We start from the raw sequence: 144,179 nt of genomic DNA, 5'->3' as shown, positions 1-144,179 counted from the left end.
CGGTGTTAAATGTATGTTTTTAGTGTTCTTTAGCTTGTTTTACGTGGGGTGGGGAGGGGGGGGGGGGGGGTTGGGGGAAACTATTTCTAATATCTTACCTCGATGGAGATGCGATTTGTTTCTGTATCGTATCTCAACCTAACATCCAGGATGCGGCCTAACATCCAGGAGTTGGCGGCCTTTGGTGGAGACCGTCTTTTGTCAGTTCTACTGTGGGTGCTTGTGGACTTAACATCACGGAGCTCACGATCCCTTTGCCAGGAATCGACCTCGAGATCCAACCGTTGGTGCTTGCGGACTTAACATCACGGAGCTCGCAGTCTCTGGTCAGAGACCGACCTCGGGAGCTCCAAGCCGCAGGTGCTTCGACCACCCCGACATAGGTGCTTCAACTGCCCGCTGCGCGAGCTTCGATCACCCCGACGATGGTTCGACTGCCCCGACCACGGGAGAATAAAATGAAAGAAGATTGGACTTTTTTGCCTTCCATCACAGTGAGGAATGTGGGAATCTGCTGTGGTGGATGTTTATGTTACCTTTTATGTCATTGTGTGACGGAAAGCGGGTAGACGCCCACATAATTGTCAATAAAAACTTGTTGCCCACCTTTGTCCGAGGTAGAGGACCCACACAATCAACTAGAATCCGCTCAAACAGCTCACCGACCACAGGGATTGGATATAAAGGCGCAGGAACAATCGATTGGTTCGGCTTTCCTGCCACCTGGCAAATGTGACAACACCTGCACTGCTGTTTCACGTCCTTTTTCAACCCTGGCCAAAATAAATTCCGTAAGATACGGTCATACGTCTTATTGACCCCCAAATGTCCACCCAGAGGACCATCATGAGCCAAACAGAGTATCTCGTCCCTATACCGACGAGGTATCACAATCTGATCAACCACGCTCCTATCATCATGCCCAGATATATCCAAGGGAGACCACTTTCGCATCAGTAAGCCCTGCCTTAGAATATACCCCTTTGCTGTGGAATCCATATCCCCCTCAGGCACCGCGCAGGCGAACAGATCAGATAAACCTGGATCACTCTTTTGCTCCTCAACCAGCCGGTCACGTGACAGCAACACCGGCACATTTCCAGACACTACCCCATCTTGAGATGTAGAAGCACCCTTCACAACACAGGATCTATCATCCTGATCCCCAAAAATGCTCTCACTCAGGTCCACCACATCCTCAAAATTCGCCTGGCTCTTAGCCATAGCCCTCGTGACAGCACAAGCTGCGAAGACCCTCGGATGCTGCATAGCCAATCTATCAGGACTCTGCACCATCGGAACAGCCGTCACCTCAGGAGTAACTAAAACTCTACCTCCTGCCAAGTCATTCCCCAAAATCACAGAAACTCCCCCAATGGGAAAACACGGCCGTAACCCAACAGTCACCCGGCCTGAAACCAACTCGGACTCGAGACTCACGGTATGCAAAGGCACTACCATGTCATCCATCCCGAATCCTACCACTGGGACACTTGACCCAACCGATGATTCCCCAGAAAACGGCAGTACACCATCCAATATAAAGGACTGAGTAGCACCAGTATCACGCAAGATGGAAACTGTAACTCTATCACCCCCATCCTCTAGAGAAACAAAACCATTCATGATGAACGCAGAATAATTCCTACACTCATCAGACTCAGGCACCTCAGGAACCACAGGTGTCTTCTGTGTACCCACCAAAGCCACAGGCTTTGCATCCTTCTTTTTCAGCACAGGACATGACTTTAACATGTGCCCTTTCCCTCTACAATAGTAGCACACAGGACCTTCCATAGTCCTCAAATTTCCGTCAACCTTATCAGCTTGGACCTCCCCCTGTATCAACGTGCTGCCACTTGCAGGCACAGAAACAGCTTTGACACTGCCACCGGCGACACCACCACGATCAACCGGCCGTGCACCAAAACTATAGGATCGCCCAACAAAATCAGATTTATGAGTCAATACATACTCATCTGCCAACACCGCGGCTTAGACACCTCATTCACCTTCTGCTCATTAAGGTAAATAGCAACGCTCTCAGGGAGACAGTTCTTAAAGTCTTCCATAATCATCAAGGCCTGCAGTAGCTCAAAATCCTTCACTCCTTGAGAAGCGCACCACCTGTCAAAAAGTGCCTCCTTCTCCCTAGCAAACTCCACATAAGTCTGACTATCAAACTTCCTAAAGCGCCGGAACTTCTGCCGGTACGCCTCTGGAACTAATTCATAAGCCCTTAATACTGTAGACTTCACACACTCATAGTCCAGACTGCTTTCAACAGATAAAGACGAGTACACCTCCCGTGCTTTACCCACAAGGACACACTGCAATAGCAAGGTCCACATGTCCCTAGGCCACTTCAAGGACAAAGCCACCCGTTCAAACACTGTGAAATACTTGTCCACATCCTTCTCCCTAAACGGGAGAACCAGGCGGATGTTCTTGCTCATATCAAACTCCCGTTCCCTAGAAGAAACCCGGGAATTATCTATTTCTTTTTCCCACAGCTGAAATTCAGCCTTTTTGGTTTCCGCCTCAAGCTTCATTTCAAGAACATGCATGAGCTCATCCTTTTTCAAGGCTATTTTCTGTGCCTCAAGCTCCATCTCCTTCAACCTAATGACTGCCTCCATGTCCTGACCAGGCTGTATAGAAGATGGAGGACTGACTGTACAACCAGGCAATACCTCACTTTTCACCAAAGCAGACCATAACACCGTCTTTATAGACTGTTTCTTCGAATGCTTATCAATAGACACGCCATAGTTATCCACGAGCAAAATCAAACTCTCCTTAGTACATCTATCAAACAACTCCTGACAAGGAGCCTCAACAAAGTCTTGCACCTTAAATTCCATATCAAATGTAGCACCAAACCACCAGCTAAACCCTGGGCACCAATGCTACCACAAACAGGGAAGAAAAAAATCCCTCACAACACAGGCTGCCTCAAAGCAGGGAAGAAAAAATCCCCTCACACACACAGACTTCCTCAGTCACCAGAAGCCTACAAAAAAAAACCCAAAAATGTCTAGGGTCCTCAAAACTTAGGACGAGCCCCCATTTTGTTACGACTCCCGAATGCAGGTTCTTCAGAGCCGCGTAACATAAGTCAAAAACCAGGTTCAAGTTCAAAAATAGTTTAAATTATTCAATGGAACACAAAACCCAAACCTGATTCAAACACCCAGTCAGGGATAGGGATGGACTAACAAACAATTAAACAGTGCTCCAGCCAGCCGCGTAATGGGCTGTCGAATCAGAGACTCTAAAACCTGCCTAAAGAGATATAACCCTGAAACAAAATACACGAAAACACTAAGGTCAGCCCTTATCCGTCCCAATTCAATATTTGTTAACAAGTAATGGTGAAAGTACACAAAGATCTATGCCATGTGGCCAGGCCTTCCTCAGCTCACACCAGCAGACTGCTCACAAGTCAGGGTCGACGAAAAAGAGAGAGAATCCTGGGAAACTCTGGTATTTAAGCTTCAGATGAGTCACCCGTCACCTGACGCAGCTTGGCCAATTGGGTACAGGAGCCTTTAACCCCTTGATTCCAGACTCACAGCCACGAGGCCTGTACTCGGGAGAGAAACAGAGAAAGGTAAGTACATAGCATTCACCGGGGGGGGAGCGCCTAACAGCATAGTTGTAGGGCTACTGCTTTACAGCGCCGGAGACCTGGGTACAATCCTGATCACAGGTGCTTTTCTATATGGAGTTTGCACGTTCTCCCCGTGACCTGCGTAGGTTTTCTCCAAGATCTTCGGTTTCCTCCCACTCTCCAATGACGTACAGGTTTGTATGTTGGTATAAAAGGTAAATTACCCCTAGTGTGTGTAGAGTATTGTTAATATGCGGGGATCACTGGTCGATGCAGACACGGTGGGCTGTAGGGTTTCCTCGCTGTATCTCTAAACTAAACTAAACAATGACAACATCTGTCACCCAATCACACACTGCACAATTTATAGCATTCAATTAACCAACCAACTCTCATGTCTTTGGGACATAGGAGGAAACCGGAGCATTTGGTGGAGCTCCACATGTCATAGGGAGAACATGAAAATGATACACCCTGTACCCGAGATCAGGATTGAATACAAGTTGCTGGAGCAGAGGAGCAGCAATTCTGCAGCTGCCTCAATGTACGGCCTTTTTTAAAAGAAAATTGAAAGTAAAGCTGTGTCTGCATTGTCCAAGCACACATTCTAAGGGCAGAATTAGTTTAGTTTAGCGATACAGCGAGGAAACAGGCCTTTCGGCCTACCAAGTTTGCGAAGACCAATGATCCCTTTACATTGGTACTATCCTACACACACTAGGGACAATTTACAATTTATAAGCCAATTAACCTACAAACCTGTACGTCTTTGGAGTGTGGGAAGAAACTGGAGCACCCGGAAAAAAACAATGCATTCACCCAACATACAAACTCAGTACAGACTGCACCCATGTCAGGGTCGAACCCGGGTGTCTGGTGCTGTAAGGCAGCAACTCCACTGCTGCGCCACTCTGCCACCCCTAAGTATAGATATAGGGAAAGATACAGCAGCCTGAAAACAGTGACAGCCGGATTCAAGAACAGGCTCTTCTCAGCAATCATCAGGCTCTTCAACACCACACAAAACTTACTTCAGCATCTATGATCATCTATGGACAGTCTTTGAATGTACTATGAATTTTATGTTTTGCTCTATTATGATAGTCCAGTTATTAATGTATTGTTTTATTGGTTGTTTTATATTATCTCTGTGTTATTGCAGTTACATGCAGGTGAAGCTGCAGCAAGTAAGAATGTTGTTGTTCCATTGTTGATACATATGACAATTAAACCAATCTTACCTCACATTTGATTTTGGATAAAGCACACTCCATATTACCCCACCATACACTCAGGAAAAGTACAAAGAACAAGTACATGCTTAAGAAAGAACTGCAGATGCTGCAAAAATCGAAGGTAGACAAAAATGCTGCAGAAACTATGTGGGTGAGGCAGCATTTATGAAGCAAAGGAATAGGTGACGTTTTGGGTCGAGACCCTTCTTCAGACTGATGTGGGGGTGGGGGGCGGGAAGAAGGAAGGACGAGGTGGAGACAGTGGGCTGTGGGAGAGCTGGGAAGGGGAGGGGAAGGAGGGAGAAAGCAAGGACCAAAGCTCCCATAGATGGACCACTCCTGTTAAGTGCTGACGTGTAGTACGCAACGGAACGGAATGTGGGTGGACCTTTTTTCATCCATTTCTGGAACCGGACTCAACCCGACCCGACCCGACTTGCAGTGTAATCAACGTTGCGGGGGAACAGTTTGTGTTAATAAATTAAAATTCTGAAAATGAGGAGAAGAATTTTACCAAATAACTTTTATTTTTACAAGGATGTTTCCGTAACCGGCTTCCGTCTCCACACTATTTGGTGCAGTGACGGGAGCCGGTTACGGAAATGGGGCCTTAAATTACCCATGAATCTGCCCATGACCCTACTACGTCTTTTTCGTCGAGTGGACTATCTTGCTCGCTATAGGATCTTTGGCAAGGACTACCTGAAAATGGAGAAGTCAATGTTCATACCGCTGGGGTGTAAACTACCCAAGCGAAAAATGATATGCTGCTCCTCCAATTTGCAGAGGGACTCACTCTGGCCATGGAGGAGACCCAGGACAGAAAGGTCGGATTCGGAATGGGAGGGTGAGTTGAAGTGCTGAGCCACCGGGAGATCAGGTTGGTTAAAGCGGACTGAGCGGAGGTGTTGGGTGAAGCGATCGCCAAACCTGCGCCTGGTCTCACTGATTTAGAGCAGTTGACATCTAGGGACTTCCGGTGGCGCTATGGAGGCTTGAGTCCAGCGCCAACTAGCTCCGTGCCGGAGAAATTTAAAACGGGAGAAAATCGGGTCTTACCTGCAGCGATCGCGATCTGAACGGCTGCCTGCGTGACGTCATCAGGCGCGCGACTTTAAGATATGTCGTCGGTACAACATACCCCCCCCCGTGGGACACAAAAAAAAGTCGGTAAAGGGAGACAGCAGAAGGAAGAGGAAGGCCCCACAGAGGCCTCGACCTCAGTTACAACGACGGCCCAGGAAGACCCTTCGAAGAAAACGAAACCGAAAAAGTCTGAAATGGAGGATCTTAAAATTTTTCTCTCTGCCGAAATGGAAACCTTTGGAGAGAAGTTTGGAGAGAAGTTTAAAGTGGAACTTGACTCTTTTAAGGTAGATTTTAAAGCAGAAATGCTTTCTACCGTTCAACAAATGCTGGAAATCTGGAAGAAGACGAGGGAGGAAGAGATCAAGGATCAGATGGAAGTGCTGGAAACCAGGCTTGTTTCGGTGGAAACGAAGGTTAAAACGGAGGTGGTCCCCATTTATCACATACTTGATCAGCATAGAACAGCGATAACCGAACTTGAGAATTCGGTGACGACAAGTGCGGAAACTGTAAGTCGACTCCTTATTGAAAACCAACGCCTCTCCGATATGGTGATCAAATTAAATGATAAGTGTATTGATTTGGAGGGGCGTCAAAGACGTAAGAATCTAAGAATTGTAGGGGTGAAAGAAGGAAGTGAGAAGGAAAAGGGCACTCGGGATTTTGTGGCAGACCTATTACAAAAAGCCTTAAAATTGGATCACAAACCTTCACTCGGTCGAGCTCATAGAGCGCAGGGACGTCGTATACAAGATGATGCCCGTCCAAGACAAATTATCGTAAAGGTACAATTGGATCATGAATTTGATGATATAATGAAGAAAATTGTTCGAGGCGGACAGCTCCTTTTTGAAGGTGCGAGATTCAGTATTTACCGAGATTATCCGGCAGAAGTCTTCAAGAAAAGAGCGCTGTTCATTGAGACAAAGAGAATACTGAAGGATGTACCTGATCTGAAATACAGCTTGTTTTACCCCGCAAGACTAAGAGTCCTCTACAAGTCCAAGGAGCACTTTTTTACAGACCATGAAAAAGCACTGGAATATGCCAAAGAAGTCAGTAACATGACCACAGACGGAAGAATTTACATTACTCCTTAGGAGTCAAGCCAGATCTAAAAGGACCTTTAAAGTTCTTTTAAGAGCTTTAAGGACATTCGGAAACCGAAATGGACGGAGGACATTGGATAAAACCGTGATCTTTGTATTTTTGTTTATTAATCAATATTATTATCTGTATATTCATGCCTAACTATATATGTAACAACTAATACTTATTAAATATCTATATTACCACTAAAATTATTAACATTAACATTTCTCATAAAAATTTAATACTGCATATGATTGATAACAATGATTAATAATAAATAGTCTTCGATTAACGTAGAAATGAATTACATACTTATATTATATAGGAAGATATGCAAGAGGTAAATTAGATTACGTCATTAAAAAAGTTTAACGGTTTTTCTCTTTATTTTTCGATTTAAAATTAAATTTATAGATTTAGCGAAAAAATTAATATGATATGTGAGAATAATAACGTTGGGAATTTTTGCTGTTTTTGAACTTTTCTTCAGGGTTACGTGTTTATGTATGTATGCATATGGGTATATATGGATATATATGTATATATATATATGTGTGTATATTGTGTGTGTGTATGTATGGATATGTAAATAAGTTTGTTACTCCCAAAGAAGTTATTTGAATGTTAGAAATAATCTTTTTTTTTTCTTCGGGCACGGAGCTGGAAATTTTTTTTTTTACAAAGGCTACGGAAGTCTTTAGAATTCTAGCCACGTTAATTGTAGATGTAGTTCTTTTTCTTTCACCCTATACTAACCAACTCTATCACTTTTTTCACTTTAAATATTTTTATAATTTAATGTTTGAATGGAAAAATAAGATTAATACAAGGAGATGTGTTCGGAAGAGCGATGTATATGATTTTAAATTCATCTATTTGAGGTTCGGGAGCAGGGTCAGGTTCTATGTGTTGTACCTTCTGCTCGGTTATAGACCACCTTAGAAACAATATGCAAGATGTTAATATGATAAGAGGGGGTCAGGGAATAACATTTTGTAGTTGGAATGTCAAGGGAATTAATGAACCAATTAAGAGAGGTAAAGTTTTGGCACATCTAAATTTAATCAAAACAGATATAATATTTCTACAAGAAACACACCTTAAAAAGGAATCTCAACATAGACTTAAAGCTAAGTGGATCGCTGAATCATATCATTCCTCCTTTTCCCATAAGTCCAGAGGAGTTGCAATACTAATTCGTAACGGAATACCTTTTAAGAACTCTTCAACAATAGTGGATATTGATGGTAGATATATTATATTAGTTGGAGAGTTAAATGGAGAAAAAGTGATTCTTCTTAATGTTTATGGGCCTAATTTTGATAACCCCAAGTTTTTTAATAAAACATTTAATAAAATTCCTGAATTTACACAATATAAATTAATAATTGGAGGAGACTTCAATTGTACATTAGATCCATACTTAGACAGATCATCAAGGCAAAAAAAAGTAAAATCTCAATCAAGTGTATTTCTAAATTCATTTATTAATACCACTAATATTAAGGATGTCTGGAGAATAGAAAACCCAACGGGGCGGGAATATTCATTTTATTCACCAGTACACAAAACATACTCAAGAATAGATTATTTTTTAGTTGACTCTACGTTTATCCCATTTATTTATAATTCAAAATACCATAACATTATAATCTCAGATCACGCACCTGTAACATTCATGATTAAATTAAATGGAATGTCCGAGAAACAAGCATATTGGAGATTTAACCCACAAATTTTGAACGAAAGATCATGCCAGGAATATATTATTAAACAGATTCAAATATTTTTTGAGGTAAATGACAACCCTGACACACCTACTTCTCTTATGTGGGAAACGTTTAAAGCGTATGTTCGAGGTACATTAATTTCTGCTCAAGCATTTTATAATAAAGAGAATAGGATTAAGCAACAAACATTGGAAATTGAAATCAAGCAACTAGATATAGAAAATGCGAGAATGCCATCTACTTTAAAACATAATAAAATTGCGGTATTGAAATATAAATGAAATAAAATGTATTCAGAACAAGTAATAAAACTTTATCAAAAAACCAAACAACTACATTTTGAATTTGGAGACAAACCACAAAAATTATTAGCACGTCAATTACGAAAAATGGAAGGGGAAAAAACAATTCATAAAATTAGAACAGAGACAGGAGAATTATTAAAAATGCCCAAGGATATAAATGATAGATTTCTCCAATACTATCATAACCTTTATTCAACTAAAACCGTAGCACAATCAGAAGGAATAGCAGATTTTTTAATAAAATGTAATTTAAAAGGTTTAGATTCAAACGATAGAGAATTATTAGAAAGGGAGATTACGATAAAGGATATTGAGGAGTCTATTGGCTCTTTAAAAAATGGTAAAGCAGTAGGACCAGATGGTTTAGGTTCCGGATTTTATAAAAAAATTTATGATTTGCTTAGCCCACGTTTACAAAGACTGTATGAGTATATATATACTCAACAGAAACTTCCAGACACTTTAAATGAATCAATAATAACACTTATTCCTAAAGCTGATAAAGATCTGGAAGACCCGGGATCATACAGAGCAATTGCACTTTTAAATACAGATCAGAAAATTTTAACTAAAATACTAGCGCATAGATTAAGTACAGTGATGAATAAATTAATACACCCTGACCAAACAGGCTTTATTCAGAAACGGTACTCATATTATAATCTAAGAAGATTATTTAATATTATATATTCTAAGAGAATTAATAATGAAGATCTAGCAATAATTTCACTTGACGCTGAAAAAGCATTTGATCAGGTCGAATGGCCTTATTTATTTTCGGTGATGGAAAATATGCAGCTAGGGGAGAAATTCTGTACATGGATAAAACTGTTATATACAAATCCCACGGCTAGAATATTTACAAACCAAAGGTTGTCACCTAAATTTAGCCTATCTAGAGGTTGTAGACAAGGATGCCCATTATCTCCATTATTATTTGCGCTTGCTATTGAGCCACTGGCAGAAAGAGTTAGGGGGCATCCGGAAATACATGGGTATAACACAAAGGACACAGTGAATAAAATTTCTCTATACGCAGATGATGTATTAATTTACATTACAAAACCAGAAATTAGTATTCCAAACTTATTAAAGCTAATAACCCAATTTGGTTCACTTTCAGGATACAGAATAAATTGGAATAAAAGTGAAATTATGCCAATAAGGGAACATAACAAACAGACAATACAACAATTTCCATTTAAAATAGTAAATGAAAAATTTAAATATCTAGGTATTTATGTAACTAAGATATACACATCATTATTTAAAGCAAATTTCCCCCCATTACTGAACAAACTACATAAGAATATTCAATACTGGAAAACACTTCCTATCTCAATGGTAGGCAAAATCAATGCCATAAAAATGATTTTTTTTACCGCAAATATTATATCTTTTTCAGACAATTCCGATATATCTGGCAAAAAACTTTTTAAAAAAATTGGACTCTATTGTTAATGATTTTATCTGGGATTATAAGAATCATAGGATAAACAAAAGACACTTGTGTAAATCAAAAAAAAATGGAGGCTTGGTTTTACCCAATTTTTTGTTTTATTTCTGGGCAGTTAACATTAAAAATATGAATTTCTGGTTGGAAGAAATAGATCATCAACCAGACTGGTTAAAAATGGAAAAGGAAGATTGTTTACCTTTTGATATCGGTTCAATATTATTTGCTACGTCTAAATTAAACAAAAAAATTTATAGGGAAAACCCTATAATATTTAGTGCTATACGAATCTGGAACAATTAAAAAAGACATTAAAATTAGATAATTTATCACTTTTTCTTCCAATTGTGAATAATCCTTTGTTTAAGCCTTCATGGTTGGACGGGGGTTTTACACAATGGAAGAATTATGGAATTAAAAATATGGGACAACTTTACAAAGAAGGCACTTTTCTGACATTTCAGGAATTGCAACAGACTTATGGACTCCGAGGAAATGATTATTTCAGATATCTTCAACTTAGAGATTATGTAAAATCGAACTCCCAAAATTTTCGAATTAGAAATTCAGAAATTCTTGATGAATGTTGGAACAAACATCCTAATACAGAAAAATTAATATCTTATATATACAATATCTTATTAGACAGTGACATTCCCTCGACGGACTTACACAGACAAACATGGGAAAAAGAATTAAATCAAGTAATAACGAAAGATACTTGGGAAGAAAGTTTGCAACACATACATCAGTGTTCACTAAACGCCAGACATTCTCTAATACAATTTAAAGTAATACATAGGTTACATTATTCAAAAACAAAACTACATAAAATTTTTCAACATATCTCACCTACATGTGATAAATGTCAACATTTAGAAGCTACATTATCTCATATGTTTGCAAACTGTATAAAAATTAAAAAATTCTGGGTAAATATTTTTAGTATAATATCTAAAGTAACCAGCACACAATTGGACCCAGATCCAAAATTAATAATACTCGGAATATTAGAATTAAATCAAACACTTAGAACAACACAAAGAAACTTTATTGATTATAGTTTAATAACAGGAAAAAAATTAATTCTAAAATTTTGGAAAGGCCCTACAATCAAAATGTGGATTATAGAAATGACGGAGACCTTAAACGTGGAAAGAATCAGATTTTCCCTGTTGGACAAACAGGAATTATTCGTTGGAACATGGTCTCCTTTTATTGATTACTTAAAGGGTCAGAATGGTTCAGCACAGGAACCTGACTAGCACGCGGGCTAAAGAATGGATGAAATACTATACTCTGAAATGTACGAATATATCTCGAATGAAGTCCTTTTTATTTTAATAAATTTTTCCATTCTTCTTTAACTACCTTTTTTCCTTTTTTTTTTTTTTTTTTTTTTTTTTTTTTACTTCTCTTTCTTTTCTTTCTTTACTTCATCTATCTCTTTAGTTCTATCTAGTTTAAAAAAAAAAAAGGCAAAAAGTATTGGAGACAATGTAATAATAATTGACAATATTATCAATTTAAAAATGTAAGACTGTAATGATGTAATTTGGTTATGTACCTATCTCCAATAAAAAAATATTATCAAAAAAAAAAAAAAGAATAATTCCTACACTCATCAGACTCAGGCACCTCAGGAACCACAGGTGTCTTCTGTGTACCCACCAAAGCCACAGGCTTTGCATCCTTCTTTTTCAGCACAGGACACGACTTTAACATGTGCCCTTTCCCTCTACAATAGTAGCACACAGGACCTTCCATAGTCCTCAAATTTCCGTCAACCTTATCAGCTTGGACCTCCCCCTGTATCAACGTGCTGCCACTTGCAGGCACAGAAACAGCTTTGACACTGCCACCGGCGACACCACCACGATCAACCGGCCGTGCACCAAAACTATAGGATCGCCCAACAAAATCAGATTTATGAGTCAATACATACTCATCTGCCAACACCGCGGCTTAGACACCTCATTCACCTTCTGCTCATTAAGGTAAATAGCAACGCTCTCAGGGAGACAGTTCTTAAAGTCTTCCATAATCATCAAGGCCTGCAGTAGCTCAAAATCCTTCACTCCTTGAGAAGCGCACCACCTGTCAAAAAGTGCCTCCTTCTCCCTAGCAAACTCCACATAAGTGACTATCAAACTTCCTAAAGCGCCGGAACTTCTGCCGGTACGCCTCTGGAACTAATTCATAAGCCCTTAATACTGTAGACTTCACACACTCATAGTCCAGACTGCTTTCAACAGATAAAGACGAGTACACCTCCCGTGCTTTACCCACAAGGACACACTGCAATAGCAAGGTCCACATGTCCCTAGGCCACTTCAAGGACAAAGCCACCCGTTCAAACACTGTGAAATACTTGTCCACATCCTTCTCCCTAAACGGGAGAACCAGGCGGATGTTCTTGCTCATATCAAACTCCCGTTCCCTAGAAGAAACCCGGGAATTATCTATTTCTTTTTCCCACAGCTGAAATTCAGCCTTTTTGGTTTCCGCCTCAAGCTTCATTTCAAGAACATGCATGAGCTCATCCTTTTTCAAGGCTATTTTCTGTGCCTCAAGCTCCATCTCCTTCAACCTAATGACTGCCTCCATGTCCTGACCAGGCTGTATAGAAGATGGAGGACTGACTGTACAACCAGGCAATACCTCACTTTTCACCAAAGCAGACCATAACACCGTCTTTATAGACTGTTTCTTCGAATGCTTATCAATAGACACGCCATAGTTATCCACGAGCAAAATCAAACTCTCCTTAGTACATCTATCAAACAACTCCTGACAAGGAGCCTCAACAAAGTCTTGCACCTTAAATTCCATATCAAATGTAGCACCAAACCACCAGCTAAACCCTGGGCACCAATGCTACCACAAACAGGGAAGAAAAAAATCCCTCACAACACAGGCTGCCTCAAAGCAGGGAAGAAAAAATCCCCTCACACACACAGACTTCCTCAGTCACCAGAAGCCTACAAAAAAAACCCCAAAAATGTCTAGGGTCCTCAAAACTTAGGACGAGCCCCCATTTTGTTACGACTCCCGAATGCAGGTACTTCAGAGCCGCGTAACATAAGTCAAAAACCAGGTTCAAGTTCAAAAATAGTTTAAATTATTCAATGGAACACAAAACCCAAACCTGATTCAAACACCCGGTCAGGGATAGGGATGGACTAACAAACAATTAAACAGTGCTCCAGCCAGCCGCGTAATGGGCTGTCGAATCAGAGACTCTAAAACCTGCCTAAAGAGATATAACCCTGAAACAAAATACACGAAAACACTAAGGTCAGCCCTTATCCGTCCCAATTCAATATTTGTTAACAAGTAATGGTGAAAGTACACAAAGATCTATGCCATGTGGCCAGGCCTTCCTCAGCTCACACCAGCAGACTGCTCACAAGTCAGGGTCGACGAAAAAGAGAGAGAATCCTGGGAAACTCTGGTATTTAAGCTTCAGATGAGTCACCCGTCACCTGACGCAGCTTGGCCAATCGGGTACAGGAGCCTTTAACCCCTTGATTCCAGACTCACAGCCACGAGGCCTGTACTCGGGAGAGAAACAGAGAAAGGTAAGTACATAGCATTCACCGGGGGGGGAGCGCCTAACAGCATAGTTGTAGGGCTACTGCTTTACAGCGCCGGAGACCTGGGTACAATCCTGATCACAGGTGCTTTTCTATATGGAGTTTGCACGTTCTCCCCGTGACCTGCGTAGGTTTTCTCCAAGATCTTCGGTTTCCTCCCACTCTCCAATGACGTACAGGTTTGTATGTTGGTATAAAAGGTAAATTACCCCTAGTGTGTGTAGAGTATTGTTAATATGCGGGGATCACTGGTCGATGCAGACACGGTGGGCTGTAGGGTTTCCTCGCTGTATCTCTAAACTAAACTAAACAATGACAACATCTGTCACCCAATCACACACTGCACAATTTATAGCATTCAATTAACCAACCAACTCTCATGTCTTTGGGACATAGGAGGAAACCGGAGCATTTGGTGGAGCTCCACATGTCATAGGGAGAACATGAAAATGATACACCCTGTACCCGAGATCAGGATTGAATACAAGTTGCTGGAGCAGAGGAGCAGCAATTCTGCAGCTGCCTCAATGTACGGCCTTTTTTAAAAGAAAATTGAAAGTAAAGCTGTGTCTGCATTGTCCAAGCACACATTCTAAGGGCAGAATTAGTTTAGTTTAGCGATACAGCGAGGAAACAGGCCTTTCGGCCTACCAAGTTTGCGAAGACCAATGATCCCTTTACATTGGTACTATCCTACACACACTAGGGACAATTTACAATTTATAAGCCAATTAACCTACAAACCTGTACGTCTTTGGAGTGTGGGAAGAAACTGGAGCACCCGGAAAAAAACAATGCATTCACCCAACATACAAACTCAGTACAGACTGCACCCATGTCAGGGTCAAACCCGGGTGTCTGGTGCTGTAAGGCAGCAACTCCACTGCTGCGCCACTCTGCCACCCCTAAGTATAGATATAGGGAAAGATACAGCAGCCTGAAAACAGTGACAGCCGGATTCAAGAACAGGCTCTTCTCAGCAATCATCAGGCTCTTCAACACCACACAAAACTACTTCAGCATCTATGATCATCTATGGACAGTCTTTGAATGTACTATGAATTTTATGTTTTGCTCTATTATGATAGTCCAGTTATTAATGTATTGTTTTATTGGTTGTTTTATATTATCTCTGTGTTATTGCAGTTACATGCAGGTGAAGCTGCAGCAAGTAAGAATGTTGTTGTTCCATTGTTGATACATATGACAATTAAACCAATCTTACCTCACATTTGATTTTGGATAAAGCACACTCCATATTACCCCACCATACACTCAGGAAAAGTACAAAGAACAAGTACATGCTTAAGAAAGAACTGCAGATGCTGCAAAAATCGAAGGTAGACAAAAATGCTGCAGAAACTATGTGAGTGAGGCAGCATTTATGAAGCAAAGGAATAGGTGACGTTTTGGGTCGAGACCCTTCTTCAGACTGATGTGGGGGTGGGGGGCGGGAAGAAGGAAGGACGAGGTGGAGACAGTGGGCTGTGGGAGAGCTGGGAAGGGGAGGGGAAGGAGGGAGAAAGCAAGGACCAAAGCTCCCATAGATGGACCACTCCTGTTAAGTGCTGACGTGTAGTACGCAACGGAACGGAATGTGGGTGGACCTTTTTTCATCCATTTCTGGAACCGGACTCAACCCGACCCGACCCGACTTGCAGTGTAATCAACGTTGCGGGGGAACAGTTTGTGTTAATAAATTAAAATTCTGAAAATGAGGAGAAGAATTTTACCAAATAACTTTTATTTTTACAAGGATGTTTCCGTAACCGGCTTCCGTCTCCGCACTATTTGGTGCAGTGACGGGAGCCGGTTACGGAAATGGGGCCTTAAATTACCCATGAATCTGCCCATGACCCTACTACGTCTTTTTCGTCGAGTGGACTATCTTGCTCGCTATAGGATCTTTGGCAAGGACTACCTGAAAATGGAGAAGTCAATGTTCATACCGCTGGGGTGTAAACTACCCAAGCGAAAAATGATATGCTGCTCCTCCAATTTGCAGAGGGACTCACTCTGGCCATGGAGGAGACCCAGGACAGAAAGGTCGGATTCGGAATGGGAGGGTGAGTTGAAGTGCTGAGCCACCGGGAGATCAGGTTGGTTAAAGCGGACTGAGCGGAGGTGTTGGGTGAAGCGATCGCCAAACCTGCGCCTGGTCTCACTGATTTAGAGCAGTTGACATCTAGGGCAGAGGATGCAATAGATGAGGTTCGATGAGGGGCAGGTGAACTTCCGCCTCACTTGGAAAGACTGCTTAGGTCTTTGGATGTAGTCAAGGGGGGAGGTAAAGCGACAAGTGTAGCATTTGCTGCGGTTGCATGGGAAAGTGCCAGGGGAGGGGAAGGTTAGGGAACGGGGCTTCCCCTCTTTGACTATAGTTGAGGCTCTCACCAGGGTCTCTTCTATATCCCGTTGCTCCGCTCTCACTCCCCATCCCCCCACTCGTGACAAGTCCCCCTTGTCCTCACCTTCCACTCTACCAGCCGTCACATACAACAAATAATCCTCCGACATTTTCGCCACCTCCAACGGGATCCCATCACTGGCCACATCTTCCCATCTCCACCGTTTTCGGCTTTCTGCAGAGACCGCTCCCGCCGTAACTCCCTGGTCAACTCGTCCCTTCCCACCCAAACCACCCCCTGGTACTCTCCCTTGCAACCGCAGAAAATGGTACACTTGTCGCTTTACCTCCCCCCTTGACTCCATCCAAGGACCTAAGCATGCCATGCTATGCAAACAGATTAGATATACCAGACACAGATATAATCAATTCAAAGGGGAAGAATATCATGCAGAATGTCGATCTCAGCATTGTAGCGCATCAGTTCCAGAGAGAAAGACCAATGATCTCGGTGGATAGAGGTAAATCAGACCTTACCATAACCTACTGAAAAACTGTTCAGAAGCCAGATAACAGAGGGGAAGAAGCTGTCGCTGAGGCTGGTGGTACGTGCCTTCAATCTTCTGCACCTTCTGCCAGACGGGAGCCAAACCTATCCATGTCTTTCATAATTTTACATATTTCTATCAGGGCTCCCCTCAACTAATTGGAGCAGGGAACCAATGTAAGGACTCAGTTTTGGCAATGATACAAAAATAGATGAAATGGCACGGTTTAATGAGGAAAGTATGATTCTACAACAGGATATAGATAGCTTGAGTGATTAGTCAAAACCTGGCTAATGTGGGAAACTGTGAGATCATGCTGTAGATAGATACAAAATGCTGGAGTAACTCAGGGGGCCAGGCAGCATCTCTAGATAGAAGGAATGGGTGATGTTTCAGGTCGAGACCCATTTTTGGACTGCAGAACTCTCGTTGGAGAGAGGAGGAGAACTTCTTCAAAGTAGGCATACCTTGAGGAGATTTCTCAGTGGTGCAGCCAAATTGTGTAGGAAGGAACTGCAGATGCTGCTTCACACTGAAGATAGACACAAAATGCTGGAGTAACGTAGGTAGCAGGACAAACTGCATCTCTAGGTAGCAGGAATGGGTGATGTTTTGAGTCATGCTCTTTGGCATGTGAAATCAAGTCAGCATGTCCGAATCAGTATCAATGGTGCCAAAGTAGAAGTGGTTGAGAGCTTCAAATTCTATGGTTTAAATATTACCAACAAACCTTGATGGACCAACCACATTGAAGTGACAGACAAGAAGGCACACCAATGCCTCAACTTCCACAGAGGACTGAGGAAATTTGGTACGTGTCCAATAACTCTTACCAACTTCCACAGATGCACCATAGTAGGCATCCTATCAGGTTACGTTACAGCTTGTTTTCAGAATAGCTCTGCCCAAGATCACAAGAAATTGCAGCGAGATGTGGAAGTAGCACAGTCTATCACACAGACCAGACTGCCCATCATTGTCTCCATTTACACTTCCTGCTGCTTCAGCAAGGCAGCTGACATAATCAAAAACATTACTCACACTAGTGATTCATTTTGTCTCTACTCCCATCAGGCAGAAGATGCAGAGCTTAAAGGTGTAGAGCATCAGACACAGGAACTGCTTCTTCTCCTCTGTTATCAAGCTTTCGAATGGTCATACCATATGTTAGGACCCAGTCCCAATTCTCCTTTTAAGAATACGACCATTGGATTTTGCCTCTGGAACTGTTGTACAATAATGTTGAGAACTATTTTCTTCACTCTGTACCTTATCCTTCAGTCTGCATATTGTACTTGCGTTTGGCTTGGTTGTATTTATGTATACAGCAGTGCTTTTCACCGTACCTTGGTACACATCATAATAACAAACCTCAAGCTAAACCTTAAATGGTGGATTATTGTCTAAATGGAGTGAGACTGTAAATGAGTGGTTCTGATGGGATCTTGGTATTCAAGTGCATGCATCAAAATAAGTTAGCAGCAGGCCCAATAACCAATGGAATAAATGCAGTCTTTATTGCAAAGGGGGTGGAATTTAAGAATAGGGAGGTTATATTGGAATTATGCAGGATGATAGTGAGTCAATAACTGGAATACCCCACACAGTTTTAACATTAAAAGGGTATAGGAGCATTGGATGCAGACCAGATGAAATTCACCAAACTAAGTCAAGAGATGGAAAGGTTGTCCCATCAAGACAGGTTAACACTTTAGGTCTGCATTCCTTGGAGTGTAGAAAGTGATGAGTGACCGTATTCACACATGCAATATCTTAAGGGGCTTTTCATGATAGAAGTTGAGATGTTTCACTGGTGGGAATGTCTAAAGTCAATGGGAAACAACTACAGAATAAGGGACCAGCTGTTTAAAACTGAGGTACATAAAAATTACTTCTTTCAGGAGGGAATGAATCGCTGGAATTCTGTGCCCAGAGGTTGTGGTGACCAAGGCATTAAATATGTTTAAGAACAGATAGAGAAATCTTTGAAAGATTCAAGCAATTGAGAGTTAAGGGGCAATGTAACTACTTCTTAGTCTACTCCTGTTATTTTTTCTCGTGTTCTTGACGATTAACCTCATGAATAAAGTTAGAACTTGCAACCAACATTTTAAACAGAAGGGCCTCACGGTGGCACAGCAGTAGAGTTACTTCCTTGCAGTACCTGTGACAGGTTTGATCCTGACTAAGGGTGCTGTCTGTACCAACTTTGTATGTTCTATCTGTGACCACATTGGTTTTTCCCTGGTGCTTTGGTTTCCTCCCAGTTACAAAGGCCTGCAGGTTTGTAGGTTAATTGGCATCTGTAAATTGTCCCATGTGTATAGGATAGAACTGTGTAGGTGGCACGGAGGTGCAGCAGTAGAGTTACTACAGTGCCAGAGACCAGGTTTGATCCTGACCACGGGGGCTGTATGTATGGAGTTTATATGTTCTCCCCTTGACCTGCGTGGGTTATCTCTGGGGGCTCCAGCTTCCTCCTACACACCAGAGACGTACAGGTTTGCAGGTTAATTAGCCCCAAGTGTATGTAGGGCAGTGTTAGTTTGTGGGGATCACTGGCCAGGAAAGGCCTAAGGGCCTGTTTCCATGCTGTACCTCTAAATCTAACTAAACTAAGGAGCTGAGGCCAACTGATTAATGATCATTTTATTGAATGGTGGGACAAGTTTGGTGACTATCTATGGGGCTGATAGCCTACCACTCTTCCATTTCCTCCTGTTCTTGACAGTCCCCCTCATGGAGGAAACTTGACCTTGGAGGCCAAGGTTTCAAACTGAGGAGAAAATTGTTTTATTTTCTCCCAGATGATAACGAATCGTGGGAATCTTCAACTGCAGAGTGCAGATTCATTATGTTACTGAGAAGGATGGATTTGTTTCTTTGGGAAGTTGTGGGTTATTGGTTACAGACTCTTCTGGTCAGGAGTAGATCAGTCATGACCCAATTGAGCTGCAGAACAGACTTTTCTCATGGCCAACAAATACATAATTGTTCTTGTGATCTCTACAATGACCCACTGCAATCATTGCACTCTTACTTGTCTATCATTGCACTCATGTATGGTGTATTATGACTGGATGGCATGCAAAACATAGTATTTCACCGTATTTGTGTACACATTACAATAATAAACTAAACTAAACTTTATGGAGAAGGGAGCAGAATAATGTGGCCTCAATCAGTGGATGAGTAATATGGACTAAAACATTGGTTTGGACTAGGTCCGCCAGTGACTTGTGGGCCTATTCCTGCTTCTCGTTTCTGGTGTTCATTTATTTGATGTCTCTTGCTTACTCTGGTCACTGCTGTGAGTTGCAATTTCTGTTAAAAAAGTGAATTAGTTCAGCACTATCTGAGCAAAAGTAAAAACCTTTTTAAAAGTGCAGACTTAAATCTGGTGTCGTGAGGGAGAAACACAGTCATGTTTGGGTTGATTGAAATGATTTTAGTTAAGAGATGAAAATTAAAATTAATAGAAATTAACATTTTGACTTTAGACTTCAGAGGTGCAGCACGGAAGCAGGGCCTCCGGCCCACTGAGTCCTCGCTGACTCCCCGTACACTAGTACTATACCACGACAAGTGAAAATTTACAATTTTACCAAAGTGAATTAACCTAAAAACCTGTACTTCTTTGAGATGTGGGAGGAAACTGGAGCACCCAGAGAAAAACAACACACACAGGGAGAACGTACAAACACCATACAGACAGCACCATTAGTCGGAATGGACCTGAGTCTCTGCTGCTATAGGCAGCAACTCTACCATTGCGACACTGAGAATATCTTGAATTACCAAAGCAATCTTTTGGGCTCATCACCAAACATACAAGCACCTGCATTCTTTATATGGTACATTAATATGGAGTTTATTGCATTGAAACAGGCCCACAAGCCTGCGCTGTCGTTCAATACAATCCCTCAGTCATTCCTGATCTGATTTGATTAGGACGCAAACAAAAGCTTTTCACTATATCTCAATAAAAGTGACAATTATAAACAAATACCAATGCTGTTGTGTAAGTTCTCCCCATATCTGATAGATAGGACCTTGATAAACTCGTAGACACCATTGCCGTCTATATTCACCACCATGCGCTGCACAGTTTCAATGTCTAACCTAGCTTCCAATATAACTTCTTTACATTATTCCATTTTGAGTTGAAAGATACAACATGGACACAGGCCCTTCAGCCCATCATGCTGACCATCAGTCACCCCTTCACACTAGTTCAATGTTGTCCAATCCCCACACACGCTAGGGAAAATTTACAGAGGTCAATTAACTGACAAACCCACACATCTGAGGAATGTGGGAGAAAACCAGAGCACCCGGGATGAACACAGTGGTCACAGAAAGAACAAAGAAGACCCTTCTTGGAGGGTCCCGACCCGAAACTTCGCCTATTCCTTCACTCCATAAATGCTGCCTCACCAACTGAGTTTCTCCAGCATTTTTGTCTACCTTCGATTTTTCCAGCATCTGCAGTTCTTTCTTAAAGAAAACCTACAGATAATACCAGAGGTGATGATCTAACGCTGGTCGCTGGTACTGTGAGGCAGCAGCTCTACCAGCTGTGGACAGTGTTTGGTTTCCTCCTTTTGTTCTGTATTGTAATGATTCAAGTCAGGATAGGCGATTGGATTTATGGGTCTCCTGAATCATAAAAGAACATTAGGAGCAGTTAGCAGCACAAGAATGGGGCGTTATCTGAAACATAATTACATTTCCAGGCAACTACGCCCTAGACCATTCCATTTGCTATAGAGTGCGAAAAAACAAAGTGCTGTAGTAACTCAGCAGGTCGGGCAACATCTCTGGAAGACATTGACAGGCGCTATTTCAGATTGGGACCCTACTTCAGATTGACAATAGTCACCTATCCTTTTTCTCCAAAGATGCTGCTCGACCCGTTGAGTTATTCCAGCGCTTTGTGTCTATCGTCACCATCTATGCTCTCCGGACTTACGACCTGAACTGCTGAGTTACACCTCAGCACCTCCTCGTGTCTCCGTTGCAGTCAATGGCAAAGATCTTAGAGCAGAGATCCGCTATAAGATGTTCAAAAAGGAACTGCAGATGCTGGAATATCGAAGGTACACAAAATTGCTGGGGAAACTCAACGGGTGCAGCAGCATCTATGGAGCGAAGGAAATAGGCGACGTTTCGGGCCGAAACCCTTCTTCAGACTGATGGGGGGTGGGGGGGGGAGAAGGAAGGAAAAGGGGAGGAGGAGGAGGAGCCCGAGGGCGGGCGGATGGGAGGGTGGGAGGAGACAGCTAGAGGGTTAAGGAAGGGGAGGAGACAGCAAGGGCTAGCAAAATTGGGAGAATTCAATGTTAATGCCATCCGGACGCAAGGTCCCCAGACGGAATATGAGGTGCTGTTCCTCCAATTTCCACTGTTGCTCACTCTGGCAATGCAGGAGACCCAGGGCAGAGAGGTCGGATTGGGAATGGGAGGGGGAGTTGAAGTGCTGAGCCACCGGGAGTTCAGGTAGGTTATTGCGGACTGAGCGGAGGTGTTCGGCGAAACGATCGCCCAACCTACGCTTAGTCTCCCCGATGTAAATCAGCTGACATCTAGAGCAGCGGATGCAGTAGATGAGGTTGGAGGAGATACAGGTGAACCTTTGTCGCACCTGGAACGACTGCTTGGGTCCTTGAATGGAGTCGAGGGGGGAGGTGAAGGGACAGGTGTTGCATTTCTTGCGGTTGCAACGGAAAGTGCCCGGGGAGGGGGTGGTGTGGGAGGGAAGGGAAGAATTGACGAGGGAGTTGTGGAGGGAGCGGTCTTTGCGGAAGGCAGACATGGGGGGAGATAGGAAGATGTGGCGAGTGGTGGGGTCACGTTGGAGGTGGCGGAAATGGCGGAGGATTATGTGTTGTATTTTCCGGCTGGTGGGGTGAAAGGTGAGGACCAGAGGGACTCTGCCCTTGTTGCGAGTGCGGGGATAGGGAGAGAGAGCAGTGTTACGGGGTATGGATGAGACCCTGGTGTGAGCCTCACCTATGGTGGCGGAGGGGAATCCCCGTTCCCTGAAGAACGAGGACATTTCCGATGCCCTGGTATGGAATGTCTCATCCTCGGAACAGATGCGGCGTAGGCGGAGGAATTGGGAGTAGGGGATGGAGTCTTTACAGGGGGCAGGGTGGGAAGACGTGTAGTCCAGATAGCCATGTGAGTCAGTGGCTTTGTAATGTATGTCGGTCAGGAGTCTGTCCCCTGCGATGGAGATGGTGAGGTCAAGGAATGGTAAGGAAGTGTCGGAAATCGTCCAGGTGTATTGGAGTGCCGGATGGAAGTTGGTGGTGAAGTGGATGAAGTCAGTCAGTTGTGTGTAGGTGCAGGAGGTGGCCCCAAAGCAGTCGTCAATGTAACGGAGGTAGAGGTCGGGGATGGGGCCCTGGTACGTCTCGAACAAGGATTGTTCAACGTACCCGACAAAGAGGCAGGCGTAGCTGGGGCCCATGCGTGTGCCCATAGCTACTCCTTGAGTTTGGAGGAAATGGGAGGAGTCAAATGTAAAGTTGTTGAGGGTGAGGACCAACTCCGCTAAGCGGAGGAGAGTGTCAGTGGCTGGGTATAGGTTGCTCCTCTGGTCGAGGAAGAACCGGAGGGCTCCGAGGCCATCCTGGTGGGGGATGGAGGTGTAGAGTGACCGGACATCCATGGTGAAGATGAGGGGGTGAGGGCCCAGAGAGTGGAATGCGTGGAGGCGGCGGAGAGTGTCTGAGGTGTCTAGAACATAGGTGGGGAGGGATTTGACCAAGGGGGATAGTATGGAGTCAAGGTATGTGGAGATGAGTTCGGTGGGGCACGAACACGCAGAGACAATGGGTCTGCCGGGAGAGCCGGGTTTGTGGATTTTGGGGAGAAGGTAAAAACGGGCCGTGCGGGGCTGGGGAACGATGAGGTTGGAAGCTTGGTCGGGCAGGGCGTGGGAATTGATGAAGTCGGTGATGGTGCTAGAAATGGTGGCCTGGTGCTCGTCAGTGGGGTCATGGTCCAAGGGTAAGTAGGAGGAGGTGTCCGAGAGTTGGCGCGTGGCCTCAGCTTTGGCCCCCTCCCATTCCCAATCCGACCTCTCTGTCCTGGGTCTCCTCCATTGCCAGAGTGAGCAACAGCGGAAATTGGAGGAACAGCACCTCATATTCCGTCTGGGGACCTTGCGTCCGGATGGCATTAACATTGAATTCTCCCAATTTTGCTAGCCCTTGCTGTCTCCTCCCCTTCCTTAACCCTCTAGCTGTCTCCTCCCCCCCCCCCCCCCCCCCCCCCCCGGGCTCCCCCCCCCCCCCCCCCTTTCCCCCCGTCACCCCCCCCCCCCCCCCCCCCCTCCCATCAGTCTGAAGAAGGGTTTCGGCCCGAAACGTCGCCTATTTCCTTCGCTCCATAGATGCTGCTGCACCCGCTGAGTTTCCCCAGCAATTTTGTGTACCTCCGCTATAGGATCTTTGGTTAATGGTTTCTTGCTGGTCCAATGACACCGCTCGACAACTGGTGACGACCCGTGGTATTTTTATTCTGATTGTATGATGAGATTATCCTGCTTTGGTGTTGGTGAAGTTTGGCTCAGTTGCTGCTGGTGATGCGAGAGGCTGTGCGCGAAATGATTCTGTTCATCTTGCTGAGTTTCTTCCACGTACAAGGGGCTCTTGCAGGTAAGTTAATGATTCTCATTTTATTCGTTACTGGCTAAAAGCGTCTTGGCTTTATCTCTATCTCTACCGGGGGCGATTGAGTTTAAAAAAGCGCGCAATACACATTCAGTCTGAGGTTCATGTGGACGTTAAAACGGTTCAATCTCCCCTGTTTCGGTACAATACAGATTGGAATTTCTGCTTTGATTTACACCATGCCCCGTTTCCTTTGTGAGAGAAGGAACTGCAGATATTGGTTTAAAGTGAATTTTAACTCATGTAAAACAAACAGGAGCGACGCGGTTTGAAACAAAAACATCTTTGATTTCAAGTTCTTATTGTAAGAATGTATTGTAAGACTACTATGTGGGAGAGGCGTGAAAGGGCTGTGCTTGCCTCTTTGAAGGGAACGTCGAGCAGTCACTGTTCCAGGCGTACACTGGCCCGATCCCTGAACTCTACCTCCGCTACATTGACGACTGCATTGGTGCTACTTCCTGCACCCATGCAGAACTCACTGACTTCATCAACCTCACCACCAATTTCCACCCTGCGCTCCAATTCACTTGGACCATCTCCGACATCGCTCCACCTTTTCTAGATCTCACCGTCTCCATCACAAGAAACAGACTATTGGCCGACATCTACTACAAACCTACTACAAACTACTACAAGACCGCTGAGTTTCTCCAGCATTTTTGTGTAAACTGCTAAGTTTCTCCAGCATTTTTGTGTAAACCGCTGAGTTTATACAGAATTTTTGTGTAAAGCTCCATAGGTGCTGCTGCACCCGCTGAGTTTCTCCAGCATTTTTTTGCAAAGCTCCATAGATGCTGCTGCACCTGCTGAGTTTCTCCAGCATTTTTGTGTAAAGCTCCATAGATGCTGCTGCACCCTCTGAGTTTCTCCAGCATTTTTGTGTACCTTCTACTACAAACCTACTGACTCCCATAGCTATCTGGACTACACTTCCTCCCACCCTGCTTCCTGTAAAGACTCTATCCCGACTACCACTTCCTCCGTCTACGCAGCATCTGCAATCAGGATGACATTTTCTTTTCCAGGGCATCGGACGTCCTCATTCTTTAGGAAACTGGGGTTCCCCTTTTCCATTATAGATGAGGCACTCACTAGATTCTCCTTGATGCTCCGCTCTTGGCCAAATGTGGGAAGAGAGCGAGCCACAAGTACAAGGCAAAATCAGTACAAGATTAGCACACACTGTGGATTTTGTTATTGACTGAGTGCCAACTCTTAGCTCCAAACGTGCGGTCTTCACGTTTACGTGGTTTATTAATGATTTGGATAAGGGGATTGAATGTTTTGTGGCCAAGTTTGCAGATGATGCTAAAATAGGTGGAGGGGCAGGCAGTCTAGAGGAAGCAAGGACTTTGCAGAAGGACTTGTACAGGTTAGGAGAGTGGGCAGAGATGTGGCAGATGAAATTCAGTGTGGCAAAGTTTTGAGTCATGCATTTTGGTAATAAGAATAAAGGCGTAGATTATGTTACAAATGGAGGGAGATTCCAGAAATCGGAGGCGCACAGTGACATGGCAGTGTTGGTGCAGGACTCCCAAAAAGTTAATTTGCAAATTGAATCTGTAGTCAGGAAGGTGATTTATATCAAGAGAACTGGAATACAAAAACAGAAATGTAATTCTGAGGCTTCAAAAGCACTGGTCAGGCCACATTTGGAGTACAGTGTGCAAATTTGGGCCCCCTATCTGAGGAAGGATGCGTTGGCTCTGGTTCAGAGGAGGTTTACAAGAATGATTCCATGAATGAGTGGGTTAGCATATGATGAGCGTTTGACAGCACTGGGCCTCTACTCGCTGGAGTTGAGAAGGTTGAGGGGGGGAACCTCATTGAAACTTACAGAATAATGAAAGGCAAAGATAGAGTGGTTGTGGAAAGGATGTTTCCACTGGTGGGTGAGTGTAGGACCAGAGGTCATAGCCTCCGAATTAAAGGGTGCTCTTTTATAAAGGAGGTGAGGAGGAATTTCTTTAGTCAGAGGGCAGTTAATCTGTGGAACTCATTGCCACAGAGGGCTGTGGAGGCCAAGTTGGTGGATATTTTTAAGGCAGAGATCGACAATTTTTTGATTAGAACGGGTTATCACGGGGAGAAGGCAGGAAAATGGGATTAGGAGGCACAGATCAGCCATGATCGAAGGATGGAGAACTTGATGGGGTGAATGGCCTAATTCTACTCCTGTAACGTGAACGTGTACATGTTAGGAGAGTGGGCGGAGAGGTGGCAGATGAAATCCAGTATAGCAAAGTGCGGAGACATGCATTGTGGAGAAACCTCCACCATGCCGCCCAATTTGTAAGAGTGTCAAAGGTCACAGGGAGATGACAGGAGAATGGCGTTGAGAGGGAACGATAGGTCAGCCATGATTAAATTGTGGAGTAAACTCGATGGGCTGAACAAACAAATTCTGCACCTTTGGCTTATGAAGTGAGTCAAAGGTCATGAGGGATGATCTTTTTATTTCTCCCCAGACTGGTGTGTCTGGAACCAAAATTCACAGTTTAAAAATAAGGGTTCAGACATTCTTATGGCACCAAAACATGGTGACACTTGTGTATTGCCGCGGTTAGGTCTGCTATATGATTTTACCGAGTTGTGTGCGAAACAGAGCATTTCACTGTTATATGGTTATTGTAGGTGCATGTGACAATAAAATATCATTGAATCATTGAATTCAGTGCAGTAAAGAGATGAAACCTTTTCACCCAGAGGGTAATTAGTCTTTCAAATTCTCTGTCCAAGAAGGTGATGAAGCTGAATTTTAGTTAAAATATAAGAAGATATTAAATTGGCTTCTGGGCTAGCTTGCAGCTTATATTTAGTCTCAAATTAGGCTTGCCTCAGGTTGCTGTGTGTGAGATAATAAATCCTATAACATTGTCTCCCAAGTGACAAGCAGAGAGGAGAAGCTAGAGAGATCTCTTTGAAGTAAGATGCCATAAACCAAATGGCCAATGTTATGGGGGAGGAGGCGAGAAAGGAAGAGAGAAACAGCTAGTCATATCTGTGAAGTAAGATGCCATAAACCAAATGGCCTATGTTTATGAAGGACCAAATGACAGAGCTAGGGTGATCTCTGTGAAGATAAAATGGCCTTATCCAAATAGCCAATGTTTATGAAGGACGAGAGAGGAACAGGGAAGTGGAAAGATAAAATGTTGTAAACCAAATGGCCAATGTTATCTTGTACTATGTAAACAAAAGACCTTTGATGTGATGCATTCTGTGGAAACCCTTTCCTGTACCTCTGACCATGACTAATGTCTGAAATGTGCTAAGGGGACAAAAAAACCCTATTTAAGGCAATGTAATTCTGTTGTTCAGAGAAGGTGAACGGAGGACGGTCAAGTGTCTGTAATGGTCACTTGACTGGAGTCCTCCCTCCTTCCATCGGCCGATGTTAAGTAAAGTTTTGATCTGGTCTACCAAACAGTTTGTGTGGTGTCTGTTTATTAAGAAGCGAACCTGGTTTAGTAGTTATAAAAGTAGCTTTTTCAAAGGCTGCGGGCATTCAGTCAATCAGATGCTTGAGGCACGGATAGGAAGATGCTTGGATACAAAAGGAATTGTGGGATAGTTTGGAAAAATGGTGGTCTGCTAGAGGATCTTATAGAATATCAGAGATTGGGGACAAAGGATGAATGGCACCATTTTGCTTATGTTAGGTTTGTTCCCACTCCACAAGAGAGTCCAGAAGAGTATAGAATGTTCAATAGTCATATGTGCTGACGACCAAATAATGACATTCTTGCAGCAGCTTAGCAGACCTGTAAGACAATACAAATAGATAACATTCAGTAAATTGATAATCCCAATATTTGTGCAAAAACACCTCGAATGCTTAGTTTAACTAAAGACAGTCCATCGGTCTACAGGGTCCGATTCAACACATTACCTATCCATTCTCACCAGCGACGCTGCTTGATCTGCTGAGTTACTCCAACACTTTGTATTTATTTTGTTCATTATTCATAGTTGAGTGTAGTGTAGTTCAGGGTTCAATATACAGGAAGCTTTTAATGATCACATTCCAGCACACATCACCAGAGCCAAACAAATCAATGACATTCTCGTTTGATGGTAATAATCTAATTTGGTGAAAGGGGAAACAGGCATAGATATAAAGAATAACATATTTAAAGCAGTTTCAATGTAGGAAAATGCTTCAATGAGATTCGTAAGAATATTATTCTGTAACATTTTACTTCGAGCAGTATAATGGCATTACATGACAATTAGCAAAATGAACAGTTAAGGTGCATCTTAAAGGAAGAATAAGAGGAAGGGATATTTAGAGAGCAATTCTACAACTTAGGCCTGCTCTTCAGATGAAGTACTTAGATTTGTGAATAATCAGGATGTTATACTGCCCGGTTCATCATGGGTACTGACCTCACCACCATCGAAGGGATCCACACGACACGCTGCCTCAAAAAGGTAGCCAACATCATCCCCCTGGACACACTTTTAATACCTCCCACCATGGGGAAGAAAGTGTAGGTGCTTGAAAACCATGACCTCCAGGTTTCATAGCATTTCATAGCTTTCATAGCAAAAGGATTTGAGTACAGGAGCAGGGAGGTTCTACTGCAGTTGTACAGGGTCTTGGTGAGACCACACCTGGAGTATTGCGTACAGTTTTGGTCTCCAAATCTGAGGAAGGACATTATTGCCATAGAGGGAGTGCAGAGAAGGTTCACCAGACTGATTCCTGGGATGTCAGGACTGTCTTATGAAGAAAGACTGGATAGACTTGGTTTATACTCTCTAGAATTTAGGAGATTGAGAGGGGATCTTATAGAAACTTACAAAATTCTTAAGTGGTTGGACAGGCTAGATGCAGGAAGATTGCTCCCGATGTTGGGGAAGTCCAGGACAAGGGGTCACAGCTTAAGGATAAGGGGGAAATCCTTTAAAACTGAGATGAGAAGAACTTTTTTCACACAGAGGGTGGTGAATCTCTGGAACTCCCTTCCACAGAGGGTAGTCGAGGCCAGTTCATTGGCTATATTAAAGAGGGAGTTAGATGTGGCCCTTGTGGCTAAGGGGATCAGAGGGTATGGAGAGAAGGCAGGTACGGGATACTGAGTTGGATGATCAGCCATGATCATATTGAATGGCGGTGCAGGCTCGAAGGGCCAAATGGCCTACTCCTGCACCTAATTTCTATGTTTCTATGTTCAAGAATAGGTTCTTCCCAACAACTGCAGATGCTGGTTTAAACCAAAGATAGACACAAAAAGTTTGAGTAATTCAGCGGGTCAGACAGCGACTCTGGAGAAAAGGAATAGGTGGCATTTCAGCTCGAGACCTTCTCTCCAGAGATGCTGCCTGTCCCACTGAGTTACTCCAGCATTTTGTGTCCAACTCTAAGTGCTGGAGTAACTCAGCTGGTCAGGCAGCATCTCCGGAGAACATGGAGAGATGACATTTAGGGTCAACACCCTTCCACAGAGTGAAGAAGGGGTCTTGACCCAAAACATCTATCCATCGACACATATCCGTTCTCCAGGGATGCTGCCTGACCCACTAAGGTGCTCCAGAACTTTGCGTCTATTTCTTTGTGAACCAACATTTGTAGTTTCTTGTTTCTACCGTGTAAGTTGACTGTCATTTGTAGGTAAGTGATAGAATCTGGGGAGAGATGATGGGAATTTACGGAGAATAAGAATGGGTTGGTCAAGAGCAAGAGTTTAATTGTCATCTATACTGGCAATGGAACAATGAAATTCTTATACACATATTAAATATAAAACAATCAATTACACAATAAATTAATATTAGATTTACTAGAATGTTGCCTTGTTTTCAGCACCTAAGTTACAGAGAAAGGTTGAACAAGTTAGGTCTTTATTTTTTGGAGCGCAGAAGGTTAAGGGGGGACTTGATAGAGGTCTTTATAATGATGAGAGGGATAGACAGAGTTGATGTGGATTAGCTTTTTCCATTGAGAGTAGGGAAGATTCAAACAAGAGGACATGATTTGAGAATTAAGGGACAGAAGTTTAGGGGTAACATGAGGGGGAACTTCTTTACTCAGAGAGTGGTAGCTGTGTGGAATGAGCTCCCAGTGGAAGTGGTGGAGGCAGGTTCGATTTTATTATATAAAAATAAATTGGATAGGTATATGGACGGGAAAGGAATGGAGGGTTATAGTCTGAGTGCAGGTAGATGGGACTAGGGGAGAATAAGTGGTCGGCACGGACTAGAAGGGTTGAGATGGCCTGTTTCCATGCTGTAATTGTTATATGGTTATATGGTTATATACTAGGTAACCAGACCATAACAGTGGAAATACAAAACTGCAACCAAAATAAAGTCCATCATAGATCAGAGTTGTTGAGGTAAGGTTGTGATTAGTGTTGTGCAGTGTTTGAAAGCCTGCTGCCCGTGAGAAAAAAGCTGCTCTTAAACCTGGAGCTAACAGTTCTCAGGCTTTCTAACCTCAAAGGTAGTTCATTGTTTTAATGGTATTTTATTTGTGGCATGTACTGAGGTACAGTGAAATTCATTTTTGTATACAGTTTAGTAAAGGTATCACTGTATATAAGCCCTTAGATACGTCTTAGATAAGCATCTCGGATACAGTACAAGTGTATAGCAGTAGTACGCTGAGACAGTATATAGTGTCGCCAGTTTTTGGTGCCATTTTCACGGCCCTCAAGTTGTAAGTAAGGGTTCTAGGCCTGACCATGAGGCCCATTGTCCTGGCATTTTTGCAGGTTTGGACTGGCCATGTGAAACTGTGGTGTCCTCTACTGCTGCAGGGCACAACTGGAGCGGCGCCTGGAACAGCCAAGCCCCCGCCTGCTGCTGGGCCTCCAGCTCCCACTCCACCGTTGAGGCAATGCATTCCCTCCCGCAGCCAGACTGCCAATAAGCCATCCATCTGACTCCTTCAACTCTGGCCGGGCGAGCTGAGCCTTCCAGGTGGTCCTCCATCCTCGGTCCACAGTGAGCAAGAACTCCATCCATGATGGATGGGCCAGAACTTCCGGGTGAATTCCCGGTCCAGGGTGTGGCCAGGGTGGTGTGGGTCACTGATGATATTAGCTGTCTTTCTGAGGCAGCACCTCCTGTAGATCCATTCAATGGTGGGAAGTTATGGTATGGAATTAGTACTTCGTGGTCAGAATGGACTCTGTCGGCTGAAGGTTCTGTTTGTGTGTCTCTGTGACTATATATGTACACATATCATTGTGAAGGGGGCCCTCAAAGTATTGATCTTTAAAATGCTAAATCCTTCTATCCAGGGATGCTGCCTGTTCCACTGCGTTACTCCAGCATTTTGTCTCTATCTTTGGTTTAAACCAGCATCTAACCATATAACCATATAACAATTACAGCACGGAAACAGGCCATCTCGGCCCTACAAGTCCGTGCCGAACAACTTTTTTCCCTTAGTCCCACCTGCCTGCACTCATACCATAACCCTCCATTCCCTTCTCATCCATATGCCTATCCAATTTATTTTTAAATGATACCAACGAACCTGCCGCCACCACTTCCACTGGAAGCTCATTCCACACCGCTACCACTCTCTGAGTAAAGAAGTTCCCCCTCATGTTACCCCTAAACTTCTGTTCCTTAAATCTGAAGTCATGTCCTCTTGTTTGAATCTTCCCTATTCTCAAAGGGAAAAGCTTGATCACCTCAACTCTGTCTATCCCTCTCATCATTTTAAAGACCTCTATCAAGTCCCCCCTTAACCTTCTGCGCTCCAGAGAATAAAGACCTAACTTATTCAACCTATCTCTGTAACTTAGTTGTTGAAACCCAGGCAACATTCTAGTAAATCTCCTCTGTACTCTCTCTATTTTGTTGACATCCTTCCTATAATTGGGCGACCAAAATTGTACACCATACTCCAGATTTGGTCTCATCCAATGCCTTGTACAATTTTAACATTACATCCCAGCTTCTATACTCAATGCTCTGATTTATAAAGGCTAGCATACCAAAAGCTTTCTTTACCACCCTATCTATATGAGATTCCACCTTCAAGGAACTATGCACGGTTATTCCCAGATCCCTCTGTTCAACTGTATTCTTCAATTCCCTACCATTTATCATGTACGTCCTATTTTGATTTGTCCTGCCAAGGTGTAACACCTCACATTTATCAGCATTAAACTCCATCTGCCATCTTTCAGCCCATTTTTCCAAATGGCCTAAATCACTCTGTAGACTTTGGAAATCCTCTTCATTATCCACAACACCCCCTATCTTGGAATCATCTGCATACTTACTAATCCAATTTACCACCCCTTCATCCAGATCATTGATGTACATGACAAACAACATAGGACCCAACACAGATCCCTGAGGCACCCCACTAGTCACCTGCCTCCAACCTGACAAACAGCCATCCACCATTACATCAGTCTGAAGAAGGGTTTCGGCCCGAAACGTCGCCTATTTCCTTCGCTCCATAGATGCTGCTGCACCTGCTGAGTTCCTCCAGCAATTTTGTGTACCCTCCACCATTACCCTCTGGCTTCTCCCATTCAGCCACTGCTGAATCCATCTTGCTATTCCTGCATTTATACCCAACAGTTTAACCTTCTTAACCAACCTTCCATGAGGAACCTTGTCAAAGGCCTTACTAAAGTCCAGATAGACAACATCCACTGCTTTACCCTCGTCAATATCCCTAGTAACCTCTCCAAAAAATTCAAGAAGATTAGTCAAACATGACCTTCCAGGCACAAATCCATGTTGACTGTTCCTAATCAGACCCTGTTATCCAGATGCTTATATATATTATCTCTAAGTAACTTTTCCATTAATTTGCCCACCACTGAAGTCAAACTAACAGGTCTATAATTGCTAGGTTTACTCTTAGAACCCTTTTTAAACAATGGAGCAACATGCGCAGTACGCCAATCCTCGGGGACTATTCCCGTTTCTAATGACATTTGAAATATTCCTGTCATAGCCCCGGCTATTTCTACACTAACTTCCCTCAATGTCCTGGGGAATATCCTGTCAGGACCTGGAGACTTATCCACTTTTATATTTTTCAAAAGTGTCAGTACTTCTTTTACTTTGAAACTCATAGTATCCATAACTACTCTACTCGTTTCCCTTACCTCACATAATTCAATATCCTTCTCCTTGGTGAATACCGAAGAAAATAAATTGTTCAATATCTCCCCCATCTCTTTTGGCTCTGCAGATAGCTGCCCACTCTGTTTCTCCAATGGACCAATTTTATCCCTCGTTATCCTTTTGCTATTAATATAGCTGTAGAAACCCTTTGGATTTACTTTCACCTTACTTGCCAAAGCAACCTCATATCTTCTTTTAGCTTTTCTAATTTCTTTCTTAAGATTCTTTTTACATTCCATATACTCCACAAGCACCTCATTTACTTCATGCTGCCTATAATTATTATAGATCTCCCTCTTTTTACGAACAAGATGTCCAATTTCCCTTGAAAACCAGGGCTCTTTCCAATTTTTACTGTTTCCTTTCAACCGAACAGGAACATAAAGATTCTGTACTCTTAAAATTTCCCCTTTAAATGTCCACCATTTCTCTTCTACATCTTTCCCATAAAACAAAATGTCCCAGTCCACTCCTTTTAAATCATCTCGCATCTTATCAAAGTTAGCCTTTCTCCAATCAAAAATCTCAACCCTAGGTCCAGTTCTGACCTTCTCCATAATTATATTGAAACTAATGGTATTGTGATCACTGGACCCGAAGTGCTCCCCAACGCATACCTCCGCCACCTGTCCTGTCTCATTTCCTAACAGGAGGTCCAGCACTGCCCCTCCTCTAGTAGGTACCTCTATGTATTGCTGCAAAAAACTATCCTGCACACATTTTACAAACTCCAAACCATCCAGCCCATTTACAGAATGTGTTTCCCAGTCTATGTGTGGAAAGTTGAAATCTCCCACAATCACTACCTTGTGCTTACTACTAATATCTGCTATCTCCTTACATATTTGCTCTTCCAATTCTCGTTCCCCATTTGGCGGTCTATAATACACCCCTATAAGTGTTGCTACACCTTTCCCACTTCTCAGTTCCACCCAAATAGCCTCCCTAGATGAGCCCTCCAATCTATCCTGCCAAAGCACTGCTGTAATATCTTCCCTGATTAGCAATGCAACACCTCCACCTCTTGCCCCTCCAATTCTATCACACCTGAAGCAACGAAATCCTGGAATATTTAGTGTCCAATCACAGCCCTCCTGCAACCATGTTTCACTGATCGCCACAACATCATACTTCCAGGTGTCTATCCAGACTCTAAGCTCATCCACCTTTCTTACAATGCTCCTAGCATTAAAATATGCACATTTAAGAAACCCCCGGTCTCTTCTTCTCTGTTTATTTCCTTTTTTTTCTTTCTCCTCTTGTGTCCGAGTGCTTCCCTTTTCTGCTTCCTGTCTCCCATTCTGTCTACTAGCTTTCTCTATTTGAATCCCTCGCCCCAACCATTCTAGTTTAAAGTCTCCCCAGTGACCTTTGCAAATTTCCCCGCCAGGAAACCTGCAGTTCCTTCCTACACAGATACAGGGAGGATCCAAACAATGGGTTCATTTTGTATGGAGTTTATACGATCTTCCTGTGACCGCTCGGGTTTCCTCTGGATGTTCCGGTTTCCTCCCACATTCCAAAGATGTGTGGGTTTGTAGGTTTATTGGCCTCTGTAAATTGTCCTGAGTGTGTAGGATGTGAAACAGGGAAACCATAGAACTAGTGTATGGGTGATTGATGGTGAGCGCAGACTCAGTGGGCAGAAAGGCCTGTTTCCATGCTGCATCTGTTAAATAAGATTGGTGAGCATGATACCCGAATTCAAACGTCACGGAAAAACCAACACATTTTAGTTTGTACAGACAAGAACACTCAATAAAGTTTTATTCAAAGAGAACAACAAGTAATAAAGGTTTGCAGGTACAAAGTCCAACAGTGAGCATTGCTTAATCTAATTAACTTAGAACATTGTAGACGTAGAGCATTCAGCACAGGGAGGCTGTCCCATTGCGGGGGGGGGGACGAGAACAAACTGGTATAGTACTGGTATAGTACGTCACGTCTATTATTCATAAACCATTTGCTGGAGTGTAGTAATATTTTCAAAACAATATTGTTTAAATCTTTTTATTTGAATTTTGAATTTAACAGCAATTTGCATACATACAATGATAACAGACAGTGAAAATCAGGACATAATTGTACAACAGTATGTAAACGACCCTCAAAACCCTTACCCTTACCCTTACCCACCCTCGCCACCCGGGAACAAACAACACTCACATACGTACACATCCACACAAATACGATAAAATAAATAAATAAATAAATAAATAAAATAAAAAAGAGAGGAAAAAATAAATAAATAAATAAATAAATAAATTGTGGGGAGGGAGGGGGGGGGGGGGGGGGGGGGGGGGGGGGGGTGGAGGGGTTGAGGGGATAAGAGAGTTAACAAGTTCCAGGAAAGGGTTCCATGTATCTAGGAATGTCTTGGTAGAGCCTTTGAGAGAGAACCTAAGTTTTTCAAGCTTTAAGTTGTAGAGCACCTCCTTGATCCAGCGGGCGTGTGTCGGGGGACAGGTAAGTCTCCAGTTAAGCAAAATCAGTCTCCGGGCTAACAGGGTTGTAAAAGCCAGGACCCGCTTCAACGCAACAGAGAGGTTGGTGTTGGGGGGAATACCAAAAATAGCTGACAGTGGGTTTGGAGGAATAGTCTGGCCATAGGCTCTGCTTAGCACGTCGAAAGCACTCCTCCAAAAGGTTGCTAGCTTAGGGCAAGACCAAAACATATGACTATGGTTGGCAGGGGATTGATTGCATCTGTTGCAGGTGTCTTTAACAGCGGGGTATATTCTAGATAATCTTGCGTTTGTGTAGTGGACTTTGTGAAGGACTTTGCATTGGATTAGGCCATGACGGGCACATATGGAGGAAGAATGGATCAAATCCAAGGCAGAGTCCCATTGCTGGTCTGTTAGTTTCATATTCAGCTCGCCCTCCCACGCAGCTTTTAATGAGGTATGAGGTTTCAATATAACCGACCCTAACAAGTTGTACAAAAAAGAGATGCATTTCTTCCGGTTGGGATCTAGAGCTAGGATGGAATCGGTCAGGGTTTCAGGGGGACGATTTGGGAAATGGGGGAATATCTTCTTCACAAAATTCCTAATCTGGAAAAAACGAAAAAGGCGGGAGTTTGGGAGGCTATAGTTGTACGAAAGCTCTGCAAAAGACGAAAAAATACCATCCTTGTATAGGTTTTTGATACTACTGATGCCATTACTATGCCAGGTTTTGAATGCGGAGTCTGTACTTGAAGGTTTAAAGATGTGATTTTTAAGCAGTGGGGTCAAGATGGAAGGGCCTTGTAAACCAAAGTTTTTCCTAAATTGACTCCATATCTTGAGCGAGAGGGACGCAATTGGGCCTGCACCCGCAGATGTTATAGAAAGGGGGAGTTGAGAGCATAGGACAGACCGCAACGGGAGATGTGAACTCGCATTCAGCACAGGGAGGCTGTCCCATTGGGGGGGGGGACGAGAACAAAGGGGGAACTGTGGGGGTGGGGTCTGCTGCCATGTGCGGCAACAGGCAATGGAAAGGACTGCTTGGTACTTTTGTAACTTTTGTAGCTTTGTCTGCGCCAACACATGGCAACACTTTTGTACTACCTAGGTTCAGTTTAGTTTATTGTCACGTGTAGCGAGGTACAGTGAAAAGCTTTTTGTCGCTTGCTAACCAGTCAGTAGAAAGACAATACATGGTTAAATTCAATGCATTTACAGTGTAGAGATACATGATAAGGGAATAATGTTTAGGGCGAGGTGAAGCCAGCAAAGTCCAGTCAAGGATAGACTGAGGTTGTATGGAAAACAAAGCATTTCACTAAGCCCAGGTACCCTAGGTACATAATAATAATAATAAATTTTATTTAATGGGCGCCTTTCAAACATCTCAAGGACACCTTACATAGTATATCGGAATAACATATAATCGGAATATAACAATAAAGACATCACAGAGACACAATTTAAAAACAGGATTCAATCCAAAAACAGAAAATCAAAAACACAGTGTGAAGAGGGAGCAGCGGAGCCAAAGCGCGCCAGCGTCCACTCTCTCTTCACGGCAGCCATCTTGGACACAGACCTACAAGACTACAAATAGACAAAAAAATCATCCCCCCACAGTGGATAGCACTGTGGGGGAAGGCACAATGTCCAGTCCCCACCCCATGTTCACCCCCAAAGTCAGGCCTATTGAGGCCACCGCAATTGCCTCTACGGAGGCCCGATGTCCCTGGCCGTTCTCACCGGGTGGTCTTGCCCCGGCGTCGGGAGAGTCCTTTCGGCGGCTGGGCCACCTGGAACGGCCGCTTCTTGGTTGGAGCCCGCGGCTGCCGAAGCCGAAAAGGCCGCGCCGGTTTGGAGCTCCCAGGCTCCAGATGACAAAGTCGGCGCCGCCTCTCCGCTCCGCAGACCCGCAGCCCGGAGTTGTTGCTCTCGGCGGTCCAGCTCGCCAGAGCTCCAGCGCGTTGCTCCAGCGCGGCGACCCAGGCAAGGCATCGCCCGCTCCGCTCCGCGATAGCGCTCCAATGCTGTGCCGCCGCCGAGGCCGAGGTGCTGGGCGGTTCCCGCCAGGAAACGGCGCTCCAAGCCCGCAGGTAGGCCACGAGGACGGATCGACGGGCAGCCCGGAGAAGAAGCTGCCTCACCGACCAGGTAGGGACCTAGAAATTAAGTTTACACCTACCCCCCACATTAAAAGACCATATCCCCTACAAACAAAAAACAGGACTCACTAAAAACTATTAAAAAAATGGATTTAAAACGGACGGCTGCTGGCTAGCAGCCATTCACCAAGATGGCTCCTCCTCCTCGTGTGACAATACATGTGACATTACAGTATTCAATTCAGTGACAATTCATTCTTTCCTTCATTCATTAGTTCTGTCCCTCCCAACTTTATTTTCCATAGAACACAGTCACCCATGGCCGCCAATGCCATTAACCTGTGTTGAGCTGGTTAATGGATTTTGTGAAATACAGCACAGTGGTGCAATGGTAGAGAGCTGCTGCCTCATAGTGCCAGAGACCCAGGTTCAATCCTGACCTCGGGTCTGTCTATGCGGAGTTTGCACGTTTTCGCTGTGACCACGTGGGCTTCCTCCAGGTGCTCCGGTTTCATCCCACACCCCAAAGGCATGCAGGTTTGTGAGTTAATTTGCCGATGTAAATTGCCCCGAGTGTGAGGACGAGAAAGTGGAATAACTAGAGTGAATGGGAGATCAATGGTCAGCATGGACTCAGTGGACCAAAGGGCCTATTTCCATGCTGTAACTCTAAACTAACCTAAAGACCAATAAAATTACTGATGTATTGCAAGTGGCTGGATTCAAACTATTTAAACTACTGAAGACAGGTTCTGACTGAAAATGTTACCTGTCCTATCCATCCACAGATGCTGCCTGACTCACTGAGTTCCTCCAGTGTTTCATTGCTCAAGATTCCAACATGTCTGTATATAATCTACTTGTTTGAATAACACTGTTGTTTGGTATTTTATGTGATATTTTTGCATTAGAATTGCATGCTGAAATGTTCGTACCTTGAACAAAGGGCAGTCACAAAGGTGGTGCAGCATGAGACAATGAGTGCAGTGCCAGAGACCCGGGTTCGATCCTGATGTCTGTACGGAGTTCGTATATTCTCCCTGTGACCTGCGTGGATTTTCTCCGAAATCTTCGGTTTCCTCCCACATTCTAAAGACGTGTAGGTTTAGAGGTTAATTGGCTTGGTAAATGTAAAAATCGTCCCTAGTGGATGTTAATGTGCGGGGATCACTGGTCGGCACGGACCCGGTGGGCCAAAGGGCCTGTTTCCATGCTGTATCTCTAAACTTAGCTATGTTGAACATTGTTGAAAAGGATAGTAGTTCAATAATGCATGCAGGAATAGTAATGTTAAAATTGACATTAGTAAAATACAGAAAACACTGGCAATATGCAGTGGGTCATATGTGGGAAGGAAAGCAGAGCTAATGCTTCAGGCCAGTGACCCTTCAGGACCAGGAAGGAGGAGAAAGAAGAAACGAGGGACTGAAGAAGCTGGTTAACAAAAAAAACCACAGTGTTGGAATAACTCAGTGGGACGGGCAGCATTACTGGAGAACGTGGGATGGTGATGATTCGGGCTGGGACCATTCTTCAGACTGATTGTGAGGGCAAATAGAGCTAGAACCGAGGGGGGAGGGGGCAGGACAAAGTATGGCAGATGATAGATGATAGATACCACCTTTACCGCCTCCTCACCTCTGTTCACCTATTACCTGCCCCTCCTCTCATCCAGTTTCCTTTAGCTCCCCCTCCCCCTCTACAATGGCCATACCACCCCTCCCCCCACCCCCACTTCCCACAATTAGTCTGAAGAAGGATCCTATTCCACAACAACACAATGTTCTCCAGTGATACTGCTTGACTCGTCGAGTTGTCCCAGCACTTTGTGCCTTTTTCTAGGAGAAAAAAACAAGCATGTTAAGCTGCAGGAAGTGTGGGAGAGGGAGAATGTCTTTCAAAGATAGACACAAAAAGCTGGAGTAACTCAGTGAGACAAGCAGCATCTATGGAGAGAAGGAATGCGTGCCGTTCGGGTCGAGACTCTTTTCCAGACTTTCAAAGCTTATCCGGTAGAATTTAATGAGGTAGACATCTGTTTGTGGTCAAATGCGTTATCTGAAAGTTGAATGTAAATCGCACTGTTAAGGCTTTACAATACGTCATTAGTAAAAATGTGCATGGATTGAGCATATGGGCTTAATTGTCCTTGTGCTTTGAAGGAAAGCTCACAGCATGTCTCAATTGCATGTCAGCTAGTATCATAAAAACAACTGCTGCAGGAACTCAGGAGGGAGAGGAACATCTTTGTAAGTAGGAACTGCACATGCTGGTTTACACCGAAGATAGACACAAAATGCTGGAGAAACTTAGTGGGTCATGCAGCATTTCTGACAAAAAGAAATAGGCGACGTTACAGGTTGAGACCCTTCCTCACATCTTCAAGAGTCAAGAGCGTTTTATTGTCATATGTCCCAGATAACACAATGAGGGGTTTCGGCCTGAAACATTGCCTATTTCCTTCGCTCCATAGATGCTGCTGCACCCACTGAGTTTCTCCAGCATTTTTGTGTACCTGAGATTCTTACATGCTGCACAACAGAAGGGAATGAAATTTGGAGGGAATTAAAATTTTCACAACTGGTATTTTTAACTGGTATAGTACGTCACGTCTATTATTCATAAACCATTTGCTGGAGTGTAGTAATATTTTCAAAACAATATTTGAAATGTAATAAGACCAAGACTACATGAGAAGTCATCTTGTGATACCATATAACCATATAACAATTACAGCACGGAAACAGGCCATCTCGGCCCTACAAGTCCGTGCCGAACAATTATTTTCCTTTAGTCCCACCTGCCTGCACTCATACCATAACCCTCCATTCCCTTCTCATCCATATGCCTATCCAATTTATTTTTAAATGATACCAACGAACCTGCCACCACCACTTCCACTGGAAGCTCATTCCACACAGCTACCACTCTCTGAGTAAAGAAGTTCCCCCTCATGTTACCCCTAAACTTCTGTCCCTTAATTCTGAAGTCATGTCCTCTTGTATGAATCTTCCCTATTCTCAAAGGGAAAAGCTTGTCCACATCAACTCTGTCTATCCCTCTCATCATTTTAAAGACGTCTATCAAGTCCCCCCTTAACCTTCTGCGCTCCAGAGAATAAAGACCTAACTTATTCAACCTTTCTCTGTAACTTAGTTGTTGAAACCCAGGCAACATTCTAGTAAATCTCCTCTGTACTCTCTCTATTTTGTTGACATCCTTCCTACAATTGGGCGACCAAAATTGTACACCATACTCCAGATTTGGTCTCACCAATGCCTTGTACAATTTTAACATTACATCCCAGCTTCTATAGTCAATGCTCTGATTTATAATGGCTAGCATACCAAAAGCTTTCTTTACCACCCTATCTATATGAGATTCCACCTTCAAGGAACTATGCACGGTTATTCCCAGATCCCTCTGTTCAACTGCATTCTTCAATTCCCTACCATTTACCATGTACGTCCTATTTTGATTTGTCCTGCCAAGGTGTAGCACCTCACATTTATCAGCATTAAACTCCATCTGCCATCTTTCAGCCCATTCTTCCAAATGGCCTAAATCACTCTGTAGACTTTGGAAATCCTCTTCATTATCCACAACACCCCCTATCTTGGTATCATCTGTATACTTACTAATCCAATTTACCACAACTTCATCCAGATCATTGATGTACATGACAAACAACAAAGGACCCAACACAGATCCCTGAGGCACCCCACTAGTCACCTGCCTCCAACCCGACAAACAGCCATCCGCCATTACCCTCTGGCGTCTCCCATTCAGCCACTGTTGAATCCATCTTGCTACTCCAGCATTTATATCCAACAGTTGAACCTTCTTAACCAACCTTCCATGAGGAACCTTGTCAAAGGCCTTACTAAAGTCCATTTAGACAACATCCACTGCTTTACCCTCGTCAATTTCCCTAGTAACCTCTTCAAAAAATTCAAGAAGATTAGTCAAACATGACCTTGCAGGCACAAATCCATGTTGACTGTTCCTAATCAGACCCTGTTTATCCAGATGCTTATATATATTATCTCTAAGTATCTTTTCCATTAATTTGCCCACCACTGAAGTCAAACTAACAGGTCTATAATTGCTGGGTTTACTCTTAGAACCCTTTTTAAACAATGGAACAACATGCGCAGTACGCCAATCCTCGGGGACTATTCCCATTTCTAATGACATTTGAAATATTTCTGTCATAGCCCCTGCTATTTCTACACTAACTTCCCTCAATGTCCTATGGAATATCCTGTCAGGACCTGGAGACTTATCCACTTTTATATTTTTCAAAAGTGTCAGTACTTCTTTTACTTTGTAATCATATACAATTACTCTGTAGGGGGCGCTGCTCTGGCAGCAGCCATGTCATGCAGCTAGTCAGTTTTTCAACCTTTTTTTATTTTTTTAGTATGTTTTAAAGTCTGTATTTAATGTTTCTTTGTGTGTTTTATGTGGGGGGTGGCATGGGGGGGTGAGGGGGAAACCGCTTCGGTCGCCTCCTCCATGGAGAGGCGAGTTTTTCCAGGTCGCCTCCCCCGTGGCCTAACATCAAGGATCGACGCGGCCTTTCCCGGAGACGCGCCCGGGGTTTCAGCGGCGGGCGCAGCATGGACTCTCGGCGTGGAGCGGGCGACCCTCGCTGGAGGGGAGCGCTCCGATTCGCTGGCCCGAGGCAGCTGGCAGCCTGAAGTCGCAGCCTGAAGTCGCAGTCTGCAGAGCTCCAGCTGGTGCGGCGTCTACAGTCCGGGATCCCTCGTGGGGGACCCGGGGGAAGAAGAAGCCATCACTGCCGGCCCGCGGCCGACTTGTACCGCGGGTCCGGCATGGACTTACCATCACCCCTGGAGGGGAGCTTCGACCGCCGGCCCTGCGGTCTACGGTGCTTCTGGCTGTGGCGGGGACTTTAAATCTTGACCGCCGGCCTGCGGCCTACAACAACTTAAAGCCGCGGTCTCCGGTGAGGAAGAGCCGATCCTGGACTGACTCTGGACTTTGGTCCTGACCACGGGGGGGAAATGGAGGAGGACTGGCCAAATTTTGTGCCTTCCACCACAGTGATGAATGCTGTGGTGGATGTTTGTGTTACAGTTTTATTGTGGTTGTGTGTTCTTTATTATTGTATCGCTGCAGACAACCCAAATTTCCACCAGCCTGGCTGTGTGGCAATAAATTATATCTAATCTAATCTAATAGTATCCATAGCTACTCTACTAGTTTCCCTTACCTCACATAATTCAATATCCTTCTCCTTGGTGAATACCGAAGAAAAGACATTGTTCAATATCTCCCCCATCTCATTTGGCGCTGCAGATAGCTGTCCACTCTGTCTCTCCAATGGACCAATTTTATCCCTCGTTATCCTTTTGCTATTAATATAGCTGTAGAAAGCCTTTGGATTTACTTTCACCTTACTTGCCAAAGCAACCTCATATCTTCTTTTAGCTTTTCTAATTTCTTTCTTAAGATTCTTTTTACATTCCTTATACTCCTCAAGCACCTCATTTACTTCATGCTGCCTATAATTATTGTAGATCTCCCTCTTTTTCCGAACAAGATGTCCAATTTCCCTTGAAAACCAGGGCTCTTTCCAATTTTTACTGTTTCCTTTCAACCGAACAGGAACATAAAGATTCTGTACTCTTAAAATTTCCCCTTTAAACGTCCTCCATTTCTCTTCTACATCCTTCCCATAAAACAAAATGTCCCAGTTCACTCCTTTTAAATCATTTCGCATCTCATCAAAGTTAGCCTTTCTCCAATCAAAAATCACAAACCTAGGTCCAGTTCTGACCCTCTCCATAATTATATTGAAACTAATGGTATTGTGATCACTGGACCTGAAGTGCTCCCCAACGCATACCTCCGCCACCTGTCCCGTCTCATTTCCTAACAGGAGGTCCAGCACTGCCCCTCCTCTAGTAGGTACCTCTATGTATTGCTGCAAAAAACTATCCTGCACACATTTTAGAAACTCCAAAACATCCAGCCCATTTACAGAATGTGTTTCCTAGTCTATGTGTGGAAAGTTGAAATCTCCCACAATCACTACCTTGTGCTTACTACTGCTATCTCCTTACATATTTGCTCTTCCAATTCTCGATCCCCATTTGGCGGTCTATAATACACCTTACAGTTTAGGATTTGGCAGGAAATGCTAACAATATGGTTGGCACTGTGGTGCAGTGGTAGAGTTGCTGCCTTACAGCGCAAGGGGCTCGGGTTCAATCCTGACTACGGTTTCTGTCTGTATGGAGTTTGTATGTACTTCCCATCCCATGACAGGTGCAGGTTTCCTCCAGGTACTCCGGTTTCCTCCCACATGCCTATGACATACCAATTGCGTTAGTAAAATTCTAAATTGTCTCAAGTGTGTGCATAGAAAAGTGATAGTGTGCGGGGATCGCTGGTCGGCAAGGAAATGGCGGGCTGTTTCTGCACTGTATCTCTAAATCAAACTAAATATCCAGAAAGCATGGAAAATGTTAAGATTAAGGAGGAAATCTGAATTCACATTCTGGACCTTCATCATTTAATTTGGAATCTAAAATGTCGCAACTCTATTTACCTCCACAGACGCTGTTGGATCATTTCCAACATGTCATATTTCCAACAACATTATTTTATCCTATTTTCTACTGAAAACGGAAAGGTTATTTGGTAGTTTTTGTAATGTAATCATACCCTAGAACATGGGTCTTTTGCTGATTAATATTGAGAGTCGACTCCAGCAATACATTCCTCACGGCTCGAGCAATTGTGCTCTTCACCTGCTGTGCATGTATCAGAGAGAAGAGTGTGTAAAAGTGTAGTTATGCCGGCTGAAGTATGTACAGTACATCAGATCTTTATTGTCATTGTGCAGAGTACAGTACATTTATGAGAAGGGAGGGAACATGGGAGATATAGATTAATCACCAGTTCAGAAAACATTTAACAAGGTTACACTTAAAGCGTTTATAAACATTTGTGAGGTAGGATCAGGTTATTTGACTGGAAGGTAATCTTCCCTGAGTGAATGTGGGTGGTGGGAAAATTGAGAAGGGAGGGAAGTTAATGGGAATGTGAGATTTACATAGAAACAAAGAAACAATGAAAATACTTTAGGTGCAGGAAGAGACCATTCGGCCCTTCGAATCATATTATGCAATATGATCATGGCTGATCATCCAAAATCATTACCACGTTCCTGCTTTCCCCCCCATATCATTTGATTCCAATAGCCCTAAGAGCTAAATCTAACTGTCTTGAAAACATCCAGTGAATTGGTCTCCACTGCCTTCTGTGGCAGAGAATACATGTACCACAGATTCACAACTATCTGGTTGAAAAAGCTCTTCCTCATCTCAGTTCTAAATAGCCCACCCCTTAGTTTTAAACTGACCCCTGGTTCTGGACTCCTGCAACATTTGGAACAGTTTAGTGTGGGATTAATGCTTGACCGCTCGCACAGACACAAGTTTCTGTGTTCGATGACTTTATTTTCCTCAGTGTTTTGATACAGACGTTAATAGTTTAGTTCAGAGATACAGAGCAGAAACAGTCCCTTCGGCCCACCGAGTCCGCACCGGCCAGCGATTACTGCACTATCGCTACCACACACACGCACGCACGCGCGCACGCACACACACGACACACAATCTAATATTTACACAAAGCCCATTAACCTACAAACCTGTACGTCTTTGGAGTGTGGGAGGAAATCGAAGGTCTTGGAGAAAACCCATGCACGTCACGGGGAGAACGTACAAACTCCGTACAGACAGCACCTGTAGTCAGGATCGAACCCGGGCCGCTGGCACTGTAAGGCAGTAGCTCTACCTCTACTGCACCATGACCCCCATAATAGTGCTGTCCAAAAGAACAGTTTTCTTGTTTTTCATTCATAAATATTCTCACTAGAATGGGCCATAAAAAAGTACTTCCTGTGGAAAACGTTCAGTAACTTGACAATGTCAAAAGAAAACAAATGTAATCTATGAACTAGTTGATAGCTGCCTTGCCTCAGCCACCATCCACTGAATGCTGCCACTGAGTGGTATATTTGTGGGGTACTTTGTAGGATGACATGGAATAAAAATATACATCACTCATAATTGGTTTAAATGGCACACTGGATGGCAGGTTTTATTTACACTCTATGTGTAAACACAGAACAATGCTGCACAGGCAGGATGTACAGGAAGGAACTGCTGAAGCTGGTTAAAACAGTAGATAGACACAAAAAGCTGGAGTAACTCAGTGGGACAGGCAGCTTCTCTGGAGGGAAGGAATGGGTGATGTTTCTGGTCGAGACCCTTTTTCGGACAGTATTTTCCGCCCATGAGATCTAGGCCGACCGTGATGCCTATTTAAATTAATTCCACGTCACCATGTGGTCTATAGCCCTCTATTTCCTGCCTGTTCATGTGTGTGTCTGCATATCCACATATATTGTGCTGTAGTATCTGCATCCACCTCTCCTGAGAGTGTGTTCCAAGCACCTACCACTTTCTGTGTCCCAAAGTAGCCTCTTTTGCATCGGCATAGACTGGACCACCATTTTAAAAAGCACTTGCATTCTGTCTGTCAACACCTGCTGGATCTCCCAGCTCCAACCCTTTTTACCCTCCTTCCCAGTACCAGACCGACCTTTCTGTCTTTAGCTTCTTCCATTGCCAGAGTGAGGACACATGCAATCTGGAGGTACAGCACTCCATGTTCTACTTGGATAGCTTACAGTCCAATGTTATGGACATTGAATTGTTCAATTTGAGGCAATACCCTCCCCTTCCTCCCCGACCCCCCCAACACCCATTCTTTCCTGTCCACCCTGATGTGCGCCTATTTCTCCCACCAACACCCACCCTCCCAATCACTCAGTTCCTTTCCCCTTTGTTTATGCATCTACCTTCCTCAATTCTCTCATTGCACATTTATCCCCAATCTTTCTCCTCCCCCCTGTCTCGTTCCACCTATGGCCCTTCATCTGGCTTTAGATTTCACTCCTCTTATCTCCTTACCTGACGCCATTTGTCTCTTGTGTAAGGAGGAACTGCAGATGTGGTTTAAACCAAAGATAGGCACAAAAAGCTGGAGTAACTCAGCGGGACAGGCAGTATCTCTGGATAGAAGGAATGGGACGTTTCTGGTCGAGACCGTTTCTTCAGACCCTAAGTCACCTTTTCACCTCTAGCCGTTGCCACTTACTCCATCCATCTACTTATCAAAATCTGTTCTCAAGTCGGACCAGCTTCTCGTTTTCACCCAACAAAGAGCTAACAATGGTACACAAAATTGCTGGAGAAACTCAGCGGGTGCAGCAGCATCTATGGAGCGAAGGAAATAGGCGACGTTTCGGCCCGAAACGTCACCTATTTCCTTCGCTCCATAGATGCTGCTGCACCCGCTAAGTTTCTCCAGCAATTTTGTGTACCTTCGATCTTCCAGCATCTGCAGTTCCTTCTTGAACAAATAGCTTACAATGACCTGTTTCTCTTATCATCATTACATTTTTGCATATCTTTCATTCATACTTCTTTATCTCTCAACATCATTGTCTATACCTCTTGTTTCCCTTATCCTCAAGTAGTCTGAAGAAGAATCTCGACCTGAAAAGGCACCCATTCCTTCTCTCCAGAGATGCTGCCTGACCCACTGAGTTACTCCAGCATTTAATGGTCTTATCACCTGTATCACTTGCCAGGTTTTGTCCCAGCCCCACCTCTCTTTTTCAGCTTTCTATTACAGTGGAGACTAGAACTGGAGGTTTAAGGTGATGGGAGAGAAATGTCAAGGGGATGTGAGCAGACGTTTCTCACCACAGTAGTTATCTGGAATGAGCTGCAGGAGAGATGATAGAGGCAGAGATAATCACAATGTGTATAAAGCATTTGGACTTTTGGTAGGAAAGTCAGGGAGGGATAAGGGCATAATTCATGTAATTGTAGATAAACATCTCGGTCAGCATAAACAAGATTGGGCAAATGGGCCTGTTCATACGCTGCTTGATTCCGTTTATTTTAAGATTATTTCTGTGGTTTTCATGTTGCTATCTCTATTCACCAGAATAAGCACTGAAAATTACTATCAGGCAGTCTACACCAGAGAGAACACTGCCTGAACCAAAGGAAGTGAGATGTAAAATAGGTTCTTTCATTTTTTTTAGTTTAGCTATACAGCACGGAAACAGGCCCTTCGGCCCACCGAGTCTGCACTGACCAGCGACTAACCCACACACCAACACTGTCCTATGCACATGAGGGGCAATTTTACACATGCATCAAGTGAATTAACCTACATTCCTGCACGTCTTTGGAGTGTGGGAGTAAATTGAAGAACTTCGGCGAAAATCCACGCAGGTCACGGGGAGAACGTACTAACTCTGTACAAAGAGCACCCATAGTAAGGATTGAAACTGGGTCTCTGGCACTGCAAACACTGGGAGGCAGCAACTCTACCGCTGTGCACCATGCCTCCCTTATTGGTAACTTTGTGTGATCTTATTTTGTTAGGGTGCAAATTCTATGGGAACGCTTTCTCAAAGAGATAGATAATGATGTAGAAACAACAAACTGCAGAGGCTGCTAGTACCAAAGAGAGTCACAAAATGCTGGAGTAACTCAACGGGTCAAACAGCATCTCTGTAGAAAAAGGATAGGTGATGCTGGGTGAAGCTTCAGGTTGGGAACCTTCTTCAGACTGATGTGTCAGGTTGGGACCCTTCTTCAGACTAACCCCGCTTGAGACTGAAGTAGGGTCCTGACCCGAAGTGTCATTCAGCCTTTTTTTCCAGAGATGCTGCCGGTCTCGCTGAGTTACTTTTGCACTTTGTGTCTAAGGTTGATAATGAGCTGTTCAATCCTGATTGTTTGTGGTTAATTTCTGCATGTTCACAGAGCAGGTTGTGGGAGTAAACAGTTGAATAACTAGTCTAGCAGGAAATCTGTGGTATTTGAGGAAGTATGAATGTGGGGCCTCTCCAGTGAGATGATAGGGGAACAAAGGGGGATGTGGTGAACTATCAGAAAGTCACCAGGAGGTCATATCAGAACAGAAGTTAAATGTTACATTGATATTTTTAGAGTCTGCTCTTGATGTACTGCCATGGTGCAAGCCGATTTCGACAGTCAACTGTATATTGCAGCTCAAGATGACATAGAGATATAGCATGGGAACAGGCTCTTCAACCCACCACGCTGAACAGCGATACCCGTACAGTAGCAATATCCTATAGACCAGCAACAATTTACAATCTTTACCAACGCCTATTAAACTACAAACTCGTCTTTGGAGTGTGGGAGGAAACTGGAGCACCCAGGGAAAACCCACAGGTAGAATGTAAAAACTGCATGCAGACAGCACCCATGGTCAGGATTGAACCTGGCTGTCTTTTGAACTCTAGGCAGTAACTCTACCTCTGTTCCACTGTCACCCTTGTTTAGAAACATAGAAACATAGAAAATAGGTTCAGGAGTAGGCCATTCGGCCCTTCGAGCCTGCACCGTCATTCAATATGATCATGGCTGATCATCCAACTCAACATCCTGTACCTGCCTTCTCTCCATACCCCCTGATCCCTTTAGCCACAAGGGCCACATCTAACTCCCTCTTAAATATAGCCAATGAACTGGCCTCAACTACCTTCTGTGGCAGAGGATTCCAGAGATTCACCACTCTCTGTGTGAAAAATGTTTTTCTCATCTCGGTCCTAACAGATTTCCCCCTTATCCTTAAACTGTGACCTCTTGTTCTGGACTTCCCCAACACCAGGAACAATCTTCCTGCATCTAGCCTGTCCAACCCCTTAAGAATTTTGTGAGTTTCTTTAAGATACTGAAAAAGCTACTTTATTAACTACTAAACCAGGTTCGCTTCTTAATAAACAGACACCACACAAACTGTTTGGTAGACCAGATCAAAACTTTACTTAACATCGGCCGATGGAAGGGAGCAAGAATTCCAGCTAAGTGACCAATATAGACACTCGACTGTCCTCTGTTCCCTTCACTGAACAACAGAATTACATTGCCTTAAATAGGGTTTTTTTTGTCCCCTTAGCACATTTCAGACATTAGTCATGGTCAGAGGTACAGGGAAAGGTTTCCACAGAATGCATCACATCAAAGGCCTTTTGTTTACATGTTACAAGATAACATTGGCCATTTGGTTTACGACATTTTATCTTTCCACTTCCCTGTTCCTCTCTCGTCCTTCATAAACATTGGCTATTTGGATAATGCCATTTTATCTTCCCAGAGATCACCCTAGATCTTTCGCTGCTTTCTCGCTGTCATTTGGTCCCTCATAAACATTGGCCATTTGGTTTATGGCATCTTACTTCAAAGATGTGACTAGCTCTTTCTCTCTGCTTGTCCCTTGGGAGACAATGCTATGGTGTTTATTATCCCACACACTGCAACCTGAGGCAAGCCTAATTTGACACTAAATATAAGCTGTAAGCTAGCCCAGAAACCTATTTAATATCTTTCTTATATTTTTAACTAAAATTCAGCTTCATCATTCCATCCTTTTATCAAAATTTTGATAACAACTACAGTCCTTGCTGAGTACATACGAAAGACCATAACATCTCATCAGACAAATTAATAGTACACTAGTAACACAATCATTTCATAGTGGACAATCGTTCCACAAGTCCCTCCAAACATTTTAAATGGCCACCAACCTCCCCCGGACGTGACACTAAGATACTACCATAGGACAGGAAAAGGATCATTAAAATTGCTCAGCCTTTATTCGGCTTCGCTTGGAATTCCCCGTGTGCTGGTGTAACTGGTTCATGCTTCTCTTGTGTGGCACTGCATTTGCAACATAACAATGCCTGTCACAAATATACTGTTTCCTAAAAATACACCAGTGCCTTGGTTGTGGCAAAAACAGGTAGATTTAACTGGCCTTTGCAGACCTCTTACTGTCTGTAGTCAGGTTATCTTTGCTGCGCTTGTCATGTTTGACTTCAATCTTGTTTAAAAGGTGTGTACCATCCTTTAAATGTGAGTTAGTCCGCAAGCTTGCCATTCTGAAGAAAGTTCAGTCCATGTGGGCTGGGCCACCCCAGAATAAAGGGAGCATCGATAGCCCATCGTCCTTGTTTCCACAAACTGTTCACAGTCAATCAAATGTATCCAGCGACGATGATCTTCAATCTTTACAGCAGTTCATGTTGTTAGCAACTCTTGGTTGTTTCTTTTAACACAGTCTCAATTTTTCTTGTCCCAGCACCATCATCGTATAGCTTTTATGGCCTTGGTCACTGGTTTCCAGCAAAAACCCCTCCAACCTGGGAATGTAGATCTGGCAAGACATGGGTTAATTGCCGTCCATACATAATTAGTTAATTGCCCAGGGCCTGTAAGTGGCTTCCCCCCACTCTCCAGGGGGTGGACACAGCAGCTTTTCCTGTATCAATCTTGTTCCCAGCTGAGTTTTTCCAGCACTTTTGTCTTCCTTTGATCCTCCAGAATCTCCAGTTCCTTCCTAACACTTCCCTTTGAATTTATTCTTTAATTCGATAATATCCGAAGAGGCTCTCCCCACCTAAATATTCAATTCTCCAAATATGTTCTCTTCCCCAATCTACTTCCCTCAAACCCCCTTTTGTAAGTCATAATACAATTTTTCATCTACCTAATTTCCCTCACACAGCACATGCTTCAACATCTTTTTGTTTGCTTGAAAACAGTAATCTTGCTTCATTTGCATTTTAAAAGACAACCTCTGTTATCATATCAAAACAATCTTTCCCACTCAGAATCAGTAATCAATAATACATTTTCTTTTTCTCTGTAATTTTGACATTTCCAATCTCATTTAACACTTTAATCGGGAAGAGTCTTTTTTAAACTTGGTTCAAAAGATTTATAATCAACCAACACATTTTATCATTCGAGTATAGCTCCGCCCCCCATTCATGCCTGTTTCTTAACGGAGCACACCATAAACTGTCTGTCCCATTTGCATTTTAAAGGACAAACTTCTTAAAGCGACACACAACTTTGCTCATTGCTTCGAATTTCACACATTCCACATACAAAAAACATTGCTTTACAATCAGTACATATACAAAAACATTGTTTTACCAGCAGTATATAATATTTCATCTTCAAAGACATCTCTTTGTAATTTACTTTCCCTTTTTCTGACAAGACTTCTGTTTACCAAAATCCTGGTTACCTAACCCTAATTGGACATTGATCCAGATCATGATTAGTCAGACTCCCCTTGACTTTTCAGTCTCCCTAGCTCTTTCCTCATTTCTCCATCAAATTTCCCTTCATCCCCAATTTTTTTATAACATAGTTGCCTGTCAGAAAAAGGATTTACCTCCGGGGTAATTTTGTTTTGCAATCCCCATTGACTCTTTCCACCATCCCAGATGCCTGTGGGTGGTGTACACAGTGAAATTGCAGTCGAATATTAAAATGCACATTTTCCCTTATTAATAGTGGTTAAAATGAGGACCATTGTCTGAACTTGACAGTAGGTAGGCCAAACCTGGGAATAACTTCTCTTAACAACAATGTTACCATAGTTTCAGCAGTATTATTAGTGGTTGGTAGAGCTTCACTCCACCTGCTAAATAAATCTAAAATCACTAAGCAATATTTATAACACTGGGCCCTTGGCATTTCAATAAAATCAATCTGTATGCATTCAAACGATCGTGATGGCATTGGCGTCACCGCTGAGGGTATCTTAATTGATTTGCCTGGATTATTTTGTTGGCAAATTTTACATTCAGAGGCCTGCCACCACGTTTCCTTTGTTATCCTATCATTCCTTCCTTACCAGCATGGGTAAGACGGGTAAAAATGTATTGAATACACCAACTTGTCCAAGCGGGGTGTGCTGTATCAATGGCACAGCCCTCTTGTTTCCATAGTATTATTATATATGAGAGGCGTCCCTCTGTAATGTACATACCTCCCTCATGTTTGGCAGGACCGTTCTATTTGCTAGCATCTGTTTACGTGCTGTCACTATGCATTTGGATGTACAGGCTGCCTGTTTCTTAACTCTATACCCTTCTTACATACAGTATCCATCTAACTTCAAACTCTATACTCTCCTCATGCTTCTTCACTGCTTCTGCGTCCCATGTTTTAATTCCTTTCTTCCATTCCTTTCCTGCCTTCCTTTCCCATATAATTGTCTCTGCTTTTTTAATTGTCTCGACATTCCATGTGCCCCCTACTGGCCAGGCTTCATCCCCTAACTGTTTGGTCAACTTGTAACTTAACATTCTAAATTTATTATTATACTTAGGATTCAAATAACACGTATGTTAGACTGTTATCCAGAGCATTCCCCATAGATAGATAAAAAGAAAGAGAAAACAGACTTCTTAATTCCGAATCGTTCCAAATATATCAACCAGGCCGACTCGCTACTCGAGACCCCAGTTTCTCAATTTGGCTGACTTTTTAATCCCGAATTGTTCCAAATATATCAACCAGGCCGACTCGCTTCTCGAGACCCCAGTTTCTCAATTTGGCTGACTTTTTAACCCTTTAATATACGACCCAAGTATCTCAACGAAGCAGACCCACTAACCAAGACCTTAAAATAAGCCCCAGGTGTCTCAACCTGGCAGACGTTTTAACCTTAATATACAACACCTCACCCCCCGTATCTCAACCCGACAAATCACGGATGTCTCAATGAGGCCGATGAGCCCTTAGTAGAGAGAGATAAAAAAGAGAAAACAAAGAGAGATAGAAAGAGAAACCGCTCAAGTCCTTCTTAAAAATATACACAAGCCCTTCTTAAAAGTACATGTACAATTCTGTCTTAAAAATACATACACAATCCCTTCTTAAAAAAAAACCATATAAAGCCCAACTGGTCTTACCTTTGTCTGTTTCTAAGAACCTCGGCAGGGAACCAATTCAATGTCTGCTGAAGGATCACAAATGTTCCCGGGAGTTTCTAGGGAGTCGGTCTTACAAGGGGGCCGATAGAGCTCAGTTATCTCCCTTCCAATCCCGGCAACCTCTGCAACCTCTTGCACAGTCAGCCGTTGATGTGGTCCCAGCGAGGCCTGCATAACTACGCCAATGAAAAAGCTACTTTATTAACTACTAAACCAGGTTCGCTTCTTAATAAACAGACACCACACAAACTGTTTGGTAGACCAGATCAAAACTTTACTTAACATCGGCCGATGGAAGGGAGCAAGAATTCCAGCTAAGTGACCAATATAGACACTCGACTGTCCTCTGTTCCCTTCACTGAACAACAGAATTACATTGCCTTAAATAGGGTTTTTTTGTCCCCTTAGCACATTTCAGACATTAGTCATGGTCAGAGGTACAGGGAAAGGTTTCCACAGAATGCATCACATCAAAGGCCTTTTGTTTACATGTTACAAGATAACATTGGCCATTTGGTTTACGACATTTTATCTTTCCACTTCCCTGTTCCTCTCTCGTCCTTCATAAACATTGGCTATTTGGATAATGCCATTTTATCTTCCCAGAGATCACCCTAGATCTTTCGCTGCTTTCTCGCTGTCATTTGGTCCCTCATAAACATTGGCCATTTGGTTTATGGCATCTTACTTCAAAGATGTGACTAGCTCTTTCTCTCTGCTTGTCCCTTGGGAGACAATGCTATGGTGTTTATTATCCCACACACTGCAACCTGAGGCAAGCCTAATTTGACACTAAATATAAGCTGTAAGCTAGCCCAGAAACCTATTTAATATCTTTCTTATATTTTTAACTAAAATTCAGCTTCATCAATACCCCCTCAATCTTCCAAATTCTAGCGAGTACAAGCCGAGTCTATCCAGTCTTTCTTCATATGAAAGTCCTGACATCCCAGGAATCAGTCTGGTGAACCTTCTCTGTACTCCCTCTATGGCAAGAATGTCTTTCCTCAGATTAGGAGACCAAAACTGTACGCAATACTCCAGGTGTGGTCTCACTAACCCCCTTTACAACTGCAGTAGAACCTCCCTGCTCCTATACTGAAATAGGAGGGATCATGCCAGAAGCCTCCTCGTGGCGATCCCCGGAACCAACGACACGATGCACTCTGTGATGCGTCGGGCGACCAATTCTGTCAACATGTTTGATGACGACAGAAACCAACAGCGAGCTACCCGTCGTCTGACACACGAGTGGATGAATCCTTGTTAGACTAATCAACTGAAGGTTACGACTTATGAAGGTTACGATGTGATGCAACTAATTGAAAGTGCAGCATAGAGAGTGCAGCACAGAAACAAGCCCTTTGACCCACCAAGTCCATGCTAACCCTTTTGGTACCTGATCTCTTTTTATCTTCCTGATATTTCCAATACCTACCCCTACATTTTACTCTTTAACGACACACGGAGTAATGTATGGTAGCCTGTGAACCAAATAACTGCCATGACTTACCTTTGTGGGTGGAATATCTGAATATCATATTATTTCCACATGCTGATCAGTTAGGGCGGGCGGCACGGTGGGGCAGTGATAGAGTTGCTGCCTTAAAGTGCCAGAGCCCCGGGTCCGATCCTGACTATGGATGCTGTTTGTAGGGAGTTTGTACGTTCTCCCCATGACCAGTGTGGGTTTTCTCCAAGATGTCCAAATTTCCTCCCACACTCCAAAGACGTTCAGGTTTGTTGGTTAATAGGCTTGATATAAATGTAAATTGTCCTTCGTGTGTAGGATAGTGTTAATGTGCTGGATTTGTGCCGACTCGTTGTGCCGAAGGGCCTGTTTCCACTTTGTATCTCTAAACTAAACTAAAATAATCTAAGTAAGCTTGACATTTAGAATCATATACAACATATAAACAGGCCCTTCAGCCCAGCTTATCTATGCCGGCCAAGATGCCCCAAATATCCTTGACCCACCTACCTACATTTTAGCTTAATTTAATTTATTATTAATGTGACGCGTACTGTTTTGCAGTGAAAATGTTTCTTGTGTGCTATCCAGTCAGTGAAAAGGCTACATTACAATGAAACCGTTCACAATCTATAGATAGAGGGTAAAGGGTATCATGTTTAGTGCAATGTAAATCTGATTGGTGTTTTGCCGATTTCCCTCCAAACCTTTCCTATCCATAGAAATTTCCATTACTAGACAATAATTGTATTTTATTTGTGTCTAGGGCCTCACACACTGATCTATTACTACACCCTGAACCACAGGAGTACTCATCTACAAGAATATAGTGTCGTGGGTGTTCTGGACGGTTGTGAGATACAGTATTATGACAACAACATGGTCATTACAGTCCCAAGACAGAAATGGATGGCGGCTGCATTTGACCGGAGGTACTGGGTAACAAATACGTTGTCTGAAACCGGTTTCCATGGAATCATCAAAGGGCAAGTCGATGAATGGATGCAGAGGCAGAACGAAACAGCAAGTTAGTTCATTCATTTCAATAAATTTGGATAGTGATCAATGTAAATAAAACAAATCTCGAAGAAATACCTCGCTGTGGCAGAGATCCAGGTTTGATCCTGATCTCGAGCAAGTTTACACATTCTCCCTGTGACCACACATATTTCCTCCAGGTGCTCCAGTTTTGTCCTATATCTTGTAAATGTGCAGGTTTGTAGGTTAATTGGGCTCTGTAAATTACTCTCGTTGTAGTGCGGAGCTTGGGTGAGAATGTGGATAACATACTGTAGATGTGTAGGAATGAACTGCAGATGCTGGTTTACAGCAAAGATAGACACAAAATGCTGGAGTAACTCAGCGGGACAGGCAGCATCTCTGGATAGAAGGTATAGTTTTGGGTCGAGACCCTTCCTCAGACAGAGTTTCTTCCCTGTCTGAGGAAGGCTCTTGACTGGAAACATCACCCATACCTTCTATCCAGAGATGCTGCCTGTTCCGCTGAGTGACTTCAGAATTATGAATTGATGATCGATGGTCGGCATGGATTCTTCGGACCTAATGGCCCGTTTCCATGCTGTGTCCAACCTAATTAATAACTGCAAATGCTGGAATTGTGAAATAAAAAACAACATGTCAGTGGAGGAGGGGAGGGGAGAGAGGAGAGAAGAGGGGAGGGGGTGTGGTGTGAGGGGAGGGGAGGTGGTGGAGGGGGATAGATAGTGTGGGGGGATGGGGGAGGGGTGGTGGGAGGTGGAAGAACAAAGGAGGACCTGGTGTGTGATACTTTATAACTGTTGGTGCCCTTTATATGAAGATTCTTTGCAGAGTCAAAGTATTGTATATGAATGCGCGACGTATAAGGAATACAGTGGACGAGTTTGAGGCTCAGTTAGAAACTGCCAAGTATGATGTTGTGGGAATTACTGAGTCATGGCTGCACGAGGGCCAGGGCTGGGAACTGAATATTCAAGGGTATACCTCCTATCGAAAAGACAGACAGGTGGGCAGAGAGGGTGGGGTTGCCCTGTTGGTGAGGAATTAAATTCAGTCCCTTGCAAGGGGTGACATTGAAACCGGAGATGTGGTGTCAGTATGGATAGAACTAAGGAACTGTAAGCGTAAAAAGACCCTAATGGGACTAATCTACATGCCCCCAAACAGTAGCCTGGAAATAGGGTGTACGTTGAATCAGGAGTTAAAATTGGCATGTAGTAAAAGTAATGCTGTGGTTGTTATGGGAGATTTCAACATGCAGGTAGACTGGGAAAATCAGGTTGGTACAGGACCCCAAGAAAAGGACTTTGTAGAGTGCCTCCGTGATGGATTCTTAGAGCAGCTTGCATTGGAGCCTACCAGGGAGAAGGCAATTCTGGATTTAGTGGTATGTAATGAACCGGATTTGATAAAGGACCTCGAGGTTAATTAATCAAGCCATTAGGAGGCAGGGACCATAACATGGTCAGGTTTAATCCACAATTGGAGAGGGAGAAGAGTAGATCGGAGGTGTCAGTGTTGCAGTTGAGTAAAGGGGACTATAGGGCCATGAGGGAGAAGCTGGCCAAAGTTGACTGGAAAGATACACTAGCAGAGATGACAGTGGAACAAAAATGGCAGGTGTTTCCAGGAATAATACAGAAGGTACAGGATCAGTTCATTCCTAGGAGGAAGAAAGATTCCAAGGGGAGGAAGGGACGACCATGACTCACAAGGGATGTAAGGGACAGTATAAAAACTAAAGCGATGAAGACCAAAGTTGGACGCTTGAAGACCGAAAAAGGTGAATTTATTATGGGGAACAAGGAAATGACAGATGAGTTGAACAGGTACTTTGGATCTGTCTTCATTGAGGAGGACACAAAGAATCTTCCTGATATAGTAGTGGCCAGAGGATCTGGGGTGATAGAGGAACTGAAGGAAATCCGCATTGGGCAGGAAATGGTGTTGGATAGACTGATGGGACTGAAGGCTGATAAATCCCCAGGGGCTAATGGTCTGCATCCCAGGGTACTTAAGGGAGTAACAGGATCGGTCCGAGTCAGCATGAATTTACGAAGGGGAATTCATGCTTGATTAATCTTTGGGAATTTTTTGAAGATGTAACTAGGAAAATGGACAAGGGAGAGCTAGTGGATGTAGTGTACCTGGACTTTCAGAAAGCATTTGATAGGAGATTAGTGGGCAAAATTAGGGCACATGGTATTGGGGGTAGAGTGCTGACATGGATAGGCAAGCGGTTGGCAGACAGGAAACAAAGAGTAGGGATTAACGGGTCCCTTTCAGAATGGCAGGCAGTGACTAGTGGGGTACAGCAAGGCTCGGTGCTGGGACCGCAGCTATTTACAATATACATCAATGATTTGGATGAAGGGATTCAAAGTAACATTAGCAAAATTGCAGATGACATAAATCTGGGTGGCAGTGTGTACTGTGAGGAGGATGCTATGGGAATGCATGGTGACTTGGACAGGTTAGGGGAGTGGGCAGATGCATGGCAGATGAAGTTTAATGTGGATAAATGTGAGGTTATGCACTTTGGTAGCAAAAACAGGAAGGCAGTTTATTATCTAAATGGCGTCAAGATGGGAAAAGGGGAAGTACAATGGGATCTGGGGGTCCTTGTACATCAGTCTATGAAAGTAAGCATGCAGGTACAGCAGGCAGTGAAGAAAGTGAATGGCATGTTGGCCTTTATAACAAGAGGAGTCGAAAATAGGAGCAAAGAGGTCCTCTGCAGTTGTACAGATCCCTAATGAGATCACACCTGGAGCATTGTGTGCAGTTTTGGGCCCCTAATTTGAGGAAGGACATTCTTGCTATTGAGGAAGTGCAGCGTAGGTTTACAAGGTCATTTTCCCGGGATGGCGGGACTGTCATATGCTGAGAGAATGGAGCAGCTGGGCTTGTACACTCTGGAGTTTAGAAGGATGAGAGGACTTCTCATTGAAACATATAAGGTTGTTAAGGGTTTGGACACGCTTGAGGCAGGAAACATGTTCCCGATGTTGGGGGAGTCCAAAACCAGGGTCCACAGTTTAAGAATAAGGAGTAAGCCATTTAGAAGGGAGACGAGGAAACACTTTTTCTCACAGAGAGTGGTGAGTCTGTGGAATTCTCTTGCTCAGAGGGCAGTGGAGGCAGGTTCTCTGGATGCTTTGAAGAGAGAGCTAGACAGGGCTCTTAAAAATAGCAGAGTCAGGGGATATGGTGAGAAGGCAGGAACGGGGTACTGATTGGGGATGATCAGCCATGATCACATTGAATGGCGGTGCTGGCTCGAAGGGCCGAATGGCCTACTCCTGCACCTATTGTCTATTGTCATACCTTGGGTATTCATTATGACCACATATTCATGATTCATGATTAATTACTTATTAAAACATTGCTTTTTGTTACCTCTTTGGTTACACATTAAACAAATTATATTTAATCTTTAACTCTTGGACAGGTTAAGGTGTGTACAATACCTCAAAATATTATGCGCTGGGCATAATTTCTATCAATTTTCCATGCAATATTTATTATTATATTTTCTTGCAATATTTATTATTATTTTCAAATTACATGTGAATTAACGTGAATGACATTTATGGGATTATCGTCAGATTCATTGAACCATGTTTATCGAATCATATTGCCTTCAAAAATAAGATTTTTTATTTGCATTAATCATGGTGCTCATATTATCTGCAACATTGTTATGTTTATGAGATTTATGAGCATATTGCCGGGGCTCCAGGGTGTGAACAAGAGGGAGAGATTGGGCAAGCCAGGGCTTTATTCCATGGAGCACAGGAGGCTAAGGGTGATCATATAGGGGTGCTTAAAATCATGAGGGGAATTGATAGTGTATGCACCGAGCCTTTTACCGGGAGAAGGGGAATAAATTACCAGAGGACATGGGTTTATTGTGAGAGGGGGAAGATTTAATTGGAACCTTGGACACTGCATGGGAAAGGTTTCAGTGATACAGTATCTACCCATTGCTGGGTAAATGGGACAAGCTTAGATGGGTTATCCAGGGCTGCCAACTCTCACGCTTTGAGCGTGAGACTCACACCCTCAAGCAAACTCTCACGCCCTCACACTGATCAGAAATTTCTCACGCTCAGCGGTGAGAAATTTTGTGATCAACGAAAATGTCAAAACTCGGATAATCTGCATGGTCCGCGGGTGTTGGAGAGCCGGGGCTGCGGGAGGGATGGGAGAAGAACCAGCGGCAGGAACAGATGCGGGGAGCCGGGACTGTCGGGTGCTTGCGGCGCTGACGAGTCGCTCGCTGCAGCTCTGGCCATGGAGCATTCCGGACAGTGCAAGTCGCGGGCCGTCGGAAGCGTCGGAAGCGTTGCGCCACTGCCAAAGGGACAGACTTTCAAAGGGAGGTGGAGAGAGAGAGGGGGTAATGAGACAGGGAGACAGGGGTGGGGGGGGGGGGTGAGAGGAGAGAGAGGGGAGAGACAGAGGGGGCATGAATGGTGAGAGAGAAGAGGGAGAGGGGGGAGAGAGAGAGAGGGGGGTGAGGTGGGAGAGGGAGGGAAGAGAGAGGGGTGAGGGAAGAAAGAGGGAAGAGAGAGGGGGTGGAGAGGGAGGAGAAGGTAGGAGAGAATGGGAGAGAGAGGGGGAAGAAAGAGGGTGGTAAAAGAGAGAGGGGGAAAGAGAGAGAGATGGGGGGGCAAAGAGAAAGAGGAGAAAGAGAGAGGGGAGAGAGAGCCAGGGGGAGAGTGAGGTGGGAGGGAGAAATGGGGGAGAAAGAGAGCGAGAGATGAGAGAGAGAGAGAGGGGGAAGAGAGAGGAGAGACAGAGAGAGAGGGGAGATTGTGTAGAGAGGGAGAGATAGAGAGGGAGGGAGAAAGAGAGGGAGAGGGGGGGAGAGAGAGGGGGAAGAGAGGGAGAGAGAGAGAAGGGGAGAGAGAAGAGAGGGGGGGGGAGAGAGAGGGGGGGAGAGAGTTAGGGGAAAGAGAGAGGAGAGAGAGTTAGGGGAAAGAGAAGGGAGAGAGAGGGGAGAGGGGGGGAGAGGGGACAAGAGAGAGGGGGAGAGTGAGGTGGGAGGAAGAGAGAGAGAGGGAGGGGGAGAGAGAGGCGAAGAGAGAGTTAGGGGAAAGAGTGGGGAGAGAGAGTTAGGGGAAAGAGAAGGGAGAGAGAGGGAGGGGGGGAGAGAGGGGACGAGAGAGGGAGAGAGTGAGGTGGGAGGGAGAGAGGGGGAAGAGAGAGAGAGGGAGAGAGAGGGGAGAGAATGGGGAGAGAGGAGAGAGAGAGGGGGGTGAGAGAGGGGGAAGAGAATAGAGAGGGAAGGGGAGAGAGTGAGAGGTGTGAGACAGGGGAGAGAGGAGAGAGAGAGGGGGAGAGAGAGAGAGAGAGAGAGAGAGAGGGGGGTAGAGAGGGGGAGAGAGAGGGGAGAGAGAGAGAGGGATGAGTGTGAGGTGGGAGGGAGAGAGAGAGGGGAGAGAAAGAGAGGTGGAGAGAGAGGGGGAAGAGGGAGAGGGAGAGAGAGGGGGGAGAGGGAGAGGGAGATAGAGAGGCAGGGCTGCCAACTCCCATGCATTGAGCGTGAGAATCACGCATTTCACCAAATTCTCACGGTGATTACAAATTTCTCTCGCTCTGTTGTGAGAAATTCTGTGATCAACGAAAATTTAAAATCTGCTATCAACTGCATGGGTCGCAGGTGTTGAAAGCAGAAGCAGCGGCGGGGACAGATGCGGACGGGGAGCGGGACTGGCGAGTGTTTACCGGGCTGGCGAGTTGCTCATTGCAGCTCCTGCCATGGAGCAGCCTCAGTGCAAGAGTCCCGGGCCGTCGGAGGCGTCGAAGCATTGCGCCGCTGCCGTGAGAGTCTCTGTGCCAAATTCGCCCAGGTGACCGACATGGATCAGGCTGCGGCTCGGTGCATCCTGGAGGACAACCAGTGGCTGCTGGAAGTAAGTACCAAGCACTGGGCAGATACGGTGGAAGATAGTGGACTTCAAATTGTGGTGGTTGGTGAAAGCATCCTGCTTGCCTGCTAGATTTTCACTTACTGTAACTGCAGGAAAAATGTTCCCGATGTTGGGGGCGTTCAGAACCATGGGTCACAGTTTAAGAATAAGAATAGGACTGAGATGAGAACAAACTTTCTTCACGCAGAGAGTTGTGAATCTGCGGAATTCTCTGCCACAAGGCAGTGCAGGCCAATTGACACGTGTGGACCCTTTGTGTGGATAAAGTTACCCCTTAAAAAGTTACCTCTTAAAAATACCTCATACAAAAAACATTGAAATCATACTTCTACAGTGCACTAAAACATGATTTTAATACATCAAATTTCAAAAAGATCCTACCCTGGGAGGGGGGACACCCTTCTTCCACACCCTCTCCCCACTCAGTTGCTCCACTCCCTCACTGGGTACCCCCAAGGCCAGTGATCAGTGATTGCACAGCCTCCCCCCTTTCAAAAACGCTCCAATACAATTTAAAGCATATACATTACATTCAAGTGTAAGTTAAAAGACTCGCTACAGTATGCACCATATTGCACAATTTCAAGCTGAAAAATGCAAATGTTCCATACCAATGGGAGGGGGACCCCCTCCCCCCATTGCAGCGCCAGAGACGCGGGTTTAGATAGATTAGATTAGATATAATTTATTGCCACACAGCCAGGCTGGTGGAAATTTGGGTTGTCTGCAGCGATACAATAATAAAGAACACACAACCACAATAAAACTGTAACACAAACATCCACCACAGCATTCATCACTGTGGTGGAAGGCACAAAATTTGGCCAGTCCTCCTCCATTTCCCCCCCGTGGTCAGGACCAGAGTCCAGAGTCAGTCCAGGATCGGCTCTTCCTCACCGGAGACCGCGGCTTTAAGTTGTTGTAGGCCGCAGGCCGGCGGTCAAGATTTAATGTCCCCGCCGCAGCCAGAAGCACTGTAGACTGCAGGGCCGGCGGTCGAAGCTCCCCTCCAGGGGTGATGGTAAGTCCATGCCGGACCCGCGGTAGAAGTCGGCCGCGGGCCGGCAGTGATGGCTTCTTCTTCCCCCGGGTCCCCAACGTGAGATCCCGGGCTGTAGACGCCGCACCAGCTGGAGCTCTGCAGACCGCGGCTTCAGGCTGCGACTTCAGGCTGCCGGCTGCCCCGGGTCAGCGAAACGGAGCACTCCCCTCTAGCGAGCCCCAGCGAGGGCTCACCCGCTCCACGCCGAGAGTCCACGCTGCGCCCGCCGCTGAAGCCCCGGGCGCGTCTCCGGGAAAGGCCGCGCCGATCCTTGATGTTAGGCCACGGGGGAGGCGACCTGGAAAAACTCACCTCCCCGTGGAGGAGGCGACCGATGCGGTTTCCCCCTCACCCCCCCACACCACCCCCCACATAAAACACACAAAGAAACATTAAATACAGACTTTAAAACATACTAAAAAAATTAAAAAAGGTTGAAAAACTGACGAGCTGCATGACATGGCTGCTGCCAGAGCAGCGCCCCCTACAGAACAAGTTTGATCCTGACTACGAGTGGTGTCTGTACGGAGTTTGTACGTTCTCACCGTGACCTATGTGGGTTTTCTCCATTATCTTCGGTTTCCACCCACACTCCAAAGACGTACAGGTTTGTAGGTTAAGTGGCTCGGTATAAATGTAAATAGTGCCTAGTGCGTGTAAGATAGTGTTAATGTGCGGGGATCACTGCTTGGTGTGGACTCGGTGGGCCGAATGGCCTGTTTCTGCACTCTATCTCTAAACTAAAATAAACTAAACCAAGCTTGCACTGAGAAGTTTCCCCAAAAAGTTCAGCCATCCAATAACTTAGCCTCATAAGGTGGAAGGAGGAACTGCTTGGTCTACTGAAAAAGTACAGAGGTTTAGAGAGAGAGTTGCTATAATCACTGATGGAAACATTTCAACACACAATACTAATGACACAGGGTAGCATGGTGGCACAGCGGTAGAGCTGCTGCCTCACAGCTCCAGAGACCTGGGTTTGATCCTGACTCCGGGTGTTGTCGATACGGAGTTTGTACATTGTCCTCGTGACTGTGAGGGTTTTCTCTAGTTGTTCCAGTTTCACCCAACACTCCAAAGACTCACATGTTTGTAGGTTAATTGGCTTCGGTAAAAATTGTAGATTGTACCTCGTATGTGGGATAGTGCTGATGTACAGAGATTGCTGGGCGATGAGGGCACAGTGGACTGAAGGGCCTGTTTTCATGCTTTATCTCTAACATAAACTAAAGTAATTGTCCTTGTAACAAATATGAGCTTATTTCGCACCTGGGGCATATATCCAGGGTTTCTTTCCTTTCATCTTAATTCCAGGTTCTCTCAAAGGAAGAGCCATCCTTAATATAGGATCAGGTCGGCATTCTGCAGTGGTGTTTCTGCCGCAGGCAGAATTCTTCCAACTTCTCCAAACATATTGCTGCCTCACAGTGCCATAGACCAAGGTACAAGACTGCTGTCTGTATGGAGTTTGTACGTTTTCCCCGTGACCGCATAAGTTTTCTCAGAGATCTTGGTTTCCTCCCACACTGCAAAGACATACAGGTTTGTGGGCTAATTGGCTTTGTATAAATGTAAATTGCTCCTAGTGTGTGTGGGATAATGGGGGGTGGGGGTTGTGCGTGGGGGGCTGGGTGTGCGTGGGGGGCTGGGTGTGCGTGGGGGGCTGGGTGTGCGTGGGGGGCTGCGTGTGCGGGGGAGGGTGGGTGAGTGGTAGGGGGGTGTGTGTGGGCGGCAGGGGGTGTGGGTGGGGGGCTGTGTGTGTGGGCGGGGCGTGTGGGCAGGGGGGCTTGTGGTGGGGAGGGGCTTGTGGAGACATCGGCGACATCTCCGACTGGGCTGGGTCTCCGACTCCGGGCTGGGTCTCCGACTCTGGGCTGGGTCTCCGACTCCAGGCTGGGTCTCACACGCTGGGTTGGGCTGGGTCAGGTCTCCGACGCTGGGCTGGGCCTGCCACACTGGGCTGCTGCTTGGGAAGGGGCTGGGCTGGGTCGGATCTCTCCGAAAGACTGGTTGGAAACCTACGCCGGCCACCTTCAGCTCCTGTAAAGACGCGATGGCGCAGGAAGGGGCAGACCGTTCCGGGGAGTGACAGGGGAAGAGACTAATCTGCGCGGCGCCGACTGGCAGGAGAAGAGATCGATCTGCGCATGTGCGTTTTTAAAGATTTTGAAACCTCGCTAACTTTTACGGCATTCAACCGATCGGAAGGAAACTTGGTGCACTCGCAGCGCAGGAGAACGGTGAGTGAACTGGTGGAATATCGTAGCACTATCTCAATCCATTTTTGCACAAATAAAAAGACCGCCAAACCGGAAGATAGCAAGATGAGAGTTGTAGATATGTATAGATAGATAGATTATTAGTAAGTACAGCATATAACCCTCCATCATTATCGCCACCTCCAGCAGGATCCCATTACTAGCCACGTCCCATCTCCACCACTTTCTGCTTTGTGCAGAGACCGTTCCCAAGGAAAACACCCTGGTCAACTCGTCCCTTCACACCCAAACCACCCCCACCCCGGGTACTTTCCCCTGCAACTGCAGGAGATACAACGCCTGTCCCTTTACCTCCCCCTTCACCTTCCCCCTCTACTCCATCCAAGGCCCCAAAGTCTTTCCAGGTGAGGCAGAGGTTCACTTGCTCCACCCCCAACCTCATCTACTGTATTCACTGTTCCAGTTGTCAACTTCTCTGCATCGGCGAGACCAAGCGCAGGCTCGGCGATCATTTCACTGAACACGTCCGCTCAGTCCGTCTTAACCTACCTGATCTCCCGGTGGCTCAGCACTTCAACTTCCCCTCCGATTCCCAATATGAACTTTCTGTCCTGGGCTTCCTCCATTGTCTGAGTGAGGCCCAGTGCAAATTGGAGGAACAGCATCTCATATTTCACTTGGTTTAGTTTATAGTCCAGAGTTATGAACAATTTAGTATACCCTCCAGCAGTATGAACATTGACTTCTCTAACATTCGATAGCCCTTGCTTTCTCTCTCCATCCCCTCCCCTTCCCAGTTCTCCCACCAGTCTTACTGTCTCTGCCTATAGTCTATCTTTGTCTCTCCCTTGACATAAATCTGAGAAAGGGTGTCGACCCGAAACGTCGCACATTCCTTCTGTCCAGAGATGCTGCTTGTCCTGCAGCATTTTGTGTCTACCTTCGGTTTTAACCAAGAGAATAGACAATGGGTGCAGGAGTAGGCCATTTGGCCTTTCGAGCTAGCACCGCCATTCAATGTGATCATGGCTGATCATCCACAATCAGTACCCCGTTCCTGCCTTCTCCGCATATCCCCTGACTCCACTATCTTTAAAAGCCCTATCTAGCTCTCTCTTGAAAGTATCCAGAGAACTGGCCTCCACTGCCCTTTGAGGCAGAGAATTCCACAGACACCACTCTCTGTGAGAAAAAGTGCTTCCTCGTCTCCGTTCTAAATGGCTTACTCCTTGGAGAATAGTAAGATCAGTGTGGAGAATACGAACATGCAGGGGCTCTTTGAAGGTAAGCAAGAAGGAAATGATGGGTCACTCGATGAGCATTAAGGTGGACAAATCCCAGGACGGAGGGATGTAGTAGATAATAATAATAATAATAATAATAATAATAATAATAATAATAATAATAATAATAATAATAATAATAATAATAATAATAATAATAATAATAAAAATAATAATAATAATAATAATAATAATAATTGTTGAAAACATTAGTGAGGCAGTGGTGCTGGTTTACAACCGGCATGGTGAAGGACACATCACTCCTCTGTCCTCCATGCAGCTGGCAAGCTCCTCTTATCTATACACATGCGTCTTCCATCAAGCATCATCTTGATTGGCCGTCCTGGGTCAAGTCTTCCATGGGTGGGTTCCCACAGCACAACCTTTTTTGCTGCCATTTCAAGGTGGCGGAACCACATCATCCTTCTCAACGTGATCTTCTCGGTCAGAGGTGGAGTCTCGCCATAGAGCCGGGCGTTGGTGATGTGGTTTTAATGTTTTATGTAAAGCACTTTGAATTACCTTGTTGAAAGGTGCTATACAAATAAACTTGCCTTGCCTTGCCTTGCCTTGCCTTGCCTCCAACTGTCAATTTGAGCTTTTCTGAGGATTGGGGTGTAGGTACCATCGAGAGACTTGGACAGTGCTGGAGTGAGAGTCCATGCCTCACACCCGTACAATAATATGGTCTCTACAGTGGCACAAAGGTCAAATATTCAGGCTGTAGTTCAGTGACAAGTAGAGTTCTGCAGGGACCTGTGCTGTGACCCTTGCTACTTGTGACATATATAAATGACTTGGACCCTGGTGATCAGAAATTACCCAGTCATAACAATTAATCAAATAATGATTTTGTTTTTCTTTCAGATTATCACTACGTTCAAGGTCAGTTTGGTTGTCAGGTGAACGATCACAGTCCCAATGTAGGGATATTGAAGTTGGCTTTTGATGGAAGATATGCATTTAGTTTTGACAAGGACAAACTAAAGTGGACGGTGCATGATCCAATAGCTGAACCCTTCAAAGAGAAATGGGACAAGAATGAAAAAATGAACCGTTATTTCAAGAGCTTGTTAGAACATGACTGTGTGGATCTATGGAATACATACTATGCAATTGGAAAGACATACCTGACCAGAAAAGGTGAGTTCTGAAAAAGTGTTGTTTTGTGATGGTAGGCAATGAGTAATATTTCACTCTGAGGCAATGAGTAATATTATCTCTGACCCAATCATTTTAATTTTAATTTTAATTTTTTTATTTTATTAGAAGTAAGTACAGTCATATGGCACCAAAGTGCCTAATATATATTTTCATAATACATTTTATGTACAACTTCTTTTTTTTTGTTACATTGAAAAAAGATTAGAATAAGAAAAATAAGTTAGATAGTAAAGGATAGAAAGATGTGAAATATATAGTGTGTGAAGAAAGAAAACGAGTAAATGAAGAAAGTTGAGAAAGAGAAAATAGAAAAAAGAAAATTTAATTTAAAAAAAGGAGATCATTATTTATAATCTTGACCAACCCTCATCCAGTCCTGAAACAGTTATTTTTTACAATTGTGCTGCACCATATGATTCCAAAAAAACGACGAATGGAGACCAACTCGTTATGAATTGGTCTGATTTATCCATTAGGAGGAATAGCATTTCCTCAAGATGAGCGGTGTCCAACATACTTGCAATCCACATTTTAAGCGTTGGTATTGATGTACCCTTCCAAAATTTAAGTATTAATTTTTTTGCTATTATTAAACCATAGTTAAAGAATAGGTTTTGAGATGTGTTCAATTTATTCCCATCTTCCATTACGCCAAATATAATCATTTCAGTATTAGGTTCCATTCTTGTCTTGAATAATTTTGTAAATATTTCAAAAATATAATTCCAAAATCTATAAGGTTTTATGCAGGAAACTAAGGAGTGGGTTATAGTTGCATTTTGGGCTAGACATTTATCACAAGTGGCGGATATATTTGGATAAAATTTGTTCAATCTTGTTTTTGAATAATATAATTTATGTTCAATTTTTAATTGAACATTTGTGAATATATATCAAGTATTTTTCCCATGTAACCTTCGTGATTTTTATCATTAGTTCCCGTTCCCACTCTTCTCTAAGTACCTCTGTCGATGGTAGGTCTATATTTAGAATACTATTATATAAATATGATATTAATTTTTGTGAGTCAGCTTCAATATTCATTGATTCTTCCAATACTTCAGAGGTTATTTTGAATATACTTGTATATATTTTTGCATGAAATCACAAATCTGAAGATATTTAAAATATTGGTTGTTTTTCAATTTAAATTTTAATTGTAATTGTTGGAATGATAGTAGGTTTCCCATTTCGTACATATCCCCGATCCTTCTAATTCCGAGACTTTCCCATTGGTTATATGTCTTATCAATAAGAGATGGTTTAAATAAAGGGTTATTCGCTATTGGCATTAACAGTGATAGATTTCTTAATTTTAAAGATAATTTTATTTGTTTCCAAATTCTTATTGTACCATATATAATTGGGTTCTTCTTATATATTGTATTATTCAGTTTTTTGGGGGAGAAGAGGGTCGTTCCTATATTACAAGGATGGCAATCCTCCTTCTCCATTTTTATCCATTCTGTCTGTTGGGTAGAACTATCCAACCAATAAATCATATTCTTAATATGCACTGCCCAGTAATAATACATAAAATTCGGAAGTGAAAGTCCCCCGACCTCTTTTGGTTTACATAAGTGTTTTTTTGTGATTCTATGTGATCTATAGTCCCAAATATAATTAGTAATATTAGAGTCTAATTTAAAAAATATATATTTTGGTATATATACCGGTATAGACTGAAATAGGTATAGTAATTGTGGTAGGAAGATCATTTTTATTGCATTTATTCTACCTAATAATGATAAGGGAAGTGTTTTCCAAAATTTAATCAGCGTATTAAGTTTATTTAATAAAGGTATGAAATTAGCGTTGAATAATGCTTTATATTTTCTAGTAATCTGAATACCCAAATATTTAAATTTTTCTGTTGCGATTACTTTCAGCCAGGGGTTCTATCATAAGGGCAAATAGCAGGGGTGATAATGCACATCCCTGCCTATTACCCCTTGATAGTTGAAATTTTTGAGATAACATGTTATTAGTTAAAATTCTTGCCATCGGTTTATCATATAATAATTTTACCCATGTTATAAAATTTTCTCCCATATTAAATTTTTGTAGTACTTTATATAAGTATTGCCACTCTACCTGATCAAATGCTTTCTCTGCATCTGCATCAAAAATATCTTCTTCCTCTACTTTATGCGAGTACATTATATTAAACAGGCGTCTCAGATTATTAAATGAGTATCTTTTGGGTATAAACCCCGTTTGATCAGGGTTTATCAATTTACTAATATATTTGCTTAAAATCTTTGCTAAAATTTTCTGATCTGTATTTAAAAGTGATATAGCTCTGTATGAGCCCGGATCTTCTAAATCTTTATCTTTTTTTGGAATAAGCGTAATAGTTGATTCTGTTAGTGTTTCAGGTAGTTTGTTTTCTTTAAAAGCATGGGAGTATAAATTAAATAAATAAGGGGTCGTTATCTCATAAACAAATTTATAAAATTCATTATTAAAACCATCTGGTCCCGGTGTCTTACCATTTTTCAGCGATTTTATTGTTTCACCTATTTCTTTGATTGTAATTTGAGCTCCTAGTTCCTCTTGTTCCAAAAGGTCCAGTATTGGAAGATTACAGTTATCTAGAAAATGTTTTATTTTACTATCTTCTATTTTAATTTTAGATGTTTATAAGTTTTGGTAAAATTGAGCAAATCTATTATTAATATCTTTAGGTAGTATTAGTAATTCACCTTTCTCTGATTTAATTTTGGTTATAGTATTTTCCTTTTCTTGTTTTTTCAATTGGCGAGCTAAAAGCTTATGTGGTTTGTCACCAAACTCAAAATGTTCCTGTTTTGTAATTTGGAATAGTCTTATTACTCTTGCCGATAAAATTCGATTAAGTTTAAATTTCAGTAACATTATCTTATTGTGTTTATCTGTTGTGGAATCTTTGGCATTATCTAACTCTATCTCCCTGATTTCTTGTTCTAACAACATTTGTTCTGTCTTATTCTTTTTATTTTGAAAACTTTGATATGAAATTATAATTCCTCTCATAAATGCCTTAAAAGTTTCCCATAATAAAGAAGGCAAAGTACCTGGTATATCATTTGTATCGAAAAAAAGTTTAATTTGTTGTTTTAAATACTGATAGCCTTGCATGTCATTTAAAATATGTGTATTAAACCTCCAAACATTTTTTTTACCCAGCATTCCCTCAAATTTTACTGAAAATGTCAACGGAGAGTGATCTGAGATACTACTAATGTGGTATGTTGGGTTGTTTGTATATGGCACTAATTTCATATCCACTAAAAAATAATCAATTCTTGAATAAGTTTTATGTACCGAAGAGTAAAACGAGTATTCCCTTCCAACTGGATTAGCAGATCTCCATACATCTATTATATTAGTATTTTTTATATATGTATTTAGAAGTTCGCTAGTCTTAGATTTTAAATTACTCTTCTTTTGTTTTGCTGATTTATCTAGATATGAATCTAAAACACAGTTAAAGTCTCCCCCTATTATCACATTTTGGTAATTAAACTCTGATATTATGTCTAATTTTATCAAAAAATTGGGGGTTATCAAAATTCGGAGCATAAATATTTATCAAAGTTAGTGGGGTTGCATAAATTTCTCCCGAAACTATAATATACCTTCCCTCTTTATCTGATATAGTATTATTTAATTTAAAAGGAATACCTTTTCTAATAAGAATAGCCGTACCCCTAGATTTAGAAGTAAATGAGGAGTAGTATGTTTGGCCTATCCAATTCGCCTTTAATCTCATTTGTGTTTGTTGTTTCATGTGTGTTTCCTGCAAAAACATTATGTCGCTTTTCAACGATTTTAGTTGGCAAAGATTTTACCCCTCTTAATTGGTTCGTTGGCACCCCTTATATTCCAACTACAAAATGTAATTCCTCCATTCTTTATTTGTCTATCGTCTTGCATTGTAAATCAAGGTAATATTCCTGAATCATATGGTGCAACCAAATACCTCAGAATTTTGGGAGTTGGGAATTTTAGGAGTCATCCCGGGTTATTAGATTTATATTGCATCTCCTTCTTGTAAAGTGCCTTAGAAAAAGAAAGAAAGAATGTGATATACAATTACTTTAAAAAAAAAAAAACAGATAAAAATCTTGATTGTGCTTAAAAAAAAAGGTGCTATTAAGGTATCTAAGGAAAGATACCTTAAGGACGAATAGCCATCAATGATGGCAAAAAATGTATAGACCTCCGTGATGTTGTTATACATTGAGCTCCTCCCCCTTGGTGAAGCCTCATAAAAAGTTACATACCGTTTCATATTTTGTTTTTTCTTCTATGAGTTTATCAAACCAGCGCCAGTGAAAGCCGAGAGAAAACAAATAAAAAAATAATCAGGAAGAGACACAAGGAGTAAAAAAAAACAAATATAGAACACAACATATACACGATTATATAAGTATATATGTCCTTCCAATTTATCCAATCTTAATCTAATCTAAACTTTCCCATATATATCCACCCAGGATTCTTACATAATATCCCATTCTATAACTACCATACAAGCGTACCAATCATACAAGCAGGTACCAAAGGGTTAACTACCGTACAAGCAGGTGCCAAGGGGTTAAACTTTGAGCTTTTCATCCAAGGTTGAATATAACCAAGCTCTCTGAATAACACATTCCAGCGAGATAAGCTTTATAATTGTCTGGGTAGCTCGGCCATTTTAATCAGTTCAAAACTCTGTAAAAAGTTCAATCTTCTTCCTTGTCGGCAGCTTGCCTCGGTGTTTTCTTAACGATATCTTCTGCATACTTTAAAGCTTTTCCGGGATCTGCAAATGAGCATTCAACGCCGTTATAAGATACCTACATTTTTCCGGGAAAGTAAATTCCATATCTTACTCCCGGGACATCCCTCAAAGTGTGTCTTGCCGGTGTAAACAATCTCATTTTCTGGACTACCTCGGGAGAGTAATCGCGAAATAGTCGCACATTATCCCCACGGTATGTCAGCTTCTTCCCATGAGTGATCTTTTTCAATATAAATTCCACTGAAGAGATGTCACGGAATTTGACAATTATCTGTCTTGAATAATTTGTTCCTCTTGCAACATACCCAACTCGGTGAGCGACGTCTATTCTTGGTTCTTCCGACAGTTCAAAGACATCTTTGAGTAAATCAGTAACGAAAGTACATGCTTGAGATTCATGTCCCTCTCGTCCTTCCTCTACTCCGAGAATCCTCAGGTATATCTTCGAGCTCTTGCTTCCAGGTCCAGACATTTATCAGTCATTCTTCCAAGTTTTTCCTCTTCAGTTTTCTGTGATTGTTTCAAACTCTTTATTTCCGAGACAATCTCTTTTATCTCATTCTCCATCTCTTCCATTATCTCATCCAGCTTTCCGATATCATCCTTTACACCTTTAAATGTCTTGTTGTAATCATTTTCAATTCTGACACACTCTGATTTTAATCTCTTATCAAATTCCTTATACTGCTTTTTCAGTTCTTTTAACTCACTGCAAGTATTATCAATTTTTTGAGAAATTCTCTCCATGCTAGTCTCTATACTCTGCTTGTTACTCTCCATAGGAGACTCCATACTTTGCATCTTCTCCAGTGTAATGTTGATTGTAGCAGTCATACCTAAAAGCATTTGCTTTACCTCCTTCTCCTTCTCCTTCTTGTCTCCTTTTGTTGCCATTTCAAGCAGAGACCCTTGGCTGTAAAATTCTTCTTCTTCTGAACCTTCTTCTGTTGTTTGCAGGATATCCAATACTTTCTCCAGCTGAAGGCTGATAGTGTTTTTCTCTGGCGCCCTTGAACGATTATCTCTGCTATTTAAACTCCCGATTTCACCATTAATCTCCCCGATTTTCACGTCACCTTCTGATTATATCACCCTTACACAACACCAGGCGACTCCGGTGAGTTTTTTAAAAATCGGTGCTGACTTAAAACGGCCTTTTACAATTTTTTACGGGGGAGAAGCTCAATGCCGCGCCTTAATACTCCATGACGCCACCGGAAGTCATCTCTGACCCAATCATGACAGAGTGGAAGGTAATTCGGCCCATTGGGTCGATGCTAATATTCAATGAAATGTCGACAAACTGCTCCACAGCTCTCTCACAACTTGCACTCTGCTCCCTCGGATTCTCCTTTCATTCAGCTCCACTACGGATAATTTGCAATGTCCAACTAATTCACTGGCACGTCTTTGGTATATGGGACGAAACTGGAGCACATGGAGGAAGCCAACTGAGCCATAAGGTCACTAGTGATGGGTGCAGTATTAGAACATTCGGCCCATCAAGTCTACTTCACCATTCAATCATGGCTGATCTATCTCTCCCTCCTAACCCCATTCTCTTGCCTTCTCCCCATAACCCCTGACGTGCATACAAATCAAGAATCTTTCTATGCCTTAGAAATATCCATTGACAGACTCCAAAGCCTTCTGTGGCAAATAATTCCACAGATTCACCACCCTCAAACAAAATTAATTCCTCTTTAACTCCTTCCTCAAGGATTGTCCTTTAATATTGAGACTGGGACGTCTAGCCGTAGACTCTCCCACCATTGGAAACATCCTCTCCACATCCACTCTATCCAAACTTTTTCACTATTTGGTATGATTCAATGAGGTCCACCCTAATTCTTCTAAACTCCAGCGAGTTTACTCAGAACTGCTGTAGATTTGGGAGCAACAGCAGCAGGAGTTTAGCAAGAGATACGACTGATTGGCTCTATCCCAAGTGGGAGGAGAGAAGTGAGTCAGTGCTGGGAAAACAGTTGAAAACTGAGGAATTTGGTTTGTAAATTGGTAAATCAGGCAATTTATCAGTCAATTTAAGCAAGACTGCTCTTAGCGAGCGGCAGTGAGTGAGCGGCCTTGTGAGGGAAGTGCCCTGTGAGGGAAGTGCCCTGTGAGCCTTTGGCTCGAGAGTCTTCGGAGAGGAGACGAAAGAAGGAGATGTCAGGCAAGCTGATTCAGTGCGATGATTGCAGTATGTGGGAGGTCAAGGACACCGCTGGTGCCTCTGGCTGCTACAAATGCGAGAAGTGCATCCAGGTAGAGCTCCTGAAGGGCCGTGTTGGGGAACTTGAGAAGCAAGTGGATGACCTCCGGTTCGTCCGAGAAACGGAGTCGTTCCTCGACAAGTCCTACAGTACGATTGTTACACCTAAGGTACTGGAAGAGAGAAGGTGGGAGACAGTGAGAACGGGAATGAAGCATGGAATGCCAATGTCCCCGGGTGTTGTACCTCTTGTGAACAGGTTCACCCACTTAGAAGCTGTCGGGACAGAAGAGATGTTTACACTGGGCGACGGACTGGCTTGTGATGCGAATAGGGCTGTTGAGCCAAAACCAAAAAGGCCTAAGGCAGGCAACGCCATTGTAGTGGGAGACTCCATTGTGAGAGGTATGGACAGGGGTTTCTGCGGCAACAGACGGGATGCGAGGATGGTGTGCTGCCTTCCTGGTGCCAGGATCCAGGATGTCACGGACAGGGTGCAGAAAATCCTCAAGGGCGAAGGTGAACATCCGGAAGTGGTAGTGCATGTCGGCACAAACGATGTCGGAAAGAAGGGGATGAATATTCTGCAGCGTGACTTTAGAGAGCTCGGAAAAATGCTGAAAAGCAGGACCTCCAGGGTTGTTATCTCCGGTTTGCTTCCAGTTCCTCGTGCTGGCGAGAGCAGGAACAGGGAGATACGGGACCTGAACGTGTGGCTGAGGAACTGGTGCACGGGGCAGGGATTTAGATTCTTAGATCACTGGGATCTGTTTTGGGGTAAGGGGGAACTGTACAAAAGGGACGGATTGCATCTTAACAGGTGTGGGACCAGCATTCTGGCAGGCAGGTTTGCCACTGCTACACGGGTGGTTTTAAACTGAATAAGGGGGGTGGGGTGTCGAATGGGATAGTGGAGGATGGAGTTAAAGGGAAAGGGTTTCTTAAATGTGTGAGCGTAGAGACAGAGGGGTGTAAAATGAGGGTAGAAGCAATAGGTAGCAAGGTGAAAAGTAAAAGTGGCAGGCCGGAAAATCCAGGGCAAAAATCAAAAAGGGCCACTTTTCAACATAATTGTATAAGGGGTAAGAGTGTTGTAAAAACAAGCCTGAAGGCTTTGTGTCTCAATGCAAGGAGCATTCGTAATAAGGTGGATGAGTTGAATGTGCAGATAGCTATTAATGACTATGATATAGTTGGGATCATGGAGACATGGCTCCAGGGTGACCAAGGCTGGGAGCTGAACATCCAGGGATATTCAATATTCAGGAGGGATAGAGAGAAAGGAAAAGGAGGTGGGGTAGCGTTGCTGATTAGAGAGGAGATTAACGCAATGGAAAGGAAGGACATTAGTTTGGAGGATGTGGAATCGGTATGGGTAGAGCTGCGAAACACTAAGGGGCAGAAAACGCTGGTGGGTGTTGTGTACAGGTCACCTAACAGTAGTAGTGAAGTTGGAGATGGTATCAAACAGGAAATTAGAAATGCGTGCGACAAAGGCAAAACCGTTATAATGGGTGACTTCAATCTACATATAGATTGGGTGAATCAAATTGGCAGGGGTGCTGAGGAAGAGGATTTCTTGGAATGTATGCGGGATAGTTATCTAAATCAACATGTAGAGGAACCAACGAGAGAGCAGGCTATTTTAGACTGGGTATTGAGTAATGAGGAAGGGTTAGTTAGCAGTTTTGTTGTACGTGCCCTCTTGGGCAAGAGTGACCATAATATGGTTGAGTTCTTCATTAGGATGGAGAGTGACATTGTTAATTCAGAAACAATGGTTCTGAACTTAAAGAAAGGTAACTTTGAGGGTATGAGGCGTGAATTGGCCAAGATTGACTGGCAATTAATTCTAAAAGGGTTGACGGTGGATATGCAATGGAAGACATTTAAAGACTGCATGGATGAACTACAAAAATTGTTCATCCCAGTTTGGCAAAAGAATAAATCAGGGAAGGTAGTGCATCCGTGGATAACAAGGGAAATCAGGGATAGTATCAAAGCGAAGGATGATGCGTACAAATTAGCCAGAAAAAGCAGCATACCGGAGGACTGGGAGAAATTCAGAGACCAGCAGAGGAGGACGAAGGGCTTAATTAAGAAAGGAAAAATAGATTATGAAAGAAAACTGGCAGGGAACATAAAAACTGACTGCAAAAGTTTTTATAGATATGTGAAAAGAAAGAGATTAGTTAAAACAAATGTAGGTCCCTTGCAGTCAGAAACAGGTGAGTTGATCATGGGGAGCAAGGATATGGCGGACCAATTGAATAACTACTTTGGTTCCGTCTTCACTAAGGAAGACATAAATAATCTGCCGGAAATAGCAGGGGACCGCGGGTCAAAGGAGTTGGAGGAATTGAGTGAAATCCAGGTTAGCCGGGAAGTGGTGTTGGGTAAATTGAATGGATTAAAGGCCGATAAATCCCCAGGGCCAGATAGGCTGCATCCCAGAGTACTTAAGGAAGTAGCTCCAGAAATAGTGGATGCATTAGTAATAATCTTTCAAAACTCTTTAGATTCTGGAGTAGTTCCTGAGGATTGGCGGGTAGCAAACGTAACCCCACTTTTTAAGAAGGGAGGGAGAGAGAAAACGGGGAATTACAGACCAGTTAGTCTAACATCGGTAGTGGGGAAACTGCTAGAGTCAGTTATTAAAGATGGGATAGCAGCACATTTGGAAAGTGGTGAAATCATTGGACAAAGTCAGCATGGATTTACAAAAGGTAAATCATGTCTGACGAATCTTATAGAATTTTTCGAGGATGTAACTAGTAGCGTGGATAGGGGAGAACCAGTGGATGTGGTGTATCTGGACTTCCAGAAGGCTTTCGACAAGGTCCCACATAAGAGATTAGTATACAAACCTAAAGCACACGGCATTGGAGGTTCAGTATTGATGTGGACAGAGAACTGGCTGGCAAACAGGAAGCAAAGAGTAGGAGTAAACGGGTCCTTTTCACAATGGCAGGCAGTGACTAGTGGGGTACCGCAAGGCTCAGTGCTGGGACCCCAGCTATTTACAATATATATTAATGATCTGGATGAGGGAATTGAAGGCAATATCTCCAAGTTTGCGGATGACACTAAGCTGGGGGGCAGTGTTAGCTGTGAGGAGGATGCTAGGAGACTGCAAGGTGACTTGGATAGGCTGGGTGAGTGGGCAAATGTTTGGCAGATGCAGTATAATGTGGATAAATGTGAGGTTATCCATTTTGGTGGCAAAAACAGGGAAGCAGACTATTATCTAAATGGTGGCCGACTAGGAAAAGGGGAGATGCAGCGAGACCTGGGTGTCATGGTACACCAGTCATTGAAAGTGGGCATGCAGGTGCAGCAGGCAGTGAAGAAAGCGAATGGTATGTTAGCTTTCATAGCAAAAGGATTTGAGTATAGGAGCAGGGAGGTTCTACTGCAGTTGTACAGGGTCTTGGTGAGACCACACCTGGAGTATTGCGTACAGTTTTGGTCTCCAAATCTGAGGAAGGACATTATTGCCATAGAGGGAGTGCAGAGAAGGTTCACCAGACTGATTCCTGGGATGTCAGGACTGTCTTATGAAGAAAGACTGGATAGACTTGGTTTATACTCTCTAGAATTTAGGAGATTGAGAGGGGATCTTATAGAAACTTACAAAATTCTTAAGGGGTTGGACAGGCTAGATGCAGGAAGATTGCTCCCGATGTTTTGGGAAGTCCAAGACAAGGGGTCACAGCTTAAGGATAAGGGGGAAATCCTTTAAAACCGAGATGAGAAGAACTTTTTTCACACAGAAAGTGGTGAATCTCTGGAACTCTCTGCCACAGAGGGTAGTTGAGGCCAGTTCATTGGCTATATTTAAGAGGGAGTTAGATGTGGCCCTTGTGGCTAAGGGGATCAGAGGGTATGGAGAGAAGGCAGGTACGGGATACTGAGTTGGATGATCAGCCATGATCATATTGAATGGCGGTGCAGGCTCGAAGGGCCGAATGGCCTAATGCACCTAATTTCTATGTTTCTATGTTTCTATGAGTACATGTCCACTGCCAGCAAATGCTCATCATATGTTAACCCACTCATTCCTGGGATCATTCTTGTACACTTCCTCTGGACCCTCTCCAGGGCCAGCACATCCTTCCTCAGATATGGTGCCCACAATTGCTCACAATGCTCCAAATGTGGCTTGACCGGCACCTCAGCATTACATCCCTGTCTGACAGGGAGAAAGTGTCATTGATGTCTTTCATATTAGTTAACCATGGATTTACTTGACCAGAGTTGACAGCCCCTAATGGGATTGCATGTCTATCACACAACTCTATAGAGCACTGCGTTAAGCTTCGAAGGGCAACATTTACACGAGATGTGCGCGTCAAGTGTTTTTTTGCACACAGTGTGCTTGATACTTAGAATGTGCTACCAGGAGTGGTGGTAGAGAGGGACATGATACTGGTGCTTAAGAAAGTTTTGGACAGGCTTGTGGATATGCAGCGAATACAATGATATGGACCACATGCAGGCTGTGGAGATTAGTTTTGGTTTAGTTTAGAGATAGAATATGGAAGCAGGACCTTTGGGCCACTGAGTCTGGACTGACCAGCAATTGCCCATTCACTATTTCTGTCCTACAAGCTAGGGACAATTTACAGAAGCCAATTAACCTGCATGTCTTTTGTATTTGGGAGGAAATCGGAGCCCCCAGAAAAACCCACAGAGTGACAGAGAGAACGTACAAACTCCGTCCAGACAGCACTCTAGTCAGGATCGAACCCGGGTCTCTAATGCTGTTAGACAGCCACTCTTTCACTGTGCCAATGTGTTGCCTTAGTTTAACCTGGCTGAAAGTCCTGTTCTTGTGCTGTACTGTTCTATGTTCTATATATTCTCATTGGACCGGGCAGGGATACGTTTTTCCACTCCTCCAGCCTCCATGTTGAGTACTTCCTCCCAGTTTAAATCTGATTCAATTAGTCAATCCATTTCTCCCTCCCCTCCTGCTCTGCTCCCCATTCTATATTTTGAACTAGTCATTCCCTTTTCACTCCCTGGTCTGTCTACTATCCCCATAACTTTCCTCTACTTTCCTGTCTTGGTGCATGCAACATCTATCCATTTACCTCTTCCCTTCCCACTGTCCATAAACCCAGGTAGTTCTTCAAAGCGAAACAGCGTGAAACACTTGCACTTCCAGTCAAAACTACAGCACTTGGTTTTCATGACGTAATCTTCCACATTGCATCAATGAAACAAAGTGAGTGGCTGCTTTCTGGAGAACCTGCATTCAATCCATGGGAATTTCTAAAATTCCTAATTCCTGCCACTTTAATTCTCCATTCGACACCCACCATGATCCATCCATCTGTATCTCTTACACTATGATAACAAGGGTGAAAGTAACCTTGAGGACCAACAAATCAGCTTCTGTCTGGACATGTTGCAGCCTTTCAAACGCAATTTCACATTCAACAAGTTGCATTCCCTGTCGATAAAAGAACTGGTCATTTCAAGTGTTAAGTTGAAGTCAGAAAGAACAGATGCAAGAAGTATGAAGCAGGATCCCAAGTTGAAACATTACGTAACCATGTCTTCCAGATGCTGCCAAAGCCACTGAGTTACACCTGCATGTTTTTGTGTTTTAAAAAAAATTACAGTTAAGTTATCCACCTGCAAAATCATGACAGCCTGACATACATGAGTACTGCAGTATGTGCTGCATTTTATATAACTGTTTAGTTTCATGCATGCAGAGATGCAGTGAAATGGTTTGGATGGAACAGCAGATGCTGGACATCCCATCCCTTCTCTCCAGAGATGCTGCCCGTCCCACTGTGTTACTTCAGCTTTTTGTGTCTATCTGCAGTGAAATGGTTGTTCTGCATTCTCTCCAGTCGTCACACTGTACATAAGTACAATACATCCTCTTCTGGAACAGCTCGCAGAGATCCACCATATTCCAGGACTGTCTTGCAGCTTAAAAGTCTCTGAAAAGTCTGATTTTGCCCCAAGGAAATACCCAATTTCTCATGTTCAGGCCCAGCTAGTTTCTGCTGTGAGGTTCTACAAGGTTCCATCCTTGGCCCCATTCTCTTTTCCCAGTATATGCTCCCCTTAGGCCAAGTCATTGAAAGGCACGGCATTTCCTTCCATTGCTATACAGACGATACACAACTCTATCTCCCCCTGAAGCCCAAAAACCAATCAAATCTGCTTAACCTTACCCGCTGCCTCGAGGATAAAAAGTGCTGGGTGGCCCAGAACTTCCTCCAAATAAATGAGAGTAAGTCTGAGGTCATACTTCTCGGCCCCTCGGACTCAATCAAAATGATAGCAGGCAGCCTTGGAAGCCTCACCCCACTACTCTAACCTCATGTCAAAAACCTTGGCGTGATATTTGACTCGGCATTGAAATTTGACAAACAAGTCAATGCCGTGGTAAAAGCTAGCTTCTTGCAGCTTCGGACGATAGCTAAAATAAAACAATTCCTCCACTTTGATGACCTCGAAAAGATCATCCACACATTTATCTCCTCCTGCCTAGATTACTGCAACTCTCTTTACCCTGGCATCAGCCCATCTTCCCTGTCCCGCCTGCGACTGGTCTAAAACGCCGCAGCGAGACTCCTGACGGGCATCTGAAAAAGGGACCACATCACCCCGATCCTGGCCTCTCTCCACTGGCTCCCTGTGCAGTTCCGTATACATTTCAAGACCCTCGTCTATATCTACAAAGCCCTCAATGGGCTTGCCCCTCCTACATTAAAAGTCTTCTCCCCCACCACTCCACCTCCAGGTCCCTCAGATCGGCCAACTTGGGACTGCTGAATATACAATACAATACAATACAATACCGTTTATTTGTCATTTGAACCTCACATGAAGTTCAAACGAAATTTGGTTTCTGCAGCCATACAAGAAAAGAACCAAGACACACACCAACACAATTTACACAAACATCCATCACAGTGAATCTCCTCCTCACTGTGATGGAAGGCAAAGTCTTGTCTCTCTCCTGCTCTCCATTCCTCTCCCGAAGTCAAAGTCAAAGCCTCCAGCGGGCGCTAGCAAGTCCGCAACCATTTAAAGCCGCGTCAGGCGATGTAACGCCCTGCCCCGGGTCTAGGCATAAGCTTAGGGGCGACCGCGCCTTTGCGGTTGCAGCTCCTAGACTGTGGAACAGCATCCCCCTTCCCATCAGAACTGCCCCCTCCATCGACTCCTTTAAGTCAAGAGTAAAAACTTATCTATACTCCCAAGCCTTTCCTGACGTCCACGGGGCGAGGGCTATATGTATATATAACCATATAACCATATAACAATTACAGCACGGAAACAGGCCATCTCGGCCCTACAAGTCCGTGCCGAACAATTTTTTTCCCTTAGTCCCACCTGCCTGCACTCATACCATAACCCTCCATTCCCTTCTCATCCATATGCCTATCCAATTTATTCTTAAATGATACCAACGATCCTGCCGCCACCACTTCCACTGGAAGCTCATTCCACACCGCTACCACTCTCTGAGTAAAGAAGTTCCCCCTCATGTTACCCCTAAACTTCTGTCCCTTAATTCTGAAGTCATGTCCTCTTGTTTGAATCTTCCCTATTCTCAAAGGGAAAAGCTTGATCACATCAACTCTGTCTATCCCTCTCATCATTTTAAAGACCTCTATCAAGTCCCCCCTTAACCTTCTGCACTCCAGAGAATAAAGACCTAACTTATTCAACCTATCTCTGTAACTTAGTTGTTGAAACCCAGGCAACATTCTAGTAAATCTCCTCTGTACTCTCTATTTTGTTGACATCCTTCCTATAATTGGGCGACCAAAATTGTACACCATACTCCAGATTTGGTCTCACCAATGCCTTGTACAATTTTAACATTACATCCCAGCTTCTATACTCAATGCTCTGATTTATAACGGCTAGCATACTAGACTAAGTGGGACCCGTTGGGTCCCAGCATCACACGAGAGGGCTGGTAACCCACTGCAATATTCCAACTCTCCACCAATTACAATATTGCTCGCCAGTGTGGGGGGGGGGGGGGGGAATTCCTGTTGCGCTAGTATGGGTGTTGTGGGCTGAAGGTACTGGTTTCCAAAGGGCTAGTATAGACATTGTGGGCCGAATGGATTCTTGGGCTGGCAGCTCAGTCACTGAGGCCTGGCAGTAGAGCTAGGGGACCCAGCAGGGGATGTGGGCGGCTTCAGTAGGGGGCAGGAGGGGGCGCATCCTATAGCCAGACAGAGGGCAGCATCTTGAGGTGGGTGGTGTCAGTGGAGGGGGGGGGGGAGGGGGCAGTGAGCGACTTACTCATGACCTCTGGGCTCACTCACTGCCTTGGGATTAACTCATGGTCTTTGGACTGACTGACTCTCACGGCTTGTGGACTGACTGACGCCCGACTTCTGGAGTCACGACTGACTTTTCTAAACTGAAAACTGTAACATCTACATTGAAGAAAAGCTTCTTCTTGACAGCCATCAAGCTATTGAACATAACAAATAAGCTCTGAACCATGAAAGACTATATTATTTGTGCTATTTGTTGATCACACACACACACACAGACTCATTCACACACACACGGACTCATTCATACACACACAGACTCATTCACACACACATTCACACACGCACAGACTCATTCACACTCCCACAGACTCATTCACACAGACTCATTCACACAAACACAAACACAAACACACACACACACACACACACACACACACACACACACACACATTCACACACACACACTCATTCACACACACACACAGACACATTCACACACACACATTCACACACACACAGAGACTCATTCACACATTCACACACACACACAGACTCATTCACACACACATTCACACACACACAGACTCATTCACACACATATTCACACACACACACACTCATTCACACACGCATTCATACACACACACTCCAATTCTAAAATGCCAAGTACCTTCAGAACGTGTTGAATATACAGTGTGTAAAACAAATCTTTAAAGCCTGCTGTGGAGGCTGCTACTGAAGCAAAATCATGCTTTTAATAACGTCAAACAAACACACTCACCATAGACAGAGCAGTAAACTCATGAATTATTTAACAGCACCTGCACTTGCCGCCATCTTGACGTCACACGCTCGCTGCTTGCCACGAAGCGGAAATGACGCACTAATCGCCAGCATGCCGCTAACAGGAAATTATGCCATCTTGCAACCTAGCGAAAATCACAGAATGAGCGCCAATTTTGAAATTAAACACAGTTCTGATCTAATACAATGTTTATTCACTTTATCCATCCGAAAACTGTTGCAAGCAAGCCCTTTAAAAAGCCAAGCAATTGAGGAAAAAAACACTGAGCAATCAGGCAAGCCGACAAAAAACACATCCGCTCGCTGAAAAATACATCGAGGGGACTCACCGTGTAGATGTGCTTCGCAGCTCCGAGAGCCGTGACCCTCTCGCTTCCTATGTCTGGCAGAGACAGAGTGAGGCATGGCACTTCCAGGTTTTATAGTCCCTCCCCCCACAGAAAAATAAAACTGAGCAATCAGGCAAGCCGACAAAAAACTCATCCGTCGCTGAAAAGCAATTAAAAAAATGCGAAGGAATTGGGGGAAAAAAAACACTGAGCAAGCAAGCAAGCAAACCGACAAAAAACACATCCGTTCGCTGAAAAGCAATTAAAAAATGCCAAGCAATTGGGGAAAAAATACACTGAGCAAGCAAGCAAGCAAGCCGACAAAAAACACATCCCCTCGCTGAAAAGCAATTAAAAAAATGCCAAGCAATTGGGGAAAAAAAGACTGAGCAAACAAGCAAGCCGACAAAAAACACATCCGTTGGCTGAAAAGTACATCGAGGGGACTCACCGTGTAGATGTGCTTCGCAGCTCCGAGAGCCGTGACCCTCTCGCTTCCTATGTCTGGCAGAGACTGAGTGAGGCATGGCACTTCCAGGTTTTATAGTCCTTCCCCCCACGGAAAAATAAAACTGAGCAATCAGGCAAGCCGACAAAAAACTCATCCGTCGCTGAAAAGCAATTAAAAAAATGCGAAGGAATGGGGGAAAAAAAACACTGAGCAAGCAAGCAAACCGACAAAAAACACATCCGTTCGCTGAAAAGCAATTAAAAAAATGCCAAGCAATTGGGGAAAAAATACGCTGAGCAAGCAAGCAAGCCGACAAAAAACACATCCCCTCGCTGAAAAGCAATTAAAAAAATGCCAAGCAATTGGTGAAAAAAAAGACTGAGCAAGCAAGCAAGCCGACAAAAAACACATCCGTTGGCTGAAAAGCAATATAACAAAAGCCCAGCAATTAGGTAAAAAAAACACTGAGCAAGCAAGCAAGCCAATAATAAACACATCCGTTTGCTGAAAAGCACATCGTGGGGACTCACCGTGGGGTAGGTTCGCAGCTCAGAGAGCCGTGACCCTCTGCCATCCTGGGTCTGGCAGAGACCGAGTGAGGTACGACACTTCTGGGTTTTATAGTCCCTCCCCCTGCCGCCACCGGTGGCAGCAGAGAGAATGGGGGATTTTGTAAAAACATTAATATCTCTCCCATTTTTCATCGACGGGAAAAATCATCTGCTCCCGGAGGTGGCCATAAATGACGGGCGTAGGTTGCGGCGTTCTCTCAGAGAATCACAGCACAGTGGGGCAAAAGCGGTCAAGATCAGACTTCTAGTAATATATAAGATGTATGTAGTTTGTTTGTTTATACTATTCTTATAACAAATGTAAAGCACTTTGGCCAACAAGAGTTGTTTTTTATATGTGCTATATAAATAAATGTGATTTGACTTGACTTGACATGAGTGTCATAACTGGATTGATGAAGTAGAGGAGCCTGCCTCAGTTTAAGTTTTTCATAGAATCATAGAAAGTAGGTGCGAGAGTAGACCACCAGGTCCGTCGAGCCCGCACCGCCATTCGCTCATGGCTGAACACTAAACAGACACCCTTACCCACAAACAGTAGACACAAGACACAGAACACAAGACACTACCCTCCCCTTTATACCGCTATCACCCCTCTCCACCCCAAGAACCTCGTGATCTCCTGGGGGAGGCAAAAAAACGGATAAAAACCCAGGTCCAATTCGAGAAAAAAATCCGGGAAATTCCTCTCCGACCCCAATCCAGGCGGTCGACACTTGTCCAGGAGATCACTCAGGTCTTACTATACTAACCATACCTAGGTCCATATCCCTGCCCTCACCCCGTAGCCCCTTATCCCCTTGGCAGCTAAAAAACCATCTATTTTAGACTTAAATATATTTAATGTTTCTGCTTCCACTGCTCCCTGGGGCAGTGAATTCCATAAATTAACCACCCTCTGGGTGAAGAAGTTCTTCCTCATCTCAGTTTTAAAAGAGCCCCCCCTTATTCTGCAACTATGTCCCCTAGTTCTATTTTTCTGTTTCAAGATTGCGATCGAACCCTCGTCACTGGAACTGTGCCGCAGTGCCACCCCATTATGTATCAGCCCCAATTATCTTTCAACATTCTGGAATCACTTGTTTTTTATTCTTTTTAGACTTTTTTCATGAATTGTTCAACATAAACAGTTATGCTACAACAGTTAAGCGCAGCTACCACTTAGTTCCAGAGACGTAACAACACAAGAGATAGTGTTGGAAGAATGATCAAACTCACACATACTGGGTAGAATCCATAGTCTATTATTAGTAACTATGCAGAGGAAACACAAGGTGCTTTCTTCTCAGTCTACCGGAGAGAGAGCGAGAGAGAGAGAGCTCTCTAATAAGCGTGTGGGCGGAGCCACAGTATGAGTGACACTAATCTACAGATAGGCACAGGGGTAAGTGTAGATTTATTATTGTCACCTTTAGTTTAGAGGTACAGCACGGAAATAGGCCTTTTGGCCCACTGAATCTGTACTGACTAACGACCACCCAAACATTAGTTCTATCCTACACACTAGGGACAATGTACAGAAGCCAAAAAATGTACAAACCTGGGCGTCTTTGAATGTGACGGAAGTGGAGCACCCGGAGATAACTCACATGGTCACAGGGAGAATGTGTGAACTCCATATAGACAGCACCCATTGTCAAGATTGAACTTGGAACTGTGGTACTGTAAGGCAGCAACTTTCCCGCTGCGCTACTGTGCTGCCCATGTACTGAGCTACAGTGTAACGCTTTGTTTTGCATGCTATCCAATTGGATGAGATAACAAAATACATATATATAATCAAGTCAAACTCAGATACTGTAGTAGAGTAAAAGGGAAGGTACAGAGTGCAGCATATAGTTCTCAGCAATGCAGCCCACTAGAGAAGGGTTTTGACATGCAACGTGACACTTTCCTTCTCTCCAGAGATGCTGCCTGACACGTTGAGTTACTCTAGCATGTTGTGTCTATCTGCGGTTTAAACCAGCATCTACAGTTACTTCCTACATAGTTCCATAAACAAAGTCCACTGTCTGCAATGGGGTAGTGGTCAATTGGACAGAACCCTAGCTTATGGAACGATCATTCAGAAGCCTGATTTTCTCCTTGGTTATCAAGTTTCCGAGTAAGCCATTGGGTCCTCAAACCTGCCCACCATTCAGTATGACCATGGCTGACGTTCCTCAGGCATCAACTCCTGTTCGGTGTCAGTTCCTCATTGAACTAAATTCTCAAATCTTTCAAAAGTTTAACTACTGCCACATTAAATACTTCCAACGATTTTGTCTTCACAAATCTCTGGGGTCGAGAGTGCCAGAGAATGACCACACTCTGCAAAAATAGATTTTGTAAACAAATGACTGGTCCCTTTTTATCTCTTATTGATGAGGAGTGAAATATTGTCAATTTTATGCTTGTCCCCTCCCCAATTGGCCCTCATTTCGTAACTTGTCAATTATTTATTAAAGTGCCCGAGTGAAAAGATTTGCTGTTGGTATTAGTATATTATTGTTACGTGAACTGAGATATAGTCTAAAGTTTGTCTGTGTTATCCAATCAGATCATACTACACATGTGCAATCAAGCAATCCACAAGTAGAACAGGGCAAAGAGAAAACTATTCAGAGAGCAGAATTACAATATCATAGCATTACAGTTACAGAGACAGTGCAGATCAAAATGAGTTGCAAAGATCACAATGAGATTGGTTGGAAGATCAGGACAACACCTTATCTTACATGAGAATCATTCAGTAGTCCAAATAAAGTGGGGAAGAAGCTGTTCCTGAATTTAATGGTACGAGCTTTCAAACTCTTGTGTACTGTCTTAACAGGGAGCGTGCAATCCCTTTTAAACCACGTGGTTAGTTGATGGTGACGAAAGAGACAAAATGGGGCAGATGTAGACAGTAACCTGGTTGTTGTAGTAGACTGAAGAATAGTTTGAGGTGGGTGACTGTGCAAGTTTTACTGAAGGTGAAAATAACCATCTCACTGTCTTGCAGTTTCCCCTGAGGTCACACTCGCTGCCCGCACTGATGATCATTCAATCCTGTACTGCACTGTGTTTGCATTTTACCCACCGGCCATCAATGTCAGCTGGTTGCAGAATGGTCACCATGTCTTTGAGACCAAATCTTCTGGGGTCATACCCAACAACGATGGAACATATCATCTCAAGTCTGTCCTTGAGTATGATCCGTATGATGGGAAACAGTATTCCTGTCATGTTGATCACAGCAGCCTGCCCGGTGGGAAGACTATCATCTGGGGTAAGAATGTTAAATATTCTTTCTTAGATAATCATTATCTTCTGTTGTTTCCATTTTAATCATTGTGACTACATCCCATGTTCCAAGATGCTTAAACTGTCTTTGTTTCGTGGTGTTGCTCGAAGCAATCACGTAATCACACTCCCACTCTCCACATGAGCAGAAGACTTTGTCAACAGAAAATTTATCAAAAGTAAACAAATAAATAACTAATATACAAGGAAGGAGTATTTGGTGTTCTCAGTGGTGAAACTGAAATCCATGAAAGGTATGTTTAAATAAAAAAATGAATCTTTCCTCATGATGTGATTTCAGGCAAGGCACTGGGGGAGTACATGTCAAGTCAAGTCAAGTCACATTTATTTATTTGGCACATTTAAAAAACAACTCTCGTTGGCCAAAGTGCTTTACATTTGTTATAAGAATAGTATAAACAAACAAACTACATACATATATACATATAGCCCTCGCTTAGTGGACGTCAGGAAAGGCTTGGTAGTATAGATAAGTTTTTAGTCTTGACTTAAAGGAGTCGATGGAGGGGGAAGTTCTGATGGGAAGAGGGATGCCGTTCCACAGTCTAGGAGCTGCAACCACCTAAGCTTATGCCTAGACCGCAGGATATTCAGCAGCCTAAGTCGGCCGATCTGAGGGACCTGGAGGTGGAGTGGTGGGTGAGAAGACTTTTAATGTAGTAGGGGGCAAGCCCATTGGGAGCTTTGTTGACATAGAGGAGGGTCTTGAAATGTATACGGAACCACACAGGGAGCCAGTGGAGAGAGGCCAGGATCGGGGTGATGTGGTCCCTTTTTCGGGTGCCTGTCAGGAGTCTCGCTGCGGCATTTTGGACCAGTTGCAGGCGGGACAGGGAAGATTGGCTGATGCCAGTGTAAAGAGAGTTGCAGTAATCTAGGCGAGAGGAGATAAATGTGTGGATGATCTTTTCGAGGTCATCAAAGTGGAGGAATGTTTTATTGCCCCAATGCCCCAATCCGAATCAATGGTCCGAAGTGGAAATGGTTAATGAATGAATGAATGAATACGTTTATTGTCATTGCACAATACTGTGCAACGAAATTCCATTACATCTCCTCCGGTTAAAAAAAAATACAAACACGACAACCATTGACACATATGTACACTTATTAGTAAAAAATAAATAAGTATTTTAAAAGAATTTAAAAGAATTTAAAAGAATTTGGCTTAGAATTAGAATTACATTTTGCTTCCCCAGCATTCTCTGTTGGAATTTAGCTCTTTTATCGCACATGGGTAGAAACTATTCTTTAGTCTACCGGTGCGAGCATTAAGAGATTCTTGTTCCTTGGCATGAATATATCCAATATACTGTCATGGACTGACCACATAGACAAGGAGGCACACCGACACCTCTACTTCCTCAGGAGACTGAGAAGATTCATCATGACTCTTGCAAACATCTATAGATGCCGCTAGAGAATGCATGTTGTAGGGTTGCATCATATCTTGATTTAGGAACTGCACTGCCCAAGACTGCAAGAATAAACGAAGAGTTAAGGATCATCACACAGCCCAGACTTCCTACTATTGACTCAATCTACACCAGGTTGCCTTGGAAAACGAGACTTATCCCACCCTGGTCATTCCTCCTTCCTGCTCCCATCAGGCAATAGGTACAGAAAGTTGAAAATATACACTGCCAGACTCAGGGACACCCTTCTGTTATCAGGCTTCGGAAGGGTCCCTCCATAATGTAGGTTTAATTTAGTTTAATTCGCCTCAACCTCATTGCACATCGAACATTGTCTATGGGACTGATATGTTAGAATGTTGAGAACTATATTCTGTACTCTGTATCCTCCTCTTTGCTTTATCTATTGTTTTTGAGTTTGTATTAATGTATAGTATTATCTAATTAGTTTGGACAGCATGTAAAACAAACCTTTGCACTGTACCTTGAAACATCAGGCATTAATAAAACGAAACCTAAGGAAGTAAGTTCTGTGACGCAAGTTACAGCTTCTGCAACGAAAAATATAACTGCCTGACAAACAGCGACCGTACTAGTTTGATTCCAGGTATGCTGCACTAACCTACACAAATACTCACTTTTGACGATCCCCTCGAACAATGCACAACTAAGGAATTTGCTGTTTCACTCTGAAGACTGTTGACATACTCCAGAACTTAATTTCCAACCTATCTATGTATCGTCAGCAATCTAGGCTACAGTGCCATCTGACCCTTCATCTGCTCTTAATACCAACAATAAGTAGTTCACTTTCTTGCATTGATTCCCAACCTGCAGTTACAATTTCCCAACCTGAACACTCTTTTAGAAACATAGAGACATAGAAAATAGGTGCAGGAGGAGGCCATTCGGCCCTTTGAGCCAGCACCGCCATTCATAGATACATAGAAAATAGGTGCAGGAGTAGGCCATTCGGCCCTTCGAGCCTGCTCCGCCATTCAATATGATCATGGCTGATCAACCAACTCAGTATCCCGTACCTGCCTTCTCTCCATATCCTCTGATCCCTTTAGCCACAAGGGCCACATCTAACTCCCTCTTAAATATATGATTTGTTTATGATTGTTCATGACGTTTGGATCTCTACAATATATTGTATTTCTTTTGTTTCTCATTCATAGTGATCATGGCTGATCATCCCCTATCAATAACCCGTGCCTGCCTTCTCCCCATATCCCTTGACTCCACTAGCCCCTAGAGCTCTATCTAACTCACTCTTAAAAACATCCAGTGACTTGGCCTCCACTGCCCTCTGTGGCAGAGAATTCCACAAATTCACAACTCTCTGGGTGAAAAAGTTTTTTCTCACCTCAGTCTTAAATGACCTCCCCTTTATTCCAAGACTGTGGCCCCTGGTTCTGGATTCGCCCAACATTGGGAACATTTTTCCTGCATCTAGCTTGTCCAGTCCTTTTATAATTTTATATGTTTCTATAAGATCCCCCTCATCCTTCTAAACTCCAGTGAATACAAGCATAGTCTTTTTAATCTTTCCTCATATGATCCCGCCATTCCAGGGATCAATCTCGTGAACCTACAATCACAAGGATGTCCTTCCTCAAATTAGGAGACCAAAACTGCACACACTACTCCAGATGTGGTCTCACCAGAGCCCTATACAACTGCAGAAGAACCTCTTTACTCCTATACTGAAATCCTATTGTTATGAAGGCCAACATTAAGACAACTCTCTGCTTGCTCTGAATTGTTTTTTCCATTCATGCTAATTATTACCCCCAATGTCAAAAGCCTTTGCATCACTTGATCAGAAATCTTATGAAAATCCTGATATTGTGGCGATATCTGGTGGTCAGGTCACTTATTGGTAGAATCCTCGTCAGGGAAGCTGGGACTATCACATGACAGGGTTTTGGTGGGAGTTGGTGATGAGTCAGTCGCCAGTAAACTGGTGTGCCCGATTACAACAGCAGGAACTTTGCTCAAGTCCTTACTAAACACGCGTGTGCCAAAACTATATTTCTTTAAAAAAAATTGATTTGTTCATGACGTTTGGATCTCTATAATATATTGTATTTCTTTTGTTTCTCATTCCAATTTTGTTATCTATTCTGCTTTTCCATCATTTTGTTTTTGAATTTTAGGCTGTGCACACCTGCAAACTACTGCTACTTAAATATACATTGTCTACAGGTTCCTGTTGCATAAAGTTCATAATCAATTTCATAAACAAATTTGAAGAAGGGCCCCAAAACAAAACGTCACCTGTCCATATGTAAGAAGAAACTGCAAATGCTGGTTTACACCGAAGATGGACACAAATTTCTGGAATAACTCAGCTGGTCAGGCAGCATTTCTGGAGAAAGGGAATACGTGATGTTTCGGGTCACGCTCCTTCTGACTGAGTCCATGTTTGCCAGAGATGCTGCCTGTGCTGCTGAATTACTCCAGCATTTTGTATCTATCATGTATTGTCTTTCCACTGACTGGTTAGCACGTAACAAAAGCTTTTCACTGTACCTCAGTACACCATATAACCATATAACCATATAACAATTACAGCACGGAAACAGACCATCTCGGCCCTACAAGTCCGTGCCGAACAATTATTTTCCCTTAGTCCCACCTGCCTGCACTCATACCATAACCCTCCATTCCCTTCTCATCCATATGCCTATCCAATTTATTTTTAAATGATACCAACGAACCTGCCACCACCACTTCCACTGGAAGCTCATTCCACACCGCTACCACTCTCTGAGTAAAGAAGTTCCCCCTCATGTTACCCCTAAACTTCTGTCCCTTAATTCTCAAGTCATGTCCTCTTGTTTGAACCTTCCCTATTCTCAAAGGGAAAAGCTTGATCACATCAACTCTGTCTATCCCTCTCATCATTTTAAAGACCTCTATCAAGTCCCCCCTTAACCTTCTGCGCTCCAGAGAATAAAGACCTAACTTATTCAACCTATCTCTGTAACTTAGTTGTTGAAACCCAGGCAACATTCTAGTAAATCTCCTCTGTACTCTCTCTATTTTGTTGACATCCTTCCTATAATTGGGCGACCAAAATTGTACACCATACTCCAGATTTGGTCTCACCAATGCCTTGTACAATTTTAACATTACATCCCAGCTTCTATACTCAATGCTCTGATTTATAAAGGCTAGCATACCAAAAGCTTTCTTGACCACCCTATCTATATGAGATTCCACCTTCAAGGAACTATGCACGGTTATTCCCAGTTCAACTGTATTCTTCAATTCCCTACCTTTTATCATGTACGTCCTATTTTGATTTGTCCTGCCAAGGTGTAACACCTCACATTTATCAGCATTAAACTCCATCTGCCATCTTTCAGCCCATTTTTCCAAATGGCCTAAATCACTCTGTAGACTTTGGAAATATAACCATATAACCATATAACCATATAACAATTACAGCACGGAAACAGGCCATCTCGACCCCTCTAGTCCGTGCCGAACACATAATCTCCCCTAGTCCCATATACCTGCGCTCAGATCATAACCCTCCATTCCTTTCCCATCCATATAACTATCCAATTTATTTTTAAATGATAAAAACGAACCTGCCTCCACCACCTTCACTGGAAGCTCATTCCACACAGCTACCACTCTCTGAGTAAAGAAGTTCCCCCTCATGTTACCCCTAAACTTCAGTCCCTTAATTCTCAAGTCATGTCCCCTTGTTTGAAACTTCCCTACTCTCAGTGGGAAAAGCTTTTCCACGTCAACTCTGTCTATCCCTCTCATCATTTTAAAAACCTCTATCAAGTCCCCCCTTAACCTTCTGCGCTCCAAAGAATAAAGCCCTAACTTGTTCAACCTTTCTCTGTAACTTAGTTGCTGAAACCCAGGCAACATTCTAGTAAATCTCCTCTGTACTCTCTCTAAATCCTCTTCATTATCCACAACACCCGCTATCTTGGTATCATCTGCATACTTACTAATCCAATTTACCACCCCTTCATCCAGATCATTGATGTACATGACAAACAACAAAGGACCCAACACAGATCCCTGAGGCACCCCACTAGTCACCTGCCTCCAACCCGACAAACAGCCATCCACCATTACCCTCTGGCTTCTCCCATTCAGCCACTGCTGAATCCATCTTGCTATTCCTGCATTTATACCCAACAGTTTAACCTTCTTAACCAACCTTCCATGAGGAACCTTGTCAAAGGCCTTACTAAAGTCCATATAGACAACATCCACTGCTTTACCCTCGTCAATTTCCCTAGTAACCTCTTCAAAAAATTCAAGAAGATTAGTCAAACATGACCTTCCAGGCACAAATCCATGTTGACTGTTCCTAATCAGACCCTGTTTATCCAGTACACGTGACAATAAACTAAACTAAACCTTTTGTGTAAATCAGTACCTGCATCTCTTTCTACAATTTTCCTGTTAATGCACTTTATTGTTTTGTTATTACTTAAATGTTCTGCCATTATTGAAAGAAATCCAGCATTTTCCCCAAAACAGATGTTAGATTATATAGGGTTAAAGCAAGTATCTGCTTTCAATTCGCCTTCTTTCTTGAATTAAGATGTGGCTGTGATGGTGCCATAGATCACAGAGTTGCACAGAACAGATATTGTCCCTTTGCTATGCTGCAGAACTCTGTCATTCAAAACACCATATAATTTTAGTTACCTTGAAATGCGCCAAAGATAGACACAAAATGCTGGAGTAACTCATTGGTCAGGTAGCATCTCTGGAGAAAAGGAATAGGTGGCATTTTGGGTCGAGACCTTCACCCTGAAGTCTTCAGACAATGCCCATCTATTTAGCTGCACAGCTTAACAATTGATTTGTAAAATTATGCATTCTTATTTTTCAGAAGGAAATAGGAAGAAAGACAGGCACATTGGCCTTATTGCCGTGTGTGTGCTGATATTGCTGGCTATTGGCTTGGCAGTAATTGTTTGGTGGAGAAAAAAGAGGAGAGGTAAGATGGAAACATTGTGACAAACTGTTGCTAGTAAAGGTATTGGATTTGAAGAAATGATCGATCTCAAGTAGGATAAGGCAGCAGCTACACATGAAATGACACGACTGTCACCACTGTCAACTAGCCTTTGTGCTGTTGCTAAATGTTTCTGATATTCAGATATTTGAAAATTGTGAATTCAGTGTAAAATAAATAGGTAGACATTATGGATTCACTGCACCAAAGCCTAGAGATATCATTGAAAAGTACAGCATGCAAGCAGTCCATTCGGCCCACTGAGTCCATGCCAACCACCAACCACCTGTTTTCAGGAATTCTATCTCATTGCACCTTCTCATCCAGTCACACACCCACGAGGGGCAATTTACAGTGGCCAATTAAACTATAAACTGACACGTCTTGGGATGTATGAGGAGGCCGGAGCCCCTGGAGCGATCCAATGCGGTTACACGGAGAACGTGCAAACTCCACATAGATGGCACTCGAGGTCAAAATTGAAGCCGAGTTGTGACACTGTGCAGCTCTGTTGGGGGCTTGCACTGTTCATAATCCAAGTCAGCTACGAGGCAGATTGGTTGCAGTTTTACATTTACTAGTTTTGTTTAGTTTAATTTAGAGATACAGTGACGAAATAGGCCCTTTGGCCCATCGAGTCTGCGCTGACCAGCGATCCCCGCATACGCTACACACACACACCATGCCAATTAACCTACATACCTGTACGTCTTTGGAGTGTGGGAGGAAACCTTAGATATTCGAGAAAACACACGCGGTCACGGGGAGAACGTACAAACTCTGTACAGACAGCATCAGTAGTCGGGATCGAACCTAGGTCTCCGGTGCTGCAAGCACTGTAATGCCCCTGTCCGACTTAGGAAACCTGAACGGAAACCTCTGGAGACTTTGTGCCCCACCCAAGGTTTCCGTGCGGTCCCCGGAGGTTGCAGGTGGTTGCCGGAGGTTGCAGGTAGTGGAAGCAGGTAGGGAGACTGACAAAAACCTCCGGGAACCGCACGGAAACATTGGGTGGGGCGCAACGTCTCCAGAGGTTTCCGTTCAGGTTTGCTAAGTGGGACAGGGGCATAAGGCAGCAACACTACTGCAGTGCACAGTAGCCGCCTCTGTGGCTCCTGTAGCTGGAAGACTCAAAATGACGTGGGAATGTGAGTAGTGGGAGTAATGGTTCAAGGTGGAAAGCCGAATGAATGAGCAACAACATGACAGGTGGACAACAATGTGAAACAGGGCAGCACCGAGACAGAGACCAGAATTAAATACCGACATCGGCAATTGTATCTGTAGAGTATGCATGTTGTTCCTGTGACCAAGCGGGTTTCCCCAGGTGCTCTGGTTTCCTCCCACATCCCCAAAACATGGTTTGGTAGGTTTGTTGTCCCCTAGATTGTGCATGATACAATGTGGGGATAGCTGATGAGAATGTGGGACAAATGTAGGATTAGTGTACATGAATGGTTGGTGCAGTCAGTGGGACAAAGGCCATGTTTGTATATTTCCATGACTCTTTATGATGTAGAAAGATGCTGACTATTTTTGAATTGTAAGATTGGAAAAGACTGTGAGGAACGGTGCTCGAGTAGCTAAGCAGGTCAGGCAACATCCCTGGAGACCATGGATAGGTGACAATCTGGTTCGAGACTCTCCAGGCAAATTACAATGGGTATTCCTCCGCGTAAGCCTGATAGTAGTGTACAGATGCACCTCAACCACTGACTTGCTCAACAAGTGCCCCAATGAGTTGAATTAAAGTATGTTTGGAGTAACATGCAGCAGTCCTTAAAATATACCATTTCCAAAATCTCAAGAGAGCTGGATGACCAGGGATTTAGTGTAAATTCAGTCATCTATATCACTGGTTTCTTGCCTGTGATCACACTGTTGTAAGAATTATTCTGGAGATGAATTGCAGTTCATTTTCCCCTTGTGTAAAGAAGTTATTGTGTTGAATATAACAAGTGGAACGGAAAGTCAGTGTAGGATTTAGAGTTTGTACGTAATGCAGCATGGTAGTGCAGCTGGTAGAACTGCTGCCTCACAATGCCAGAGACCCAGGTTCAATCTGGACCTCGGGTACTGTCTACGTAGAGTTTGCACGTTCTCCTTGTGACTATGTTGGCTTCCTCAGGGTGCTCCGGTTTCCTCCCATATCCCAAAGATGAGCAGGTGTGTAGGTAATCAGCCTTGGTAAATCACCCTGACAGTGTATGGAGTGGATGGGAATCTATTATGAATAGGCGATTGCTGGTTAGTATGGATTTGGTGGCACAAATGGCCTGTTTACACACTGTATCACTGTTTTCAAGAGAGAGTTATATGGGGAAAAAGCCGGAATGGAGTACTGATTTTGGATGATCAGCCATGATTGTGTTGAATGGCGGTGCTGGCTCGAAGGGCCGAATAGCCTATTCCTGCACCTATTTTTTATGTTTCTATCTTTCTATTAAATAAACTAAATTGTAAGTCAGAAGGTATTGCCTGATGCATCTCTCACAGTCCACCTTGAAGCTTACAAACACCACCTCACTGACTACAAAGATGCTCTCATTGCTGCAAAATCTGCCTACCTCTCCTCCATATTCACCGATCCCTGCCTAAACCACAGAACCCTCTTCTCCACAGTGGGCAACCTCCTCAAGCCTCGAGCCAACACTCTCCCTACCTCTACTCCGGATCTCTGCAACTCATTCCTCCACTTTTTCGCTGATAAAATCAGCACCATCTATCAATCTTTATCCCATGTACCCGATTCCCCAGCATCTACTCCACCACCTACCAAGGCCCCTCCTTTCAACATCTCCACTGACCTCCTTACCCCTCCTCCACACTGCTTCCTCTCCCAGTTTGACCTGGTCACCCCATTGAAATCTCCAAACTCATCAGCTCTTCCAAACCCACTACCTGCTCCCTCGACCCTCTCCCCACTCCCCTGTTGAAGTCCTGCCTCCCCGTTCTCTGCCCCTACCTCACTAACCTCTTCAACTCCTCATTGTCCCAAGGAATTGTCCCCTCCGCTTTCAAAACTGCTGCCGTTACACCAATCTTAAAGAAACCTGGTCTTGATCCCTCCTCTCTCATTAACTACCGCCCAATCTCAAACCTCCCCTTTCTTTCAAAAACCCTGGAGCGTATCGTTGCGTCGCAACTTCATTCCCACCTCCTTGCGTATAACCTACGTGAACCCCTCCAATCTGGCTTTCGCCCCCTCCATAACACAGAAACTGCTCTCCTCAAAGTCCTCAACAACTTCCTCACCTCTGCTGACACTGGTTCCCTCAACATCCTCATCCTCCTCGACCTGAGCGCAGCCTTCGATACAGTGAACCATAACATCCTGCTCACCAGACTCAAAGACCTCGGCATTGAAGGCTCTGCACTCAGCTGGCTCCGTTCCTACCTTTCCAACAGATCCCACTTCATCTCTCTCCACAACCACACCTCTGCTACAGCCGCAGTCACTCAAGGCGTTCCCCAAGGCTCCGTACTCGGCCCCGTCCTCTTCATCATCTACATCCTCCCCCTTGGTCAGATACTCCGCCACTTCAATCTGGACGTCCACTGTTACGCTGATGACACCCAGATTTACCTTGGCACCAAATCCCCCCACAACCCCCCCCTCTCCCATATCAACTCCTGTTTGTCAGCTATAAAAACCTGGATGCAACATAATTTCCTCAAACTCAACAGCGATAAGACAGCATTCCTCCTCATAGGCTCCAAAGCCACACTCAGCAAAATCAATAACCCCACTCTCACCATCGACGGCACCACTGTCTCCCCATCTCCCCAGGCCCGCAACCTTGGCGTGATCTTTGATTCCACCCTCTCCCTTGAGCCTCACATCCGCCATGTCATTAAAACCTCCTTCTTTCATCTCCGCAACATCGCCAAACTCAGACCCTCTCTCACACCGCCCGCTGCTGAAAGACTCATCCATGCCTTCATCTCCTCCCGACTGGACTATTGCAACTCACTTCTCCTTGGCATCAGCTCCACCTACATCAACCGACTCCAACTGGTCCAGAACGCAGCCGCCCGACTCATCACCCACACCAAATCTTGGCATCACATCACTCCAGTCCTCAAACAACTTCACTGGCTTCCCATCTCCCACCGGATCACCTACAAAATCCTGGTCCTCACCTACAAAGCCCTCCACCATCTGACCCCCCCATATCTCACTGACCTCCTCTCCCCCTACCAACCCTCACGGTCCCTCAGATCCACATCAGCCGGTCTCCTCTCCATCCACAAGTCCAACCTCCGCAGTTTTGGGGACAGAGCCTTCTCCAGGGCAGCTCCCAGGCTCTGGAACTCCCTCCCCCAACTGATCCGCAATTCCGTGTCCCTCACCATCTTCCAGTCCCGCCTCAAGACCCATCTCTTCACCTCTGCCTATCCTTAGCCCCACGTCCCCGTCCCTTTTCATCTGTGCATTAATTGCCTCATACTGTGTTTTGTATTGAATTCTGTCTTTACTTTGTGTACTAGTCATGTCTCTACTATTTATTTCATTCCCCTTACATGTTTTTCCTCTACATGCTCAATTTTTGTAATGTGTCCTTGAGACTCTTGAAAGGCGCCCATAAATAAAATGTATTATTATTATTATTATTATTATCTTCAAGCCAGCTGTAAATGTCATAAATTGTGAGAATTGATTGCAAATGTGATACAATATTATAAACAAAACTGGGTGATCAAAATGACAAGATGGCTGAAGAGCAGATTTTCATTGAAATAACAGACGTGCAGCTTTCTCGAGCACTTGGCCTTGGTTGTGTAATATTTCCTCTTCAAAATTCAATGTTCCCAGGCACTGCTGGTCTGAGACACCACTCAGCAAGTATATTTCCTGAAACTGAGGTACTGCTTTCATAGCATCAAGATGTCTAGCAGCACCAGCACGCACATCAGAACCAAGCCATTTCTCACTTTGCCAAAACTAAGAATGCAGCACCAATTTATTCATTGAACACCAACGACATGCACATTTGAATTGAGGCAAAGGTTTTAGCTTATTATCACTGTAAACCAGCCATGGTTATAGAGGTCTGCCATTGTGGTCACTATTAGTGAGGGTGATTAACTAACATTTAGCAGTGAAACGGAAAATAATTGGCTTTACAAGCCCACGGAGCCAGAGTCATACGGCATGGAAACAGGTCCTTTGCCTCAACTTGGCCATGCCAACCAAGATGCCAAGTTTAAACTAGACCCCTTTACCTGCAATTGACCCATATCTCCCTGAACCTTTCCTATCTATCGTATGTACCTGTCCAAGTGTGTTCTAAATATTTTTAAGTCCCTGCCTCAACTACTTCCCCTCAAATGTTGTTCCATATTTCCACTTCCTCTGGTTTTGAGTAACTCATTTGCCTTCACCTTAAACCTAAGTCCTCTGGATATTGATTACACAAGGCTGGTTAAAATATTCTGTGCATTCAATCTATATATGCTCCGTGATTTTATAAACCTCTATAAGATAAACCTCTATAAACCTCAGCCTCTTGGATGCCAAGGAATAAAGTCCAAGCATTCTCATCCTCTCCCTGAATCATGACATCCTTCCCATAGTGGAGTGGCCAAAACTTAACACAATACTCCAAATGTGGCCTCACCAACATCTTGTGCAACTGTAGCAGAACATCACAACTTTTGTATCCAGTACCTTGATGGCCAGAGAAGGTTGTGAGGAGGAAATTTCATGTTATTGATGTTCCTGATTATTCCGTTCTTTGTGCCTGGCCATTTTGACTTTGCCCCATTTTACTTTGTGTATGATATTGTACAAGATTTGTAATCACACCTCCCAATTGTCTAAATTATCCTAATTAACTAAATGCCTATATGTTAAATGCCACATTAGGCATTTAGTTAAGTAGGATAATTTTCTGTGCAGGGTAGAAGCTGCAGTTTTTATTACACACTGTGTGGTGTGTGCCTGGAATGGACTGCCAGGGATGGTGGCATTTGGGGTACAGCTTTGTGGATGCAGGGGCTGGAGGGACATGGATCATTTGCAGGCAGATGCTGCCTAACTGGTGTCTGTCCGACTGATTGGGAGGAATTTGAATGGGATCTGATGGTGAGGCATGGAGTACTTCCAGTGACAATATTATGCTGAGCCACCATTGTTTGTGCTGAACATGATGCAAATTAAGGCAGAGTGGCGCAGCAGAGAGAGCTGCTGCCTCAGAGCGTCAGAGACATGGGTTCAATCCTAATCTCGGTTGTTGGCTGTGTAAAGTTTGCATATTTTCCCTGTGACTGCATGTGTTTCCACTGTGCTCCAATTTCCACACACATGCCAAAGATGCCAGGGTTTATGGGTTAATTGGTCTCTGTAATTTAACCCTAGTGTGGATGCGAAAGTTGGATAACACAGAACTTGTATGAACTAAACTAATTGGAAGAATATTATGTTTTTTGCTTAGTTTAGTTCAGAGACATAGCATTGAAACAGACACTTCAGCCCATTGAGTGCGCACCAACCACCGATCACTCACACATGCTAGGGACACAAGACAATTAACCTACAAACCTGCATGTCTCTTTTTGGAATGTGGGAGGAAACTGGAGTACCTGGAGAAAACCTGTGCAGTCACAGGGAGAAGGTACAAACTCCGCAGAGACAGCACTCGTAGACAGGATCAACCCAGATGTCTGGTGCTGTACCATTATATCTGGAAGGAAGATGTTATGTGGGATGAATCAACAGTTGAAGCATCATTTTGAGCTCTGTCCTCGGCTCTGCGAATGGCCTACTCCTCAATCTTTGTCCATTGCCTATTCACGGTTGTCTAATATTTAATTTCCCTCCTCAGATTATCAAAATATTCCACCAAACCAGAACGTGCCCTGCTAACCTATCGCTGAATAGAAGATTTCATTGATGTGTTTGAAATGCAGGATCTGAACTATATGGAAAGAGTTAAATTAAATTTACTAAACATGACAGTATTTCTTAATAGACTGTCCTGCATTTGTACAAGTTAGCGCTATGTTGCAATTTTTGCTGATCACAGCTGATCTGACTTAGGCCTCAACTCCTTTACTGTACTTCTTCCACATAGGATACTTTTACAATATAACCTATTTCTCTTTAAATATCTCCAATGTTCTAACTTCCTATGTGTCAAAATGCAGCTTCTCTGCAAAATGGTTGACCTGTCTATGCTATGTTCTCCAATGTAGAAGAGGCCACATTGTGTACACTGAGTACAGTGGACATGGTTGGACGCGGTGCAGCTGAATATCTGTTTTACATGGAACTGTCTTCTCCCTTTGTTTCCATTTTCCACCACACATTATCCACCAATTCACCACCCCATCATGCCTCTTTAATACCTTCATAAGGTTAACTTTGATTTTTGTCAACTCCAAGGAATACGGAGCCAATGATTTCAGCCATTCATGGTAAGGCAACCCTTGCTTATTCCAAGAATCTCTTCTAGCTGATATCCAATATTAATATGTCCTTTCTAAAATCTGAGAACGAAACTGTACACAGTGCTCCTGATATGTCCTTAACAACGTCATGTACCATAATTACAATTGTAACCTACTTTAAACGGCAATGTGCTAATCACCTTCTACGTTGTGTGCTGCATCTACCTGCTGGCTTTTGTATTTTCACCTTAAGCATTTGAATCTCTTGTACTCCACTCATTTGCAATCTCGCTCCATTTAGATAATAGCTTCCTTTGAATTGCTCTTACCAAAGCATGTGAGCACATATTTTCCATTATTAAACTCCATTTGCCAGTTTTATGTTCTCCTAACAAAGAGTCATGGAGCCATATAGCATGGAAACAGGTACTTCAGCCTAATGCTCTAAGCTGAACTAGATACTACATCTGTTAGTCGCATTTGCTAGCGTTTGGCCAACATTCCTCTCAGCATGTTCTATCGATGTACCTGTTTTTGCTGGTTCTTGATTACCCTACCCTGGGTAAATGCATCAGTGCATTCCCCTGATCAATCGCCCTCATGATTTTAGATAGCGCTATAAGATCACCAATTAAAAGGTTTCAATTATAGATAGAGAGTGAGATTTTGTGGTTATTTCCATCAAGAATTATAGACTAAAGAAAGGCCAGTAGATGTACTTGGTCAAACAGAATTTGTGGAGGCAAACGGCAATAACCAGCATTTCAAGTCAAGGCACTGCATTAGAATTGAAAGAAGATGGGAAGGTTCTACCAGTTTGAAGGAGGAATGGGGCAGAGGCTGGTAAGTGGTAAGTGAAATCTGGTGGGGGGGGGGGGGAGGGGGGGGGGGGGGGAGGGGGGGGGGGGGGGGGGGGGGGGTGATGGGTGATGGGCAGATGAACACCAGTGGTGTCGATAAGCTGAAATGTGAAAAGTTAATGTACCATGAAGATACCCAGGTGGAGTATCAGGTATTTTGCTTACAATTTACAGTGCACAAGGTTAACGACAGACGGGTCAATGTGAGAGTGGGAAGGGGTGTTAAAATACCATACAACAGATCTCAGTATGATCTTTGCTTCAAAGTGTATGTGCTCTACAAAATGGTTGACGTCTAAGCTAGTTTCTCCAAAGTAGAGAAGACAACAATGTGAATAATGAATGCAGTAGAGAAAGTTGAAAGAGGTGCAAGTTTATTCTCCTGTTGTTCACCTCTTCCTCCTCCTCTCCTACCTGTTTCCATCTATCCATGATCCTCTCCCCACCTGGTTCTATGTTTGATCTACCAGCCTCTGTCCTATCCCTCCCTGATTGCTATATATTGGCAATCCATCCTCTTTCCTAACAGGCCTGGTGCAGGTTCTTGTCCCTATTTGTGACATAAACTATTTGTCCCAATAATTTTGCTTGAGTTTCTCCAGCATTTTGGTGTACCTAATGATTTCAGTCTTCTGTTTTTAGTAGCGGATTCCAGTAGCTATAGTCATTATTGGATAGAATATATTTTGATTTAACACTGCATTTAGTTTGAGACTCAGCACCAATAAATGTTGTTACATAGTGCTTGGTTATTTGATGATGTCAAAAAGTCTTGATTGTTTGTACTTTGTACATTTCTAATCTAAATGCAAAGAATTTATCATCCATAAGAATATAAAATTATCCACGGTGACTGGTGGCACAGAGATCAAGTTCATTTTATGTGACTGGTTTGGTACAAGTGCTGCTCTTGAGATTTTGCCTGATAATAGTTCCCTGAAGAATGTGCTTGATGAATAGATTATTGAGTATAAGATTTTTGGAAATAAATGGGCATTAAATCCAAGTAAACACATTGGATTGCACCATGTATGATAGTGGCTTCATTTTGTAAAGTAAAGCCAAGACATATCGCCAATTAATATGCAAGGCACAAAATTACATTGTTGTTAAAAAATGTAATGGCTCCATTTATTTGCAGGAGCATCAATCACAGTTTTAATCCGTCAAAGTTGATTTTGTATTTTCTGAAGAAAGAATGGAACAAAATTATCAAAAATGAATTGGCAGTCAAAGTGATACAAGGTTGTAGTGGAGACAAGTGTGTAGGAACAGGCCACTCTGCCTATCCTGCCAATACTGGTGCATAATCATCAGCCTTTTTCCACCTTATGTGATCTGTAACATGGTTGGCAAGTCCATGCTGGATTCTCTTTTGTGTTTGCCCAGCCTTCACCTAAATGCATTTAATTGACCTGGATCCTCATTCTCACCAGTATTGGGTGGGAGGGGAGGAGAGGGAGCATTCTCTGTAGAATTCCCTGCTGGATTTTATGGTGGAAATGGTTTCACCATAGTGATTCATTTAAAAACTTTATGTATTTTAATATCACCCTTCAGCCACTTCTCAAAGGGGTGGAGAACTTGCGCAGGGAGATTCGATGACCATGTTTTGTTTATTTTATCCAAACATTTTTTTAATATAGGTTAGTACATTTTCAGTGCAGTGCTTATCAACACAGTAGTGTTCTTTTTTTGCATCTTGAGTAAACATTAAAATAGCAATGGATGGTGTGCTCAGAAAATTATTTCTGATTTGTCCTGATTTGATTTGACATTGGACAAAGTCAGCATGGATTCATTGGACAAAGTCAGCATGCATTTACGAAAGGTAAATCATGTCTGACGAATCTTATAGAATTTTTCGAGGATGTAACTAGTAGCGTGGATAGGGGAGAACCAGTGGATGTGGTGTTACATCTTGGCAGGACAAATCAAAATAGGACGTACATGGTAAATGGTAGGGAATTGAAGAATGTAGGTGAACAGAGGGATCTGGGAATAACTGTGCACAGTTCCATGAAAGTGGAATCTCATGTAGATAGGGTGGTAAAGAAAGCTTTTGGTGTGCTGGCCTTTATAAATCAGAGCATTGAGTATAGAAGTTGGGATGTAATGTTAAAATTGTACAAGGCATTGGTGAGGCCAATTCTGGAGTATGGTGTACAATTTTGGTCGCCTAATTATAGGAAGGATGTCAACAAAATAGAGAGAGTACAGAGGAGATTTACTAGAATGTTGCCTGGGTTTCAGCAACTAAGTTACAGAGAAAGGTTGAACAAGTTAGGGCTTTATTCTTTGGAGCGCAGAAGGTTAAGGGGGGACTTGATAGAGGTTTTTAAAATGATGAGAGGGATAGACAGAGTTGACGTGGAAAAGCTTTTCCCACTGAGAGTAGGGAAGATTCAAACAAGGGGACATGACTTGAGAATTAAGGGACTGAAGTTTAGGGGTAACATGAGGGGGAACTTCTTTACTCAGAGAGTGGTAGCTGTGTGGAATGAGCTTCCAGTGAAGGTGGTGGAGGCAGGTTCGTTTTTATCATTTAAAAATAAATTGGATAGTTATATGGATGGGAAAGGAATGGAGGGTTATGGTCTGAGCGCAGGTATATGGGACTAGGGGAGACTATGTGTTCGGCACGGACTAGAGGGGTCGAGATGGCCTGTTTCCGTGCTGTAATTGTTATATGGTTATATGGTTATATGGTGTATCTGGACTTCCAGAAGGCTTTTGACAAGGTCCCACATAAGAGATTAGTATACAAACTTAAAGCACACGGCATTGGGGATTCAGTATTGATGTGGATAGAGAACTGGCTGGCAAACAGGAAGCAAAGAGTAGGAGTAAACGGGTCCTTTTCACAATGGCGGGCAGTGCCTAGTGGGGTACCGCAAGGCTCAGTGCTGGGACCCCAGCTATTTACAATATATATTAATGATCTGGATGAGGGAATTGAAGGCAATATCTCCAAGTTTGCGGATGACACTAAGCTGGGGGGCAGTGTTAGCTGTGAGGAGGATGCTAGGAGACTGCAAGGTGACTTGGATAGGCTGGGTGAGTGGGCAAATGTTTGGCAGATGCAGTATAATGTGGATAAATGTGAGGTTATCCATTTTGGTGGCAAAAACAGGAAAGCAGACTATTATCTAAATGGTGGCCGATTAGGAAACGGGGAGATGCAGCGAGACCTGGGTGTCATGGTACGCCAGTCATTGAAAGTAGGCATGCAGGTGCAGCAGGCAGTGAAGAAAGCGAATGGTATGTTAGCTTTCATAGCAAAAGGATTTGAGTATAGGAGCAGGGAGGTTCTACTGCAGTTGTACAGGGTCTTGGTGAGACCACACCTGGAGTATTGCGTACAGTTTTGGTCTCCAAATCTGAGTAAGGACATTATTGCCATAGAGGGAGTGCAGAGAAGGTTCACCAGACTGACTCCTGGGATATCAGGGCTGTCTTATGAAGAAAGACAGGATAGACTTGGTTTATACTCTCTAGAATTTAGGAGATTGAGAGGGGATCTTATAGAAATTTACAAAATTCTTAAGGGGTTGGACAAGCTAGATGCAGGAAGATTGTTCCCGATGTTGGGGAAGTCCAGGACAAGGGGTCACAGCTTAAGGATAAGGGGGAAATCCTTTAAAACCGAGATGAGAAGAACTTTTTTCTCACAGAGAGTGGTGAATCTCTGGAACTCTCTGCCACAAAGGGCAGTTGAGGCCAGTTCATTGGCTATATTTAAGAGGGAGTTAGATGTGGCCCTTGTGGCTAAAGGGATCAGAGGTTATGGAGAGAAGGCAGGTATGGGATACTGAGTTGGATGATCAGCCATGATCATATTGAATGGCGGTGCAGGCTCGAAGGGCCGAATGGCCTACTCCTGCACCTAATTTCTATGTTTCTATGTTTCTATATCCTCGCTTTGTGAACACCAAACCAATGTAAGCATCTGTCTTATCTGCAAAAAAGGCATAGGCACCAGGATCTCTGTTCCTTTTAAGCATCCAGTTATCATGTTCTTCGATGCAGAGGAAATGTGGCCAGGATAAATACAAAAATGTTGAAATGCAGAATATTAAAGTAATAGGAATTCAGGCATTTGAGCCTTAACAATTATTCAATGTGATCAATTGTGACCCAAATTATGTACCTTGATCCTTTTATTTCTCGCCATCACATCTGATCCTTTGACCATACGAATAACATATTTCTCCTTGAATACATTTAATGATCTGTGTTCAACTACTTCCAGTGGTATAACATTCCACACATTCATCAGATCTGCCTGATCTTCAGATTGTGACCACTGGGTCCTGAACTGACCTGATTTCCCTCTTGAATATATGGATATGTAAATATATATTCACATATATGTGTGTATACCTGCGAGTATGTGTGTATACATATGCACACTGATTTTTTTCTCTTGTTTTTCATATTGTTTACCATGTACTATGTTTACATATTCCGTTGTGCTGCAGCGAGTAAGAATTTCATAAGACTATCTGGGACATATGTCAATAAAACACTCTTGACTCTCTTGGATCTGTACAGACCCATAAGAATTTTGTAGTTGATTTTGAATGGTCCTAATCAGAGATGTAATAATAATTGCCTAATCGCCCTTCATACATTAGTCCTCCCATCCATGAAATCTGATGAACTTTCACAGCACTCCCTCCATAACAAGAACATTCTTCCTAAGATCAGGAGACTAAAACTGCAGATGCCGTGGTCTTGGCAAGTACATTTTTCAGAATAACATAATGTATCTTTAGAAAGGGATGAGGAGGAATCTCTTCTGTCAGAGGGTGGTGAATCACATATTAAGTTCTTGGAGCTCTGGAAAATTATCAATCTTTGATGGGAAGAATGGATGGAGAGGCTGTTCATTTTGCTGAAGGGTTTGAGAGAGGACAAGGAATTATATGCAACGTGCGTTTGGAATTTCAAGTGTATGGCACGTAGATGATGTGCAGTTGAGTCCATTATGCCCTTAATGCATTGGAAAAGGTTAACAGGGTTTTCACCTAAGATGACATTTTCTGCAAACAGCAATTTATGGTAAGCAAGTAGGCTGGCTTAGGGAAATAATTAGATGATTGAGGGCTTGCTTAGAATAACTGGGAAATTATGGAGCAGCCTACAAGGATATTTACAGTGTAGCTAAAGGATAAGTTAAACCTTTTTTTATCTGAGACCTGCAAGAATAGCTCGGCGCTTGATTTAATGCAGAACCTTTGAAGGACAGTGGCTGGTCCCGCAAGATCTCTATACAAGCCATCATAAATAGGAATCTCCAATGGGCAGAAGACTGTGAGACTTGATGGTATTTGCCGCTGCTTCTATCATTTAACACATTGAGCTGAAAGCCATGAGATTTGTTGCTTTTTTAATGCTTTGTCTTGTAATTTGATGTAATAAAGATAGTCATTTGTACCACTGAAATTTCTTTCTCCGTTCATTGATCCGAATCCTATTTATGTTTCATTACAAAGAGATAATTGGATAAACATATTGTGAGCAAAAACATGCAAAACTACAGTCGAAGGGCTGGTGTTGAACAAGTGCTCTTCTCCAGTAGAGTGGTGGCATTGGCCTGATAGGATGAATGGCCTCCATCAGCACAGTAAACATTTAAATGATCCATTGTTTTGTATTTATCATCGGATATCAAATAAACTTAGGTACGGAAGGAGAAAAATTTTGGCCTGTTTATATGGTGCAAAATAACCCACCTCAGAACAATAAATAGTTGTGAATTTACACTTAATATTATCTGTCACTGAAGCAGAGTGCAGAGGTTCTCAAATTCATTTAAGAAATAATATTAAGGCGACTATATAGAAAATGGTGGGCATTGCTTGGCAGCAAGATGGGAGTAGTATTGTAGTGGTAGTGATAGTGGCAATGATCATAATTTAGCATGATTAAAGCAGAAATGTACACTGGGAACAAAGGTTCGCAGTTGAGGTGAAAACATTTCCAAGACTGCAACACAATTCAACAGAAATGTAATACGAAATGTAATAGAATAGGGCATATTAATGGTACCAGTTAACATATCTCTGGGGATACTAGTAACTGCAGATGTTGGATCGTTGAGCAAAACTTTTGGAGGAACACAGTGGGTCAGGCAACAGCAGGGGGATGGAATGAACCAACGACATTTCACGCTGGAACTCTTGTTCAGACTGGTGACTTCAAAAATTTGTCAGTCGATCCTACCACAGATGCTGCCTGACCCACTGAATTCTTCATTCACTGTGTTTTTAACACACCAGCTGGAAAGTGTCCAAAGAAGATTTACAAGGAGACTTGATGGTGGCATTTGAATTATTTAGAAAGGCATAGATATGCAGGGAAAGGTGGGATATGGAACATGTGTTGGTAGGGGAGATTAGTTCAACTTGGCATCACGTTCGGAACACGTGGTGTGGGCCAAAGGGCCTGTTCCTACGCTGAACTGTTCTGCAAGTCAGTTTATGTTCAGGGAAGGCTCTGATTTCATTCCGTAGAGTGCAGGAGGATGGGATGATTTGAAAGAGGTTTACAAAATTATGAGAGCAATCAGTCACGTAAATGCGCATGAGTATTTTGCCATAATGGGGGACTCGAGAACCAGGGGATAGAGATGGTCGACAAAAGTGCTGGAGAAACTTAGCGGGTGCGGCAGCATCTATAGAGTGAAGGAAATAGGAAACGTTTCGGGCCGAAACCGAAGAAAGGTTTCAGACCGAAACGTTGCCTATTTCCTTCGCTCCATAGATGCTGCCGCACCCGCTGAGTTTCTCCAGCACTTTTGTCTACCTTCGATTTTCCAGCATCTGCAGTTCCTTCTTTAACAGAGGATATAGATTTACGGTGAGAGTGGGTGAATGGGGAGATTTAATAGAAACCTGGAGGGGTTTTATGGGAAAGATGTAGAAGAGAAATGGAGGCCATTTAAAGGGGAAATTTTAAGAGTACAGAATCTTTATGTTCCTGTTCGGTTGAAAGGAAATGGTAAACATTGGAAAGAGCCCTGGTTTTCAAGGGAAATTGGACATCTTGTTCGGAAAAAGAGGGAGATCTACAATAATTATAGGCAGCATGAAGTAAATGAGGTGCTTGAGGAGTATAAGGAATGTAAAAAGAATCTTAAGAAAGAAATTAGAAAAGCTAAAAGAAGATATGAGGTTGCTTTGGCAAGTAAGGGGAAAGTAAATCCAAAGGGTTTCTACAGCTATATTAATAGCAAAAGGATAACGAGGGATAAAATTGGTCCATTGGAGAGACAGAGTGGACAGCTATCTGCAGAGACAAAAGAGATGGGGGAGATATTGAACAATTTCTTTTCTTTGGTATTCACCAAGGAGAACGATATTGAATTATGTGAGGTAAGGGAAACTAGTAGAGTAGCTATGGATACTATGAGATTCAAAGTAAAAGAAGTACTGACACTTTTGAAAAATATATAAGTGGATAAGTCTCCAGGTCCTGACAGGATATTCCCTAGGACATTGAGGGAAGTTAGTGTAGAAATGGCCGGGGCTATGACAGAAATATTTCAAATGTCATTAGAAACGGGAATTGTCCCCGAGGATTGGCGTACTGCGCATGTTGTTCCATTGTTTAAAAAGGGTTCTAAGATTAAACCTAGCAATTATAGACCTGTTAGTTTGACTTCAGTGGGGGGCAAATTAATGGAAAAGATACTTAGAGATAATATATATAAGCATCTGGATAAACAGGGTCTGATTAGGAACAGTCAACATGGATTTGTGCCTGGAAGGTCATGTTTGACTAATCTTCTTGAATTTTTTGAAGGGGTTACTAGGGAAATTGACGAGGGTAAAGGTGTGGATGTTGCCTATATGGACTTTAGTAAGGCCTTTGACAAGGTTCCTCATGGAAGGTTGGTTAAGAAGGTTCAACTGTTGGGTATAAATGCAGGAATAGCAAGATGGATTCAACAGTGGCTGAATGGGAGAAGCCAGACGGTAATGGTGGATGGCTGTTTGTCGGGTTGGAGGCAGGTGACTAGTGGGGTGCCTCAGGGATCTGTGTTGGGTCCTTTGTTGTTTGTCATGTACATCAATGATTTGGATGAAGGTGTGGTAAATTGGATTAGTAAGTATGCAGATGATACCAAGATAGGGGGTGTTGTGGATAATGAAGAGGATTTCCAAAGTCTACAGTGTGATTTAGGCCATTTGGAAATATGGGCTGAAAGATGGCAGATGGAGTTTAATGCTGATAAATGTGAGGTGCTACACCTTGGCAGGTCAAATCAAAATAGGCGTACATGGTAAATGGTAGGGAATTGAAGAATACAGTTGAACAGAGGGATCTGGGAATAACCGTGCATAGTTCCTTGAAGGTGGAATCTCATATAGATAGGGTGGTTAAGAAAGATTTTGGTATGCTAGCCTTTATAAATCAGAGCATTGGGTATAGAAGCTGGGATGTAATGTTAACATTGTACAAGGCATTGGTGAGACCAAATCTGTAGTATGGTGTACAATTTTGGTCGCCCAATTATAGGAAGGATGTCAACAAAATAGAGAGAGTACAGAGGAGATTTACTAGAATGTTGCCTGGGTTTCAACAACTAAGTTACAGAGATAGGTTGAATAAGTTAGGTCTTTATTCTCTGGAGCGCAGAAGGTTAAGGGGGGACTTGATAGAGGTCTTTAAAATGATGAGATGGATAGACAGAGTTGATGTGGACAAGCTTTTTCCTTTGAGAATAGGGAAGATTCAAACAAGAGGACATGACTTCAGACTTAAGGGACAGAAGTTTAGGGTTAACATGAGGGGGAACTTCTTTACTCAGAGAGTGGTAGCGGTGTGGAATGAGCTTCCAGTGGAAGTGGTGGAGGCAGGTTCGTTGGTATCATTTAAAAATAAATTGGAAAATAATAATAATAATAAATTTTATTTAATGGGCGCCTTTCAGACATCTCAAGGACACCTTACATAGTAATCGGAATAACATATAATCGGAATATAACAAGTAATAAAGACATCACAGGGACACAAATTAAAAACAGAATTCAATCCAAAAACAGAAAATCAAAAACACAGTGTGAAGATAGGCATATGGATGAGAAGGGAATGGAGGGTTATGGTATGAGTGCAGGCAGGTGGGACTAAAAAAGTTGTTCGGCACGGACTTGTAGGGCCGAGATGGCCTGTTTCCGTGCTGTAATTGTTATATGGTTATATGGGTAACATTTTTACACAAAGAATGGTGGGTATATGGAACAAGCTGCCAGAGGAGGAGGTTGAGACAGGTACTCTCATAACAATAAACAGACAATCGGACAGGTACATGCATAGGATAGGTTCAGAGGGTTATGAGTCAAGCGTGGGGATTTGGGACTAATGTATATGCTGTACCGAAAAGCCCGTTTCAACGCAGTGTGATGACTCAATCCCACTTTGGCACCTTACACATCTTAACCATATAACCATATAACAATTACAGCACGGAAACAGGCCATCTCGGCCCTACAAGTCCGCGCCGAACAATTTTTTTTCCCTTAGTCCCACATGCCTGCACTCATACCATAACCCTCCATTCCCTTCTCATCCATATGCCTATCCAATTTATTCTTAAATGATACCAACGAACCCGCCGCCACCACTTCCACTGGAAGCTCATTCCACACCGCTACCACTCTCTGAGTAAAGAAGTTCCCCCTCATGTTACCCCTAAACTTCTGTCCCTTAATTCTGAAGTCATGTCCTCTTGTTTGAATCTTACCTCACATAATTCAATATCCTTCTCCTTGGTGAATACCGAAGAAAAGAAATTGTTCAATATCTCCCCCATCTCTTTTGGCTCTGCAGATAGCTGCCCACTCTGTTTCTCCAATGGACCAATTTTATCCCTCGTTATCCTTTTGCTATTAATATAGCTGTAGAAACCCTTTGGATTTACTTTCACCTTACTTGCCAAAGCAACCTCATATCTTCTTTTAGCTTTTCTAATTTCTTTCTTAAGATTCTTTTTACATTCCTTATACTCCACAAGCACCTCATTTACTTCATGCTGCCTATAATTATTGTAGATCTCCCTCTTTTTCCGAACAAGATGTCCAATTTCCCTTGAAAACCAGGGCTCTTTCCAATTTTTACTGTTTCCTTTCAACCGAACAGGAACATAAAGATTCTGTACTCTTAAAATTTCCCCTTTAAATGTCCACCATTTCTCTTCTACATCTTTCCCATTAAACAAAATGTCCCAGTCCACTCCTTTTAAATCATCTCGCATCTCATCAAAGTTAGCCTTTCTCCAATCAAAAATCTCAACCCTAGGTCCAGTTCTGACCTTCTCCATAATTATATTGAAACTAATGGTATTGTGATCACTGGACCCGAAGTGCTCCCCAACGCATACCTCCGCCACCTGTCCCGTCTCATTTCCTAACAGGAGGTCCAGCACTGCCCCTCCTCTAGTAGGTACCTCTATGTATTGCTGCAAAAAACTATCCTGCACACATTTTACAAACTCCAAACCATCCAGCCCATTTACAGAATCTGTTTCCCAGTCTATGTGTGGAAAGTTGAAATCTCCCACAATCACTACCTTGTGCTTACTACTAATATCTGCTATCTCCTTACATATTTGCTCTTCCAATTCTCGTTCCCCATTTGGCGGTTTATAATACACCCCTATAAGTGTTGCTACACCTTTCCCACTTCTCAGTTCCAACCAAATAGCCTCCCTAGATGAGCCCTCCAATCTATCCTGCCAAAGCACTGCTGTAATATCTTCCCTGATTAGCAATGCAACACCACCACCTCTTGCCCCTCCAATTCTATCACACCTGAAGCAACGAAATCCTGGAATATTTAGTTTCCAATCACAGCCCTCCTGCAACCATGTTTCACTGATCGCCACAACATCATACTTCCAGGTGTCTATCCAGACTCTAAGCTCATCCACCTTTCTTACAATGCTCCTAGCATTAAAATATGCACATTTAAGAAACCCCCCGTCTCTTCTTCTCTGTTTATTTCCTTTTTTTTCTTTCTCCTCTTGTGTCCGAGTGCTTCCCTTTTCTGCTTCCTGCCTCCCGTTCTGTCTACTAGCTTTCTCTATTTGAGTCCCTCGCCCCAACCATTCTAGTTTAAAGTCTCCCCAGTGACCTTTGCAAATTTCCCCGCCAGGATGTTGGTCCCCCTCGGGTTCAAGTGCAACCCATCCTTTCTGTACAGGTCCCACCTTCCCCAAAAGAAGTCCCAATGATCCAGAAACTTGAATCCCTGCCCTCTGCACTAGTCTCTCAGCCACGCTTTTATCCTCCACCTCGCTCCATTTCTACTCTCACTGTCGCGTGGTACAGGCAGTAATCCTGAGATTGTTACCTTTTTGGTCCTTTTCCTTAACTCTCCTCCCAACACCCTAAATCCTCCCTTCAAGACCTCTTCACTTTTTTTACCTATGTCATTTGTACCAATATGTACCACGACCTCAGTCTCCTCTCCCTCTGATTTCAGGATATCTTGGATGCGTTGAGACACGTCCGAGACCTTGGCACCAGGGAGGCAGACCACCATCCTGGTCTCCTGACTGCGTCCACAGAAACGCCTATCCGACCCCCTAACAATAGAGTCCCCAATTACTATTGCCCTCTTCTTTTTTTCCCTACCTTTCGGAGCAACAGGGCTGGTCTCTGTGCTGGAGGCCCATCCGCTGTTGCTACCCCCGGGTAGGCTGTCATCCTCATCCGTACTCAAACAGGAGTACTTATTTGCAAGGTGTACCGACATTGGAGTACTCCCTCGTTCCTGCCTCTGCCCCTTGCCCTTCCTTAGCGTGACCCACATGTCTCTCTCCTGTGGTTTTGGAGTGACCACCTCCCTATAACTCCCCTCTATGACCTCGTCACTCTTCCTGACCAGACAGAGGTCATCGAGCTGCTGCTCCAGGAACCTAATACGGTCCCTTAGGAGCCCCATCTCTCTGCACCTGGTGCAGATGTGGACGTCTGGAGGGCCATCCGCCACCATGACCTCCCACATCTGACATCCAGAACAGTACACTGCTCTGACTGTCATTCTCTCGCCTTACCCTGGATCCGATACCAGTATAATACAATAGAAACTGCTGGGAGAAATCAGCAGGTATCTGACTCACAACAGCTGCTCCCTTTTGCCCTTTAAACTGCACCTGAGTTTGCACCCAATCAGCTGCTTCCTCTAGTCTGCTTCCACCAATCAGCGGCTTCCACCAGAAACCCTCCCTATGGAGTGTGGAACGTTACGGGATTTGGTTAAAAAAAAGCCCTGACCCTCTTTCACTGTCTCCAACGGTCCCGGGCCTCTGTGAAAACAAGCCCCGTGCCCGATTTAAGTACTCACCGCCCTGACCCTCCTCCGCTGTCTCCAACGGTCCCGGGCCTCTGTGAAAACAAGCCCCGCGCCCGGTTTAAGTACTCACCGCCCTGACCCTCCTCCGCTGTCTCCAACGGTCCCGGGCCTCTGTGAAAACATCCTTCTTCTATGTGGTGTTTTTTGGCGGTTGGCAAACAACTTTTTTGGTGCATTACCGCCACCAACTGGTATGGCGTGTGGATCAAACAACACCATTACATATACTAATAACCTATATCCTTCCGAACAAATTGGTTACCCTAAGAAAATGCAACAGGATTTGATAGCACTTATATGAACTTCCTTGCAAAATATCTACCAAATCAAATTGTATTCTTTCTTTTCTGAACTGCTCACTCATCCGTTCTCTCTCCTCCTCATACCTCTCACAATGTACAATGACATGCTCTATTGTCTCTTCTTGCCCACAGTATTCACATCTACCTGTATTATGCTTGCCTATTATAAAAAGTGTACTGTTCAGACCAGTGTGTCCAAATCTAATTCTTGAGATTACTGTCTCCTCTTTTCTGTTTTTTCCTGCACATCTCATTTCTCCCACTTTCCTCTGGACTCTCTCTGTGAAAACAAGCCCCGTGCCCGATTTAAGTACTCACCGCCCTGACCCTCCTCCACTGTCTCCAACGGTCCCGGGCCTCTGTGAAAACAAGCCCCGTGCCCGATTTAAGTACTCAACGCCCTGACCCTCCTCCACTGTCTCCAACGGTCCCGGGCTCTTACTAGGAGCAATTTACAGGGGGCAATTAACCTATGTTTATACGAATTTGGAATGTGGATGGAGACCAGCGCCCTGATAAAACCCACGCAGTCAATGTGAACGCATGACGTTGACAGCTTCCGTAGTCGGAATCAAACTATTGTCCGACGCTGCGAGGTTTCCGTTCGACTGCTGCGAAGCTGCCCTTAATTTTTGTTTTTAAGTTCTAATTTAAATCAAGTATTTTGGTATAGATATGAGTTCCATGGTTAGGAAATGAGTGAATTGCAGCAATGTTGTTTGCAGGTGTAGTATCAGGCAAGATGTAAACTGCCTTGACATTCCAGCTAACTCCTCCGCCATCAATCTCTGTGCACATTGAATTACCATATTTTTGACCAGACAGTGGGACTCGCGCGAACTTGGAAGCTTCAAGTCCTTATGTCCTGGGAAAAACGACTCATTTAGTATTACTTTTGGCCAGTGAATGGAAGATTATAATAATTTTCATCTGGCCGGTGGAATCAACACCCTTTCGCCTTCCAAGCGGGCAATTAGTGTAATTCTCCCTTTGAAATCTACGGTGTAAAAATAGCACCTGCAGATCAAGATCCAAATTGACCATCATTCTGATTTGGAAATATGTCGCTGATCCTCAGTATTGCAAAGGCCGAAACGCCCCATGCCGACAGAATATTGTATTCTCTAAAGCTAGTAGACAGAGTGTGAGGCAGGAGGCAGAGAAGGGAAGCACTCGGACCCAAAATCTAGGGGAGAAAGAAGAAAAAGAAAATAAACAGAGAATAAGAGGCGGTGGGTTTCTTAAATGTGCATATTTTAATGCTAGGAGCATTGTAAGAAAGGTGGATGAGCTTAGAGCCTGGATTGACACCTGGAAGTATGATGTTGTGGCGATCAGTGAAACATGGTTGCTGGGGGGCTGTGATTGGAAACTAAATATTCCAGGATTTTGTTGCTTCAGGTGTGATAGAGTTGGAGGGGCAAGAGGTGGAGGTGTTGCATTGCTTATCAGGGAAGATATTACAGCAGTGCTTTGGCAGGATAGATTGGAGGGCTCGTCTAGGGGGGCTATTTGGGTGGAACTGTGAAGTGGGAAAGGTGTAGCAACACATATAGGGATGTAGTATAGACCGCCAAATGGGGAGCGAGAATTGGAAGAGCAAATATGTAAGGAGCTAGAAGATATTAGTAGTAAGCACAAGGTAGTGATTGTGGAAGATTTCAATTTTCCTCACATAGACTGGGAAACACATTCTGTAAATGGGCTGGATGGTTTGGAGTTTGTAAAATGTGTGCAGGATAGTTTTTTTGCAACAATACATAGAGGTACCTACTAGAGAAGGGGCAGTGCTGGTCCTCCTGTTAGGAAATGAGGCAGGTCAGGTGGCGGAGATATGCGTTGGGGAGCACTTCGGGTCCAGTGATCACAATACCATTAGTTTCAATATAATTATGGAGAGGGTCAGAACTGGACCTAGGGTTGAGATTTTTGATTGGAGAAAGACTAACTTTGATGAGATGCGAAAGGATTTAAAAGGAGTGAATTGGGACATTTTTTTTATGGGAAGGATGTAGAAGAGAAATGGAGGACATTTAAAGGGGAAATTTTAAGGGTACAGAATCTTTATGTTCCTGTTCGGTTGAAAAGAAATAGTAAAAATTGTAAAGAGACTGGTTTTCAAGGGAAATTGGACACGGTTCGGAAAAAGAGGGAGATTACAATAATTATAGGCAGCATGGAGTGAATGAGGTGCTTGAAGAGTATAAAGAATGTAAAAATAATCTTAAGAAAGAAATTAGAAAAGCTAAAAGAAGGTATGAGGTTGCTTTGGCAAGTAAGGGGAAAATAAATCCAAAGGGGTTCTACAGCTATATTAATAGCAAAAGGATAACGAGGGATAAAATGTGTCCATTAGAGAGAGAGTGGACAGCTATCTGCAGAGCCAAAAGAGATGGGTGAGATATTAAACAATTTCTTTTCTTCGGTATTCACCAAGGAGAAGGATATTGAATTATGTGAGGTAAGGGAAACAAGTAGAGTAGCTATGGATACTATGAGATTCAAAGAAGAGGAAGTCTGTGGTGGGCAAATTAATGGAATGATACTTAGAGATAATATATATAAGCACCTGGATAAACAGGGTCTGATTAGGAACAGTCAACATGGATTTGTGCCTGGAAGGTCATGTTTGACTAATCTTCTTGTACTAAACAAGTAAAGTAGCTATGGATACTATGAGATTCAATGAAAAAGAAGTACTGACACTTTTGAAAAATATAAAAGTGGATCAGTCTCCAGGTCCGGAGAGGATATTCCCTAGGATATTGAGGGAAGTTAGTATAGAAATAGCAGGGGCTATGACAGAAATATTTCAAATGTCATTAGAAACGGGAATAGTGCCCGAGGATTGGCGTACTGCGCATGTTGTTCCATTGTTTAAAAAGGGTTCTAAGAGTAAATCTAGCAAGATACTTAGAGATACTATGTATAAGCATCTGGATAAACAGGTCTGATTAGGAACAGTCAACATGGATTTGTGCCTGGAAGGTCATGTTTGACTAATCTTCTTGCATTTTTTGAAGAGGGTACTAGGGAAATTGATGAGGGTAAAGCAGTGGATGTTGTCAATATGGACTTTAGTAAAGCCTTTGACAAGGTTCCTCACGGAAGGTTGGTTAAGAAGGTTCAATGGTTGGGTATTAATGGTGGAGTAGCAAGATGGATTCAACAGTGGCTGAATGGGAGATGCCAGAAAGTAATGGTGAATGGCTGTTTGTCGGGTTGGAGGCAGGTGACTAGTGGGGTGCCTCAGGGATCTGTGTTGGGTCCTTTGTTGTTTGCCATGTACATCAATGATCTGGATGAAGGTGTGGTAAATTGGATTAGTAAGTATGCAGATGATACTAAGATAGGTGGCGTTGTGGATAATGAAGTAGATTTCCAAAGTCTACAGAGAGATTTAGGCCAGTTGGAAGAATGGGCTGAAAGATGGCAGATGGAGTTTGTTGCTGATAAGTGTGAGGTGCTACGTCTTGGCAGGACAAATCAAAATAGGACACACATGGTAAATGGTAGCGAATTGAGGAATGCAGTTGAACAGAGGAATCTAGGAATAACTGCATTGTTCCCTGAAGGTGAAATCTCGTGTAGATAGGGTGGTAAAGAAAGCTTTTGGTATGCTAGCCTTTATAAATCAGAGCATTGAGTATAGAAGTTGGGATGTAATGTTAAAATTGTACAAGGCATTGGTGAGACCAATTCTGGAGTATGGTGTACAATTTTGTTCGCCCAATTATAGGAAGGATGTCAACAAAATAGAGAGGGTACAGAGGAGATTTACTAGACTATTGCCTGGGTTTCAGCAACTAAGTTACATAGAAAGGTTGAATAAGTTAGGTCTTTATTCTCTGAAGCGCAGAAGGTTAAGGGGGGGGACTTGATAGAGGTCTTTAAAATGATGAGAGGGATAGACAGAGTTGACGTGGACAAGCTTTTCCCATTGAGAGTAGGGAAGATTCAAACAAGAGGACATGACTTCAGAATAAAGGGACAGACGTTTAGGGGTAACATGAGGGGGAACTTCTTTACTCAGAGAGTGGTAGCTGTGTGGAATGAGCTTCCAGTGGAAGTGGTGGAGGCAGCTTCGATTTTATCATTTAAAAATATATTGGATAGGTATATGGATGGGAAAGGTATGGAGGGTTATGGTCTGAGTGCAGGTAGATGGGACTAGGGGAAAATAATTGTTCCGCACGGACTTGTAGGGCCGAGATGGTCTGTTTCCGTGCTGTAATTGTTATATGGTTATATGGTTATATGGTTATTGTACTAGTGCATAGAGGTCTTCAGCGGTGGAAAAAAGGATGGCTCTTCACTACGAAGTCAAAGGCAAAATGGACCATTTAATAAAACTTTGCTACCTGCTTAAAATAAACATTAAGTGTGCTGCAATCGATAGATACAACGTATTGTTTTATTATTGACACGGGTAACGAGATACAGTGAAAACCCCTTTACGTGGTATTCTGCCAAATCATACAATGAATTAATACAATAAGCCATACATAAGTAGTGTAAAGTTTAAAAAAAATCAGCGTGCAGAATATAGTGTTACAGCGTTCTGATGCTGCGCTTACAGCTGTGCAGATGAAATAAATGTACAAGTGTACATTGCCTAACGTAGACGGACTCGGCGATTTGCAACGGTGCATAAAAGGCTTCTATTAAAGATGATTTCCCCGCGGTTGCATGAAGCTGATATAGGAATGCGATGCATGAATTCATAATGGAACTGAGAGGGAGCTGTGTGGTGAGACGTTTCGTGCGTTTTAGTGATTTTCTGTGATACTTCGGGACATCACTTGTGGATCAGACATCACAAAGAAATACGGATACGGATAGTAATGGACAATATTTAAAGCTGTTCCATGGAGACGTCGCATTGAAAATGACGAATAGAATTACAAGATATGAACAAAGAACAATCTATCGGAGGATCTCTGTGGATCAGGCAGCACCTGTGGTGGGGAGGGACAGGTGAAGTTTCCCGCTTGGCTTCCTTCAGAAATTTGTTTTTTTTTGCTCAAGATTCAAGCTAGTGCAACCTCGTGCCTCCATTTGCAAGACATATTGAATAATGAAAGGCCTGGATAGAATGTATGTGGAGGAAATGTTTCCACTATTGGAAAAGTCTAGGACCAGAGGCCACAACCTCAGACCAGTTGGAGGGTGGTGATTATGTGGAATTAGTTGTCACAGAAGGCTGTGGAGGCCAAGCCGATTGATATTTTTTCAGGTGTAGATGGATAGATTCTTGATTAGTACGGGTGTCAGTGATTAAGGGGAGAAGGCAGGAGAATGGGGGTAAAGAATGATAGATAGATCTGCCATAATTGAACGGAAGCGTAGTCATGATGCACAGAAGGACCTAATCGTGTTTTTGCAATTTGTCATTTTATGAACATGAAGATTGGTTGTTTTACGTGTCTTGGCTATTTCAGGTTAGTAGATAAATACTTCAGAGATGCCTTCGTGGAGTTGCTCATGTTGGAAACACAAACGGCATGCCATCTATGTTGAAACATTTTTTTATTATGCGACAAAAGTTAATTTGATTTTGATAATGGATTATTTAAAAACGCTACGTGAGCTCTGGTCCGAGGTTAGAACTAATTTATTCAATAAAGTAAAAGGATATTTCAGCGTATTCGTCAATGATTCTCTGAACTTTGCCTGAGCCACTGCATAAATAAATGTGTTGGTGCACGAACTCAGGCACTGCAGCATATACCCAGTGTGCTCCATAATGGCGAAAGGATTGTTGTAATCTGTGAGCATGAACTCAACACCTGCAAATTGTGTGCATATGTAATGTACAAAGGTTACTATCCATAGCATTATAAAACAGCTTGAGATGGAGAGCAGTAAAATGATCGATTTTCTGCGGTTTACTATCTCCGGATCAGTGCAATCATCGCTTTTCCCGTCCACCCGGAGTCCCTTCCTTATCCGACTAGCCTGTAAAATATGTCTGGTCGTCAGGGCATTAAGCAGCACAATCAAAAGGAAAGGTACAAACGGTGTTAAGGTAATGTCGACGAAGAAGTATGCAACCCATATTGGTAAACTGGAGAGGCTTGACTTCACTTTGCAGAACCATGGCACGTTGTCAATGATCTCCAGGTGCTCGTTTTCAAAATAAATTGGGATATTTTCTACAAAGCTTAATCCACACACTGCCACAATAACTGTGACGGCAGTTCTTTCGGTGCAATATTTTAATCTCATCTTCTGACAACAAATGGCGATGTATCGGTCGAATGTGAAGGCAACGGTTAGCCAGACCGAACAATCAATGGCTGCGAACACCAGCGCAATGATGAGGCTGCAAACGGGAGTATAATGCAAGAAGGAAAGCGGAAAATACATGTCATTAATCTCATATAATACTACATCAAATATTATCACCAGTAGGTCTGCAACTGCCATGGCAACCATGTAACGTGTGATGCATTTGGAAAGACCACAGTTCCCACGAGATAGAATCAGAATCGCCATAAGATTACCTGCAACAATAAAAAGATGCGCAGTCACAAAGATTAACTGCTTTGGACAAATCGTTACTTGGCGATTAACTCCAAATATTTCATAAATAAAACACAGCGCGTTGGAGTAAATAAAACCCCTGTCTCAGTGCGATTTGACACACGAGGTACTCCGAGTTAAAACTCGTGGTAATAACGTACGATTAACGTAGCTGTAACGTCGGAACTCGTGGACGCAACTTAGAGACTCGTAGCGCTAACGGCAGGTACCCGTGAAACTTGTCAACTCTTGAAAAAAATCAAACATATTTAAAGTTTTCCATGTCAAATTTACTCTTGTGGTTAAGAACGTAGTGGCCCGTACGTTTACATTAGTGCATCGTGAAGCTACCGTTGGAACTCTTTAACTCAGCGGGCAGGCAGCATTAAGTTCACAACATGCGAGGATTATGTGTGTCATGTATTCGTGTGAATGAAGCGTGTTGGTGGGCGGGCAGAGTGTAAGATAGATAATAATACCATGGGACAAACTGGAGTCATACATAAACAATAAAGAATAGGATTCGAGAATAGAAAACTCACCACTAACCAAAGCTTCTGCGGTCGCCATGTGCATGAGCGAATGGAGCCCTCCACTGAAATGGGTTTAAAACCATTATGTCTATCTCTGCTGATAAATCAGACTCGGTCAGCTTGAATCCAGCTTTGTTGCACCCGTGACCCGTAACGTTATAATAGCCCATGGCATTCCCGAGAGCTCCAAGGACCATGGCAGCCTTGTACCTCTCCATTGTACCGGCTTCCTGAAGCCTGAGCAAGAAGCGGCCGTCCCTCGACTGGGTCGAGTCCCCACACCGGGCTCCCCCGTAGTGTTGAAGCGTGTGGGAAGGAACTGCAGATGCTGGTTTAAACCCACGAGGAGAGAGAAAGAACCGGAGTAACTCAGCGAAACAGACAGCATCTCTGGAGAAAAGGATAAGAAGGGTCTCGACCCAAAACATCACCTATTCCTTCTCTCGAGAGCTGCTGCCTGGCCCGGCCCGCTGTGGATTTGCGACATTACTGGACGGTCAGAAGCCTTCTCCGGACTTAAGAAGCGGCCCGACCGGTAACCATATAACCAGATAACCATATAACAATTACAGCACGGAAACAGGCCATCTCGGCTCTTCAAGTCCGTGCCGAACACTTGTTTTCCCCTAGTCCCATCTACCTGCACTCAGACTATAACCCTCCAGTTCTTTCCCGTCCATATACCTATCCAATTTAATTGAAATCGAACCGGCCTCCACCACTTCCACTGGAAGCTCATTCCACACAGCTACCACTCTCTGAGTAAACGTCCCCCCTCATGTTACCCCTAAACTTCTGTCCCTTAAATCTCAAATCATGTCCTCTTGTTTGAATCTTCCGTACTCTCAATGGGAAAAGCAAATCCACGTCAACTCTGTCTATCCCTCTCATCATTCGGAAGATGGCGCCGGTGTGTGTGGCTGCTCGTCTGTCGCTCTGTCTGTGTTTGGTGTTTTTCCTTGGCACTATACAGTCAAAGTCTCTGCTGGTGTACGACCGTCAATCTCACCAAGATCTACGACATAATGTCGGTGCGTTTGTCGGTGCCCTGCCACCGTTCTTATCCGGAATCTCGACTCACCTGGACTGGGCCTTGCCTCGAAGGAAGCGTCGCCGACGCCGTGGAAAGCGCAGCGGTCGACTGGTGAGTTTTAAACTGGGTGCGCCCGGGCGCGGCCGTCAGCAGCTCCCTTGTCAGCGACTTCTTCGTGGGTTTCGCCTTCGGACCACCTCCTGCCAGAGGATACAGAGCGCTGTCTGCCTGCTGCGGCCTGGAGAGCTGCCCGGACACGCCGCCTCGGAGGGGAGGGGGGCAGCCACCAGGTGAGCCCGCTCTTCCGGGGTCTCCAGCCTGGTGCTTCTCAGCTGCCACCGGACCATCTCCTCCCGGAAGATGTAGAGCGTTGCCCGCCTGCCACGGCCCGGAAAACTGGCCGGACACGCCGCCTCGGAGGGGACGGGGGCGGTCGCCGGGTGTGCCGGCTGCTTCAGGTTGCTCCTTTCTCCCCCCCCCCCCCTCCCCCCCTACCCTCTTACGATCGGAGGCTGCAGCGGGACCGGCTCCGCTCCCCCTGCTCTCCTCGGCCCCGCCATCGCGGGGTGAATATCCGGAACCTGCGGACACAGCCCCGGACTCCCCGATCTGCAGACCTAAAGAGTCCATCCCCTTCCCGGGTTGGCCTGGTGAACGCCAGTTCGCTGGCAAACAAAACTTTTATCTTGAGGGATTTATTCTGCTCCCGGGCCCTGGACTTCCTCTGTGTGACAGAGACTTGGATCGGTCCTGGTGAGTGCAGCGCTTTTACTGAACTTTTGCCGGCGGGCTGCTCTTACTTCAACTCGCCGCGGATGTCGGGCCGTGGTGGTGGAACTGCAGTCATTTATAAAAGCAATTTTAAATGCAAACAGTGCACTACATTATCAACGTTCTCCAGCTTTGAAGCTACTTTATGTGAGGTGGGTCGCTCCGACACGGTGCTTTGTGCTGTCATCTACCGACCCCCCAAATACCACAAGGACTTTGTGAATGACTTTTCTGAGTTTCTGGCTGGGATTATGCCCAACTATGACCGGGGATTTTAACATACACGTGTGCTGTCCTGATAAGCCGTTGGTGAAGGACTTTTTAACTCTTATTGACTCTTTTAATTTTGTGCAGTGTGTGTGCGGTCCCACACACGAACATGGACATACATTGGACCTTGTTCTCTCTTATGGCTTGCCTGTATTGAACTTGGAGGTCTGTGATAGTGTGTTTTCTGATCACATGCCTGTACTATTTGATGTTGGTTTTTCCAGTGCTGCAGTTAGACCTGTAGCGTCTGCTCGGCGCTGTCGGACCTTTAACTCTTCTGCTGCTGGCCAATTCTCTGCTGCTTTCGATCAGCTCTGTGCCCCCTCTGCGTCCACTTCCCTTGGTACGGAGGAGATTAGTGCTTGGTTCCAATCCTCCTGCAGAACTATACTGGACTCTGTGGCTCCGTTAAAAACTTTGCAGCCCAGAGCTAAACCCGAGCCCTGGTTCAGTGACGCACTCGTACAGCTCGACGGGAGTGTCGCAGAGCTGAACGAAAGTGGAAGAAGGACAGGCTGCAGGTTTCATCGCAAATTCTAAAGGACAGCTGGCGAAATTACCAAAATACTGTTAAAGAGGCCAAAAGATATTACCTGTCTAATATAATAGTGTCTAAGCGTCACGACCCACGTGTGTTATTCAAAACCATTGATTCTGTTTTAAATGCCCCACAGCCTGTCTGCCTGGAAGCATCGTCCGAATTGTGCAATGACTTCCTGCACTTCTTTATCAATAAGGTTGTTTCTATAAGGGCTCTCATCTCAGCTCCTGCCTCTGACCCCTCTGTTCCGGCCCCATGCCTGGTGGCATTCGATAAGTTTGTGCCTCTGACATTGTCGGGTCTAGAGGATGTGGTTAGGCATATTAAGCCGTCGGGTTCCCCTTGTGATGCTGTCCCTCCTCTTCTTTTTAAAGAGGTTTTCCCGAGTATAGGGCAGTCGGTTCTCGCCATCATAAACAGTAGCTTGTGTTCTGGGGTTGTCCCCGTAAATTTTAAACATGCAGTAGTGCAACCACTACTTAAGAAACCTGGTCTGGATCAAACTGTTCTGGCCAATTTTAGGCCGATCTCCAAGTTGCCATTTATCTCTAAAATCGTGGAGAAAGTAGTTTATGCTCAGCTGAAACTCTTCCTGGATGAGCACAATATTCGGGAGGTTTTCCAGTCCGGATTCAAAGCTATGCATAGCACAGAGTCGGCTCTGCTACGGGTTTTTAACGACATCCTCCTGGCAAACGACTCCGGTAATTATGTGGTTCTTGTCTTGCTGGACCTATCTGCCGCCTTCGATACAGTGGACCATGGAATTTTAATTTCCCGATTACAGCACCAAGTGGGCATTTGTGGCAGTGCCCTGGGATGGTTCAGGTCCTATCTGGCAGACAGAACCATGCGTGTAAGCCTTGCTGGCTTTGAATCCTCCTCCACTCCCTTGGCATATGGGGTTCCACAGGGCTCAATTTTAGGGCCCCTGCTCTTCTCTCTATACCTACTTCCTCTGGGCTAAATTTTAAGAAGGCATGGCATCTCCTTTCACTTTTACGCAGATGATAGCCAGTTATATATGCCACTCAGGAAAGAAGACGACTATTCTCTAAAATCACTTCTGTCTTGTCTTGAGGACATTAAGTCCTGGATGGCCTTAAACATTCTGGGACTTAATGAAAAAAAGACAGAGGTGATTTTGTTTGGCCCCAATGGCTGCCGTGAACCTCCCTTTATTTATTTGTGTCCACTGGAATTGTCCGTAAAGCCAACAGTTTTAAACCTGGGTTTTAGGATGCACGGTGATTTTAAACTAGATAAACAAATAGGCGCGGTGGTTAAGTCCAGCTTCTTTCACCTAAGGAAGCTGGCAAATGTGAAGCCCATCCTCGAGCGGCAGCATTTTGAAACAGTAATCCATGCCAGCTTCATTGGCTCGTCTCCAGCTGGATCAAAATACTGCCGCTCGCCTTTTGACCGGAACTCGAAAGAGGGAGCACATTACGCCAATTTTGGCCTCCCTTCACTGGCTCCCAGTGCACTTTCGAGTTCATTTTAAAATTCTTTTATTTGTTTTCAAATCGTTGAATGGGCTCGCCCCGCCTTACCTCTCTGAGCTGCTCCACCTATATGCTCCTGCCCGGTGCCTCAGGTCAGCTGATCAGCTGCTCCTTGAGGTACCACGGTCTAAGCGGAAGCTCAGAGGGGATAGAGCTTCAGAATTCCAAAGGATCTGTCTGATGTCTAGTGCTGCTCCGGCACTTTGGAACACCTTGCCGTTGCACATCAGACAGGCCCCCTCACTGTCCATCTTCAAATCCTCCCTAAAAACTCATTTTTATTCTCTGGCTTTCGACACTGGCTGAGACATTGCTCCTGTACTTAGTGCTTTTAATGTCTTTTAATTTTTACTGTTTTTTAGTCCTTCGTTTTACGGTTTTTAATAGTTTGTAATAACTTTTTGTCCATGAGTTCTCATGTACAGCACTTTGTGGCAACTGCGGTTGTTTAAAGCGCTTTATAAATAAAGTTATTATTATTATTATTACTATTATTATTATTATTATTATTATTATTATTATTATTATTATTATTATTATTATTATTATTATTATTATTATTATTATTATTATTATTATCATTTTAAAGACCGCTATCAAGTCCCCCCTTAACCTTCTGCACTCCAAAGAATAAAGACCTAACTTGTTCAATCTTTCTCTGTAAGTTGCTGAAACCCAGGCAACATTCTAGTAAATCTCCTCTGTACTTACTCTATTTTGTTAACATCCTTCCTGTAATTAGGCGACCAAAATTGTACACCATACTCCAGAATAGGCCTCACCAATGCCTTGTACAATTTTAACATTACATCTCAACTTCTATACTGAATGCTCTGATTTATAAAGGCCAGCACACCAAACGCTTTATTTACCACCCTATCTACACAAGATTCCACCTTCAGGGGACTATGCACAGTTATTCCTTGATCCCTCTGTTCAACTACATTCCTCACTTCGCTACCATTTACCATGTACGTCCTATTTTGATTTGCCCTGCCAAGATGTAGCACCTCACACTTATCAGCATTAAACTCGATCTGCCATCTTTCAGCCCACTCTTCCAAATGGCCTAAATCTCTCTGTAGACTTTGAAAATCTATTTCAACAACCACAACAATTATCCACCACACCACCTATCTTAGTATCATCTGCATACTTACCAATCCAATTTACCATACCATCATCCAGATCATTGATGTACATGACAAACAACAGTGGACCCAACACAGATCACTAAGGCACCCCAATAGTCACCGGCCTCCAACCTGACAAACAGCCGTCCACCATTACTCTCTTGCATCTCCCACTCAGACACTGTTGAATCCATCTTGCTACTCGACCATTAATACGCAACAATTGAACCTTCTTAACCAACCTTCCATGAGGAAACTTGTCAAAGACCTTACTGAAGTCCATATAGACAACATCCACCACTTTACACTCATCAATTTCCCTAGTGACCTCTTCAAAAATTCAAGAAGATTAGTCAAACATTACCTTCCAGGCACAAATCCATGTTGACTGTTTCTAATCAGACCCTGTTTATCCAGGTGCTTATATATATTATCTCTAAGTATCATTCCATAAATTTGCCCACCACGGACTTCCTCTTCTTTGAATCTCATAGTTTCCATAGCTACTCTACTTGTTTCCCTTACCTCACATAATTCAATATCCTTCTCCTTGGTGAATAACGAAGAAAAGAAATTGTTCAATATCTCATCCATCTCTTTTGGCTATGCAAATAGCTGTCCACTCTGACTCTCTAATGGACCAAGTTTATCCATCGTTATCCTTTTGCTGTTAATATAACTGTAGAAACCCTTTGGATTTACTTTCACCTTACTTGTTAAACCTCATATCTTCTTTTAGCTTTTCTAATTTCTTTCTAAAGATTCTTTTTACATTCCTTATACTCCTCAAGCACCTAATTTACTCCATGCTGCCTATAAATATTGTAGATCTCTCTCTCTTTTTCCGATCCAAGTGTCCAATTTCCCTTGAAAACCATGTCACTTTCCAATTTTTACTATTTCCTTTCAACCGAACAGCGACATAAAGATTCTGTGCTTTAAAATTTCACCTTTAAATGTCCTCCGTTTCTCTTAATAATAATAATGGATGGGATTTTATATAGCGCCTTTCTAATACTCAAGGCGCTTTACATCGCATTATTAATTCACTCCTCAGTCACACTCGGTGGTGGTAAGCTACTTCTGTAGCCACAGCTGCCCTGGGGCAGACTGACGGAAGCGTGGCTGCCAATCTGCGCCTACGGCCCCTCCGACCACCACCAATCATTCACACACATTCACACACATTCACACACAGGCACAGGTGGGTGAAGTGTCTTGCCCAAGGACACAACGACAGTATGCACTCCAAGCGGGATTCGAACCGAACAACATGTCCCAATTCACTCCTTTTAAATCCTTTCGCATCTCCTCAAAGTTAGCCTTTCTCCAATCAAAAATCCCAACCCTAGGTCCAGTTATGACCCTCTCCATAATTATATTGAAACTAATGGTATTGTGATCACTGGACCCGAAGTGCTCCCCAACGCATACTCCCCAACGCCATCTGACCTGTCTCATTTCCTAACAGGAGGTCCAGCACTGCCCCTTCTCTAGTAGGCACCTCTATGTATTGCTGCAAAAAACTATCCTGCACACATTTTACAAACTCCAAACCATCGAGCCCTTTTGCGGAATGTGTTTCCCAGTCTATGTGTGGAAAATTGAAATCTCCCACGATCACTACCTTGTGCTTACTACTAATATCAGCTATCTCCTTACATGTTTGCACTTCCAATTCTCGCTCCCCGTTAGGCGGTCTATAATACACACCTATAAGTGTTGCTACACCGTTCCCATTTCTCAGTTCCACCCAAATAGCCTCCCTAGACGAGCCCTCTAATCTATCCTACCAAAGCACTGCTGTAATGTCTTCCCTGACCAGCAATGCAACACCTCCACCTGTTGCCCCTCCAATTCTATCACACCTATCACAGGCAGTAATCCTGAGATTGTTACTTATTTGGTCCTTCTCCTTAACTCTCCTCCCAACTCCCTAAATTCTCCTTTCAGGACCTCTTCTCTTTTTCTACCTATGTCATTGGTACCTATATGTACCACGACCTCAGTCTGCTCTCCCTCTGATTTCAGGATATCTTGGACGCGTTCAGGCACATCCCAGACCCTGGCACGAGGGACGCAAACTACCATCCGGGTCTCCTGACTGCGTCCACAGAATCGCCTACCCGACCCCCTAACTATAGGGTCCCCTATTACTACTGCCCTCCTCTTCTTTTCGCTACCCTTCTGAGCAACAGGGCCGGTCTCTGTGCCGGATGCCCGGCCGTTGTCGCTACCCCTAGGTAGGCTGTCCCCCGTAACGTTGCCTATAGAGTTAAGATTTAAGAATCAAGAGTGTTTTATTGTCATATGTCCCAGTTAGAACAATGACATTGTTACTGGCAGCAGCACAACAGAATATGTAAACATAGTACATTCTAAACAATATTATTAAAGGAGAGAAAAAAAGGTCAGTGCGAATGTACATAAACATATCCACCCATATACCGTCCGAAGAAGGTCTCGACCCGAAACGTCACCCATTCCTTCTCTCCAATATGCAGGTAGACTGGAAACATCAGATTTGTACTGGATTTGTAGAGTGTCTCAGAGACGGATTGTTAGAGCAGCTTGGAGTTGAGCCAAGCTGGGAAAAGGCAATTCTGGATTCGAAATTCACGATAAAATGGGCCGGTCAGCATGGCTTTGTGAAGTGGAGGTCTTGCTTCACAAATTTGCTGGAATTATTTGAAGATGTAAGTAGCAGGTGGGCAAAGGAGAGTCAGTAGATGGTGTTTACTTCGATTTTCAGAAAGCCTTTGATAAGGTGCCACACGCGAGGCTGCTAAGCGAGATGAGAGCTCACGGTATCAAAGGACTATCATGGATTGGCTAGATGACAGAAGACAGAGAGTGGCAATAAAGGGGACTTTTTCCAGTTGGCGACCAGTGACTAGCGGAGTGCCGCATGGGTCAGTGCTAGGTCCACTACTCTTCATGTTGTATATTAATGATTTAGATGAGGGGATTAAAGGTTTTGTGGACATGTTTGCGGATGATACGAAATTTGGTGGAAGGGTTGAGAAAGCAGGGACTCTACAGTGTTGAGAAGGCAGGGACTCTACAGAAATACTTGGTTGTGAGAGTGGGCAGAGAAGTAGCACATGCCAAAAGGTGTAGCAAAGTGTCGCTTCGTGCTTTTTTGGTAGTAGGAATAAAGACATAGACTATTGTCTGAAAGGGGGGAGATCCAAAAACCGGAGGTGCAAAGGGACACGAGAGTGCTGGTGCAGGATTCCCAAAAGGTTAATCTGCAAGTCGAATCGGTAGTAAAGAAAGCATGTTCAATGCTAGCATTTATTTCAAGAGGACTTGTATACACAAACAGGGATGTAATGCTGAGGCTCTATAGGGCACTGATGAGGTCGCATTTGGAATATTGTGAGCCATTTTGGGCACCGTGTTTGAGGAAGGATGTGCTGGCTCAGGAGTGGCTCCAGAGGAGGTTTACGAGAAGAAACCCAGGAATGAGCAGGTTCACCAATGAGGAGCGTTTGTCGGCACTGGGCCTGTACTCGCTGGAGTTCAGAAGAATGAGGGGAACTTAATTGAAACATACATAATAGTGAAAGGCTTGGATATAGTGGATGTAGAGAAGATGTTTCCACGAGTGGGAGACCTTGGGACTAGAGGTTATAGCCTCAGAATTAAAGGACGTTCTTTTATGAAGGTAATGAGAAATGCATTTTGTCAGAGGGTGGTAAATCTGTGGAATATGTGCCACAGAAGGCTGGAGAGTAGATAGTTTTAAGGCAGAGATACTGTATATAGATATATGATTAGTACACGTGGCAGAGGTTATAGGGAGAAGGCAGGCGAATGGGGTAGGAGGGAGAGATGGATCAGACATAATTGAATGGCGGAATGGATTGATGGGCCGAATGGACTAATTCTACTTCAATCATCCATAACCTTGTGACTTTGTGAATAAAAACAGCGTTCACCATGTCGTCACTTGCACCTGACACGTTTTTCAATTATCATGTCTGAATGTTATTCTTGTTTTCTGCACTAACCTAATTTTTCTTAATAAATACAAATCGCCAATATGTGTATATCCGTTTTGCCTGCATCTCATCGTTCCGGTGCTGGAGCGATTTAATAAGAAAAGCATCGCAACATCTTATAAAACATTCTCATAGAGGACATCATATTTCTTCTTCGTGCATACTTGAAACGTATTTTACAATGAAACTTCAAAACTATCATAGACACAAGCTGGAGTAACTCAGCGAGTCAGGCAACATCTAACTCGCGGAATAACACCAACTTGTTGTGTCTATCTTCGGTTCAAACAACTGCATTTCCTTCCTGCACTTCAAATCGATCATTCCAGGATTTCAATCTTTCTGATCGTTTCACTCGCATCGCAAACCTCGCGAGATTGTTAGCTCCTAGACGGCAAGTTCCTTGTTTCCGTTTGCATTTTCTTTGGTAAAAGGACGGAATCAACGAATATCAGTTTCTAGCTCACCTGGAATGCCAATCAGTGCGAGAATGGGATAGTAAATTTCTTCAATCTGTGGGATTATAGGTAGCTCCATTTCGTTTACGGCTGAACTTTACGATATGATGACATATGATGAGATCTTTGCAATGAACACCATTTATATATTTGAGCACTTGTACATGAGGTCAGAGCTGTTTCATTAATTTGCTGAAGCAGCTGTTGCAAATTATACCTTCAGCACGCCTGCTTGAACACGTTGCCGAAACACCTATTTTTACTCCATTCCTCAGAGGGAAAAAATAACCCTGTTTCGCACATCTCATGTAGTCATAGTAACTCGCCTTTTTTCCTCCATAAAGTGAAATTATTGAGACGGGCAAAGATACAAATCTAACGTTTACTTATTTTCGCCGTAATAACTGTCAAATTGACACAATATATGCTTACTGATCAACCTCTAAGGAATAATGAAAGAGGTGCTGAATAGGATGAGGTTAGTGGTATATGGACGGGTGTAGATGGGTCATGTTGGTTGGAGCGGGCAAGTTGGGCCGATGGGCCTGTTTCCACGCTGTATGACCCTATGTCTCTTTGATGGAATTGGTTTCATTTAGATTCGGAGATACACAGCTATGAGTTTTACCAGGAGATGAGCCTTTTTATGAAGGTTATCTAAATAGATGGACCACGCGAGATACTCGGTAGACCACAGATTTAACATAGAACATTGATTTCTGTAGCAATCAATTTGAATTGAAGGGCCGCCCATCTCATATAAAATGCATCAGCGAAGGAGGAATGATGGATTCGTATTATTGTTACGATGGGGGCATTCTTCTGCTTCTTTACTTTAATATTCGTGCCCGATGTGAAGATGGTGGACGACACATTTTAGCCGTGATTTCACCATTTACGTCAAGTTCAAGTTCAAGTTCAAGTTCAAGTTTATTTGTCATGTGTCCCTGATAGGACAATGAAATTCTTGCTTTGTTTCAGTACACAGAACATAATAGGCATTGACTACAAAACACATGAATTAATAAACTGATAAAGTGCAAAATAACAGATAATGGGTTATTAATGTTCAGAGTTTTGTCCGAGCCAGGTTTAATAGCCTGATGGCTGTGGGGAAGTAGCTATTCCTGAACCTGGTCAGGGCACTGGAGCTGTGAGACAGTCGGTCTGCTAGCGGCTCCACTCTGGCTGCCAGATACAATGCGAGAGAAGAAAATTAATTCAAGTAGTCATCTTACACAATCATCAGAAACTTAAACTGCGAACGCTGAACATCTATCTATCTATCTATCTATCTATCTATCTATCTATCTATCTATCTATCTATCTATCTATCTGTCTATCTGTCTATCTGTCTATCTGTCTATCTGTCTATCTGTCTATCTGTCTATCTGTCTATCTGTCTATCTGTCTCTGTCTGTCTGTCTCTGTCTGTCTGTCTGTCTGTCTGTCTGTCTGTCTGTCTGTCTGTCTGTCTGTCTGTCTGTCTGTCTGTCTACCTGTCTACCTATCTACCTATCTACCTATCTACCTATCTACCTACCTACCTACCTGCCTACCTGCCTGCCTGCCTGCCTGCCTGCCTGCCTGTCTGTCTGTCTGTCTGTCTGTCTGTCTGTCTGTCTGTCTGTCTGTCTGTCTGTCTGTCTGTCTATCTATCTATCTATCTATCTATCTATCTATCTATCTATCTGTCTGTCTGTCTGTCTGTCTGTCTGTCTGTCTGTCTGTCTGTCTATCTATCTATCTATCTGTCTATCTATCTATCTATCTATCTATCTATCTATCTATCTATCTATCTATCTATCTATCTATCTATCTATCTATCTATGACTAAAACTCTGATCTGGTGCTCTTCCGGTTTGAGCGGTTTTTCTATTTTCGTTCCGTTCGGTGTTATATTGTAAATGTTAGCGAGGTTTACCAATCTTAAAAACCGCGCGTGCGCAGATCGATTTCCTCCTGCCAGTCCGCGCCGCTCGGATTGGTCTCTTATAACCATATAACCATATAACAATTACAGCACGGAAACAGGCCATCTCGACCCTTCTAGTCCGTGCCGAACACGTATTCTCCCCTAGTCCCATATACCTGCGCTCAGACCATAACCCTCCATTCCTTTCCCGTCCATATAACTATCCAATTTATTTTTAAATGATAAAAACGAACCTGCCTCCACCACCTTCACTGGAAGCTCATTCCACACAGCCACCACTCTCTGAGTAAAGAAGTTCCCCCTCATGTTACCCCTAAACTTCTGTCCCTTAATTCTCAAGTCATGTCCTCTTGTTTGAATCTTCCCTACTCTCAATGGGAAAAGCTTGTCCACGTCAACTCTGTCTATCCCTCTCATCATTTTAGACCTCTATCAAGTCCCCCCTTAACCTTCTGCGCTTCTGAGAATAAAGACCTAACTTATTCAACCTTTCTCTGTAACTCAGTTGCTGAAACCCAGGCAACATTCTAGTAAATCTCCTCTGTACTCGCTCTATTTTGTTGACATCCTTCCTATAATTAGGCGACCAAAATTGTACACCATACTCCAGAATTGGCCTCACCAATGCCTTGTACAATTTTAACATTACATCCCAACTTCTATACTCAATGCTCTGATTTATAAAAGCCAGCTCACCAAAAGCTTTCTTTACCACCCTATCTACATGAGATTCCACTTTCAGGGAACTGTGCACAGTTATTCCAAGATCCCTCTGTTCACCTGCATTCTTCAATTCCCTACCATTTACCATGTACGTCCTATTTTCACTTGTCCTGCCAAGATGTAGCACCTCACACTTATCAGCATTAAACTCGATCTGCCATCTTTCAGCCCACTCTTCCAACCGGCATAAATCTCTCTGTAGACTTTGAAAATCTACTTCATTATCCACAACCCCACCTATCTTAGTGTCATCTGCATACTTACTAATCCAATTTACCACACCATCATCCAGATCATTGATGTACATGACAAACAACAGTGGACCCAACACAGATCCCTGTGGCACCCCACTCGTCACTGGCCTCCAACCTGACAAACAACCATCCACCATTACTCTCTGGCATCTCCCATTCAGCCACTGTTGAATCCATCTTGCTACTCCACCATTAATACCCAAAAATTGAACCTTCTTAACCAACCTTCCGTGAGGAACCTTGTCAAAGGCCTTACTGAAGTCCATATATACAACATCCACTGTTTTACCCTCATCAATTTCCCGAGTAACCTCTTCAAACAATTCAAGAAGATTAGTCAAACATTACCTTCCAGGCACAAATCCATGTTGACTGTTCCTAATCAGACCCTGTTTATCCAGATGCTTATATATATTATCACTAAGTATCCTTTCCATTAATTTGCCCACCACTGACGTCAAACTAACAGGTCTATAATTGCTAGGTTTACTCTTAGACCCCCTTTTTTTTTAAACAATGGAACAACATGCGCAGTACGCCAATCCTCCGGCACTATTGCCGTTTCTAATGACATTTGCCCCTGCTATTTCTACACTAGCTTTCCCCAATGTCCTAGGGAATATCCTGTCCGGACCTGGAGACTTATCCACTTTTATATTTCTCAAAAGTGTCAGTACTTCCTCTTCTTTGAATCTCACAGTTTCCATAGCTACTTTACTTGTTTCCCTTACCTCACATAATTCAATATCCTTCTCCTTGGTGAATACCGAAGAAAATAAATTGTTCAATATCTCCCCCATCTCTTTTGGCTCTGCAGATAGCTGTCCACTCTGACTCTGTAATGGACCAATTTTATCCCTCGTTATCCTTTTACTATTAATATAGCTGTAGAAACCCTTTGGATTTACTCTCCTGTCACTTCCCGGGACGGTCCGCCCCTCCCTGGGAACATCACGTCCTGACTGGAGCTGAGGATGGCCGGCGGAGGTCTCCAACCGGACACAATTTTCGGAGGGACCGGAAGCGGCACGGCGTCGGCGATGTCGCCAAACGGAAAGCGGAGGCTAGGAACTCGGCGGAGGGGCATGACCAGCGACCAGCACCCGCTGTGAGTCCCCATTGCACCGCCAGCTTCAGCCCCTTCCCCTCTGTTCCCCCTCCCTGGCTCCTGCCCACACCCCCGTGTTACCCCCCTCTCCCACATGGCTCTCCCCCCGTCTTTTCTCCGAGCTCTCCCCCCCCCCTCCCCCTACCCCCTCCATCCCGCCCATACAAGCCCCTCCTAGCACAACCTCCCCCCCCCCTCTGCACCCCCCACCCCTCACCCCCACATAAAAACTAATTTCTGTACAGCATTGGGCTTAATTAAAATAGTATAAATATGCTTCCTAGTTACAATTATTTTATTGCCTATTTTCACAGACATGGTGTGGGTTGAAACTCAACCTAATAGTTATATAAACTAGTCGCACGCGTTAGTCCTCAATGACGTTTGACATCCAGACGCTTCGTGGGTGAGATGATACTCATTATATGGGGGAAATGAGGCGAAATATATACAATTGGGCTCATCGTTACGTTATCTCCACGTGCAAACCCTTCTGGGTACTTTCGTCTTCAAGCTTTGTGGAAGAACGGATCAATGGGCAGTTTTAGTGCAGTCAAATACGTTTGTATTTCATTTGGATTTGAATATGAGGACGTACTGCAATCTACAAGTATCAGTTTTGTGAACCAACCGGCACATATGCAAGTAGCACCATCAATGACGAGGCCCTCACTAGGGTCTCCTCGATATCCCGCAGCTCCGCTCTTGCTCCCCTTCCCCACAGTCGTAACAAGAACAGAGTCCATCTCATCGGCCGTCGCATTCTGCACACAATTCTCCCATATTTTCGCCATCTCCAACGGGATCCCACAGCTCGCCGAATCTTCCCATCTCCACTTCATCCCGCTTTCGGCAAAGAACGTTCCCTCCATAAATCCCAGATCACCTCTCCTCCCCCCCCCCCCCCCCCACCCCAACCGCCCCCTGCCCAGGTACTTTCCCCTGCAAGCGCAAGAAACGCGACATATGTGCGTATCTACCCCCCCCCCCCCCCCGATTCTGTCCAAGGACCCAGACATTTTTTCAGGTGAGGCAGAGGTTCACTAGCTCCTCTTCCAACCTTATCTACTGTATCTTCTGTTCCAGGTGCGGACTCCTATTTATCGGCGAGACCAAGCGCCGGCTCGGCGATCATTTCACTGACCTCTACCGCCCAGACCTACCTGATCTCCCGTTTGCTGGATACTTTAACCCCTCCTCCCATTCCCACACCGGCCTCTCTGTCCTGGGTCTCCCCTATTGTCAGAGTGAGGCCCAGTGCAAATTGCAGGAACAGCACCCCATATTGTGCTTGGGCAGCTTACAGCATAGCGATATGAACATAGAATTATGTAACTTCAAGTAACCTTGCTTTCCCTCTATCTCCATCTCCCCCTTCCCAGTTCTCCGACCAATCTTACCACATATTATCTCTGTTTGTTTTGATGCTACCTTCTCCCTGCTAACAATTATCTATTCTACAATTTCCTTGATTCCATTCCCTGTGTCCTGTTTTCACACCTTACATTTCCTTATCTATGTTTCTGCCTCCCCTGACATTAGTGTGAAGAAGGGTCTCGACCCGAAACCTGTCCAATTCCTTCTGTCCAGTTACACGGCCTGTCCCGCTGAGTTACTGCAGCATTTTTTGTCTGTCTACCTTCTGAACAATAGTACTCCTACTTCGAAATCAGAGCACAACGATCTACACCATTCACTATCATGGACATTGTCTGAAGAATGAATGGGACCCCCAATTTCACATTTGCATGTTCTTCAGGGATGCTGCCTGACCCGCCATCACTCAGGCATTTGTTGACCATGGATTTGTTCTTTCCACTTATGTTTTCCGTTTTGTAGTATTTTTCCCTTTTATTGTCTTGCGGAATCTATGTGTAATATGCACCACATGTATGTATTATGCGTTTGTCTGTCTGTCTCTCTATTTACCTGCGATCCTGCTGCATGCAAGATTTTCATTGTACCAGTACCTTCATCAATTTGTGGAATACAATATATACATCACAATACAGTCTACAATATATTCATCAATTTTCGTTAAATGCCAGACATGCCTTAATACAATTTAAAATATTCTATTATTCTATTACTCTAAAACAAAACTAAATATAATCTTCCCACATATCTCTCCTATTTATGATACATGTCAGCATCTAGAGGCTAACAACGCATACTTTTGTAAATTGTATAAAAATCAAAAATTCAGGATTTGTCAGAACTGAACGAGGAGGAGGACACAAATGCAGGCTCAGACACAGGGCAGATCAGTCTTCGGCGTTTAATCGGTCCAAGTCAGTACACAGGTAGGCAAAACAGAGGCAACAGTACCATATAGGAGCAGGCAAGAACCAGTGGTCGAAAATACAGGCAAAGGTCGAGATCACAAGGTCACAAGATTTCGAGAGCTGGAACGAGGTGATACCAAGTAGCATACACCACGAACTGGCAATGGGAACTAAAACACAAAAGGCTTAAATACAGACTAGCAGGGGATAACGAGACACAGGTGAAACACATCAGGGCGTGGCCAACAATCACATGAGGGTAAACGACCTGACAGGAAATGGGACCTGAAACAAGAGGAGATGTGAGACACCAAAATAAAACAAGAATGCAAACTCTAATACTAAAAACCAATAAGAAACCCAAACTAGATCAAACGCGCGCCCTGACAGTACCCCCCCCCCCCCCCCCCCTCCACGGCCGGCTCCTGACGGCCCAGGATCTTCAGGATGTTGGCGCCGATAGTCCCTGATAAGTTCCGGGTCGCATATGTTGCGAGCTGGCACCCAAGACCGCTCCTCAGGTCCATACCCCTCCCAATCCACAAGATACTGACAACCACGACCACGCCGGCGCATCCCCAGCAACCGGCTGACCGTAAACACTGGACCCCCATCAAGGAACCGGGGGGGCGGAGGCGGTGTGGAGGCAGGGACCAGAGGACTCTCCTTAAATGGCTTCAGACGGGAGACATGGAAAGTAGGGTGGACCCTCATGGCACGGGGGAGTTTGAGACGAACCGCCACAGGATTGATGACCTTCGATATGGGGAAAGGACCAACAAAACGAGGAGCCAGCTTCCGGGATTCCACCCTCAGCGGTAAGTCTCGAGTGGAGAGCCACACCTTTTGACCAGGCGAGTATACTGGAGCCGGCGTTCTTCCACGGTCAGCCATCCTCTTGTAACGCGCAGAACTGCGCAACAGCATCTGACGAGCCCCATTCCAAACCTTGCGACAGCGACGGACGAGAGCCTGAGCGGAGGGCACACTGGACTCCTTCTCCACAGCAGGGAACAATGGCGGTTGATAACCATAGGCACACTGGAATGGAGAGAGACCAGAGGATGAGCAAGGAAGTGTGTTGTGTGCATACTCCACCCAAATAAGGTGTTTGCTCCAAGTTGAAGGGTTCTGTGCCACCAAGCACCGCAGTCCTGTCTCCAATTCCTGGTTAAGGCGTTCAGTCTGTCCATTGGATTCCGGGTGATAACCAGATGTAAGGCTGACCGTGGCGTCCAACAGAGAACAAAACTCCTTCCAAAACCTGGACACGAACTGAGGCCCCCGGTCAGACACAATGTCTCTGGGAAATCCATGAATGCGAAAAACATGAGACAGCATGACCTCTGCCGTCTTCTTGGCGGAGGGAAGCTTGTGCAACGCAATGAAATGGACCATCTTAGAAAATCTGTCCACTACAGTCATGACTGAGGTGTTACCTTCAGAAGAGGGCAAGCCCGTGACAAAGTCCATGGAGATGTCTGACCAGGGGCGTGAGGGGACAGGCAGCGGATTCAGGAGGCCAAAGGCGGCCCGACGGGAGGTCTTGTTCTGAGCACAAATACTGCAGGCGGCGACGTACTCCTTAATCCCCCTCTCCATGGAAGGCCACCAAAACCGCTGTTTGGCCACAAACAGGGTTCGGCGGACACCGGGATGACAGGAGATCCGAGACGTATGAGCCCAGTGAATCACCTGTGAACGAAGAGACTCGGGAACAAACAGACGATTAGAAGGACACCCTAGCGGAGACTGAACACCAGCAGTTGCCTCGGAAACTCTCTTCTCAATCTCAAGTAACCGCCCCAACAAAACAGGAAGCAGGCAGAATGGGAGTTGAAACCTTAGGGGATGGGTCAGGATCAAACTGTCTGGAGAGAGCATCAGGTTTGCCATTCTTGGCACCAGGGCGGTAAGACAGTACAAAATCAAATCGATTAAAGAAGAGAGCCCACCTTGCTTGGCGCGAGTTGAGGCGTTTGGCTGACTTGATGTATTCCAGGTTTTTGTGGTCTGTCCAAACTAGAAACGGCTGCTTGGTACCCTCCAACCAATGTCTCCATTCCTCCAAGGCTGTTTTAACCGCTAACAGTTCACGGTTACCCACATCGTAATTTCTCTCAGCAGGAGAAAGCTTCTTTGAGAGGAAAGCGCAGGGATGTAATCGACCATCTGTTCAAGCGCTTTTGATTGCAACATGCGCCTTAATTTAGTTCAACAAAGAAACTGACAAGTTACTAAAGAACTTGAGAGTGAGAGTACGGCCCCGATGCCCACACCCGAGGCGTCCACCTCAACCACGAACTGGAGTGACGGGTCAGGGTGAACCAGGATGGGGACTGAGGAGAAGCTCCTCTTGAGTCTCATAAATGCAGTTTCTGCTTGAGAGGACCAAGAGAAAGGCACGTGGGGTGAGGTAAGAGCATGGAGTGGTGCAGCAGTGACACTAAAGTTCCGGATAAACTTCCTATAAAAATTAGCAAACCCAAGGAACCCCTGAAGTCGCTTACGACTGGAGGGTGTAGGCCAGGTGGCCACAGCACTGACCTTGCTCGGGTCCATCTGTATACCAGCAGGTGATACAACATAACCAAGGAATTGAACAGTGTTAACATGAAATTCACATTTCTCAGCTTTCACAAACAGATCATTCAGGAGCAAACGTTCTAGCACCTGGTGTACATGCTGCACATGGGAAGTCTCGTCTGGAGAAAAAATCAAAATGTCATCAAGGTACACAAACACAAATCGGTTCAGCATGTCCCGTAATACATCATTAACCATGCCTTCAAAAACTGCTGGAGCATTAGTAAGACCAAACGGCATGACCAGATATTCATAATGACCACTGGGTGTGTTAAACGCAGTTTTCCATTCATCCCCGTCCCTTATCCTCACCAGATGATACGCATTTCTAAGATCTAACTTAGTGAATACTGCAGCGTCTTTTAACAGTTCAAATGCAGAGGAGATAAGAGGAAGAGGGTATCTGTTCTTAACAGTAATGTCATTGAGTGCCCTGTAGTCAATGCAGGGCCGAAGTGTTCCATCCTTCTTATCCACAAAGAAGAATCCAGCTCCTGCAGGTGAAGAAGAAGGTCTGATGATCCCAGCAGCAAGGGCATCGTCAATGTACTTTTCCATGGCGAGCCGCTCAGGTGAAGACAAGGAGTAGAGATGGCCCTTAGGAGGCGCTGTACCTGGCAGAAGGTCGATGCAGCAGTCGTACGGTCTATGCGGTGGAAGAGATGTGGCCTTGGCCTTGTTGAACACCTCCTTTAGGTCTAGATAATATGAGGGAACCTTGGTGAGATCTGGAAAATCCTCCTCCCTTGAACGGGGAGGCTGCCGGAGGGTGGTCCTGGAAGATCCCAGCAAACTGCTCCTTGACGGATCCTTCATAGACTCAGGAGAAGAATCATGCAGATAGATGAGTTTACAGTTATTCCCCCAAGAAATTACTTCCCCAGTACCCCAGTTCATGTGAGGATTATGGTAAGACAGCCAAGGGAGCCCCAAAACCAGAGGATGAAGAGGACAGTCGAGGAGATGAAAACTGATGGTCTCAAGGTGATTACCTGCCACGATGAGTTGAACAGGTTGAGTTCGGTGAATTACCCTGTACAGTAGGCGCCCATCCAGTGCACTAGCCTCCATAGGATCTTGAAGCTGTTCACGTTCCAGCTTCAATTCATCAGCCAAGCGAATGTCCATGAAGTTCTCATCTGCCCCAGAATCAACCAAAGCCTGCAGGGAGTGCCACTGGGAATGCACCAACAATTGTACCGTCGACAATGGACGAGAGGAACGGCTCATAGGAGTGGTACAACTCACCAATGTCCTCTCTTTCATTGGTGAGCTTTGTCTTTTACTGAACAGCTGTTCAACAAATGTCCCAGTTCACCACAGTAAAAACACCTCATTTCCCTTAGGCGGCGCTGCCGTTCCTCCGGACTGAGTTTGGCTCGTCCCACCTGCATGGGCTCCTCCGAAGATGCAGGTGGCGCTGTAAGCTGACTGGACCGGCCGAGAGGGAAGAAGTCCCGACTGGAAGGTGAAGGGCGACGCTGCCGCCACTGCTGGGAGGAGGACCGAACTGCAGCCGATCTCCTCTCTCGATCTCTTTCTCTGAGCCTAGCGTCAATTTGGATAGCCAGGGAAATCATAGACTCGACGTCGGAAGGCAGGGTTAGAGGAGCCAATTGATCTTTGATAGCTTCAGACAATCCATTGCGAAAAGCATCCAACAAAGCAGCCTCATTCCATCCACCCTTAGCAGCAACAGTTCGAAAGTCAATAGCAAAATCCATAACAGAGCGATTACCTTGTTTCATGGAGACCAGGTTCTGTGAAGCCTCTCGGCCAGGATTGGAGCGATCAAACGTGCGGGACAGAGCTTCCATGAACAGGACCGATGTCTGGCAAACAGGAGAATTCCGAGACCACTCCGCCGTGGCCCAAGCCTCCGCCCTACCCGACAGGTGCGTGATGATAAAGGCTACCCTTGAGCGTTCTGATGAAAAGGAAGCCGCTTGAAGTTCGAAATGCAGTCCACACTGAATCAAAAAAGGTCTATATTTCTCCGATTCCCCCGAAAACTGTTCCGGTCTTGCCAGGTGGACGAATGGAGATGCTGCAGCAGCCGCGGCCATCGGAGCTCCTGGAGACACAGACAAGGAAACAGACTCGGCAGGC

At 43.9% G+C, this 144,179-nt stretch overlaps 1 protein-coding gene across 1 annotated transcript; it reads left to right on the top strand.

Moving 5' to 3' along the window:
- The first annotated feature begins 24,495 nt into the window (after positions 1–24,495).
- Positions 24,496–103,294, top strand: LOC116986669 (class I histocompatibility antigen, F10 alpha chain-like). Its single transcript, XM_033042242.1, has 6 exons — positions 24,496–24,678; positions 56,486–56,746; positions 68,069–68,344; positions 88,761–89,027; positions 95,360–95,467; positions 102,313–103,294. The coding sequence occupies exons 1-6, from the start codon at positions 24,606–24,608 to the stop codon at positions 102,351–102,353; spliced, it is 1,026 nt and encodes a 341-aa protein (XP_032898133.1). The 5' UTR covers positions 24,496–24,605; the 3' UTR covers positions 102,354–103,294.
- The last annotated feature ends 40,885 nt before the right edge of the window (positions 103,295–144,179 follow it).

Source organism: Amblyraja radiata, chromosome 24 (assembly GCF_010909765.2).
Source record: "Amblyraja radiata isolate CabotCenter1 chromosome 24, sAmbRad1.1.pri, whole genome shotgun sequence".
Taxonomy (NCBI): domain Eukaryota; kingdom Metazoa; phylum Chordata; class Chondrichthyes; order Rajiformes; family Rajidae; genus Amblyraja; species Amblyraja radiata.
The sequence above is the reverse complement of the archived record's forward strand: the minus strand, read 5'-3'. Positions and strand labels throughout refer to the sequence as shown.

What these genes read in the sequence shown, in the direction of transcription:
- LOC116986669 (XM_033042242.1), top strand. Translation starts at nt 24,606, where the DNA reads ATGCGAGAGGCTGTGCGCGAAATGATTCTGTTCATCTTGCTGAGTTTC. An exon ending in CGTACAAGGGGCTCTTGCAG is followed by an intron (nt 24,679 to 56,485) that starts GTAAGTTAATGA and finishes ATTTGTGTCTAG; the next exon opens with GGCCTCACACACTGATCTAT. An exon ending in GACATACCTGACCAGAAAAG is followed by an intron (nt 68,345 to 88,760) that starts GTGAGTTCTGAA and finishes ACTGTCTTGCAG; the next exon opens with TTTCCCCTGAGGTCACACTC.